This window comes from Chrysemys picta, chromosome 3 (assembly GCF_011386835.1).
Source record: "Chrysemys picta bellii isolate R12L10 chromosome 3, ASM1138683v2, whole genome shotgun sequence".
NCBI classification, from domain to species: domain Eukaryota; kingdom Metazoa; phylum Chordata; order Testudines; family Emydidae; genus Chrysemys; species Chrysemys picta.
The window spans coordinates 189,739,380-189,882,671 of NC_088793.1; the positions used below are offsets into that span (position 1 = coordinate 189,739,380).

Below are 143,292 nucleotides of genomic sequence, written 5' to 3' on the forward strand. Positions count from 1 at the left end.
CAGGGCGGTGCCCAGGGCATATGAAGGTGAGAGCTTGGAGGTGCTGTTCGACCCAGCCTGCTGAATCCAAGGGCCTATGAGGGTGATAGCTTGGAAGTGCTGCTTGACCCAGCCTACTGAGTTCAGGGACATATAAGGGGTCAGCTTGGGAGTGCTGATTAACCCGGTCCTCTCAGACATGCTCTGTTAGTGAGTGTGTGTGCGTGCTCATCTGATTCTGGGGCTGGAAGAATCCAACCCTAGGGAACCTAGGTCCTGCAGGATAGCTCCTTTGGGAGGGAACTTGCAGAAGGAAGAAGTAGAGCTCCGTATAAGAACAAGTGACACAAGCAGTACATTGATAGAATTACAGAAACCCCGCCCCCCAGAAGAGTAACCCGAATAAATAAGGGTACCCCAAAGTAACGGGCGAATCTGGTAACACTGTATACAATGTTCCCTTCCTATGAGCATTTTAAAATGTGAGGATGGGTTTTTTAGGAATTCAGTACCAAGCTAATGAAGACGATTGCTTCTCATTTTCAGTACCATTCCCTTTTCTTCCCACCCTGTTCTCTCTCCAATAAATATTATTACTTCTACTCTCAACACCTTCCCATCCTTTGAACTGAGCACCAGAAAAGCCCTAGTGGCCAGTTTAATGCCAGACTTTCCAAATGCTTTCGGCTGTCTACTGCATACATCTAGTACCCTAATCAGCATGGTATCTAAACTTTCCTCCAACTCCTGGTCTCAGCTCCCAACATAACTACTGGCTCCTAGTCCAAGGGTTAGATTAAGAACTGGTAGGTGGAAAAGGCATAGAACTATAGGGTTAGAAAGGACCACAAGAGTCATGTAGTCTAACCCGTTGCCAAGATGCAGGATTTGTTGTATCTAAACCATCCAAGACAGATGGCTCTCCAGCCTCTTTTTGAAAACCTTCAGTGAAGAAACTTCCACAACCTCCCCAAGGCTGTCTGTTCCATTGTTCTACTGTTCTTAGAGTTAGGAAGTTTTTCCTGAGATTTAATCTAAATCTGCTATGTTGTAGGTTGAACCCTTACTTCTTGTCCTCTGTAGCAAAAGAGAGCAAGTTTTCTTCATCTTTTTTGTGTAGCCTTTCACGTATCTGAAGACTACTATCATATCCCCCCTTAATCTCCTCTTTTCTAAGCTACACATACCTGTTCCTTCAGCCTTTGCTCATATGGCTGCATTCCATCCCTTTGATCATCTTTATTGCTTGCCTCTGGATCCTTTCCAGTTTCTCTATACATTGGTGAAATTGGACACAGTACTCCAGCTGAGGTCTAACCAGGGCCCAGTACTATCACTTCCTGTGATTTGCATGCTATGCCTCTGTTAATGCAACCTAAAATTGCATTTGCTTTTTTTTGCAACAGCATTGCATTGCTGACTCGTGTTGAGGTTGTGATCCACCACAACTCCCAGGTCCTTCTTAGCAGTGCTGCTGCCAAGCCAGTTTCCCCCATTCTGGATTTGTGCATTTGGTTTTTCTTCCCTAAGGGTAGCACCTTACATTTGTCTTTGTTGAATTTCATTTTGTCGTCTAGAGCCCAGTTCTCCAATGTATCAAGGTCCCTCTGAATTTTAGCTCTATCCTCCAAAGTATTGGCAACCCTCCCCCCTAGATTTGCGTCATCTGCAAACTTGATCAGTTTGCTCTTTAGTTCTACATCTAGGTCATTAATAAAGATGTTAAACAACAGTGGACCCACAACAGCTCCCTATGGACCCTCACTTGAGCCCTCTCTCCAATCTGACATCCTTCCATTAATAGTTATCATGATAGCAATACGGTGGATGGCTTCCAAGCAGCAGGGAGAGGGGACAGGGTGGAGCAAATCCTGCCCTGCCTACTCCAAGCAGCTGAAACCCTCCCTCATCCCTCATATAGTATCCCCTAACAGCCTCCTGAAAGTCTAGAAATGAAGTTCTCAGCAGTCATCCACCAGCTAGTTACCTCTTTCTCTGTGAAGAGTCTGTGTGTCTCCCTTTATATGGCTATTAAAGATATTAAGTTGCTAAAGAGAGTAATATAATCACAGAAAAAGATACAACAGTACAAACATAAAAGGGCAGGAGTGGAGTTTGCTGTCTAGTTATTACTGGAATCTTTATTTGTACTTAAAGCATTTTCAATAAAAATAAAAATTGTAGCAACTTTCAGTTCAGCAGTGAAGGGGATAATATGATTTTTTTTTTTACAGTTGATGATTGGATTTAGATCTCTCTAAGTAGTAAACACTGTTCAATTTAAATTAATTTAATGACCAATTTTCCTGATTTTGTGCAGAAAATTGAGGATAGGATGATAAAGAAACCTTAATTTTCAACTATGCCCAGCATTCAGCATAAAGACCTAGAAACAGATATAAAGGTGAGCTGAAAAATGTTAGTGTTGATGGAATCCCAAACAATAGATTACATTTTAAATACATTTATTTAATGTATGCTATGTCAGTGAAGTCATACCTTATTTACTAAGCCCAGGGTATTTGAATTGCAGTCCTTCAGTTCTCTCCTAAAACAGTGGTTGATGTCACTGAGAGCTCACTATCGTAGCATAGCATATCAGAACTAAAGCGACAAGAAACACTACCTTTAAAAAAAGAAACTAAAGTGAGTGGAAACAGGCAAGTGAGACAGGAGTTAACTGTCCATGGATTAAAAAACAAAACAAAAAACAAACAGTGATACAGGTTCTTACTGCTATAATATTTCTGCTGTTCCAGTCTTTTCATCAAAGTAGACATAGCTGGATAATGTTTTTGTGAAAACCGAGAGTCCATCACTGACAAAACAAACATTTCTGTGAGCAAAGCTAGATTTGAATCAGTCTCCAGCAGGGAAATGTCAGTATATTAACCCAACATACTTTTGATTCACCCAGTCCAGAAATCCACCATTTTAACAGACACAGTCCTAAGACTAGAGAAATATTTGTACTAATAGTTTCACAGGTTTTTTTTGGATGTTAGAAGAACTGAAAAGGATGATAAAGGTTGAGAAGCCCAAAATTAGATGCTTAAAATCTGCTTTCAAATTAACTCCTTAACATGTGGTTATATAGTTTGAATGACATTAAAAATAGCATTGTGAGGGTAAATCCCATTACCCAGAACAACCCCATTGCCTTCACTAGAGTTAGTACAGATTGGAAACTCATGAACAGTTGTGATGCATAAGAAATCTGAATGCAGCTCACTCTCCCAGAGCTATTTTGGCAAAGAGACATCAATCACTACAGTCAACAGATGTAACTCTGAACACAGGAACAGCAGTTGCTGAGTAAGAAAAAATGATTACTAACCTTTCATAACTGTTGTTCTTCAAGATGTGTTGCTCAGGTCCACTCCATGCTAGGTGTGTGTGCGCCGCATGCACCGTTGCCAGAGATTTCCCCCTCAATGGTATCCATAGAGCTGGCTCTAGCGCCCCCTGGAGTTGTGTGCATAAGCACAGGTATAAGGGCGCCACAGACCCACACCCTCTCAGTTCCTTTTTGCCGATACCTCCGTCAGAGGGGTAGGAGGGTAGGTCATGGGATAGACACGAACACCACATATCGAAGAACAACAGTTACAAAAGGTTAGTAACCATTTATTCTTCAAGTGCTTGCTCATGTCCATTCCATGTTAGGTGACTCACAAGCAGTACCCCTGGAGGTGGGCTCGAAGTTCCTGGATGTGCTGACTGCAACACTGCTCTCCCGAAACTGGCATTGTCACGGGCCTGTTGGGTGATGGCATAGCGGGATGCGAAGGTATGAACTGACAACCAGGTTGCAGCTCTGCAGATGTCCTGGATTGGTACCTGTGCGAGAAATACTTCTGACAAAGCATGGGCACTTGTGGAATGAGCGGTCACGATGGCTGGAGGCAGAACGTTCACCTGCTTGTAGCAAGCTCGGATACAGGTGGTTATCCAAGACAAAATTCTTTGGGTTGACGTGGGTAGCCCGCTCATCCTTTCTGCCATTGCTACAAAAAGAGTTGCATGGACTTGCGGAAGGGCTTAGTTCTCTCAATATAAAAGGCAAGGGCCTGCCTACTATCCAACATATGAAGCTGACATTCCTCAGAGGTCTTGTGAGGTTTTGGGAAGAAGACAGGTAGAAAAATGACCTGGTTGCTGTGGAATTGCGACACCATCTTTGGTAGGAAGGCCGGATGGGGGCACAGTTGGACCTTGTCCTTGAAAAACACTGTGTAGGGTGGTTCTGACATTAGGGATTTGATCTCAGAGACCCTGCTGTCCGAGGTGATTGCCACCAGAAGGACAACCTTCCAGGAAAGAAGCAGTAGGGACCAAGATGCTAATGGCTTGAAGAAGGATGCGTGAGCCTCAACAGGACCAGGTTTATGTTCCATGCGGGGCTTGGTTTGTGAACCTGAGAATAGAGTCTTTCCTTGAGAAATTGGACTGTCATCTCATGGGAGAAAACTGATCTGCAACTTACTGGAGGGTGAAAGGCTGATATGGGCACTAAATGAACTTTAACAGATGTGTGTGCCAGACCTTGCTGCTTTAAGTGGAGCAGACAGTCCAAGATAGACTGAAGAGAAGATCGAGATGGAGAGAGACCCCAGTCAGAGGCCCAACAAGTGAAACATTTCCACTTGGCCAAGTAGGCAGCCCTGGTGGAAGGCTTTCTACTACCTAGCAAGACCTGTTCTGAGCATGCCTGTTCTTCAGGGTTCAGCCATGTGGCATCCATTCAGTCAGGTGCAGGATGGCGAGGTTCAGGTGAAGCAGCTGGTCATGGTCTTGAGAAATCAGGTCTGGGTGGAGTGGGAGCAAAAGTGGAGGTGCCACTGAGAGTTCCAGGAGTGTGCTGAACCAATGTTCGCATGGCTACGGTGGGACTATCAGAGTAACCCTCACCTTGTCCCACTTGATTTTTAGGAGGACCTTGTGAACCAAGGAGATCGGGGGAAAAGGCATAGAGGAGCTCGTCTGCCCATGACAGCAGGAAAGCTGTCCGAGAGAGAGCCTGGGCTATGTTTGCACAGTGAACAAAACTGGTGGCATTTCCTGTTCTGCTTGGTAGCGAACAGGTCCATCTGGGGAGACCCCTGCCTCTGGAAGACGGATCTGGTAAGCTCCAGGTGAAGGGACCTCTCAGGGTGAGAGAGAAAGATCTTCTGAGTTGATCTGGCAGCATATTACAGGCTCGCGGGAGATGTGTTGCCTCAAGGTGAATGGCGTGTTTCACGCAGAAGTCCCACAGCCAGAGGGCCTCCTGGCACAAGGCCGAAGATTGAGCCCCTCCCTGCTTGTTGATGTAAAACATGGATGTGGTGTTCTTTGTTAGGACATGCACCACTTTGCCTGAGATCTGGGGAAGGAACATTTGGCAAACTAAGTGCACTGCCCTGAGTTCTCTGACATTTATATCTAGGGAGAGTTCTTCTTTCTGAGATTGTTGAGGTGGGCTCCCCACTGTAGGTCTCACATGTCCGAGACTAAGGCTATTGATGGTTGATGGGAAACAAAAGGTACCACCCTCATTACCAATCCTGGGTCTTTCCATGAGCCCAGGGAAGTGAGGAGTAAAGGCGGGACCGTGCTTATTGAGTCTAAGTGGAGTCTGCTCATGGAGTAGACTGATGCCAGCAACATCTGGAAAGGCCTGAGGCGCAGCCTTGCATACTGTACCACTTGAATATATGCTGCCATGTGTCCCAATAGTTTGAGGCAGATCTGAGCAGTCGTTACTGGGTGGACCGTGATCTCAGATATCAGATCCGGCAGGAATGCTCTGGCTTGGGTCAAGTCAAGCACTGCCCCGATTAACTCTATTCTCTGAGCTGGGACCAGAGTTGACTTTCTCTCATTTATCAGCAGACCCAGCACCTGGAAAGTGGCCTGGATTGTACTGATGCTGTGCCGTACATGAGCCTGCGACCGACCTTTGGTCAGCCAGTCATCGAGGTATGGGTAGACTTGCATGCCTTGGCGCCTGAGGAAGGCTGCTACTACCATCATACACTTTGTGAAGACCCCTATGGCTGCTGATAGGTGGAAGGGGAGAGTAGTTAATTGGCAGTGGCATTGACCCACTACAAATCTGAGGAATCTCCTGTGACCATGGAAGATAAAGATGTGGAAATAAGCATCCTTTAAGTTGAAGGCGGTGTACCAGTTTTCTGGATCCAGGGAGGGAAATGATGGAGGCCAAGAGACAATGCAAATATCTCAGTTTCTTCAGATATCTGTTGAGGCGATGCAGGTCCAAGATCCAGAATGGGCCATAGGCCCCCTTTTGCATTAGGAAATACCTGGAGTAAAACCCCTTCCTTCTTGTCTCAGGGAACTTCCTCTTCGGCCCCCACATTTCGGAGGGATTGCACCTTCTGGGCAATGAGTTGCGCATGAGACAGGTCCCTGAAGATGGACTGGGGTGGAGGGTGGGACAGTGATGGATGAAAATTGAAGGGTGTAACCGGACTGCTACTGTACTCAAGACCCAATGGTCCGACGTTATATATGACCACGCTGGGCCAAAAACAAAGGAGGGAGCGGATCTGGATTGGAGACTGGTGTAAAGCCGTCGGGTGCACCTTCAAAAGGCCTGCTTGGCTCCACCGGAGTATCTGTGAGAGCCCGATTGGGAGGCTTAGGTGGAAGGGCGGGGTTGGCATCGTTTGTAACCCTTCCCATTTCTTTTGTAGGGCTCCTGCCTGGAAGGCTGCTGGGGCCTAAAGCGCTTCCTGGAAGCTAGTGACGTGTAAAGGAAGGAAAGGCAGCCCTAGAGTGCTTGAGGCCATGAAGTTTCAAGTCAGTCTGCTCTGAAAACAGTGAGGAGCCTTCAAAAGGGGAGGTCCTGGATGGACTGCTGAACTTTGTGACATAGGCTGGAGCCATGAACAACACCTCATGGTGATTGCAGATGCCATAGTCCTGGCCGCCGAGTCGGCCACATCCAGAGCTGCCTGGAAGGAGGTTCTGGCCACACTCTTGCCCTCCTCCAGGATGGCCATGAACTTCTGCCTCAACTCCCGTGGGAGGAAGTCCTTAAATTTGGACAATGAGTCCCATAGATTAAAATTGTACCTCCCCAGCAAAGCCTGCTGGTTGGAGATACGTAACTGGAGGTTGCCTGTCGAATAAATCTTTCATCCAAAAAGGTCTAGTCTCTTAGCGTCTTTATTCTCGGGGGTAGCACTTGACTGCCCCTGTCTGTCCCGTTCATTTGTGCCGAAACTTCCAAGGACCCTAGGGGTGGGCAAATAAAAGGTATTTGAACCCACTTGCCAGTACTCAGTATTTCTTCTTTGCCCTCTTTGAGGTGGGGGGCAGAGAAGGAGGAGTCTGCCACAGCATTTTGATGGGTCCCATCACTGCTTTGTTGATGAGCAAGGCCACTCTGGAGGAAGAAACTGCAGCCAGAATATTGATCCGGTTGTATGCTGACTCCTTAAACTCCTCAACCTCCAGATCCAGCTTTGCGGCAACTCTTTTCAGGAGGTCCTGGTGGGCCCTGAAATTGTCTTGAGGGCGCAGGCTACTAGGTCCTGCAACCGCCTCATCTGGATAGATGAGGAGGAGGCAGCTTACCCTGGAGGAGGGGCTCCCGCCTCTTCCTCTGTTTCCACCACATCCATTGGGGCCACCTTCTGGACATCGGCAGCGGGGTCAGTACCAGAGTCAGGGTCTGGTGCTGAGCGAGAAGGGCCGGTAGCCTGACTTTCTAAAGCCACTGAGTATGAGTGGTGGGAAGGTGGGCCAGTACCAGGGGAAACTCCCAAGGGTTCCAGTACAGCCATTGCATCGATATCAAAGTCCGGTGGAGTGTAGGTTTTGGGTGGACAGAAAGATTCCTCTTCGGACTGTGAAGAGGAGTAGTATCCACTTCTGTCTCCAGGCGGTGTCAGGCATCCGGGGACTGGCGGCAAATTGACGATCACTAGGTCAGGATCATGGAAGGCTTGTCCCTAGAAGGTGCCTAGGTGGCCGGTGCCAGGAAGGAGTTCGACGCTCCTTCCGCTCTCCTGTCTTTTGCCGTCTTGGTTGACCGGGGTCCTTGCAGAGTTGGCAGGACCAGAGGAGACAGCTTGTCCTTTGCTGCTTGGAAAGCCTCCAGGGTTGAAGGAACCAGAAAACGTCTGGTCCTGCGGCTGGCTGCAGGAGTTGGTGGTGGATCCCGAACTGGACTAGGCACTCTAGGCGGAGTCGGTGGTGCCATCACTGGCTTGGGGGAGGACAAGTGGCCCAACACGGCATATACCAGCACATATGCGCGTGACTTCAGGGGGCGTTAGAGATGGACCAACGGATACTACTGAGGGAAAAAATCTCCAGCACCAGTGCCCATGGCATGCGCACATCTAGCATGGAATGGAAGCACTGGAAGAAAGTGCCATTTTACAGTCACTTTCTGAGTAGCATCACGTAAAAATCCATCAGCATTCCATACTAAGTATACAGCAACACAAAAATCCCAGCTCATGATGTGCAAACAACTCTGCATTAACAGTGCATCAGCAACACCTACCTTCACTACTGCCTCCAATATTAGCAAAGAAAGGACTAAAGCTGAAAAATCTTGTTCTGATCGTGGAAGGATGAACAAATTAATTTAAAAACCCAAACAAATCAGTTTCTTAAGTTTCTAGTGTAACATTTCTCAGACTAATTAGAGATTTTAAACTGTCTGACTTCATTGTCAGATATTAACATATGCTTATTTTATATTACTACATTTACACATATACACTTCACCAAAGGAATATTTTATTTAAAAAAAATCGAAGTTCATCAAATATTAAAGTTAACTTTTCAAAATTTAACACATTTGTGCTAAAATTTCACAGTTGTTAGAAACATGACAATTACATATACTTTATCTGAATTCAAATTTTAGTGAAAGTCTTCTGATGCAGATCTAACCAAAGAAGAAATAATCTAACAGTATTACAAAACTTGTTAGAAAAAAGGAAAATAAAACCCTAATACTTGATTACAAAAGCATCTGAAACCACTTTTAATTCAGTATTCAGACAAAAATGCAACTTACTAATATTTGCCGGTTACCCAAGAGGTTTTGGGTGTATGTGCTGTGTGTAGATATTTTGCATCATCCTTTATTTAGCTTGCAAACTATTATTTGAAGCTCTTCAGCAGCTGTTTATTAGTATGCAGATATATTTCTCTTTTCTGTCCCTACGTTGGCAATGACTGAGAACAGTAGGAAGGCCAGGCACAGAATAGGAGAGGGAACCAGAAGGTGCTCTCCATATGAAGCATTCATGTCTTCATTTGGGTTCTTATTTCAGGAATAGCCTAAGAGGAAAGCTGATGGGCTGAGTAGCAAATACAAGGAGAAAGACTACTTAAGTTTACTAAACCCCTTTTCTTCTACTCACTCAAAAAAAAAAATTAAATACAGCTGCAAGTGTTGTATTTTTCACACATGTAATAATTTCTTGATTTACAGTATCTGTTTAACTATCTCAATAAAGAAACTAACGAACATTAGTTTTAATCTGCATTATTACATTACAATGAATTATTTCACATGATCTTGGAATGGTTCTTAAAGGAGATTAAAGATATCATACAGAGAACACAATTTTGGAGCTTTGATTAGACATTTGTTCTAATACATAATCCACAGTATAACAAAAATACAAATACTGCTTCTGAAGTTCATGGTTCAAATTCGTTCCTTCTCCCTTCTTTTAGCAATACGAAGTCCTATAGAAGTTTAATGAGGGGCTCCATATGTGTTTACTGTATATGAGTCATGGTTTTGTTATCCTGTTCAGCGTCCCAAGAGCCCTAGTATGTGTCGTGCTATTAATAAATTATATTAAAAGGAGCATTCATTAAGCAGTTGAAAGGACAGTCCAGCTGCATAGTAAGTTGGCATTTTGGTGTCCCTGGCTACCACTCGGCCAATGATGGCCAGAGGATTTACACAAAAACCTCCCATCATCATCCTTAATGAGAGTTACACCCAAATGTCCACTGCCATAATGGGAAAATATATTCAGGGCTGGTTAAAACTGAGCAGATCCTAGAAGTGCTGAAATAAGAGGTAATGTTGCTCTAAGATCTTTGCTTATGGAGTAACGCCATTGTTTCTCCTTCGTGATGACTGCTTCCCACCCTATTTTGTCAGCATGAAGGCAAAGAGCTGGAAATGTAAAAGCCTAAGTATTAGCCAACAGGAATGGAAGGAGTGAGTTTTAAACTGTGGTTAGTATTTCTGAACACAGAAATGCGCTCATGCAATGAAAGAATACAGCATACATTGACAAGTGCAACTGCTAATGGAAATGAGTAATGATAATTTTTTCTTACTGGAAAAAAAGCAAATTCAGCATTTGAAGTTATATTATGCTAGTAAATGGAAATTCACACAAGACCTACATGTATGCAGTTCAAAATGTCCATAGCACCAAGAGTCAGTTTTTTCTTTAGCATATACCCATTGCCAGCAATGAAATGTGTGTTGAGCTCCAACGCAATAAGAGAAGTAAGTCTGTCTTCCTTCCTTTCAGTTAGCTTCAGTTAGGTTTTTCTTCTAAACCATCTTCATACTTATCATCCTCACATTCCACAACATCATCATGATCACTGAGAGCTTGCCTTCTCCTCTTCCTCCTCCTCACAGGATTGGTCAGACTGTGAGCTTGCCTTCTCCTCTTCCTTCTCACAGGATTGGTCAGACTGTGAGCTTGCCTTCTCCTCTTCCTCCTCCTCCTCACAGGATTGGTCAGACTGTGAGCTTGCCTTCTCCTCTTCCGCCTCCCCACAAGATTGGTCAGAGTGAGGATTTGCCTTCTGCTCATCACAGGATTCTCCTTCTTGAACTTTATCTTCATTAAGACTAAAAAAATGAAGATTTGCATTTATTGATCGGGGGAGGGGTTTAAAAAATCGGTTTTAAAGGAATAAAACTCAAGTACTCTGGCCCAAATCCTGCCAATAAGAGTCAATCTCTCCGGGTTGGGGGGGAGGGGGTTATTTGCTATGGGTAGAGCCCCCTGTTTTTCACAAATGCAAGACAACATGGAATAGAAACAAACTCACTCTGCAGCAGCAGCTCCTGTCCCATGAGGTTGAGCCCAGCTGCCTGCTCTGGAAGTTGCAACCTGGTACACGGGGTTGCAGCACCACTCACACAAATTTGGGCTGGCCACGCCTCCTGACAAAGAGGCAGCCAGGCCAAACCTGAGCAGCGCTGCGACCTTGTGCACCAGGTCGCAATGCCCGGAGGGGGAGCTGGGCCCAGCTTCCCAGGACAGGAGCGGCCACTGTAGGGTGGGCTCACATTCTTCAGACCCCTTCCTAGAGGCGGAACCCAACCCCCCCAGGATTTCCACCCCTTCCCTCCCTGTCCCCCTGATGTGGATAAAAAGAAAACATTAAACTCTTGAAAACTAAAACAAAAAATTATAAAATATAAGAATTTCAAGGGTTTTAACAATGGGGAAGAAGGCCTCATCTCTCTACACTGCAGAGCAGCTGCAGTAGCCTCCCCATGCTGCCTGTGTCCCCATCCTGCAGGAAGCAACAGTCTCTGGATCTCAGTAGTGGCAATGTAGGACACATTATAGACCTGGCCACCCTGCACAGCCCCCCAAATCCCAGCAACAGCTATGCAGAGTTGGCAAATATATTTTATCCAAGCATTTAATGAACATTTGAAAAGTTAACACTTTTAAAATATTTATTTTTATAAACAACACCCCAACAACATTCTATTAAAAAAAAATATATATCTCCCTAGCAACCTGCCAGAATTTCTGGCAAAGGTTCAGAAATAAAACTTAAACGGGGAGAAAGAGCAATGTATTTTTTTTAAATGTGCATTAAGTTATATACCCCGTGTTAAAATATTTAAGAGGATATTGTATTACAAATTTACTGTGTGAGCATATCATTTTCATTGTCTTTTGTGAATTAAACTTTTTATAGAAACACTGACACTGTTAAAATGAAAACTACACCTCTACCCCGATATAACACTATCCTTGGGAGCCAAAAAATCTTACCGCGTTATAGGTGAAACCGTGTTATATCGAACTTGCTTTGATCCGCCGGAGTGCGCCCCTTCCCTCCCCACCCCCGGAGCACTGCTTTACCGCGTTATATTCAAATTCGTGTTATATCGGGGTAGAGGTGTATATGCAGCCAAATAGTTACCTCCAAAATACAAATAATTTTGTCTTCTAAAACTAAAACAAAACTTGCCATCACTAGGTGTGTAACCACCACAACAAACTACTGGTAACTATTACCTTTCTCTGTCTTCAGTGCAGCTTCCAAAGCCATTGGCATTAGGCTGGTCCAGCAATTTAGCAGTTTGACTTTTTTTTGAAAGGAAGTCCTCACAAATCCCCAGTTCTCTCAGTATATCAGAGTAATGCTTTTCTGCTGCTATTCTGGCATTTTTCTATATAAAAAAAAATTACAGCATTCTAAAAATTAATGTATTATTAAGGGCCAGATTCCAATACCCTAAATTAGGTTGCATAGTACCTTATGCCAGTTGCTCTCAACCTTTCCAGATTGCTGTACCGCTTTCAGGAGTCTGATTTGTCTTGTGTACCCCAAGTTTCACCTCACTTAAAACTATACTTAGGAACTACTTGCTTTCAAAATCAGACATAAAAATACAAGTGTCACAGTACACTATTACTGAAATATTGTTTACTTTCTCATTTTTACCATATAATTATAAAATAAATTAATTTGAATATAAATATTGTACTTACATTTCAGTGTATGGTAAGTATATAGAGCAGTATAAACAAGTCATTGTCTGTACGAAATTTTAGTTTGTACTGACTTTGCTAGTGCTTTTTATGTAGCCTGTTGTAAAAGTAGGCAAATATCTAGATGATGTGATGTACCCCCTTATGCCTGAGCCCCTGGAAGACCTCTGAGTACCCCAGTGGTACGCATACCCCTGGTTCAGAACACTGCCCTGCACCATCCTAATCCCCTCAAATTCAGAGTGATAGTCAGTATGAATATGAAATGGCAGAATTTCTTTTAGAGCACTATTGAAAAGTTCACAGACCTGCGATCCTGCAAGTAAAGACTGTGTAAGAGGGCTTTGCCCAAGGGAAGGGCACAGAGGTTGGGTGGGATAGAGTCTTCCCTTCCAAACCCACATGCATAGATAGCCCAAGGCAATGGCCCAGACAGGCCTGATTGAAAGATATCACCTGCTGCTCTCTCTGTGGGTTTGTGACCCTGTTGAACTGTGCTGTGCATGGACCCACACCCTCAACATGCCCACATACATCTTTCTTCTGTGTTATAACACAGCATATATATAAAAAACCATATTCCATAGCTGTGAGGAGCCTCTGCTGCCTAACTCTCTTTTGAGTTTTTCATGCCATCAGAAATGGGGCAGAGATGTAAGATTTGCTCCTTAGTGTCAAGAATACACAGAGAATGTTCTGTAATGTACTGTCGGGTTATGGGGTAACATTACAAACAGGATTAAATTATCAAGCACCATTATATTCCGAACTCCTTGTTTGGCAGTATTACTCATACACTCCACAAAGGGCAGAGCAACACCACTAGCCAATGACAATTCCATTTGGGACAACAGAGGCTTGAGTGCGGTACATATTAAGTAAGTCAAATCCTCGTGCCATTTAGGCTGGACCATAATCTATTAGGATTGATTTGATTTGTATGGTGAGATAGCAGTGAGGAAAATATGCTTTAGATCATACAAGCGGAAAAACCCCGCTCACTCATTGCTTCTTCAGGCCTCCAGAGATTATTTTAAGTCACAATCGATCATTTAATTTCTGCATATTTGTATTTCTAGTTTTAATAGTAGTAGTTTCCCTTCAAACAAATCTTATGAAACATCCAATCAGTACTGCTGGCTAGCTCTTACTGTGATGCCTCCAGCATAATACACTTCTCTGTTCTAATGACGGTCAGGTCTGTTTCATAAGTTGTTCATGGCAAGGGAAAGCTACTAAGCAGTAAATAGACCTCATTTAGACCTGAATTAGTTCTGGGACAGGACCCTTAATCAACCACCCCCTTAATCAACTTAGAGATAAAGTTGTTCATGTGCATTTCCTATAAATGTGATCATTAAAAATCCAGGAAGTCAGTTAAGCCCAGATACACCTCCACATTAACCTCAACTTACATGCCTCACAATGCATCACAATGTTCAAAGACACACAAAGAGCCTTCACTCCACAGACATGCACCTCTCAACTCCAGTCCATGGGTAAACACTTTTTCCTTTTAAATAAAGTGTTGTTAGTGAGACATCTTCCCAAGACACAAACCCTTAAAGGCAAGGAAATGCCAATTTACAAGATACCTCTTAACTGTGACCTAATGGCCATACAGCCCATTTTCATTGACAGTGACAAACTCTGCATTGCCACAGAGAACATCCTTCTGCCTCTAAGATATGGAAATCACTATACACATCACATTAATAATGCAAAACTTTAGTTACAACCTCAGTCACATTACCAAATATTCAGCATTCACATTCATGTGCAGGTTAAGTGCAAAGCATGTTATGTGTTTGTGGGAAAAATAATGAAGTCATAATTACAGTTTAATTACACAGTATCCCTTCTTCACCTCACACACAAGCCAAAATGGAGGGGAAAAAATGTATATTTGGAAGATGGCCCACGCCTCTCTAAGCAGGCAGCAATGAGTGCTGGGCGCAATGCATGGTAATATAATTTTATTTTCATGGGGACAGATACCAGGCAGAGTTTTATAGTCAGAGGGGAACTGACATGCCTGCCTACAAAAGTTTTCAGACATCCTCTAAAAAATATTCAGCACTGACACTGGCATTGACTTAGGCAATATTCGGAGATGAGTTTAATTAAGGAATGAGAGCAAGGTAGGAAGACAACCTGAGTGGCTCTTTCCAAAAGCAATGGCCTCTGGTTTACTCTTTCTTCCATTTCTTCCCGCTCCTGCAGATACTCTTGCATTCTTTGCTTCTCATGTTTCCTATTATAAATATAGCATGACACAGAAATTAAATGGATTGTCTTTAGTTATTATTTATAGAAGTGGTAGCAGAAAGGCCAGGCTATGCTACAAGATGCAACTTCCTAGAGTAGCTGCAAATTACTTTGCTTGTGACAGACAGAACATCGTGCTGTTGTTTTTAAAGTCAAAATTTATGTATTTTACATTGGTTATGCGCCAGGTTAATTGCCTCAAGTTCTTTTACCAGAGCAACCATGTACCTTTGACAGTGGGAAAACTAAAGAACACTTAATGTTTTTTGATGTAATCAATTTGGAAAAACAGGTAGATGTCCTTATAAATGAGTTTAAAAGCATAAGTTCAGGCTCTAACTTGTGCGCCCTTTATACATTTTAGGATTTTCAATCTATATTGAACTTCCTTTAATTGCTGCATTCTCATTTTGATAGCAATCCCATATAATTGTTTTTCTAAGAAAAGTTAAGAGATGGAGGCTTTTGGAAGAGCTGGGGAAGTTAGAATATACCACGGAAGATTGGTACTTTAAGGAGTGTTAATATCTCTTGCCAGATGTTTCAACTAATGAGAGTCCCACATCTTTCTTCTTTGTTTTGGTCTTAACGTTTTAATTTATCTTTCAAAAACAGAAAAAGTCCAGGTGCCTTCCATTTTTAGTTGCAGAGCAGACATCTTTCCCATGTCATTTTTAAAGCATCCTGCATATCTACAGAACTGTATAAACAACCACCTGTTAACGCTGCTATCATCTCCTCCATGTAATAGTAATAATAATAAATAATAATAATAATAATAACTTAGCATAGATGACTAAAGATGTGCAACAATCTCAAAATACACTGCAAATATTAATGAATATTCATTCATTCACCCTGCAAGAAAAAACTGTTCACCATTTTACAGAAGGGGAAACCAAAACCTAGAATTAAAAGTCACACGCCCAAGGTCACGCAGCAGCTTTGGACTAGAATCCACCTCTGCTGAGTCCCAGTCCTATCCTCTAACCACTAAGTTATAGCACCTTTCATAAGGACCCTCTCCCCCAGCAGTACTCTGATTCACAATCCATTAGAAAAAGGTCTCTGGCCTTGTTGCTGCCCATTCTCCTCTGCCTGCTCTACAAAGAAACACAACTGCTGCCTCCCCCATGCCTGCTTCCTGCGTCCCATGCGCCTCCCGTTAAGCTATGGAGACACATACCAGAGTCATGTAATACATCTGCCCCACTTCCTGCTCTCATTAGATTTGACTCCCAAATCAGAGTAAAAAAGATATTTGCTCAGCAATCAGGAAGCAGAAGACACCTAATATAAAAACATAAATATGAAGTTAAATTTTAAAAAAGAAAGAGAAAACGTGGTTGTCTTTTTCCTTGGCAATTTGAAAGTTGTAAGAGTGGAGTTAAAGCTGGAACTGTACTAGCTACACGTTAATTTAACAGTGTTTATTTAGGGTTACCATATGTCCGGTTTTTCCCGGACATGTCCGGCTTTTTGGTAATCAAACCCCCGTCCGGGGGGAATTGCCAAAAAGCCGAACATGTCTGGGAAAATACCGGCCAGGCACTTCCCCTCCCGGGCTCCAGCTGCTCTGCTCCTCCCCTGACTCTTCGGCTCTGTTTAAGAGCCGAGCTGCCCGAGCGCTCCGGCTTCGGGCAGCGCCCATGCCTCCGGATCCTGAGCCGCCGGCCGGGCACTTCCCCTCCCGGGCTCCGGGGGCGCAGGATCCAGAGGCATGGGGACTGCCCGAAGCCGGAGCGCTCGGGCAGCTCGGCTCTTAAACAGAGCCGAAGAGTCAGGGGAGGAGCACAGCAGCCGGAGCCCGGGAGGGGAAGTGCCCGGCCGGGAGCACAGGGTCCGGAGGCATGGGGGCTGCCCGAAGCCCGAGCGCTACCGGCTTCACGGTTTGCCGGGCAGCCTCCAGACCCTGCGCCCCCGGCTGGGCGCTTCCCCTCCCGGGCTCCAGCTGCGCTGGGGAAGCGCCGGCCAGGGGCGCAGGATCTGGAGGCTGCCCGGCAAACCGTTAAGCCGGTAGCGCTCGGGCAGCCCTTTTTGCGTGGCTGGGAGGGAGGAGGGGGAGTTAGGGCGGGGACTTTGGGGAAGGGGCGGAGTTGGGGCGGGGAAGGGGGTGGGAAAGGGGCGGGGCCAGGGCCCGTGGAGTGTCCTCTTTTTTTATTTTTTAAATATGGTAACCCTAGTTTATTAGTGAGAACTCCTATTTCCCTCTTCAGATTATATGCAGGTTTAAAAACAAGCCTGCCTTGTTATTTGTGGTATAATTTAAAGAACAGCATATAAACCTGAATTCATCAAAATGGACACCAGTTCTCAATTCCCGATTGATCAAAATATTGTATTTGTTCATGCCCTTTTCTATCTAGAATTTTTGACAATGTCTAATTTATGACATACATGAATAGTTACATTAACATGGTTTATACTGTTACTGGATTGTATGTTAAACATACAACTTGCATCTAGAGGTTCAGGATTTGGGGGATATAGCAGAATACCTGATAATTTTTAATTTGGATTTAGACATCCGAGCTAGGCTCTGATGTGGATCATTGGCCTCAGCCCGGGTTGTTATAAGTTTTTGCAGTTTTTTCACTCTTTGTTTCTGCTTTGCTCTGATCCTTTTTTGCTCTTCTTCCAGCTTTCTCTTTTCCTCAAGTGATTTCCTGAGTGGAAAAATAAACTAAGACTGAATTAATTTTAATCTAGAGAGAACATAAGGAAGGCTCTGTGAAAGGCAGTTCAACAGAGAAGAGGAAGGAGGAAACAAGGGTGGGACAAGACAATGGAATATTTATGTTTCATTTGAGAAGTGGGGGCTTCAGGTATATATTGGGAACCAATAGGCTGTTATAGTCCTTTTCCTCAAATGTCTGTATGGGAAAAGAAAGTGTATTACAGCAGCTAGAAAACATCATCAAAAGATGAAAATAACCACTAGCAGTAATGAAAAAAACATGGAATTAAATATTTGTTGGCATAAACTAACAGTCTATGTTCTCAAGGATTTATAAATTAACTTGTACTGTATGTAACATACTACTGGACTATTTACCTTATAGCTTGTATTCGTCTTTTGGTAGACTCTGTGATTCTTGGAGATTCAGATTGCTCACGTCCCAAGGGAGATGAACTTGCACTTGAACACCTCATTCGAGGTTTGCATCTTGGAGAGGCGTATGGCCAGCGTGTTTCTTTTAATGTTTCTTCATCTGCTTGAATGTCCTGCAGAATCTTCCCTTTGTTGGATGGGATACGTGGAGTACGAAGATTGAAGGGTTCACAAACTGTGATGTGTTTCACATGTTTCTGTTTCAGGAGCCTATTCTGGAATTTTTGGTGCAGTGTTTCAAAGTCTGGAACCCTAGATTTGATCCTTGGTTTATGCTCCAGTTCTTCTTTCTGTTGATTGCACTTTTGTTTCCTCTGTTTATTGATAGTTCTACTAGCCAGTCTGCTGTTGGGAAGAGAAGAATTACGTAGCAACTCTTCAGCTCTCATTTGGATCCTAATTTCTCTATAGAGCTCTTCTTCTTTTAACTTATCATTAATGGCTGGACTGTAAACAGATTTAGGGACAGGTTTTGCTTGGAATAATTTTGTTTTCTTTTCAGGCAATGAAAGGTCTTTTAATTGCATTTTCCTAATTTCTTTCCTTTGCTCCTCCCTCCTGATAAACTGAAATGGTCTCTGAGAGGCCAAAAGAATATCTTTGCTTCTCTCTTTCACAAACTTCCTGCGTTCTTCATTTCTTTCCATGATTTCATGATAGAGCGGAAGGAAGACGGAAGCAGGCACAGGATTGGCTCTGAATTTCTTTTGACACTCTGCTTCTTCCTCTAGTTGTTTCTTCAATAAATTATTTTCCAATTCTATCTGTGACTTTGATTTGACATTCTGTTGTTTTTTCTTAGCTTCTCGAATAGTCATCTGGAAAGGCTTAGGCACAGTGACCTTTGGTGACCACTCTTGCTGCTTCTTCCCCATCATTTTGAATGTTGGTGAATTTGGTAAGCTACGTTTAGTGTGATAGACATAGTCGTCCACAGAAAACCCATCCCACATCTTTTCGATCTGCTCCTTAGCAAATGTCAGTGACCCAGTTTCACTACCATTTTCTTCTTCCAACTCTAATTCTGCATCAGACCCATCAGATAAACTTGAATAGGACAGATTATTTAAGTCAGGCTCAGAAAAAGATTTATGCAAATTCAGAGGCCGAAATGAGCTCTTATCCCATATTGATCTAAAAAAGGAAAAAAGTAGTTTTGGGTGTAACAGGTTTAATCTTGAGACAAAAGCCAACAATAAATCATTCCACTCTTTTTCCCCCATCTGTAAATTACAAGGCACTTTACCAAAGACGGTAAGCAGCATTACTCCACTTTTTTGCAAGAGTGTAGAGGCTGGGCAGCATGGGATGGGCAGAAACTCATATTTACTATGTGTGTGTACAGCACCTAGCACAACAGGGCCCTGACCTAGTTGAGGCATTAAGACACTACCACAATAAGTGTTTAAAAAAAAGAACTCTGTTTTAAGAACAACAATAATAACCAGATGCATCATCTCTGGCTGGGGCTGGTAGTTCAAATACAGTAAAAGCTTTGTTATCTGGCATGTTGGGAGAATGGGGGGGTCCCGGTAAGTCAAAAATTCTTATTAACTAAGAGGGAGGGAGTTTGGGTGTAGGAGGGGGCTCAGGGCTGGGGGTTGGGGCACAGGAGGGGGTGCAGGCTCTGGGAGGGAGTTTGGGTGTGGGAGGAAACTCGGGGCAGAGGGTTGGGGTGCTGGATGTGGACAGCGCTCACCTCGGACAGCTCCCCACAAGCGGTAACGTCCCTGCTACTCCTAGGCGGAGGTGTGGCTAGGCGGCTCTGTGTGCTGCCTTCACCTGCAGGCACCATCCCCCGCAGCTCCATTGGCCACGGTTCCCAGCCAATGGGAGCTGCGGAGCCAGCGCTCGGGGCGAGGGCAGCACATGGAGCCCCCGTGGCCCTTCCTCCACCTAGGAGCAGCAGGAACATGTCGCCGCTTCCGGGGAGCCATGGAGAGATGTTGTAAATAGCACTGTTAATAGCAAAGAGCCTTACTGTAAAACGGAGGGCCCCAAACTGTGGGGCACGGCCCCCTAAAGGAGCAGGGGGGAGTGTTCAGGGGGCCTGGTAGGCCTGGGCCAGCCCCCATGGAGTGCAGGGAATGAGCGCCACCCAGCCCCGCCAGCAACTCTGCTCCAGGCCCATCCCCAGCCACGGCCTCGGCTCCCGTCCCCACGCCTGGCCCCGTCCCCAGCCTCAGCACAGCTCCGCACCTGGCTGTGGGCCCAGCAGCTGACTCCCACTGCAGCCCAGCTGTGGCTCTGTTTCCAGACCCGGCTGCAGGTCGACCCCCCAGCCCTGGCCCCCTTACCCCTGTCCATGACCCTTCCCATCCCTGCCCCAGGAGTCACGGCCCTGCTCCCAACCAGAGGGGGCGGAGGGTGAGGGGGCGGGGTGGCTGAACAGGGGTTAGGAAGGTTGCTACCCTGAAAAGTTTGGGTACTACTGCTGTAAAAACAAACAAGTCCTCCATCCAGAGTCTGCATGTGGTTTAAATATTCAAAATTAATATAACATATGGCTGTGCTTGCAAATAGAGAAGGGATATCACTTGAAAGGCAAGAATAATATTTGATAGGATTTGGTTCTTGTTTCCTAAGAGACAGAATTGGAGGAGAAACATGATGGCTAGGCAGAGGAATGGGAGTCAGTATTCACTGTGTGCCCTTGGACAAGTCACTTTAACCTCAGTTCCTCATCTATAGAACAGGGATAATGTCTACCCCGCCAAAGGAAGTTGTGAGGCTTACTTAATACTTGCAAAGTGTTTTAAGATCTTTGGATGAATGATGATCTGCCATTCTTACTGTGTGGCCTTGAGGGAGTCACTTATACCTTGATTTTCAGATGTAAATTCAATGGAAGCTAAGGGTATTCAGCACCTTTGAAAAATAGGTCATTAGATTTTCTGTGCCTCAGAATCCACATGTGGAATGAGCATAGTAATACTTCCCTGCTTCAGAAGAGTGCAGTGTTCATTAATATTTTCAACATGCTTTGAGATCATCTGCGTGTGCATCTCAGTTCATCAGATCCCTGCCATTACAGGGACCATGGGCATTGGTGCACCTTGGTCCCTCCTGTTCTTTGCCTGTGGCTCACAATACTTTAATCTCCTGAGGATTGTAATACTTTGGTCTAATTCTGGTTGTTGCTCATAGTGTGAAGGTGTCTGGGTGGTATTAGTGGCCTGGCATATACAGGAGATCAGACTAAATGAGCTGGTAGTCCCTTCTGGCCATGAACTCTATGCTCAGATTAAAAGCAATACAGAAGTGGAGATAATTATTAAACTTACCTATAACACAAACTGGGAGCAGCATCCTTATTGTCCAGGGGCTGTACTCCTTTCAAATGCAGCTTATTCTGATACATGTTTTCCAGTTTTGCCATTGTCTCCAGGTAGGCATTCTTCAGCTCTTCCAGCTTCAAGTAATATTCCTGATTTGAGTGGCACATTTTGGGAAAGTCTATCCAGTCCTCACAGTCCCCACTTAGAGTGGGGCTTTGCTGTCTCTCAGTATTACAGTCCAAGTCAAAATCATCCTAAAAAATAAGGAATTGAATTATTTTCCTTCTAACCATAAGAAAAAAGTTAGTGACCAGCAAGCAGTTTGCTTAGATAACAGGTGCTGCACTACTCAACAGACATACATTCCTTCCCCCAAAGTGAGGAAGAGCTTCAAACTTTTGTGCCTAAATAGACTCTTATCACTACATTTCCAGAATCATATGCTGAGCGCTGTGAAGTGTTGTCCCGAGCCAGTTATGCACAGTCAGTAGCTTTTGTATAGCTTCCTCATCTTTCCTCCCCCTTGAAAATATTTTGAACCCTAATCTATAGCACATTTTATTAAAACAAGATGTTACACAGTTAAATCTTGTCTGCACTAGCCAAGGAAACAATTCTGGCTCTTTTCTAGTCAGAAAAACTCATTGACCATAGTTCTGAGATAAAGATGCCAACACCATTTCTCTAGCTAGCATAGACAGGGGCTGTGTGTTTCAGACAGAGATGGGCAAAAGCAGGCCTAACATAAAATGAAGAAGGCTGGAAGAACTGTAGTCACCATTAAAGTCTTTACAGTTGCTGTTGGCAGATAGTACTGAAAATACTGTATTAATATTAGCGAACTATTAAGTGGCATTGATCAGGGAAAAGATAAAAATGTAAATGTTTTGATGCCACTCACCATATGGCATCGGTGCTGTAATAGTCTACTTGCAGAATAATAAAGTATACTTTACAGGGCAAATTCCAGACCCAGTGAAGTCAACAGCAATCAGACTCTGAATGTATATATTTCAGAAAAGTCAAAATTACACTTACCGGTAATTTTTTCATGGAATCATAGAATCATAGAATATTAGGGTTGGAAGGGACCTCAGAAGGTCATCTAGTCCAACCCCCTGCTCAAAGCAGGACCAATCTCTAACTAAATCATCCTAGCCAGGGCTTTGTCAAGCCTGACCTTAAAAACCTCTAAGGAAGGAGATTCCACCACCTCCCTAGGTAACCCATTCCAGTGCTTCACCAACCTCCTAGTGAAAAAGTTTTTCCTAATATCCAACCTGAACCTCCCCCAAGGCAACTTGAGACCATTACTCCTTGTTCTGTCATCTGGTACCACTGAGAACAGTTTAGATCCATCCTCTTTGGAACCCTCTTTCAGGTAGTTGAAAGCAGCTATCAAATCCCCCCTCATTCTTCTCTTCTGCAGAATAAATAATCCCAGTTCCCTCAGCCTATTCACCTGTATAAACACAATAGGTTTTTGTTTGTTTGTTTTGTTTTAAACAAGAATTCCTCTGGTATAAAAATAAATGCAAAAAGACTAACCAATGCATGAGGAGCCTTACTTTCTATTACCACAAGCATTTTGAAAATAAGTAGCCATCTGACACAAAAAGGGTTAAATCCCCATTTTAACAATATATTATGGAGATCAAATTTTGGAATGGTGGGGCCTACACTAGACTATCCGTTTACATGTTCTTTTACCAACAACCACTTAGGTCCAGATAATCACATTATTCATAACACTTTTAAGGTTGCAGGAAGTTGGAGAAAGATGTACAGTAAAAACAAGTTAGTGTATATATTTTAAAAATGTTTCCTGCAATTATTTTCAATGATCCATTTTAAAGTTACATTTGTTTCTTCATCTATGAAATGGGGATCACATTTACTCTGCTTTGTAAAGCACTTTAGAGTTCTATCCACAAGTCCTAAGTTTGGGTGGGGTTTTTTTGTTTGTTTGTTTTTTTGGTTTTTATAGAATCTTAAATTCTAACTGAAAATTCTTGTTTGACTATATTTTTAGTTAAGTTTTCATCCCAACATCCTATTTCAAGTTTCATACAGTACAGACGACTTGACACAGACTAAATTATACAATCACAAGGAAGTGAAGCTGCAAGGTGTCCAGATAGAGATTGCCCATGAAAGACCAAGCATAAATACTGCTTAATATTCTACTACTTGCTGGTATCTTTGTTTCTTTTGACCTTGTGTATACAAACAATGGTGATCTCAGCTTTGGATCCGTGGAAAAATACTAAATTATTTTCCACTGAGTTGCACATCAACTCCTAAATCCTCTCTTCAGACACTTCTATGTAAAAAAAAAAAATCTCATTAAGAGATTTGTGTGGGCACAAGTGATGCAGTACTGCCATCTGGCAACTGTTATTCTAAATTAGGAGATACCACATTGTGTGCTTACTACGCTGTCAATAACAGATTTTTAGAAACACTTGCTTCAAAGTCTGTATTTATTGTAAATATAAAGGACAAGTTAATCAGCCACTATGGCAATGCACACAACTTGGCTATTAAAATTAACTCTACATGAACCTATCCTTTTGCAAGGGAACTCTGGATGATTTTTGGCATTTGGCTTGCCTGATTTTAATCAGTGATGAATGAACCATTGTACAATGTTGCTGCCTCAACAGAGCATCCTTTGGAGCTTCGGGTACAAGGCTGCCACTTGATGGGCCTACCACTGAGGTGGTTTGTTTGTCCAAGACAGCTGGGCACAGTAGACAAGGTTTGCTAAGCTGCCTGCTATGGAAACAGCTGAGGCATTTGGGGGGAAGGGAGGGGCTGTGAGTGGCACAGAATGTTTGTCCAAGGTTCCCTGCTGAACTACGTCTTTTTATTTTTTTATTTACACTTCATTTCTCCCCTCTCCACAGTTCACATGATTGCCTTTTTTTGTGATTCAGTGAATGTGTGCTGTTAGGGAGAGTCACAGGAACAATACACTGCTCGACCAGAAGAGTGAGCTATAAGGATTTCTTAAGAAGAAACAGCCAAATGCAAATTGTAAGAGTTCATAATCTGCATCAATACAAAAAAGGACAAACATTTGAATTAACAGAGAAATCGCTATCAGCCTGGAAACAGCTTAGCTGTGCTTTCTTAATGCCTGCCATGAATCAACAACAATTTGTCCTACTTCCTAGCAACTTGTCCTAGAAATCTCTGTCCGAATTCCCTGTTTCTGACCACTCCAATACCACACATTCAGATACTTCCTTGTTTTATCTTTCATGCTTTCTCTGATCTTCAGGAAACTTGTCTGACTTCGCTGTTACTCTTGGCCCTCTCTTTTCTTCTTCCTCCACACTCCCTGCAGCTTCGTCATCTCCTTTACTCTTGATTCCTTTGATCTTCTTTCACCATCCTGTTCATCTCTCTCATTCTCAAACTTGGCTGTCTACCTGCATTTACTATTTCTGCACTTGCTCCTGTAATGCCTATGCCACTGGGAAAAAAATCTGAGGAGTTGGACTACACCAGCATCCTCCACTAAGTCGATTCTCTTCCTTCTTTCTAAAGCTTCTCTCCTCCTCCAGGGTCAACTCTTGTCAATTCCTTTCCATCTTCGGTCCTTGAATTTATTTCCCATTTTCCCTCCTCTTCTGCATTCTTCTCTACTAGAAACTTGCATTCTTCCTCTTTTAATCTATCCAGAGCATTTCAGCTGAAGTCACTCAGTTCATCAGTCACAGAAGCATGGAAATGGAAGGGACCTCAAGAGGCCATCTACTCCAGTCCCCTGCACTGAGGCAGGACCAAGTCAACCTAGACCATCCCTCACAAGAGTTTGTCCAACCTGTTCTTAAAAACCTCCAATGACAAGGGCTCTACAACCTCCCGTGGAGCATATTCCAGTGCCTAACTATCCTTGTAGTTAGAAACTTTTTCTTAATATCTAACCTAAATCTCTCTTGCTGCAATTAAGCCCTTTAATTCTTGTCCCACTTACAGCAGACATGGAAAACAATTGAGCACAGTCCTCTTTATAACAGCCATTAACATATCTGAAGATTTATCAAGTCCCCCCTAGGTCTTCTTGCCTGGTGGTTTTTAATCTTTCCTCACAGGTCAGGTTTTCTAAATATTTTATCATTTTTGTGGCTCTCCCCTAGACTCGATCCAATTTAGCCACATCTTTCCTAAGGGTGGCACCCAGAACGACACAGTACTCCAGATGAGGCCTCACCAGTACTAAGTAGAGCAGGACAATGATCTCCTATTCTCCGGGGTCTTACATATGACATTCCTGTTAATACACCCCAGAATTATAGTAGCCTTCTTCGCAACTGCATCACATTGTTGACTCATATTCAATTTGTGATCCACTGTAACCCCAGATCCTTTTCAGCACTACTACTGCCTAGCCAGTTACTCCCCATTATGTATTTGTGCATTTGATTTTTCCTTCCTAAGTGTAGTACTTTGCACTTGTCTTCATTGAACTTTATGATGTTGCTTTCACACCAAGTCTCTAATTATCAATTGAATTGAATTCTAATCCTGTCCTCCAAAGTGCTTGCAAGCCCTCCCAGTTTGGTGTCATTCTCAGATTTCATAAACATACTCTCCATTCCATTATGCAAGTCATTAATGAAAACATTCAACAATATGTGACACAGGACAGACCCCTAGAGGTTCGCTCCCAGTTTGAGAGTGAACCACTGATAACTACTCTTTGAGTATGGTCTTTCAACCAGTTATACACTCACCCTTATAGTAATTTAATCATATTTCCCTAATCTGCCTATAAGAATATCATGTTGGACAGTACAAAAAGCCTTACTAAAATCAAGATATATCACATCTACAGCTTCCCCCCTTCCAGTAACCCTGTCAAAGGAAAAAATTAGGTTGGTTTGGCATGATTTGCTTGACAAATCCATGTTTATCCATGCTATTATTTATTACCCCATTATCCTCTACATGCTTACAAATTGATGTTTAATAATTTGTTCCAGTATCTTTCCAGATATCAAAGTTAGGCTGACTGGTCTATAATTCCTCTTTGTTTCCCTTTTTAAAGATATGGGATATGTGCCCTTCAGTCATCTGGGACTCACCAGTCCTCCATGATTTCTCAAAGATAATCATTAATGTTTTTGAGTCTGCTTCAGCTAGTTCCTTAAGCACCCTATGATGAATTTCATCAGGCCCTGCTGACTTGAATACATTTAACTTATCTAAATATTCTTTAACCTGTTCTTTCCCTATTTTTGCTTGTATTCCTTTCCCCTTGTTAATATTAATAAATTGTGTTATATATCTGGTTCATTAAGCTTTTTAGGGAAGACTGAAGCAAAATAGTCATTAAACATCTCAGCCTGCTTGATATAATCCATTACTAGCTCTCCCCCCCCCATAGCAAACCTACATTTTTCATTGTCTTTCTCTTGCTCCTAATGTATTTATAGAACCTCTTTTATGTCAATTGCTAGGTGTACCTCATTTTGTGCCTATGCCTTTCTGATTTTGTGCCTACTTGTTCGTACTATTCTTTTGTACTCATCCTTAGTAATTTGTCTCCATTTTTGTAGGATTCCTTTTTACTCCATGTCCTTGAACCCCTTCCATTAGTGTCTAGTGTGTTAGTGCATCACATTCAAGGTCTTTGTTCTGACGCTCATGATGCTACATAATCTTACCCTCATCTACTCCTATTTCTACCTCTCAATATGCTAAACTCCACATCTCCTCTTGCTTTAAAGCTTTCCCTCCATTCTTGCCTTCATACCTTTCAACATCCTTTCCCTAAACTTGGAACCATATCCCACTTCCTACCCATCTTTAAAACCCATTTCTTACAGGAGGAATCCTTCCTTTCTTCTTCTCATCAATAATCTCCTTATCATTTCTTACAGTTCTCATAGCATTTTGTTTTAAAAAAGTAGATTGGGAACATAGCTGTTATTATATAGAAGAAATTACTTCTCATACCAGATAGAAAAATACATTAAAACTAAGAGACAAAACTTACATTACTTTTGTTTTTAAAACCTCACTTGAATACAGCATTAAAAATACACCATTAATCCAAAGCTAATCTTCAGAAGATCATCTTGCCCTACTTAAAATATATATCCTTTCCCCTCCGGTGTTTTGTTGCTTAGTATTATTACAGTTGCCATAAGAGAATGTTAAAGCAACGTATTGGGGGTCAAGTGATCAGACTGGCAGTGGTCTTAGGGAACTTTCACCTTCCTCTGCAGCGTGGAAGTTTCCTGCCAAGATCATGTGTACAGCTCTCAATGAATTTCCAGCCATTCCAGGGGCTTCAGTGTACCTTGGTTCCTCCTATTCTCTGCCTCGTCTGAAAGCTGAACTACCTTAGCCTAATTTTGGTTGTTGGGTTTAGCATGCAGGGTGGCATTGGTGGCCTGTGATACACTGGTGGTCAGAACAGATGATCTGGTGACCCTTTCTGGCTTTAAATTATATGACAAAGAGCAGCCATCTCTACACTAAACTCTGGTCTTCCTAGCAGGTCTGTAGCCTCCACTGGAGTTGATGGAACATCATAAAGCACAGCATCAGAGCCATGAGTACCTGCTAGGTCTGAATGCCAGCACTTCCACGTTTTCTAATGCATCGCCTCCCTTACACAACAGATACGGGAAGATACAGGAAGTGTTAGTCGTGGCCAGATGTTCACAGACAGGCTATGCAGCTTTGCACCCCTAGGTTAGCTGCTGAGCTCCAGTGATATGCTCGGTGCTGTACAGAACTCATCCTACAGCGGGCCTCTGCCCTGGCGCGCTTCGCCCAGGGGCGCAGTAACTCGGGGCCCTTGTCATGCGAGAGCCCCCAACGGCCAGGAGCCCGCCAGCCCTCAGCTCAGGCAGGAGGGGGGAGGCTCCCCACACAAGGGAGAGGCGAGCCCCACCCTAGGGACCAGCGGGAGGCGAGACAGCCAGTCCCGGTCAGCGCTGCCGAGCCGGCCCCCGGGCGGAGAGGGGCCCCGCAGTACCTGCTGCTCCGCGGCGGCCGGCGGGCGCCTCTCCCGCTCGTACAGAGCCAGCGGCGCCCTGGTGCGCGGGTTCACGGGTGTCCTGAGGCAGGAGGTGGTGAGGAGCGCAGCTCGGTGCGCCGCGTCCATGGTCCCCGGGCAGGGGCAGGCTCGGCCGCCGCCGCCTCCTTCCCCCAGCGCCGAGTTTAGTTACCAGCTACACCGGTTACCGGGGACGCTACGGCGCCGCCATTGGGACAAACCTGCCCGTGTCGGAGTCCTAAACTGCAACTCCTCCCCCTCCACAGAACTCACCCGGGGCACGACGGGAAGCCCCCTCTCCGAGCAGGGGGAGGGGGGAGCCCCGGAGACTCCTGTCCTGCCCAGATGTTGCCAGCGGTGGCTGTCAAGTCCTGTCCCCTCTGAGAGCTGAGCATGCCTAGTAACCGCTGTTCCCAGGAAGGCTGTCTGCAGCCTCGGGAATGCCCAGGTGGTCTCCCATCCAAGTACTAGCATTCAGTGCAGTAGGGCTCCCGGAGATTCTGCTGAATCTGCATAGGTCATGCAGGCTGCAAACGCATCAGGCAGAGTGCATCTGGCCCATGGGCCACATGTTTGTCTTAGAGGCCTAGTAGTACCTACTTGTGGCAGCTTTCAAACCTTTCACTCTAAGGTCTAAGGAGCACATCTTTCGCCTTAGAACCCAATTCCAAAGCTCAGATGTGTCTACATGTAATATTTTTGGAACCATAGATAACTGACCATTAAATAAAAGGAGTGATGTCACCTGTTACAGTCAAAATAACCATCCTAAGGAAATATTAGTCAGGTGACTCACATGTTATTTAAAGTTGTACAAGGCCATGCAGAAATAAAGTGAATGGAAAAGCCCTGCATTGTACAGGTTCTGATTCTCACAAGGTGGGGATGATTGAAGGGTCCCAGTGAGGCTATAGAAGGTTGTGCAAAATAAATAAAGCGCACAAAAATAGTACATTTTAAATTATTTTAACTCTTACATAAGAATGGCCATACTGGGTGAGACCAATGGTTCATCTAGCCCGGTATCCTGTCTTCTGACAGTGGCCACTGCCAGAGGCTTTGAAGGGAATGAACAGAACAGGGCAGTCATCAAATGATCCATCCTGTCGCCCAGTCCCAGCACCTGGCAGTCAGAGGCTCAGGATTACCCAGAGCATGGCATTGCATTTCTGACCATCTTGTCTAATAGCCATTGATGGACCTGTCCTCCATGAACGTACCTAATTCTTGTTTTGAATCCAGTTAGTTTTGGCCTTTTAAAAAACTTACTCCAAACGAGCCCCGGAATAGTATGGCCTTTCAAGGTTACCAGTGTTGTAAACCTGCAAAACACATCCAGTGCTTTAGTGCTAACTGGTGGAGGATATAAGGATGTACAGCAGGCTGTTGATGCCTCTGCTAAGAAAATTATTAAATATAGACCTGCATGTAGCTGGATTTACCTTATAAAAAGTGTACAAGGCTCCTTTTGAAATTTGTATCGATCCAATGAAGTGGAAGTATGCATGCACAGAGATTGTAACAAAATTGTACTGGAGCACTAGATATCTTGAATGTAATTATTAAGGACCAAGGCAAAGGCACTGCTGAGCCTTAAAGGATGGCAGGGTGGTGCAGTCCCCACTCCAGATGCTTGTAATGTGATTGACAGCACTGGCACAATCAAGTCTGATCAGTTGGGGAATGGGCACAGAGAAGGTGCTACCGTCTCCATTCCCACAGCTCCCTTGGTTAGAGAGCTAGCAAGAAAGTCTATTTCTGGCATCCTGCTGGCAGCTTTCATTTAATGTGAACATGGGAATGTCACTCCAGAGGAAGAGCTTGGCCCTACCCAACTGGGGAGTTAATTGGCCAAAGGCCACCCCAGTAGCTCTTAAAGCTTCTTTGTGCTATATTGGCTACTATAACCATATTTGAAGAAGGGGAAATTTGTTTTAATGCACATCCATAATAGCAACAGGGCAGGAATATGCTGTGGAAGGTTCTAGTTGCACCTTTACCAGCCCCTAATTGCTGAGTTGGAATACCTCATTCTATTCTAAAAGTAGCAGCCGCTGGAGCAGTGATATTGTGAAGATTTTTTTAAAGTAAACTTTTTATACTCAATGCATGCAAGGATTTCAATTCAGCTCTGGAGGTAGAAGTGGTATACTAAAACTCCCTGCTCCTTTAAGGCCCTAGTGAACACTCACAAGGAAAAAACCTAATTAAGAACACCCTAAAAAGAACAATAGTGAATGGATTTGAATGTTGTTTAAAACTAATTGTTGGAAACACATACTCCTAGGGGAATTCTGCACCACTGCACAATGCAGAATTTGGGCTGCAGAGCTTCTGGCCGCCACTAGGGACTGCTAGACTCTGCAGAGCAGAGCTCACATTGAGCAGAGTGCCCAGCATGGCAGTAATTGAGGCTGCAAGCTCTGGCTACCAGACTTGATCCTCATTCTCCCGGAAACAGGAAAGGGAGCAGGAGACACCTCTGGCAAAGGGGGAGGAAGGGCAGGGCCGCACCGCACCACACCACGTCCCCCGCGTGGGACAATAAAGAAGCTGGCAGGGGGTAGGGGAGGGGTAAGTAAAGGCTCTGAGGAGTTGGGGGTGTCTGGACTCACCACACAGCTGGGGTCTAGGGGTGCAGGTGTCTGGACTCTTGGGGGGAAGGGGGCTGCATGGGGTCCCAACTGGAACTGGATTGTCATAGGGGTTTCTTTAACTCTACTCCTAGGGGAATCTTTTTTCTTGTGGTGTGTATTGTTGACAGGTATTTTGAAATAAATTATCAAAATAATTGAAACTGGAGTGATTATATTTTGACAAATTAAATATGCAGAATTTTAAAATAGTGTGCACAGAATATTTAATTTTTTGGCACAGAATTCCCCCAGGAGTAAACACCACTAGCAGTACATGAAACATTTTAGTCCATTTTTAATTAGCTACAAGAGGACACTCTCCAAGATGGTCATGCTTTTAATATCCTCCACAGCTAGGACCAGAGCTGTCCCTAGGGGGGTGCAGAGCCTGGAACACAGGTGCTGAGTTTCTAATCTGCCAGGGGGTGTTCCACCCCCCACTCCACCCCTTCCCCACAAGGCCCCACCCCTCCCCCCAGCATGCTCTCCCCTCCACCCCAGCACCTCCAGCTGCCACAAAATATCCAATCCACAGCAGACAGGAAGCACTGAGAGGGATAGAAAGACCAGTTGAATGATTACTGAGGACTAAAATCCAGCTACATTATTGTTTTCTTAGAAGAGATTGTACACCAGTTAATACACTGCTGCTATTCCACAGGAGTCAGAAACATCTTCCTATATCATGCTGCACTATGATAATGTGAGTAATAGTCCATTTGTGTAACTAATTACTACCCCCGTCATTTAATAACTATCAAATATGGAAGCTGGCTTATTGATTTACATTATTTGCTGAATGGGGATATCAGAAACCAAGTTGATGCTTGGTATATTTACCAACTGTTGAGCACCTACATCAAAAAAAAGGTGTTTAATATTAAGAAGTCTAAGATTGAACAAAGTCCTGTATAGTCAGTATGGGACTGGTTTTGGCAGCATATTTCCATAAGGTCAAAACATGAAAAATTAGACAGAAAATATCTAAATTGGTATTTACAAGATTAGATCAGCTTTTCAATCCTGTGTTAGGCTGTGTTTGGCAGGTTTATTACCAAGCTACCATGGCAACTAATGCCCAGACACTAGAATGTGGCCCTGAAACTTATTGTTAAAGAATCTCAACTAGTAAATATTTTCATATGCAGTTAATGAAGGAAATTTTAGCAATTAAAAGCCAGAAGACATTGTCCCAGGTAGCTGAACTACAATGAAGTTTATTGAAGGGCTGTGGACTGAGAGGAAATACACTTGGATATAGGCATTAATGGATGAAGAGACATTTGCAGAAAGAAATGTACATTTGAAATTATAGGGCACAGTACAATCCTATACTTGACATACACCCTAGTGGCTGTAGCAACTGCCTGGGTAAGAGAGGATGGAGGTTAGTCGGGCTTTTTGGATAGGAAATATTACTCTATTTTGGACAACTTTTGGAGAAAACAGATCTGAGGTAGTGCAGTTACTGCTAAGATTCCATAGTAAGAATTATTTCAAACTAGATATTACAGAAGCTAACAACTTGCACTGAACATTTCTTACTTATCAAAACAGGATTAGTGTGAATTAATGTGCATGATTAATACAGAGCAAAAGTGGTAAAATTTTAATTTATTTTAGTACTACTCTGGTGAGAGTTTTTAATGCAAAGTTTCAGTTATAGAATACTGCACTTCCATTTAAAAACAAAGTTTGCCTCTTGAAACCAGAGATTTTATTAAATTAAATTGATAAAAGTACATAAACTTAAGTGGGTTTTAGCAGAAATCGTGACATAGGGATTCTGTGAAGAAACCATACTCCAAACTATGCCGTGGTTCTCTCGCCGGTACTGCCATTTCCTTTAGTCACCTTATCGAGTGTTCACCTGCAAAGATAAGTTAACATGATCAGGCATGTGGATGGGAAACAATTATCAACATCCCTCACTTTAAAGATACCACTCCATATATAATCCTTTTGTATTCTGTACTTTAAGCTGGCTGCTGTAATTACCAATACTTGGTTTTGGTTACTGTTTTCCCACAAGGATTGTTTCATTTTTCATAGTTTCAGTTATCAGAAGACTGCTGAATTACATGTAAATGGCATATAACTCCTAGGAATATAAGGGTATGAAATACAATAATGGTAAAATATTTACTTTAAATATAAATCCTTAACGTAAGGGATATATCTTATTCGCAGCACTGTAATATAACATTAAACAGAACATGAAAGTAATAATCAAAAATATTACTTACCACATCATCAATCTTAAGAATACTGCGGACAGTTTCTGTAGCTAGTGTCAGAGCACTGAGAGACACCAACAAAGGCTGAACCACCAACTCCTCCAGGATATTGGAAATTCCACCCTACAGAACCAGAATTGTATCCTCAGTTTGTATAAAGCAGATGTCACAAATCTGATTTAAACATACTTGTAAATTATCCCCAGTAGCCCCCCTGCCTACCACAGTTTAAAGAAAAAAATACTTTATTAGCAGATGGCCATATACAGTTCATTAGAACCCATTCAGTCCCCAGCAGGAATGCTGTGGTATAAAATTTATGTCGCAATACTCAGGAAATCCACTCAACACCAGATACTTGTGAAGCTATGCCCACCCAATGCATTGTTTCCAATGCCCAGGCAAGAAGCTAGACACTCCAAGCTACTAAGGAAGCAAAGGGGAGGGTGTCAAAAAATAGGCCAGCTCACAGCAGCGGACTGAGCAGATATTTTCCCTGGTGGCTACATCCTGTGCTCATGCATCTACAAATGTTTATTTTTTTTTTTTTTAAAGTGATACCTCTAGTTCTTATGGCTTAAAAACAAAAAACACCCCGAACTACTGAAAGTAGCATTGCACTGGATGTCATGGCAGACTCTGGAACTCATATTACACACACACACTTCTGAGGGCACCTGAGACTTTTAGCAGACAAATGCATTACTAACTAGCAAAGATGTCTGGAAAATACGATTTCTAACCCATGGAAAATTGATGTTTTTTGGAACAAAATATTGTCCCATTTAGGACAAAAAGTAAAAACCTTGAAATTTCTCATGGGACAGAAATTCTAAAAAATTCCATTTCAGGAGAACACAGAAGAGAGGCATCCAGGCTGCAGGGGAGGTGGAGAGCTGGGTTGCTTTGCCTCCCTGCAGATCCCAGGCAGCCTACTTAGAAGTCATTATTTCAATTTTCCCAACAAAACTGAAAAATTTAATTTTTGCAAAAAGGGCATTTACCATCAAAAAACATTTCTGAAAAGACTTCTAACCACTTTGTGACAGTGTACCCCATAAGGCTTTATGGGGTGTGTGTGTGTGCTTATAAATGTATGTATGACATAACTGGAATATGTTTTGTGCTGCCTGTGCCATGTAACACATCTCCGTAAAGGTTAGGATGAGTAGATACTGTAGACCATATTTGTACATATATTTCATTTTCTACTTGAGGTTAAGAATATGGGCTGTATACTTGCTTGGTTTTTAAGCTTTGTGAGGCATTTGGTCAGCTTCTTTAGGAAGGAATTCGCAAGGTTAAGTACCTGATCAGGAAACACTTGGGGAACAATGCATCTTGGAATGCTCCAATCCACATAAAAAGTCTTCCTGGAGACATACAAGATACCATGTGGACAATGGCTTTGGCCTGTAAAGACTGAGTCATGCAGGGACATGTGACTTGCCCAGGTGACTCCAGAACTCCATCTTGGAGCTGGACTTTGCATAGGAGTAAGGGGGGGTAGGTGTCTCTACCCACAAGAGAAAGTCTACTTAAACCCGTGGGAGACCCCTCCATTTTGTCTTCAGCTGGCTAAGGAAGGAGCCTCTCCACCCCCCAAGGATACTTGAAGGAAACTGGAACAAAGAACAGTAACTACAGGGGGTGTGAGTGATTGCTGGACCCAGGCTAAAAGATTAGCCTGTAAAAGGGAGCATTCTGGAACAGGTGAGGAACTTATCTGTATTTAGTTTGATTAGACATAGATTTGCGCATTTTATTTTATTTTATTTTGCTTGGTGACTTACTCTGTTCTGTCTGTTACTACTTGGAACCACTTAAATCCTACTTTCTCTATTTAATAAAATCACTGTTTATTCATTCATTCAGAGTATGTATTAATACCTGGGGGAGCAAACAACTGTGCATCTCTCTCTATCAGTGTTATAGAGGGCGAACAATTTATGAGTTTGCCCTGCATAAGCTTTATGCAGGGTAAAACGGATTTATTTGGGTTTAGACCCCATTGGGAGCTGGGCATCTGAGTGCTAAAGACGAGCACACTTTTGTGAGCTGTTTTCAGGTAAACTTGCAGCTTTGGGACAAGTGATTCAGACCCTGGGTCTCTGTTGGAGCAGACGGGAGTGTCTGGCTCAGCAAGACAGGGTGCTGGAGTCCTGAGCTGGCAGGGAAAACAGGAATAAAAGTAGTTTTGGTACATTAGGTGGCAGCTGCCAAGAGGGTTTCTGTGATCCAACCCATCACACAGTTCTTCTAATTAATCAATTTTTAAAAGCACTGGTTATTTGGCGTCTCAGACCATGAAAAGGCTCAATTGTTATGTTGCAATGATATGGGAGGTTGACGGAGGACAGTTTTGGGCTACAACTTGGGCAACCTTTATCTGTCTTTATTCTCAAGTATTTTTCCTCAAAAAGAACTGAACATTTTAATTTACCATCACAGATGTATAATCCTTTTGTATATTACCTTTCTGATATTAATGCCTGCTGTTTTCTCTCCTTGTGCATGTCTGTTTCTCAGCTCTGTTACAGTAGAAATAGGGTTAAGGCCTGCATTTTCAGCCAGTGTAGATGGGATGACTTCCATTGCATCTCCATATGCACGGACACAGTATGAGTCCATACCACTCAAAGTGCGAGCATACTCATTCAAGCGCAGTGCTAATTCGATCTCTGGTGCTCCACCTCCCGCAATTAGAGCTCTGGGAAAAAAAAAAGTAAAATTAGATTAAAAAAATACAACACTTTGACAAATGTTTAAGTGGTTACAGTTTACTGTATTATTGGTATATGAAGCCACTACATAATAGAAAGCATTACCTTTTTTTAACTAAACAACGTATGACACACAGAGCATCATGAATTGAACGCTCAGCTTCTTCCATCACTAGTTTGTTGGATCCACGTACCACAATTGTAACAGTTTTTCCAGGGCTTGCACAGCCTGTAATCTAGAACATAAAAACATAGTTGGACCAAAAAAAAAAAAAAAAAAAAAACCACTTAAGGAAACTTAAAATCTGGGACATTACCCACTAGCAGGGAATGAACGTTATACTGGATTAAGGCCCGAGACTTGACATATTCAATTACCTAACAGAGATTGAGCTCTGGTAAACCACACTAAGTTTTCAAAGTCAATACTATCAAGTAAGCCTACTTGGCCAGGGACTGTCTTTTTGTTTTGCATTTGCGCAGCGTCTAGCACAATGAGGGGTCCATGACTAGGGGTCCTCTGTGCTACAGTAATACAAATGATAATAGAAGCAAATACTGTTGCATACTACAGAAAAATCTAAAAGTTACAGCTCTCATTCATTTCTAGAACAGGCAAGTTTTGAGGTACCACCCCTTAAAATTATATTACTATCTTATAATCAGCAAGGAAAGATGTTTATTTCTGTTCCTTACCTTTATTAGCTTCCCAGAACCATTTAGGTTGACCTCCTCTGCCAATTCAGCAGATCCCAACGTATCAGCAATAAATTGATCAATGTGAGCAACTGGCTTGGTTCCAATTGTCTACAGGAACAAGTTAAACCACAAATTAAACAGGCAAAACATACAGTTTAGTGTACTTTTCTATACATTATAGTTGGTTCATAACTGCTTTAATATAGATGCCCTACTCTCCTCTCCCCACCCACCCCCAGAGCCTCACCATTTGCTAATTTTCTTGGAGATAAAATGGAATGAGAGTATAGTTAAGTCTTTTGGAGATATTTATCCTGTTTATTCATAGGTTTTGTGAACACTTCCCCCCTCCCCCCAACACACACACACGGAGAGAGGGGAAGAGGATGGGGGGAGGGGGAGGGGAGGGGAAGTGTTCACAAAGTCCACTCCAATAAAACAAGGTGTTATGGTCCATTTAAGTTATATAGTAGTGACAGGGTATAGATATCCTTCAGCACAGCTATTTAAACAAAACACTTCCTTACCTTACATATAAATTCAATGTCTTCTCTTTCAATATCTTTAATCACCATGATCTTCATTTTGTTCAAGAAATGTAGCGCTAGATCACTAAGAGCATCCCTAAAATCAAAGACAGTTCAAAAAGTGAATGCACAACACTATAAAACCAATATTGCTAGCATATGATTATTAGTTATAATTAGGATTTGTGTCATAGTAATAAAAATCCTCTGAAGAATTTCAGTATTGGCTTATAAAAAACGACATAAAAATTGTGAAGTGGGAGATATGTTAATTGTTCAGAGAGTGTGTGACAGAACTTGCATGCTCACTGAAAGTACAGGGACTTCGGAAGCAACCAGTTTTTGAAATTTCCCTTTGATGTTAGTGTTACAATTCAGCTTCAGCTTATGAAGAGTACTGATGCTTTACTCTAATCTAATAAAAAGAACAGGAGTACTTGTGGCACCTTAGAGACTAACAAATTTATTAGAGCATAAGCTTTCGTGGACTACAGGCCACTTGATATGCATCCGAAGAAGCGGGCTGTAATCCACGAAAGCTTATGCTCTAATAAATTTGTTAGTCTCTAAGGTGCCACAAGTACTCCTGTTCTTTTTGCGGATACAGACTAACACGGCTGCTATTTCTGAAATCTAATCTAATAGTTACTTAGTAATCAGAAATGTTATTTTTTCAGGCAGTTAGCATACCGTAGAATGGACTTCTGAATGAGCAGCACATTGCATCCAGCCTTTTTAATTTGTTTAACTAAGTTTAGAATGTAGGCTCTCTCTTCACGCAATACTCTGTCCATTTGAGCATAGTCAGAAACAACGATCTGGTTGTCCATCTATTAAAAGAGAAAAATATTTAATGTCTTCAAAAATTACTGAATTTAAGCTCAAATTTAAGTACATTTCTTGTTGTTCATGCTGTTTCTATAATTCAGTGCAGTTGTGATATAAGGCAAACAAGACTGAATACACCATTGCATCTACACTCATTTTAATGTTTCAATACAAGGACTTGTGGTTTTAAGTTACAACCTTTTACTACTACATGATAAGTTTAAAACTAATGGGGTTCTGATATAATTTGTGGAACAGGAAAGTTATGTATGACCGATAACAGACTTAGGCTTGGTCTACACTAGAGTTAAGTTGACATAAGGCAGTTTACATTGACGTAATTATGTCAGTGTCTACACTAGAATGCTGCTTCCGCCGAAGTAAATGGCCTGCTAACTGACATCATAACTCCACCTCCACAAGAGACATAGCACTTATGTTCCTGTAGTTAAGGTGACGCAACTTACTTGGGCTGTTGGCTGTCATTCTTGTCAGTTTCACGGCTGCTGAGCTCACACGAAACTGACAAGAATGTTAATTTCACTGCTGGCAGGCTCAATGCTAGGCTAAGCTGGCCCGGGTGCCAGGCTCACAGCTGGAGCCCCCACACTGGGGTAACAGCCTGAGCTGTGAGCCCAGTGCGGGGCTGAGCCCTGACCTGCTGCTCTGAGCCAGACAGTGCCATGAAACTGATGCCAGGTTCACAGCTCAGACTGTCATCCCGCCGGTAGGTGGGAGGCTCCTGCTGTGAGCCCCACACGGCTATCAGTGCCCCACTTCAGTCAGTGCAAGTGCTCCTGATGAGGATGCGCATCACCAGCAGAAAGAGGGTAGCGTGGACACCAAAAGCCGACTGAATTACTGCGATGGCTTCTGCAGTGATGACAAGCCCTTAAGGAGTATTTTTTTTCCCTTCGTTATCTGAATTACATGTAAATCCCCATGCACAAAGATGATATTAAATCCAGCAGGATCAGGCTAACTCACATCAGTCTTTGGAGCAGACAAGCAAAACTGAATGAGACCAATCTTGGCTTTTTCCACTCTAGTTACACCAGTATTCGCCAGCTTCTGAGTGAGGACTAGTCCTTCAACCAGTTCACAATCATCAATTGTTCCACTGGAAACAAGAGTAGTAAAACATGAAATTAATGTTTTAGGGAAGCAATTTTTAAAAGTTGGACAAGTTACTTTAATTAACAGAATTGCTAGATATGGATTGCTACTTACCCAAGCTTTTTAACAATTTTAATGTCTCTCAGATCTACACCGCTAGCTGTAGTTGGATCAATCACCTTCATCACTGCATCCACACTCATTGGAGAAAGGAGACTAGAGTACTGAGATACAACCTAAAGGGATTTAATTAAGATAAATAAACTTAGTATGAGGAAGAACACTTACAAAATTTTACTCAACTTTGAAAAATAATGCAATTTAGTGGCATAATCAAAATTAAGATAATACCAATTTCAAAATGACACTAGCAAGGCATTCATAATCTCATTGCTTTTCTTTTGTGTTTATAACCCTATACAGTTTGAAAATGAAATCTGATTTCTTCATTTTTTTCCCTTCCAATAAGTAATTTATTACTGTAGTATTACTCGTACATGCTGGGTTACCAACAGAAGGTAGGACAATTGCTTCTGTGGTAAAAACTATGCTCAGGCCTAGCACAGTGGTTCTCAATTGGGGGGTAGACACATCAAACTTTATAGAGGGTACAGCAAGCCTTCCCACTTACTCATGGGGTCGCAACTCCACTTGAATTTGGCTTGTCCACCCCCCCATCATGGTGGGGGTGGCCGGACCAAATTTGAGTGAGTGGTATTGCGACCTGGCATACAGACAGAACATTGAAGGGAACCTCAGAGCTCTGCCCCACATTTTTCTGTTGGAGGAAGACCCCCTCCTTGTCTTCAGTCATCCCGAGGAGATGCCTTTAAAATGAATTCCCCAATGCACAGTGACTTGTAGAGAAAAGAAAGTACAGCCTGGGTCTGTATTATTCTTTTTTGCATAGACTCTACAGGACCCATTGGGGAAGTGACCCATGTATACATCTCCTCTGCTGCCCAATGTGGACCCTCCCAAACCCCTTCCCCCTGTATAGATTCTGGTGTCAGAAAGCTCTCTGCACGGTCCCAGGAAGGAGACGGATTGTGCCACAAAGGCAACCAACATCACTTCCACAATAGAATGGTGAGATCTGTGCACGCAGGCCCCTCCTCTGTGCTGATCACAGGATGTTGTGACCTCTGGCTCTCCCCTCCCCCATTAAAAAAGCAAGTAAGAAAACATTTAACTTGACATAAAAGAACGGCCTGGATTTTGCAAACGGGGTCAGAGAGCAGGTATGGTAGGTAAAGCTTGTAATCAACTGCAATATTATTCAGATATGGAGGAAACATTTTTAAAGTAAACTTTTGATTCAAAAGTGTAATAGAACTACATGAAAATTGTGTCTTCATAGTCTTTGCATTTAAAGGCATAGTAAACTTGAAATCTCATCTTTTTAGGGAATAGAAATAAGCTGCTTTTGGGAGCTTTCCCTGACAATTTGGGGAGTCAGGCGCTTAAAATGACTGTTTAAAAAAAGTTTCTCCCCACTGCAGTGTGAAAAACCCACACGAACAGAGGAAATAGTGTAATGGACTACACACAAGATGACATTAAATGCCCAAAGTAAGCCAGCTGAAAGAGAGGACAATTTTTTTCACTCTTCTTTCAGTTTTAGTAATCTTAGGTGTTATCTAAATATTTTTAGGTTGCAAGTTAATGTGAATCATAGAATATCAGGGTTGGAAGGGACCTCAGGAGGTCATCTGGTCCAACCCCCTGCTCAAAGCAGGACCAATTCCCAACTAAATCATCCCAGCCAGGGCTTTGTCAAGCCTGACCTTAAAAACCTCTAAGGAAGGAGATTCCACCACCTCCCTAGGTAACCCATTCCAGTGCTTCACCACCCTCGTAGTGAAAAAGGTTTTCCTAATATCCAACCTAAACCTCCCCCACTGCAACTTGAGACTTTGTTCTGTCAGCATCAATCAATTGCAGCATCATGAAAAGTCAGCATGCTCTAGACGACCAGGAACAGTTACTGAAATTATCTATTGTCCCAACTAAACTGGTACATATGAAACAATAATATAAACCACACCAAAAAAGTCAGTACAAAGAAAACAGTCTAGTTAAAAGAAGATCTGAATTCAGCTAATAAATGGATGAATTACTGGATTTAAAAGATCAGTATTTATTGTTTGTATTATGGTAGCACCTAGAGAATTCATTTTGCTAAACACTATAGAAATATAGAACAAAGGGACAAATGACATACAAAGAGTGGGAAAATGTGTAAAACAATACCCATGAACACACACAGTTAATTTACGTAGAATAACCCCCCATCCACCCCCACTAACTGAATAATTACTACCTTTGAATTCAGTGAAGTAGTTGCACTATTTAGCAAGGTTTCTCTGTCGCTTAGTTCAACTGGCTGTCCCATGTCGGTCAAGACTTCAGTACTCTTATCCAAAGCTTTCTGGAATGACTCCGAAATGATGGTGGGATGAATTCCTATTAGAAGTTTAAATTCAAGTTTTCAGACTAATTGTTCACTTAACTTTACCATTTGATTTTCTTAAAATTTTAGAAGCTGGTTCATTCCACTTACAATCTCATCCCAGCTTCATCTTTTGCCAGAAACTGGGAATGAGCGACAAGGGATGGATCACTTGATGATTACCTGTTCTGTTCATTCCCTCTGGGGCACCTGGCACTGACCACTGTCGGAAGATAGGATACTGGGCTAGATGGACCTTTGGTCTGACCCAGTAGGGCCATTCTTATGTTCGTACAATACCCTTTGATTTTTGGACGGATAGTGATAAATTATCTAAAGCTAACATTTAAACATTAAAATTATCTAAAGCTAACATTGAATAATGAAAGTGAACTAGTCTCAGTTTTACTTATTAATTCTCATTATCTCGCTGAAGTGTTTGAAGCCCAAATACTTACATCCCACAAAACTGTATTCATCAGCTTTAAGAGTGTCATGAAAACAAATATATTCACATTATGTTTGTAAAATCTTTACGAACAAAACTGGGTTCAGACCTAAGTAACCTTAACAGTTGTTCTTTATGGTGCCCCATCACCCCCAAAGGGGTTTTCCAAACGACTTTAGGATGCACCCAATATCCCTTTGCCTTGTCACAAGGAGCTGCTTTGGCTGCCAATACCAGCTGCACATCCCCTACTTCTGATCTTGGTGTTACACACACGCTTTCTGTAAACCATACTTCTTGCTTCTATAGCAACAGACGGGCTACAGACAGTATTGCTGGCTAGCACCAGCAGCGGGAGAAGGTTTAGAGAGAATGGGCAGCTGGCAGCAGCAAAGGGGGAAGAAAAGAGAGCAGAGCCTTTGGGAGGTGGGACAAGAAATGAGGCAGGATGAACAAAAATGAGAATGGAAAAATAGGAAGAAAAGAAGGGGAAAAAAAAGAAGAGGACAGAAACTGGCAAGATAAGGCAATAACTGCAGGGGATGGTGTAAGGGTATACTGGTAATAAGGGGGAGTGGGTGGGTGTAAGACAAGGTTGGAAATCGCTGCTATAATTGCCCACTAACATGCAAACTCAATATTACCGAGCTTGAAACAGATTTTGATTGGGATCCTTTTTACTGTTCTATTGTAATTTCTCCCCATTTTCAAAGGTTTCAAGGTGATAACTATCTGGGTATTGCACACAAATTTATGTCAAAATTTTACAAAGAGAGATATTCAAGTATTACCTAGAGATACTACATTAATAAGGACCATTCTAGGCTAGGTTATATTTAATAGATTTATACACAGAGTCACGTACTTTGGTAATTTGATCTATTCAGACATTTATATGGCCTTCCCATCAACACAGTATGCCTGTGCTTCATAGTCACTAGCAAATTTACCACTGAGGTAAGGAAGTACCAACATTCCCCAGTTTATACATATGAAACTGGGGCACAAAAAGATTCAAGTGACTTGCCCATGGTCACACAAAGTCATGGCAAAAACTGGGAATTGAACCCAGATCTCTCAAATCCCAGTCCAATGTTTTAACTACATCCTTCCTCTCAGACGGTAATGCAGTTCGCTTCAGGTCTGACAGTTAGTTCTGCCTTAATATAGGCGACTACTTATAAGTATCCCCCTTTGATAATTCCAATGTGCTTATTTAATAAAGTGACTTGCCTTGCAGACCATTCCACTGTTCAGCACCAGTATAAGTGGACTACTTCTCATGTGCCTACTATACTTTTATGATGGTAGGGTTAAGAGCTGACAGGGCTCTCCTGCCCTGTGAATTGACCAGCATGAGCACTGTTGTGGCAGAGAGGCACTGCATGACTGCCTTGTTTACAGAGGGAGAGATCAATCCCTACTTGAGGCAAGCTTTTTTCGATTTAAGTTTTTTTTGTTTGAAAAGCAAGCCTTTAAAAAAAAAAAATAGGGAAATTTAAAATAAAAACAATCCATTGAAGCAAGGAATATAAACTGTTCTGTTCAGCCCCTACTGGCTTCTTCACACAGCATCTGGTTGCTGCTGGCATGCTGTTAGCCTCACTGATTAACAGTTCTGCTGTACCAGTGCTCATAAGAATGTATACTGCTTTACACATTCCAAGCCTTTTACAAACATCAATCCTCTCAATAGTCCTGTGAAATAAATATCCCTATTTTACAAAAAATAAAGACCAGGTGATCTGCTCAAAGCCCATCAAGAGTTCCTAGCTCCAAATTGTGGGTTAATTTCTTCATACCACACTATTTCACCCATTACGAACTATTATCTATACAAAATTTCATAACGTATCTCAGCATTTCAATAGCTATACTTGATCCATAATACTGGAAGCAGATTCAGTCTCAAAAACATGAAGCTAAATGATTTGAGATTGCCACCAGAAATAAGACATTAACAAGTACAGAAATAAAGTTCTTTTGAGTTAGTGGTAAAACACTGATTTGAAAAGTAAGAAGTTATACAATTAATGGACTTTCATTAACCAAAAACCAATCTTATTAAAATTCAGTTATATATAATTAACTCTTCCAGGCATCTTCCCTTTTCCCTTTTTATTAAAGCCAACCAGTAAAACGTACCTTTCTGAAGAAGTCTGGAACAGGCATCCAAGAGAGCACCAGCAATGACAACGACAGATGTGGTGCCATCACCAGCCTCAATATCTTGTGCCTTGGACAGCTCTACCAACTAAATGAAGACAGTTTGAGAACTTGTGACATGATTTATTGGAACCAGTTAATTACGTACCAGTGGTGCATAAAAGTAAGAAGGAAAAATATTTAATATTCCAGTGGGGATTGCTTAGAGTGGTTTTACTTATTAACTTTAAATATACAGATCGGTTCTCCTTAATTGTGTGTGTGTGTGTGTGTGTGTGTGTACACACACACACACACACACACACACATTTTCCCATGATTATAAAAGGTACAAATACATATTTTATCCCACTTATGTTCTGTATTGCTTATACACAGGTATAAAGTGTCCTGTGAGGTCCATACAGCGGGAAATTCCTTGCTTCTTGACTGACCAGCAACATTGCTCATTTATACAGGCAATGTTACCAATATCTCCTTGTCCTAAGATATAACTTTAACCCATGACATTATGACAGGGATTAGAGTAAAGATGCCCAGTTTACTGTCACTTAATCAGAATCTAAGAATCCTCCCATAAACCTCTGTTGTGCAGAGTACATAAAGCTTAATTATTGCATTACACCCAAATCATCATTTGAAGTTTGGATTTTTAGGCTGTCCCCACCCCCAAAATCCATGTAAAGAGCATCAAGGCCCGAACTTCAGTGCATTGCAGACTTGCTGTGCTGCAACACCAGTGTTCTTTAGTGCCCTGCAGCTTTCTAGAACCACATTTATCCTCTCCTCAGCTCCATGAACACCCTGAATTAATCTGATACCTCCTTAGATTTTTCTGCCAACCAGGTTGGGATATACTGGTTTACAGGCTGAAATTAAAAGTTATTTACCATTTTGGCTGCAGGATGTAGAACCTGCATTTGTTTCAGAATAGTTGCACCGTCATTTGTAATTGTCACATCTCCTTTACCATCTTGAATCTGAAAAAAAACCCACAACAGACTTATAACTAAGGCTGAGTTTGTCAAGGAGGTTACGGATTCCATGACTTCTGCAGTGGCCGGTGCGCCTGGACAGGGAACTCCCTGAGCAGCTCGGGCAGCCCCTGGGCCAGTTGCACCAGCCGCTGCTAGGGCAGTATCAGCCACCCTGCCCCATCCCCCAGCAGAAGCAGGAGTTTGGGAGGGGTCAGGGGGGTGGGGCATGTGACAGGGCGAGGCGGGCTCTGGGCAATGCTTACCTAGGGGGGCTCCCCAGAAGCTGTGACATTCCCCTCCCTCAGCCCCTTGGCGGAAGCGTTGCCACAGGGCCGGCTCCAGGCACCAGCGCAGCGAACAGATGCTTGGGGCGGCCAATGGGAACGGGCGGCACGTCCAGCTCTTCGGCGGTGGGTCCCTCACTCCCTCTTGGAGGAAAGAACCTGCTGCCGAATTACCGCCGAAGAATGAAGCGGTGGTGGTAGAGCTGCCGCCGATTGCAGGTTTTGTTTTTTTTTGCTGCTTGGGGCGGCAAAAACGCTGGAGACGGCCCTGCATGGCCAGACAGCTCTGAGCACTGCTGCCGCCGCCCCTACTGGCCGCAGTTCCCAGCCAATGGGAGCTGCAGAGCCGTTGCTTGGGGCAGAGGCAGCGTGCAGAGCTGCCTAGTCACGCCTCCACCTAGGAGCTGAGCTAAGCGGATGTTACCGCTTCTGGGGAGGCATGGAGCCGGGTAGGGAGCTTGCCCCAGCCCCCCAAGATTTAGTCAGGGGTATATAGTAGAAATCATGGATGGGTCACAGGCCGTGAATTTTTGTTTACTGCCTGTGACCTGTTCATGACTTTTACTAAAAATACCCATGACTAAAACGTAGCCTTACTTATGACCTTAGATGCAGAAGACATTTTTTAACATTAAGATCCATAAAATATTTGATGTTTCCTTTAAACCAAAGGATTTCTTACTTCTATTAAAGTTTCAATGTATTGCCTTTTTCAACAACAATCATCAATACATAGTCATGTAACTAGAAGTTATCTTGATGATTAGCAAATACAAAAAACCAAAATGAAACTATTCTTGTAAAAAAACTTTGAAATTTGCTAAAGTATTTATAATTGGTTTTAAAAATAATTAGACACTTGTCTCAAAGCTTACCATTTTATCCATTCCTTTTGGTCCAAGGCTTGTTCTAATAGCATCAGCAACCGCTGAAGAGGGAGTGAAAATGAGATGCTTTTATGCAATAGTCACTGACATTCAGCTTTAAATTAAAACTGGTAAATGCTAAGGAAATTTCAAAAACTATAACAGTCTGAACATAATCAGTTCTTCTGTCCAGAAAAGGACAAACTCCTCTGACAAACTCTCACATGGAGCCATTTAGTTCCACTTTATTAAAAGTCTTACTGGTTTATTAAAAGTCTGAAAAACTTACTCATATAGCATAAATACACTTAGGAAAAAATAAAGTGTATGGCATTCATGGTTGATTCTAACACCTGGGCCTTGTCTACACTACCAAGTTTTGTCATCAAAAGCTGCCTTTTGCCTATAAAACAGGGGTGTACACACTACAAAGCTATTTTGGCGGCAAAACTCTGCTTCTTGCCGACAAATTAAAGCCACCTCAACGAGAAGCATAAAGCTTTTTGCCGCAAAATTAAAGCGACAAAGCATTAGTGTAGACACTGCTGTTTGTTTTCAGAGTAGCAGCCGTGTTAGTCATGCATCCGAAGAAGTGAGGTTTTAACTCACGAAAGCTTATGCCCAAATAAATCTGTTAGTCTTTAAGGTGCCACCAGACTCCTTGTTGTTTTTGAGCCGTGTTAGTCTGTATCCGCAAAAAGAACAGGAGTACTTGTGGCACCTTAGAGACTAACAAATTTATTAGAGCATAAGCTTTCGTGGACTACAGCCCACTTCTTCGGATGCATATAGAATGCTGTTTGTTTTGTCCACATAACTGGCTTCTGCCAGTATCCCACAATGCCTGCCCTGACCGCTCTGCTCACTGTTTTGATCTTTGCTGCCCTGCAGGCATGCACTCCTCCCCTTTCAAAGCTCTGGGAAGTATCTGACAGCTGAGCATGCTGCTGCATTTGGGGAACAAAGAGCAAACCATTAGCATGGAATGCTCCTGTTCTGCCCTGCACTAGGAACACAGGGTAGGCAGACTGCTGCTGCAGGGAGCAAGAGGGGCGATGGGGGGGGAGATGGGGCAGACTGCTGTGCTGCTTTGACATTCCTCAGCAGGGAGAGCTCACAGAGCTGCTCCTAGCAGCTGAGGAGGCTGTGGAAGAGCTCAGAGGGAATCAGAACCATAGGCGGGCAGAAGGAGCTGCCTCGGACAGCTGTGCAGAGCAGAGGTGGGGCTGATGTGGGGGGGTCCCCGTCCCCCAGGATAGGTCGGCCAGCCTGCTGTCTCCCCTGCCCCAGACACACAGCTCTCCTTCTCCCTACACACTTCCATTGAAAAAGCAGCTGACAATCCACTAGGACGCCCCTGGAACCATGGGACTGAGAAACAGGGATCATGTGAAGCTGTGACCTGCCCCAAGAGGCATTGCAAATCCTTCCCAAAGCACCCTGCGGCCAGTTGCACAGTGGGATAGCTACCACAGTGCACTGCTCTCTGTGTCGATGCCACAGCTGTTAGTATGACGCTCTGCCGACACAAGCAGCTAGTGTGGACATGCCACAGTGCTTTTAATTAAAGCGCTTTAATTAAAGTGGCATAACTTTTGCTGTCAGAACTTTGTAGCCTAGACCAGACTCTGGGACTTAATAAACACAATCAACAGCTGATGATTTGAATGAAGTATTTTAAAATCCAATGGGGGTACTAATGACATTACATGCCACACTTAAAAACGCTGAATGGTTTCACTGGTCTGATAGTGGGTTACGATGCCTTTTCTCCAGGTATTTTGACCAGGGCTTGTATCAATTGCCACCTACAGGCTCCCCCCCACCCGATCAGCTTCTGGTCCTGGCACCATAACAGTTACATTTAAATAAAACACCACCGCACTAGCAGAAAAAAAAGGAACAAGTATAGCGGGGTAGGGAGAAGACTCTTCCCAGCAGAAACGGCCCATGCGGTGTTCCCTAAAGGGAAGAACTGGCTCAGCGGCTGTGCCTGAAGCGCTCAGGCCCACATGAACAGGAAAACCGCACACAATGATAGAGCAAAACTGAACTGCGTTCAAACGCCTGGGAGCGCTGAGCCCGCCTGACAGCGGCGGCCCCGACTGCCCAAAACCCGCTCGCCCTGAGGGCGCCGGGCCCCGCCAGCGGGGGAGGGGCAGGGTCCGTGTGATGGAGCCCCCGCCCCCGCCCAGGGGGCTGAGGGGGATCAGCGACTTTAGGAAGAAGCTGCCGCGTCCTCCTATTCCCCGCACAGAGGCAGGAGGACAAGGACAGCGAGCGAGTCGCTCCCCAGAGACCCTCCCCGCCACGCCGTGAGCGGGGGGAGATTTCCTCAGCCCCCTTCCTTCGCCTCGCCAGCCCAGCCCCCTCCCTTCCCCCGCAGGCCGAGCCGCTCCCTCCCCAGCTCCGGTACTGCCTCCCCCGGCCCAGGCCGCTCTTCCCCTACCCCAGCCCCGCTGCAGCCTCCCCGGGCGGGCCGCACCTTTGCCTGCGGAGATGTTGCTGAAGCGGATCTGCGCGGGCTTGTCCCGGTCCTGATAGGCGCTTCTTTTGCGGCCCCCGTTGCCGCCCGTGAAAGCTCTGGACCCCGCGTTCTCCGGCATGGCGACTCCTCCGCGCCCCGCTGCTTCTAAGCTCCGGATGGAGACGGATCGGCCTGGCCCACCCGCACTAACGATCCCCGCCGCGAAGCTTCCAGAACGCGCCGCCTCAGCCTCCCCGCACTTCAGGGCCGACAAGAGAAAGGGGGGAGGGGCCGGGCTGGAGCGGCGCGTGACGTCATTGGGGACCGCCTCTCCCGCGCGCGCTTGTCGGCCGGGGCCGAAGGCAATGTCTGCGCGAGGTGATGGGTGGGGCTGGCGCAGCCATCTTGCGAGGCGGGGTTTTCGCTGCTAGCAACGGAAACTCCAAGTCCGCTACGTTACAGCGAGCACAGTCAGCCGGCTGCCGGCCCCGCCCTCACAAGGAGCGGCTCGTGCGGAGTGGGCGGGGCTGGAGGGGGATCTCTCAGGAGCGGCCCGAGAGTGGTCCGTGCGGAGCGGGCGGTCTAGGGGCGGGGCGGACCGGTCCGTTCCGAGGCTATCCCGGGGGGCGGGTCATGGACCCACGGGCACGGGGCAGCGCCTCTCCCCGAAGCTGCAGCTTGGGGTCCTCCTGCCCTCTCGGGTCGCCGAGCGGAGTGCTGCTCTCGCACTTGCCGTTGCAATGCGGAGCCCGCACCCTTCCCTGGCTGTGGCAGCCTCGCTCGGGCCGCAGAACCGGCGCTGCTTGCTGGCGGTGACCGTTAGTACTGGCGGGAACAAAGACCCGCTGCAGACCCCTGCCTCGAGGAGGTTACAGTCTTAGGCCCCAGTTCTGCACACACTCAACCACCGCAGTAAGTTTTCCCAACCCCCCACTGAATTCCCATACGCAATAGGTGGAGTGCAGCAAGTGAGATTTATTTTTGTAGCACATCTACAGCCAAGACTGTGCATCGCGGGTTCCCAGACTCTGGGCACCCTAGATGCCCTGTCTAAAATATACATGTAAGTAAAAATGTACCCTCAATTATCCACAGAGCACAATATCTCACTATATGCTGGGGATTATAACCAATCCACCAGCCAGGAAAGGTGGGATCCCCTTCCATACAACAACACAGCTCCACTCAGGACTTCCATTAACGAAGATGCAAAGCAACCCATAACAGTATCACCATCCCCTGGAGGCATCATCTCTCTCCCCAGCTGATGCTTCCCTCACAACCAGCTCCTGGTCCCTGCAGATATCTCTCAGGTTTTTCCATCTAACAAGTGCTGAAAGCCAAGTCCTTTCCTGATCCTGGGGCTTTCTTGTCTGTTGCCATGAAGCCATATGTGCAATTTGCGGTAGGGCACATGACTAGGAACAGGCATGTGACCTAAAACTAAATACCTGAATTTTAAATGACCAAAGGGGGATAATAGACACACTGGGCCTATTTGAAACTCCATAAAGCTGTGGAGCAAGGACTAAACATGTCCAGTTTTTTAACCTTTTCTCATAGGTCAGGTTTTCTAAACCTTTTATCATTTTTGTTGCTCTCCTTTGGACTCTCCAATTTATCCACATCTGTCCTACAGTGTGGCACACAGAATCAGACATAGTACTGTAGCTGGGGCTGCCCTAGTGCCAATAGAGCAGGACATGTCCTACATTCAACACTCCTCCTAAAATACCTCGGGAGTGATATCAGCCCTTTTCACAGCAGCACCACGTGGCAGGCTGGCTCCTGTTCACCCTAGCCTGGTGCAGCAGCGCTATCCCAACCTGTTCTTCCACACCTGGCAGCTGTGCATGTCTAAATCGGCTTCTCTAGGGAACTGACCCACCGACCTGCGTGACAGCCCTAGCAGCGAGGCTGTGCCCCGATGAGGTTGGAGGACAGGTGATGGGCGAAGCACAACAGGGTCTGGGCAGGCAGGGAGCAACACCACCCATAGGACCCACCCGGAGGCAGAGCCTGGGCCCGGCAGCAGCCCCCGCCCCTACTGGCCCTGACGGGGGTTGGAGTCTTGCTGCACCCAAGCCTTGACCGCGTGAGCCCCACTTGCTGTGCGGTGAGTGATCCCCACAGGCACGTGTGGAGACACAGGAACCGCCATTGCACTCAGGCCTCCTCTCCCGCCCCGCCCCTGTTAAGGCGCACACGTGCGCTAGGGGAGGAAGGAAGAGGGAGAAGAGCGCATCGATGATTGGGTGCGCGACATATCGATTGTGCATGAGCTCGACTCTTCTGCCTGATTACGTGAGGTCACGCGTCAGGGCGCGGAGTGCGGCGCTGGGAACGGTGGGAAGGCGCGCGGGCGGTGAGTGGAGCCGGGTGAGGGAAGGGTTAGTCCCCCGTCTGCGCCTCTCCTGGGAGATGCGGTGCGAGGGACCCGGTGCCTGTGTCCGGGGAGGCATCTGGGGCTCTTCCCTCTGGGGACAGGAGCGCTGAGCCTGCTTTGGCGGGCGGGCTCACCTAGCCGCGGTTGGGATTGGCCCAAAATAGCCACGAGCTGTGAATTCCCCAGAACCGGGTTTGGGGCAGCTGGGACGAGGGCGGCTGGGCGCGTGAGGGGGGCGGGCTGCACTTGGAGGGTCTGGCTGTGGTCGGTGTATGAGGGGGGCTGCGGTTGGAGGGGCTGGCTCTGTGGTGCAGTGGGGGGTATCGATGTTTATATACGAGGCGATAGGGACTATAAACACTTCAGAGCGTTATTGATTAAAAGGGCAGTGAAAGAGCTGTGTGGGGATGATCATGGTGCAACTCCTGCCCACACAGAGGTTGGTGCTTTCTCAGTGACTTGGGTCCCTATAGTAGGTTATATCTTTCTGTACCTTCAGAGGTGATGGACCTTTGTTAGTATATGAAAAGTGTATAGTTTTAAAACCTGTGTGATAGAAAGTGCTTCCTTTTCACTGTTGAGTGAGATAGTTCTGATCCTGTTTTATATAGCCTGATCCAGGCAACACTTGTTTGATGTAAACAAACAAAAACTCTATTATTATTATTATAAATTCATCTTCATAAATATAAGTATTTTTAACACATTGTGCTTGTTTCTGTTTTTTCTAGGCGGTTGTATAAGCAGGTTAGAAGATGGATATCAGACCAAACCATACCATTTACATCAATAATATAAATGACAACATTAAAAAAGACGGTATGAATAATTTAAAGTTAATATTTTTCATTAGTGTGTTGGGAAAACTATCTCAGTAAAAATATACTATTCTATCTTCTAGAAGTATAATCTAGACATAAAATGTCATTAGCAATCTTGTAACATCAGCATGTTTGTGCTATGTCTAGCCCAATGGAATCCCAATCTGTTTTGATCTCTAGGTACTACTGTAATACAAATAAATAATTACAACCAAAGCAGTCAGAAAAGATAAATTAAAATCTCTATGCTTAACTACTGCCAATGGGGAAGGAGTTAAAATTGGTATCTCCAGAACGAAGTGTAAGTCTTAATGCATATTTGGGTGGTTTTGTTTTGTTTTTTAAACTTTCTGGCTTTCTTTTGTTTATCATCTTAGGGTCCAATTCTACAGACCCTTTTGAATGTGAGTAATTTTAGTTGTGTGGGTAGTCCCACTGAATCTTACGTTTATCTTCAGATTGAGACTCATGGCTCCAGTCTTGCAAACCCATACTTACATGAATAGACCTTCATAATACAAGTGATTCTACTGACTTTATTGATACTGCAGTACTTATGAGTAGTGGGTTATCTGATCAGCCTCTGGTGGTGTTCTGGATGTGGTTTTCCAAAAGTAGTGGTAATTCTTTTTTCATATGCACACTCCCTTCTGGGATGTAAACAATGTGGAATTATTGTGTAACTAAACCCAGTGAAATAACAGTGGTAATTGGATACCACCTGGGTTTCTATTTAATGGAACCTGGCAGCCAGGTGATGTGTTTTGGGTTCCTCCATATGGAGATGTGTATTGGTATAAAAATGTAAATGAAACTAAAAGTATATTTTAGAATTGATAGCAACCAGTGTAACTAGTTACCAGTATACATTCAAATTTAGTACTGCTGTAAAGTGGTGCTCTAAATGTCTGCGAAAATTGAGTCCCAAAGTTTGCCCCACAGTAATGCGAGGATCAGAGAGTGGATTTAAAAAAAAACCCCTCAAACAAACATAGTGCACTATATAGTAAGGTACATTGTTTCCAAGTTTCCATGATTCTTAAATCTCCCAATGGGATATTGAACATCGTCAGGAAAGCCAAGTAGGAAAAACTAGAGAAACAGGACAGTGGGGACACACAATGTGCTGCCAAAAACCAGTTAGAGAAACAATCCTTAATATCGAGTAAAGGGTAAAAGTGGTCTGGTCAAGCATGCATGATCAGCAGAGATCTTAGAAATCTGCTTGCCACTGAAAACCGCGTAATTTGTGTTTTTACAGAGAATTTTTAGTTTTTACATTTTGTAAAAAAAAAAAAAAAAAAAAAAAAAAAAAAAAACATACTCAGTGGAATTCTGATTATTGGATCTTGCCCCAGTACCAATTCTATCGGACAATAGGTAGGGCTTTGGCTGTCAGCCCCGGGCAGCGGGGCTCTGGCTGTCAGCTTAAAAATTGAAAATATATCAATAAAACATTGTGTTCAACTGATACCTATATATATTGTGGCTAGGAAAACTAAAGTTCAGTGTTTCATTTTATCTATGCAAAAACACAGATTACTTTTTTTTTTTTTTTTAATTGGAGAACTTTTTTTAATCACTGGAAAACTAGGATCCCTGGTCACCAGTGTGTGAGAAGTGGTAATTAACTAATTAGAAAAGAGAAATAACATGAAAATAGCAAGGATGGCAAAAGTTATTCCAGTTTACACATGCATATTGTATGAGTTGCATAAGATATGTGATAGTCATCACACTTTATGATGATTGGAAGAGAACTAATGAATATGTAATTTGGATATGTATAATATGATGTAGATTGTAAGCGATAGAGCTTCATAGGAGAAATCCATTGTGATTGCCTGTGCCCCAGAAGGAAACTGGCCATTTCATTTTTCTGTATGCGTCTGTTTTTTCTTTAATAGTAATTGTAATCAAAAGCCATACTTTAGGTTCAAGTAAAGGTTTGAATTAATAAACCTGAGTGTCTCAGACCTGAGCATGTAGCATTCTCGCGCAAGAAATACCCGGGTTGTGAGGCACCTAACCATTACCTGCCCTTAGTGTGAAGCAGTCTTGTTTGGGCTTGCTGTGGCTCAGCTCCCTGAAACCATCTGCCTCTGGCAGCACAATCAGTAACTTCTAGGGCCTCCGCCAACCCCCGTGCCCGCCGTGAAGGCCTTGCTCTCTCTGTATGTGTAGCTATAGGCACACACCAACTCCCAAGTCCTTGGAGTGTTCCCTGCAGTGTCTAGCCCGGGGCAGTCAATAGATGGACTGTGGGCCAAATCCAGACCACCAGATGCCTTTGAACGGACTCAAAAATTCTGGAGTCTGGACTTGACTATATCTTGACCAAGAAATTTGGACCTTGACAAAAAACAGACTACCCCGGTCTAGCCTCTTATCCATTGAACACTCATAAAATGACCAGGCCTGCTATTCCCCAGGGAACAGTACATCCCAGCTTGTAAAATTCAACAGAAAACCATCACTTTGCTTAACACCACAGACCTTAGATCAGTGGTTCTCAAACTTTTTTGCACTGGTGACCCCTTTCACACAGCAAGCCTCTGAGTGCGACCCCCCCTCATAAATTTAAAACACTTTAAAAAAAATATTTAACACTATTATAAATGCTGGAGAGACATAGCAGGGTTTGTGGGGGGGGGGGGGGGGGGTGGAGGCTGATAGCTCGCAAACCCCCACGTCATAACCCCCAGTTTGAGAACCCCTGCCTTAGATATACTTCTAGTGAAAAAAAAAGAATGTGTATTATCAAAGAACAAATTTGAGTAATAGTAAGAATATTGGAAACAAATGGTTACTTATAAAACAAAATCATGACATGCTTTCTAGAGACTAATTTAACAAGTTACACTCGTATCTAAAGAAGCTGATCTCACGCAGGATTCACTCCAGCATTTTTAGCCAACTCTACTTGAGACCCCTTTTTCATAGAGCAAGAGTGCTGTTCTTTTTCTTTCTCAATGAAGGATGCATAGGCATCTTTTCTGCCCCAAAATATAATAAAGCAAACACCTTTGACGTGTTCCTCCAGATAAGGTTCTGTGCCCCTACTGTGTTTCTCTTCCTTTTGGTTTTCTGAAATTCTTTCTTGCAATCCTTCATTTGTATTCAGTGATGATGTAGCTGTGTCGGTCCCTGGATATATTAGAGAGACAAAGAGAGTGAGTAATATGTTTTATTGGAGCTGTTGCTGAGAGAGACAAGCTTTCAAGCCCTGCCAGAGCTCTTGTACATTTTCCAGACCTGAACTAAGGCCAGGTCCTTACTACAGACCTATCTTGGTATAACTATGTTGCTCAAGGGTGTGAAAAATCAAGAGCGTCTCTCATTGAGATGGATTAACTATGCTGACGGGAGAAGCTATTACGTCAGTGTAGCTGAATCTTCACTAAAGCTCTGTAGCACGGTACATGAAGACAAGCCCTCAGAGTGGCACAGCTAAATACACTAAACCATCTGTTCCACCTTGTAAACAGTTAACATATATCAAGAGACTGTTCAACGTGAAGTAACTCTTTAGCACCTCTCCAATCATAGGGGGAAAAGGAAGAGAAGGGGAGGTAGTAGGGGAGGAGTTAATGGATTATAGATTGTTGGAATAAGCCATAAATCCAGTGTCTCTATTCAGTCCATGATTTTTAGTGTCTAGCAAAGTTGTGAATTTGTCAGGCTTGTCTTTTGAAAGTGTGCAAGTTTCTTTTGAGGATAAGGTCGGAGTTTTCACAAAGGGTTCACCCACAGGTGACATGGTGTTTGTCTTTTATCATTTTCCTGTGTGAGTTCATTCAAGAGCCTAGCGATTGTCTAGCTTCACCCATATAGTCACTACTGAGGCAATTAGTGCACCGGAGAAGGTACACCACATGTTGTGATAGGTACATGTAGGACGTATGGATCTTGAAAGGTGTGTAGTGGAGGGTGTTGATCACTCTAGCAGTGGAGGTACATCTGAAGGTTTTGCATCTGTTGCTCTGACAGGGTCTGGTACTGCTTTGAGTTGGTGTGTCCTTGTTTGTGGGGAGCTTGTTTCTGATGATAAGCTTGAAGAGGAGGGTTCAGGAAAGTTTTTTCAGGATGTGGTTCCCATAAAGTATGGGTTGTAGTTGTTTGATACCCTGTATGTGTTCAAGAGTGAGGTGGTAGGTGGCAAGTAGGGGTGTACAGTCAGAGGGGTTTTATTTCTGTATTGAAGCAGATTCTCTTGGGGTGTTTGGGTTGTCTATTATATAATGCTATCTGCTTCTCTGGTGGAGCATCCTTGTTTGGTGAAGGCAGTTCTGAGAGTGTTCAGATGTATGTCCTGGACTTTTCTTGGAGCATATTCTGTGGTATCTGAGTGCCTGGCTGTAGGTAACAGATTTTTTTGGTGTATTTGGGGTGGAGAGACACACACACTCTCCCTCCGCCCTCCCCCTCCCCCCTTACACGGTATCTATATTTTCACAATGATATCGATGACCAGCATGACGCTGGCTTTCATTTGAGACCCCACGTGATATTCTTAAGTGAATCAGAATATACATACCAGAATCAGGAGATTCTTGTAATCCTTTGTACCTCCTTGCCAGTTGACATTGAGGTTCTTGGGTTACCTTGCAGTATTATACAATGCACGTTACATGATGGTGTGTCTGAATGTTCCAGTGGGCAAATTAAGCATAGCTTTCATTTATAGCACACACTATATTCCCAATAAACCAGAAGGTTGGCATTGTGGAAGATACTTGGTTATAGTCTTTGAAGGGTAAAACTGCAAATTGCATTTAGAATACAGCTTTTATACCTACATCTTTCCATTACCATAGTGTACAGGAGAGCATTCCTTTTAAAGGGAGACTTTCATGACGTAACTTTAAGAGAATCTTCACATAAAAAGCAATTTATATGGCCATATGTATCTGATTTCTTGGTTTTTGCTTACAGATATTGTCTCTAAGAGTATGTTTTCTCCCAGCTTCTCTTGCATGACTTGTTATGGTCCCTAAAGTAATATGATTCACGTCAGATAATTTTTGTTTACCTTAGTTGAAAAGAAAAACATAAAAGAATCATGATGAACTGATATTGTCAGACTTCAGCAATGACAAAACAACATACTTCAGTTGCTGAAGTTTCAAGTATCGGGGGTAGCCATGTTAGTCTGTATCCACAAAAAACAACAAGAAATCTGGTGGCACCTTAAAGACTAAGGGCAGGTCTACACTAACCCCCCAATTCAAACTAAGGTACGCCACTTCAGCTATGTGAATAACGTAGCTGAAGTTCGAAGTACCTTAGTTCGAACTTACCTCGGTTCACTCGCGGCAGGCAGGCTCCCCCGTCGACTTCACGTACTCCTCTCGCTGAGCTGGAGTACCGGAGTCGAAGGCGAGCACTTCCGGGTTCGACTTATCTCCTCCAGACAAGACGTGATAAGTCGAACCCAGAAGTTCGATTTGCTTGCCGCCGAACTACCGGGTAAGTGTAGACCTACCCTAACAGAGTTATTTGGGCATAAGCTTTTGTGGGTAAAAAAACCCTCACTTCTTCAGATGCATGGAGTGAAAGTACTGAAGTATGTATCTTAAATACAAGAACAGTGAGGCAATAGAATAAGTGTTCAGTGCAGGGGGATGAACATAGGTTAACTGGATATGTTTAAGGCCAGACTTTGCACCTACTTTTAAGACTGTCTTAAGATAATGAAAATGACTGTCATAATTCAGTGGGATGGGCTGATGATCCAGAAAGCCTATTCCAATTCATATTTAATTCTTGAAAGAACTGGTTAAGCAAGACAGACATGGAAAAAATCTCTTAATGCTATCACCTGCCTGATTTTAATTAATAATATGCTTGAATCAATAATAATAATAATAAAAAAACCCCACATCACTTATTACCCTAATACGAGTGTTATGGCTTTGGTTTATAGCTTTGGCTCTGACGTTATATGAGTAAAGTAGAATAGCATGTTATATGTATTTTTCAGAGTTGTAACTTCATGTTATTTGAGGATAGGATAACTTTTATAAAAGCACAGTGACATATCCAACCTATATGCAGTAATGGCTTTTCTATGCTCTCAACAGAACTGAAGAGATCGTTGTATGCGCTGTTCTCACAGTTTGGTCATGTAGTAGACATTGTGGCTTTAAAGACGATGAAAATGAGAGGACAGGCCTTTGTCATATTTAAAGAACTTGGATCATCCACCAATGCTTTGAGACAGTTACAAGGTTTTCCATTTTACGGCAAACCAATGGTAAGTCTTTTTAAGTCTTTTTTTTTTTTTTTTTTAATGGCACTAGGACAGTACAGTATTTTGCAACTGGGAATCAGATTTTTGTATTTTTTCTATCTAGAGTGTGTCTGCTATTTATTTTTCATTCATGTTATGTTTTTCTCTGTGTGAACATATCTATTCATGCATGTTTGAGGGGCAATGTGCTTAGCTTTCAGATAAGACTGCTTTACTCCAACATCATATTACTTTACATTTTTTAAATTAGAAGTCTAAATTTTGTATGTTTTCTAAATGAAGGCTTTCAATAATTTTTTCTGTGGCGGAGTAAAATTGTATGGCATTTGTGACAGACCCAGACCAGTGGGGTACAGGTGTCTGGTAGAGGGCAAATATACTGGTCACTGGATGAGTAGTTTTCTGTTCTCTGAGTGACCAGAGCAGGGGCTGCACTAGAGTAATCAGGAACCTGCTAGAACCTGTTAAGGCAGGCAGGCTAATTAGGACACCTGAAGCCAATTAAGAAGCTTCTAGAATCAATTAAGGCAGGCTAATCAGGGCACTTGGGTTTTAAAAAGGAGCTCACACCAGTTTGTGGTGCGAGTGTGAGGAGCTGGGAGCAAGAGGCGCAAGGAGCTGAGTGAGAGGGTGTGTTGCTGGAGGACTGAGGAGCACAAGCGTTATCAGACACCAGGAGGAAGGTCCTGTGGTGAGAATAAGGAAGGTGTTTTGAGGAGGCCATGGGGAAGTAGCCCAGGGAGTTGTAGCTGTCATACAGCTATTACAGGAGGCACTATAGACAGCTGCAGTCCACAGGGTCCTGGGCTGGAACCCGGAGTAGAGGGCGGGCCCGGGTTCCCCCCCAAACCTCCCAATTGACCTGGACTGTGGGCCCTTCCAAAGGGGAAGGTCTCTGGGCTGTTCCCCAACCCACATGGTGAATCTCTGAGGTAAGAAAATCCACCAATAAGCGCAGGACCCACCAAGATAGAGGAGGAACTTTGTCACACATTTAAATGCCTCCAGTTTGCCTTTTGTTTTTTGTCTTGTATAAGTCAAGTTTGTGTAGTGATGCCATAACATTTGGCTGCATTCACTTATGTTGAAGTTAAGCATTCTTAATTGTTCAATGTTATGTCATAATATTTCTACTTCATAATAAATATTGCTAATACTGAAAATGTTACGCTCTTCAGGATTACAAAATAAAGTTCAGAAGAATTTGTATAAGATGATAATGCTGGATACAAGTATTTGCACATTGTATAACTATGCATATGAGTAGTCCTTCAGTGGTTTTGTGTGTGAGAGAGTGCTTTTTTTCCTGTGTTGGTGAGCCTAGAAATCTTGATTTGCATGTGTCTTCCACCTATTTTTTGTAGTGTGGAGGAACACACAAACAAGGAAACTCTCTGTACAGAGAAATTTTTAATATAGTACACATAAACAGTTGTCTTTGCTGTGTGTGGAACACTTTGCAGTAGCTTGTCACTCTGTCTGCATCCACCTTCTCCATATGGGGGAGAGAACCAGTAGAATTCATCTGTGCATGGTGTGGGAATAGCCAGATATTTATGAAATTTTATAGTCTAGCAGAAAAACAGATGCTTAGACACCTGTGGTACATCTCTGAATTCTCCAAACTAAAAAGATAAAAGATCTAGAAGAGATACTTTATCCATCCTGTTCAGCTGAACACTTCAAAAATTCATGTGTTGAGAAATGCTTCAATGCTGATGATGGGTTCTGCTCAATAACTATCCAAAGCCCTGTGGACCAATGCATGTTCATTTTCATCATCTGAGTCAGATGCCAGCAGAAGGTTGATTTTCTTTTTCTTTTTTGGTGGTTCAGATGCGGGGAGGGATAGCTCAGTGGTTTGAGCATTGGTCTGCTAAACCCAGGGTTGTGAGTTCAATCCTTGAGGGGGCCACTTAGGGATCTGGGGCAAAATCAGTACTTGGTCCTGCCAGTGAAGGCAGGAGGCTGGACTCGATGACCTTTCAAGGTCCCTTCCAGTTCTAGGAGATAGGATATCTCCATTAATTTCTTCATCAGAGTGTTGGTCTTTTAAGACTTTGGAACGTATTTTCCTCACCTCATCCCTCTCAGATTTTGGAAGGCACTTCAGATTCTTAAACCTTGTGTTGAATGCTCTTGCTATCTTTAGAAATCTCCTATTGGTTTTTTCTCTCACTGCAGATTTGACAAAACACAAAGTGTTCTTAAATCGAACAGCTTATGCTGGGTCGTCCTCTGAGACCACCCATAACATGAAATATATGGCAGAATGTGGGTAAATCCATGGAGCGGGAGACATACAATTATTCCCCATGGAGTTCTGTCACAAATGTAATTAACACTTTATGTTTAAGGCGTGTCATCAGCATGGAAGCATGTCCTGTGGAATGGTGGTCGAAGCATGAAGGGGCATACGGATGTTGAGCATATTTGGCATGTAAATACCTTGCAACTCTGGCTACAACAGTGTAGTGTGAATGCCTGTACTCACTTTCAGATGACATTGTAAATGAGAATTGGGCAGCATTATCTCCTGTAAATGTAAGCAAACTTGTTTGTCTAGCGATTGGCTGAACGAGAAGTAGGACTGAGTGGACTTGTAGGTGCTAAAGTTTTACACAGTTTTGTTTTTGAGTGTAGTTGTTTTATAAAAAAAAAAAAAAAAAACCCAATTCTACATATGAAAGAGCAACTTACAAAATAGAGATTGCACTCCAGTACTTGTATGAGGTATTTTTCAATTTTCTTTCTTTTATCTTTCTTGCTGTGAAAGTATTTGTAATAAAAAATAATATAAAGTGAGCACTGTACACTTTGTATTCTGTGTTGTAATTGAAATAAATATTTGAAAATGTAGAAAAACATCCAAAAATATTTATAATAAATGTAAATTGGTATTCGATTATTGTTTAACAGTGCGATTAAAACTGTAATCATGACTAATTTTTTTTAATCTAATTAATTTGTTTTGTATTACTCTCTTGAGTTAACTGTCCTCTTCTTATTTACAATGTCACCAGAAAGTGAGAACAGGCATTTGCATGTACTTTCGTAGCCGGCATTGCAAGGTATTTACGTGCCAGATATGCTAAACATTTGTATGCTCCTTCATGCTTTGGCCATCATTCCAGAGGACATGCTTCCATGCTGATGACACGCATTAAAAATAATGTGTTAATTAAATTTTGACTGAACTCCTTGGGGAGAATTATGTCCCCTGCTCTGTTTTACCTGCATTTTGCCATCTATTTCGTGTTATAGCAGTCTCAGATGATGACCCAGCATGTGTTGTTCATTTTAAGAACACTTGCACTGCAGATTTCACAAAATGCAAAGAAGATACCAGTGTGAGATTTCTAAAGATAGCTATAGCAGTCTACCCAGGTTTAAGAATCTGAAGTGCCTTCCAGAATCTGAGAGGGACAAGGTGTGGCGCATGCTTTCAGAAGTTTTAAAAGAGCAACACTCGGATGCGGAAACTACAGAACCTGAACCACCAAAAAGAAAAATCAACCTTCTGCTGGTGGTATCTGACTGAGATAATGAAAATGAACATGCATCGGTCCGCACTGCTTTTGATTGTTATCAAGCAGAACCCATCATCAGCATGGATGCATGTCCCCAGAAATGGTGGTTGAAGCATGAAGGGACATATGAATCTTTAGCGCATTTGGCATGTAAATAGCTTGTGGCGCTGGCTACAACAGTGCCATGAGAATGCATATTCTCGCTTTCAGGTGACATTGTAAACCAGAAGCGGGCAGCATTATCTCCTGTAAATGTAAACAAACTTGTTCAGCCAATCGCTCAGACAAACAAGAAGTAGGGCTGGGTGGACTTGTAGGCTCTGAAGTTTTACATTTTAAGTGGAGTTATGTAACACAAAAATTCTACATTTGTAAGTTGCACTCTTATGACAAAGATTGCACTACAGTACTTGTATGAGGTGAATTGAAAAATGCTTATTTCTTTTGTTTATCATTTTTACATTGCAAATATTTGTAATAAAAAATAATATACGCTTTGATTTAAATTAGAACACAGAATACAATATATATGAAAAGGTAGAAAAAATAAAACATCCAAAATATTTAATACATTTCAATTGGTATTCTATTGTTTAACAGTGCAATTAAAACTGCGATTAATCGCAATTAATTTTTTTGAGTTAATCGTGTGAGTTAACAGTGCTTAATTGACAGCCCCAGTATTTTTTATAATTACTTTTCCAAGTACTTGCTTTAATTGCCATAGGGATGTTCAGTAATTGGGAATGGGATGGGAACTGGTCTACATAACTTCCTCTCTTCTATGCAGTCATCACATGAACCATCTCTCTACTAAAATGCTATTGACGTCCCCTTTCTTTTGCACCTTTTCAATGTCTTGCATCCTTAGTGGTGGTTTTGCCTTCCTTTTACTGTCTCCACTGCTAGTTTCCTGCCTCAAGTGTTTCCTCTCCTTTATTACTGGCAGTAAAGAAAGTTATGTCATAGTGACCATCTCCTTCCAGTTGCTCTAATCCAGTGGTTCTCAGCCTGCAGCCTAGCCAGCATACAGCTGCGGCCCCTGTGACATCCTCAGGGCCATATGGGTAGTATTGGATGTGGCCCACAATGGTAAATAGGTTGAGAATTTCCATTGCTGTAATCCATGCCTGGGGATATGAATTTGAACTGATTGCAGCATAGTAGCTTTCATATAAAAGAGAATTGTCCTATATTTCACACTATTCCTGTATTTCATTCTTATTCTTTTTTGTTCTCTTAAAAGTTCCGCTGTGACTAGTTTATAAACCTTCTTGGATACTTTAAGTGTTTGTTTAAAAACATGTCATTTAACCATCCTCCATCAACCTCTTCTATCTTTTGCATGTTTTAAACAAAAGTCGCTTTTGTAGTGAGTGCTCAGAATTAATTGGTGAATTCAGCATATTCTGTGGGTAGTTTCTATTACAGTTTTTAATGTAAGAAATTCTTGCAGGAATTCCAGTGTTCGGCTAGATATTTGGGGTCTTAATGAGGCTAGTGCAAGCTATTCAACGTAATGAACTATAAAATGTTCTGTTTTCTTGTTTAAACAGCGCATTCAGTATGCAAAAACAGATTCTGATGTGATTTCCAAAATGCGTGGTACATTTGCGGATAAGGAAAAGAGGAAAGAAAAGAAAAAGGCTAAATCTCTGGAGCAGTCAGCTAATGCAGCAAATAAAAAGCTTGGTCAGGTAAGTGGACTGTGTAAACCAGGGGTCAGCAACCTTTCAGAAGTGCTGTGCCGAGTCTTCATTTATTCACTCTCATTTAAGGTTTCGTGTGCCGGTAATACATTTTAATGTTTTTAGAAGGTCTCTTTCTATGAGTCTATAATATATAACTAAACTATTGTTGTATGTAAAGTAAATAAGGTTTTTAAAATGTTTAAGAATATTCATTTAAAATTAAATTAAAATGCAGAGCCCCCCGGACCGGTGGCCGGGACCCAGGCAGTGTGAGTGCCACTGAAAATCAGCTCGCGTGCCGCCTTCGGCACGCATGCCATAGGTTGCCTACCCCTGGTGTAAACCAAAACAAGATTCCTGACTTCTAGAACAAGTTTGAAGGGTTTTTTCTGCATGGAACAAACTCCTTTAATGGGATATTTACCTATAGTTTTAACAAGGAGGATTGTATTTTGGGGGAATGTACGTAAGATACTAATGTGCTTCCTGTAAACTGCGCCAAATTTGTTTCAATGTAAAAGTTTAATGGACTCATATTAATCATTAGACAAAGTTGCAAGGAATCTTGAGTGCAAAGGCCCCCAAACTGTTAAGAATCCAGTTCAATTTAGTTTACTAAAATGACAAACTTTTGGAATCTGTTCATTTTGCCTATCCACGTAGTGGATGAAGTCTTAATTTGTCACTGTCTGTTGTTCTTTCTTCAGCAAAGAATATTAGCTGTTACTGTGTTTTTTGTGTTTTTTTTTCCACCCTAACACAATGTTGAGGTATTCAAACTGTGAAAACTTTCAATGAACTTCCCTTTTTGGAAAGTATCAACGTCCTCTGTTTTGGTGAATATCCATTGGTTGTTCACTATAAATCCCAGAGAGAATCTTAAATTGCAAATATTTTTGTAAAAATATTAAAACTAGAAAACTGATCAGTTTAAAAGTGAAACAATTTAAGGGTAACCATTCATAACTTTTTTTTTTTTTGAGCAGCCTAGACCTTTTATGCCAATGCAAATTCTAGAGTGTCCTTTCTAATGCAACAGTTCTTTGAGTGCTTGCTCATGTCCATTCCATGTTAAGTGTGTGTGGTTGCTGCAGATTTTCCCCTTGATGGTATCCATCCGGCCAGCTCTAGTGCCATCTGATGCCGCGCATTCATGAGTCAGTATAAGGGGCCTAGCAGGCCCCGCACCCTCTCAGTTCCTTTTTACCATCCATGACGGTCGCTTGAACATCTCCTCTTGCCTCGGCAAAGAGTTCATCTAGTGGCGCTGTTATACCCTCCTTTCTTTGCAAGTTTAGTTACCTTCAATTTATTTCGTTTAGTAATAGTGTATAAAGTTAGGTCCCATAGCTGTTTACAGGGGCATCCTCTTCCCCTGCGACCGGGCATGCCCCTGTCTCTGGGCTTTAAACCCTATGCCTCCTGTGGCAAGCACATGCCGGTGACTGACCTGCACTCCAGATGTCTGAAGTGTCTGTGAGAGGCTCATGTGCGAGGAGCATTGCCATGTCTGCTGCCAGTTCAAGCCTTGTTCAAAAAGGGACACGGAGGCCAGACTAAGGTCCACTGATGGAAGTCACACTTAGGGGTAGGAGTCGAGCCAGTTGGACTTGGCACCGAGTACCTCGGCATCGGTGCGGAATGCTCTTCCGACTGCCTGTTTCTCGGCACCATTTCCCTTCACTGGTGTCGAGGAAGAAGTACAAGAAACAGTAGTCCGAGAGGGGATGCTCCTTGGAGCTGAGGAGGGACAAAAGTGGAGTGCAATCTACATCAGGCTACTCCTCTGTCCCTGCTCTGCAAGTGGCACCATCAACTCCGCCCTGCTCGCAGGTTCCGTTGAGTCTGATGCAGGGCCATCCACCAACACCGGGGGGGGGGGAAGTGGACATTGTGGCACCAGCAGGACTGTGGTGCTGTCCACCCCAGAGGTCTTTCCAGCGGCTAGGGACCTGATGACTCCCATGGCACCACCAATCCCAGCGGGGCAAGTTCCGACACCGGTGAGATCATCTTGCAGAAAGGAGCCTGTTTCCCTAGGCCCCTGCCTGGCAGCAGGTCCTCTGGTACTGACCCAGAGGGAAACTGCTGTTTGTTGGTGAAGACTTCCCCTCTCTGGCACTGATCCCTGAACCAGCGGCGCTGGCTGGAGGAAGCAAGGGGTACTCCCACCCCATGGTCTCCCCAACCTGACTTATCGTCAGAGTCATGCACCCAACCAAGGAACCATTACCAGTATTTGACCTACATCCTGTTGGATCTCAGTGCGCATGCCCCCTATAGCTGCCTGGCTCAGAGGTCAGTAGTGTATGCGGGTCCAGTAGAATCCATGGGCTTCCCCCAGATACTGGGACCACCTTTCAGCTGTTTGTACTCGGTGGCGTCTGAGAGAAGGGCCCCTTCTCTGTACACTCTGGTACCAAGCCCAATACCGATGCTCAGGACTTAGACCTGCATGAGTGGTTAGTGCAGAAGAAGAGGAAGGCCAAAGGAATCAAAGAAGCTGGACCCATTTGGTAGAAAGATTTATTCTGCTGGTGAATTACTGCTTCACATCTCCAATCAGCAGGCCTTGCTTGGCTGGTATGACTATAACATCTGGGATTGCAAGTCAGAATTCAAGGAGTTGCTGCCCCAAGAGTCCAGGTAAGAGTTCCCCACCCTGGTGGAGGAAGGGAAGACTATAGCCAAGGCCTCTCTCCAGGCTGCCCTAGATGCAACTGATATGGCGGCCAAAACAATGGCATCAGTGGTGGTCATGAGAAGATGCTCTTGGCTCCGATCTTTGGGGCTGCCACCGGAGGTTCAGCAGTCCATTCAGGACCTTCTATTTGAGGGAACTTCCCTCTTCTCCGAACAGATGCAAACCTCCATGGCCTGAAAGATTCCAGGGCTACCCTCAGATTCCTGAGCCTCTAATCCCCACACCTTCAGTGAAGCATTTCAGACCTCAGCCACTGGTCTGCTTCTTGGCTCTGCTGCCTCACCAAGACCCGTTTAAGAAAAACAGCAGGGCTTCTAAGTGTAGGCAAGCGCTCCCCTTTCACCTCGGCTTCATTGCACAGATATCTTCTGCTTGGGGCTTCATACTTTTGAAGGGGTGCCCAAGTGCATTATATCAGTTTCCATACCAGATCCTGTTCTCTCTTTTCTCCCCCCCCCCCCTTTGTTTTCAGACCGACTCTCCTATTTCAGTCCAGCATGGTCCCTCATCTTGGACTGTTTGGTGCTGAGTAGGATGGAGGAAATTTTATCTCACACACACCGCCCCCCTATACCCATCAATCTTCAGGGACACTTCTCACGAGCAACTTCTAGTCCAGGAGGTGCAAGCCCTCCTGTGGGAAGCGGCTGTAGAGGAGGTGCCTCAGAACTTGAGGGAAAGGATTTTACTCCTGCTGTTTCCTAATCCCAAAGGTGGTCTTCGATCCATCCTAGACCTGCGTTGCCTCAATAGTTATCTCAAGTAGCTGAGATTCCACATGGTTTCCCTGACCTCCTTTATCTCTCTTCCCCCCTCCCTCCCCCGGACAGATCCAGGGGACTGGTACACTGCCCTCAATTTGAAAAACATTTATTTCTACATCTTCATTTTCCAGGGCCACAGAAGGTTCCTCAGATTCATTGTAAACCAGACCCACTACCAATTCACTGGCCTTTCCTTTGGCCTGTTGGCAGTCCCTTGGGTTTTCAGAAAAAAGTCTACCCTTGCCTCAACGACTGGTTGGTCCAAGGCCCAGATGAAAGCCAGCATCAATTTGGTCCAACCTATCTTCGGAGTCCTGGGCCTATTGATAAATGAGCAAAAGTAAACTAGTCATCCCCATCCAGAGGATAGAGTTTGTCGGTGCAGTGCTCGATTCTGCCTAGGCCAGAGTCTTCCTCCCAGAGGTTAGCTTCTAGACAATGTTGGCTCTGATATCAAAGGTCAAGGCCAACCCTGTGATGACAGCCCATTTTTGCCTCAAACTTTTAGGTCACATGCCACATGCATTTATGTGGTACAACATGGAAGACTTTGCATCAGACCCCTTCAGGTTTGGCTGGCCTCAGTGTACTTGCCTGGACTCAGTGCTTACCGTTCCTGCCCCAGTCCTTGCCTCTCTCGACTGGTGGAGGGATCCCCGATCAGGGGGTGTGGGTGTTCCCTTTGTCGCTCCCCAAACAGCAGTATCCCTAATTTTGGACATATCCAGTCTAGGTTGGGGGCTTACCTCAAGCACCTTAGGGCCTGTGGTCCCAGGAGGAGCTCTCCTTGCATATAAACGTCAGAGCTCAGAGCGGCCCGCCTAGTGTGCCAGGTGTTCTTACCCCAGAATGCAGGCAGAGTTATGAGTGCTCATGGACAACATGGCAGCCACGTTTTACATCAACAGAGAGGAGTGCATTGCGCCACCCTGTCAAGAGGCCATTCGTCTGTGGGACTTCTGCGTGAAACACTCCATCCACCTTGAAGCTTCCTACCTTCCGGGAGCCTGGAACACTCTGAGAGATCATCTCAGCAGGTCTTTCTTCTCTCACCATGAGTGGTCTCTTCACCCTGGTGTAACCAGATCCATCTTCCAGCTGGGGTGTTTCCTCATGTAGACCTGTTCACAACCAAGCAGAACAGGAAATGTCAGCAGTTTTGCTCTCTGCATGGTCATAACCCAGGTGCTCTCTCAGATGCCTTCCTACTCCTGTAGACAAAGCTTCTGTTCTACGCGTTTCCCCCCCTCATTCCTCTGGTACACAAGGTCCTTCTGAAAGTCAAGCGAGATAAAGCAAGGGTTATTCTTATTAGCCCCTGCATGGCCGCACCAACGCTGGTTCGTTCGGCACCCTACTGGATCTGTAAGTAGCAACCCTATTGTTGCTTCTGCCCCTCTCAGACCTGATCTTGCAAGATCATGGCTGTTGGCTCCACCTGAACCTCAAGGCCCTCCACCTGACTGCAGGGATGATCCATGGTTGAATCCAGCAGTGATGGCCTGTTCAGAACAAGTCCACCAGGTCTTGCTAGATAGTAGGAAACCATCTACTACAGTGACTCCACTAGCCAAGTGGAATTGTTTCTCGGTGTTGTCTTCCCAATGAGGCCTCTCACCAACTCAGTCACTCCTCCCATCAGTACTAGAATACCTGCTTTATCTGAAATAGGGCCTAGCTATTTCATCGGTCAAGGCGCATCTAGTAGCAATCTCAGCCTTCCATCCTCTCATGGACGGTAGGTTGGTCTTCTCACATGAGATGTCCATTCACATATTCAAGGGATTAGGGAGACTTTACCCTCAAATTCGTGAACCTATCCCACCCTAAAGCTGGTCCTGTCAAGACTCCTGGGCCTGCCCTTTGAACCGCTGGCATCATGCCCTCTCATCTCTCCTGGAAGGTCACCTTCCTGGTAGCAGTTACTCGGCCAGGAGGATCTCAGAAATCAGGACCCTTTTGTCAGAACCCCTATATATGGTGTTCCTTAAGGACAAGGTTCAACTGTGCCCCCACCCAGCGTTCCTCCCAAAGGTGGTCTCGCAGTTTTATAGTAACCAGGCTATTTTCCTGCCTGTTTTCTTCCCAAAACTGCACAAGAATATGGAGGAGTGGTGTCTCCTGGCCTTTTAAATTGAGAGATGCACCGTAGCCTTCTACAGTGAGAGAACCAAACTGTTCCATAAATCTATGCAGCTCTTGTTGGCAGTAGCAGACAGGATGAAAGGCCTAATGGTTTCGGTCCACACAGTTTTTCATACTGGATCCCTTCCTGCATTCATATGTGCTATGAGCAGGCAGGTGTCCTACCTCCTGCCATCTTGACAACCCATTCATGAGAGCTCAGGCTTCATGAGTGGTGTTTCTGGCTCAGATCCCAATCCAAGACATTTGCAGAGCAGAGACCTGGTCATCGGTACATACTTTCTCCTCCTTCCAACTACACCATCACCCAGCAGGCTAGGGCTGATGCCAAGTTTGGTAGAGCAGTGTTGCAATCTGCATGTCCATGAACTCCAAGCCCACCTCTGCAGGTAACGCTTGGGAGTCACCTAATGGGGAATGGAAATGAGCAAACACCCCAGGGGGAGGAGTGGGGTGAAATTACTAACCTTTCTGTAACTGTTTTCTCTGAGATATGTTGCTCATGTCCATTCCATGATCCACCCTTTTGCCTCTCTGTCGGAGTTAGCTAGTAAGAAGGAACTGAGAAGGTGCAGGACAAGTAGGACCCCTCATACCAGTGCATAGTCAGATCAACAATGTAACAATCAAAATTCTTTATCTTCTGATATAGAAAACAAATAAGAAATTTCTCCCCAACTACCCCAAAATTGGGTCCAACTCCAATTACATAAATATGTTTAGATGATCATGATGGTCCCTTCTGGGCTTATAAACTCAGACTTTAAGCAGTAGTAGTACTAGCAGTACCCAAAACATAGTCTGCGGACTTCTAGTGATCCCCAGACCACTTGCTAATGGTCTGTGGAGAAGTGGTTGGTCACATGGGGCCGCTTGTCTTACTTTGCAGCTGAGAGAAACAGAAGATATGAGGGAAGACAAAATGAACAAAAGTAGGAAGTGTGATTAACTTTTTTCAGAGATTACTTGCTGATCTTTAACGTTAAGTAAAAATACACAAATACTTTCACAATATTACTCTGCAGTGTGTAATAATTGCTGTAGTTGCACCTAAGCATTATGCAATAACAAATGGGAGGGGAGCTGGTCCACGCAATCGCAGATGGGAATGGAGTTGGCCCATAAGACAATATCTCCATTAAGAGGTGGTCTGCACTGGAGAAGTTTACTAATGCCTGTATAATGGAAAACACCAAAATTAAGAATAAACAGTAAATTCTGTAGATAAGAGTTTTGGTAGGTGTTGTAGAGCTTTTGTTGCCTTAACTTTGCCACCATTTTGAAATCATTTAAAGAACTCAAATATTGATTTTGAATTTGTGCTGGAGGAGTTTATGGATTTATCTGTACCTCAGTCAGAAAGCATGTAGTGCTATCTTCAACAGAGCCATGTTTAGAAACACTGGAAAAAATACTTTTTCCCTGTCTGTGGAATCCACCTTTTCAGGAGGCAGATGGAATACAATAGTTTGCCATATCTACCGATTCACCTTTAGAATCTATTCCGACCTAATGGCTGTGTCTTCTCCAGCAGTCTGGTGGGGGTTTAAAACCCAGTGGCTTCATGTTTCCCACCAGCAACTATTCTGCAAACTATAAACCGTCCATGGACCACAGTTTAGGAAACAGTGACTTAAGATTGAAAGGTTGGTTAGGATTAAGATGCTCTCTCAGGCTCCTTGAAAACTAAATGGATATATGCTTTCAAATTGAAAATTATAGAAAACTTTTCATTGCTGATTTTTGGTAAAATCATGTTTTTCTAACACTGTTTAATCTCCCAGGGAACAACACAGAATTCTTTGAATGTCCAAGGGACTTCGTCACAGAATCAACAGGTAATTCTTATTAGTTTATTTATTCCTGCCATTACTTTCTCTGTTTTGAGAATTAGCAGGAAGAGAGAGCACTAACCAAACATCATTTAATATTTGTGTTATACAATAGAACTCCAGTATTTAAAAAAGCGCATTTGACTAGTTTAGAATTGTTTTAAATTGGACTTTGGTGGGGAATTTCTGCAGTACATAGAATGAGTTCTTTGTACATGCTCTGAATTTTGTGTTACACACACACCCCACCCACCCACCCACCCTTAACTGGCATGTATGGAGAGACAGCTGCTATTACAAACTTCAGGCCTGATCTTTATTTTTTTCCCCAGTTCCTTTATTTCACAATTCCAGTGGGATAAAGGGGGAAGAAACAGTCTCTGGAGAATACCCCCAGTATATGGGATTTTATTGGATGCTATAGAACTGTCCGAACACCTATATGTTGTCCTCTGAATAGTCCCTTAATGTAGAGGGTGTATTGGAGAATAGAGGCGGTGTGGCCAGAGCACCTCCAGATGACCTCAGGCAGCTGTATGTGTTTGAGCTGCCTCAAGGCTGCTCTCACATAGATTGGGAGTTGAGTAGGCCCCTTAACATGGCCAAGAATTCAAAGAGGCCAAAAATTGCGGAAAGCTATTTTTGTGCGCTCGCGCTCTCTCTCTCTCTCTCTCTCTCTCTCTTCCCTTCCCCCCCCTCCCAGTTCTTGTGCCAATTGCAAGGATCGAGAATTGGACCCAGTGTCTTTGTTGGAATTGTTGTCCCCTCTCTGCAATTGAGGAATTTAATATATATCTTCATAAGAAGCATGGCCAGAAAAGTGTAACTGACAATGCTGAATGTTCAGGTCTCTGTACAGCCTTCTCCCTTCAAAGTTGCTGACTTTGTAACTAGTTGTAACACCTGGCTTATTCTTCTCAGCTGAAGGGAATTACCTAATTATACTAAAGCCAAATAAAGTAGATACTTTGCTGATCCCTGCCATTGAGATATCTCCCTGTTCACTTGAGAAGGTACTGAACTGCTATATGCAAAGTATCAGCAAATCTGTCTATAGCAGTGAATATTCAGTGGGCCACTGAAGCAACATTAGGAAGTATACATATCTTCAAATAGAATGGTTACTCCCTCGACTTTACTACAGCACGCTGTTCAAAGCTGGTAATTCTATGGAAGTGACAACTGACATGGTCAACTATCTTTTTAGATATTTATGCCTTTTTAAAATTAGCAGTTCTACATGCTTACGGTGAATGAATTTGAAATACCTCTGTCCCCCAACTTACTGCATCTCTTGATATTATACTATTAACCTACTAACACTGATAGCAGAGAAAATGGACCAATTTAAAAATGTACTAAAGGGATTGTGAAAGATACAGTTTAGCCAATAAGTGACTGAAGTCTAAACCAGTCTTATGAGGAACATTAACAGTATGTTAGTTTCTTTCCAGTAGTTTTAGTGGAAGTATACAGAAAGTAGATGAGTGCTATTTCTATTTTGCATGACTTATTGAATTATGTTCTTCTGTTATTGTAGGTGCCTGATAATCCACCAAACTATATACTCTTCCTTAATAACTTGCCAGAAGAGACAAATGAGATGATGCTGTCTATGCTATTTAATCAGTAAGTTGTGTATATAAAAATTTTTTCTCCTTTCATTCTCCATTATATGCACACACACGTTTTCCTCAGCCCTGACCTGTAGGGGATACTTAACAATATGAGAGTTCAGTCTTGGGTCCAGTTAATCCTTGGCCTTACTGCTGAAAATACAGCCATGTAAATTGTGGTGGCTCTTTAATATGGACACCTGCCTATTAGGAACTAGAGAGACAAGGTGGGTGAGGTAATACCTTTTATTGGACCAGCTTCTCTTGGTGAGAGGGACAAGTTTCAGGTCAGACCTGAAGAAGAGCTCTGTGTAAGCTCGAAAGCTTGTGTCTCTCACCAGTAGCAGTTGGTCCAATAAAAGATATTACCTCACGTACCTTGTCTCTCTAATATCCTGTGACCCACACAGCTACAACAGCACTGCATACAACATTAGGATCTAGCTCAATTCATGTAGACCACCTATACCCATCAGATGGTTATGACTCGCAACCAATCTGGGTTAGAGTTCAAGCTAGTGACTTTGAGGTGAAAGACTCCACAATCACAGAAATGAGTATAGACGTTATATGATTTAAGTCAATCGCAAAGTTTTGGAAGCTCAGCTCCACCTTTGGGAAGATAAACCCACTTTCCTCCTCCTTGCAACCATCATTTGGTTTTTAAGGTCAACTTATCTTACCAAATACATCTTTCTCATCCTGGCTAGTCTTTCATGTGGCCTCAGGAATATACAACCCACTGTCTTGGGCATGTTATAGAGCTTCATAATATGATCCTCCTCCGTTCTTATACAATAAATATTAACATTTTTAAACTGTCATTGGTATTTGAGTTAGCATTCAGTGAAATTAATGGGGAATTTCACATCTTGGTCCTCTTATTTCAGGCTCTCTGCAAACGCAGGCAGATGTCGCTGCATCATTTTAATTTGCTTCTTGTTTTGAAGGCTTTCTTTGCAACCATAACAGCTAAACACTTCATTTTTAAACAAATGAAAGCTGAGACTGAATTGAAAGTATTGTACATGCTTTCTGAGACTTGGGGTGTGCTCCGAACTTTGTTTTGCTCATGAATAATTTGTCTGTTTTCCATTCTCATTTGTCTTACAGTGACACTGTTTGTTTCTTCCTCCCCTCCATTTCCTCACTTTCTAAATAACTTAAATGGCTACATGAATTTACTCCATCTGCTCAGAAAATTCACTACTGGGTTGAGATTGACTTTGGAAAGTTTCAGCAATTAAGGAACAATTTACAGTTATAAGCACTTGCACATGGGGTTATAATCTATATGAAATTGTAATGATAGTCTTTGCTGTACTGTGGTCCAGGAATAGGAAATGTTACTTAAATAACTTTAAAGTATTAATCTACTATAGCAATGATACTCCACATATGCTGCTTTGGGTCTGGATATGTAGTTCTTGGGGAATCTTTGAATTTCAGTGGAGCCATTCTTGGTATCATCCAATGCAGCATAGGGATTGAAGAGAATGGAAGTACCACGTTCCCTCAGGGGAAGCAGGAAGGTGTGGAGAGTGGGGAGGAGATGGAAAACATCCTTCCTAGGATCCCTGTGTCATGGGAAGAAAGCTCCATATGATGGTCTATCAGAATAGTATGACATCCTGACTTTGCTTGCTTGATGTTTTTGCCCTAATGCCTCACACATAATGGACCAATGACCATGTAACCTCATGCTGCTGCAGATATGACAACTGCAGTGTAGAGAATGCCTTGCTGTGATTGAGTTTCTCTGCCACTTCATTCACTAGTCAAGTAGCTTCTCATTTCCTTACAAATGAGAACTACTGCGCTACTTTTAAATGTGTTACTAGTAGTGACTGAATGTTATAGTATTGGGTGCTTATGATAAGGCTTAACAGTTGCTTGAGAGATTTACCATCCAATATAAATCAATGTAATTTTATCTGACTGACTTCTCCTTTGTTTTAAAGGTTCCCTGGATTCAAAGAAGTACGTTTAGTGCCTGGGAGACATGACATTGCTTTTGTGGAGTTTGAAAATGAGGGACAGGCGGGAGCTGCTCGTGATGCTCTTCAAGGGTTCAAGATTACTCCATCCCATGCAATGAAAATCACTTATGCTAAGAAATAACCATGGATGTTATCTTAAAAGAACTGTTTTGTATAATATGATACAATTTTAGTTGGCCAGAAAGGTGGTATCTTCTTTTGAAGAAGAGTAAGGAGACATTTGTGTAAAACTGTAAGGGTTACTCAAGTAGGACAACTGTAGACTTCCACATCTGGTGGATAGTAACTTGCTGTGCTGAAATCCTAACTTCGTAAAAATAAATGCTATTTTTATTTTGTTGAAGCTATGATCTTGCATCATCTGTTTTATTGGCTAACGATTTTCCTACTGATGTTTCACTGTCTCAGAAGAGACTGGTTTAAAAAAAAAAAAGCGTAACTTTGGAACAAGAATGATGGAAACAGGAATACCAATATATTTGGATTAAATACAGTATCCTATTTACACTGTTTTCAGTTTGATTGAAAAACAAAGCTGTTTCTTTGATAAGGAGTTCAGGCTCTTGTAGCCAAAGGAACCAAGAGGGGAGTGGTGATTCTCCAGTCCCTGATAGCAGGTGGAGAGTAGGGAGCAAAGCATGTCACTGGTGGCTTCATCCCCTGAAACTGTGATACGTGTAGAAAAGGAATTTGTGGGCTGGGTGGGGCAGGGGAAGGTGTGCAGGTGATAGTTTAGGTCTTTTGCTTACTTTCCTATTCTTGTCTGTCTGATCCTTATCTTGTTTCTAATGATCCTGGAGTCTGTAATGGCAAGGTGGTTTAGGGGACCTTTCTGGTACTCTATAAAGCTGCTGCAGGATAGCCTGATGGTGCATGCAGCCTCGTCTCTTGTTAGGTAGGATTTCCTGAATCCCATTTTATTTCAAACCATTGTGACTAAAATAGGAACTTGGATTCAGTTTTTTTTAATACATGACATTAAGGGCTTGTCTTCACTACCAGGGTAAACTGACCTACCGGTAAGTTATGCTACTCCAGCTATGTAAATAATGTAGCTGGAGTCGATGTAGCTTAGGTCGACTTACCAGGGTGTCTTCACTGCACTGCGTCAACAAGAGACACTCTCTGGTTGACTAACCTTACTCTTCTCGGGGAGCTGGAGTACCAGAGTTGACCAGAGAGCACTCTGCCATCGATTTAGTGGGTCTTTAGTAGACCCGCTAAATCGACACCCACTGCATCGATAGCAGCAGTGTGACTACAAGCCTCTATACACCATCACTGTAAGGTCCTAAATGAACTGCGTGTTAAAGTGCCAGCCTGGGACTTGTGAGACCCAGGTTCAATAAGTTGATTTGTCACAGACTTTGTGACTCTTGGGCAAGTCACTTAGCCTCTTTATGCCTCAGTTCCCCATCTGTAAATTGGGGATAATAGCACTTCTGTATCTCATGGGAATGTTGTGAGGGTAAATACATTAAAGACTGTGAAAAGAAGAACAGGAGTACTTGTGGCACTTTAGAGACTAACAAATTTATTAGAGCATAAGCTTTCGTGGACTACAGCCCACTTCTATGCTCTAATAAATTTGTTAGTCTCTAAGGTGCCACAAGTACTCCTGTTCTTCTTTTTGCGGATACAGACTAACACGGCTGCTACTCTGAAACCTGTCATTAAAGACTGTGAGGTGTTTAGATAGCATGAATGGGGATCATACAGGGGTACAGCATTTATTGTACAAGAAAAGCTAAAGCACTTTTCTAGACCAAGTGAATAAAAAAACCTAATTAAAATACACATTTATATTCTGGATGAAACCTGCACTGGAACTGTTGGGAATTTGTACTGTAGACTTTCCTGGACATTCAGACCCTAGTCAATGTAGATCTGGACAAACAGATGTCAGACTTGCCTTCAGCTCTCCCCACACCTTTAACTTCTGGACCTATTAGACCACTAAAATACTTTGGATAAGGGTGAATGAGTCGGGCGTAGGTTTTTGGTAGGATTTTTTTGTGGGGAGGAAGGGGCAGCCCAGGTCTGTGCTATTGTTTCTGATCCAGGCACCAGCTACTCTGAGGACTACGCCCTTAACAACCAAAATTAACGTGGTACCTTTAGTGAATAGACTGAACCTACCTGCTCCCAAACCAAATCTGCACCATAATTGCTATTTTGACCAAAACTTAGCATCTTCAGGAGAGCATGAAGCCACTTTAGAACAAGACACATTCACTCTTTGTATGCTTCTTGATTTGATATTGGTATATAAAAAATGCTGTGGAATAGGAGACTGTGCTATATTTCAGTAGGACCTATAGTGATCTGTATATAAAATCTCATTTTGTTAAAGGAGACTCCAATGGGAGGATTTTTCACTTTCCACCCCAAAGTAAATTGCAAAATTCCTCTTTTAATAGTATATTCCTACTTCCCATATCTTTTGCAGTAATTTTACTTGAGCATACACGATTGAAAGTTCCACTTAGCAATTACTGACCTAAGACAACTGGTAGGCTGCATATTTGCCATGAATGTCTGAGTAACTTTTTTTTCTGGTGTAGTTTTTTTCAAAAGGGCAGGAGGACATTTTTGTAGGTGCCCTAATTCTGAACTAGGGATTCTGCCACCTTTTTGATGTGCATGTAATGGAGTCTCCCATATGGTCTAGCATTTAGACCAATCCATGGTACATAATTTGGGAAGGAGTGTGCTGAGGTACAACAAAGAGCAGCTAGATGTCAACTTCATGTTGAGATGGAGAGCAAGGCAACAGCCGGAAGATCTGGGAGAATGTAATTAACATAATCAGAATATTACAAGGTCATAATGTTAGAGACAAGGTGGGTGAGGTTATATTGTTTATTGGATCAACCTCTATTGGTGTGAGAGAAAAGCTTTTGTGTGTGGCTCGAAAGCTTGGCTCATCAACAGAAGCTGATCCAATAAAAGATATTAACTCACCCACCTTGTCTCTCTAATACTGACACAGCTACAATCACACTGCAAGGAGACAGTATTAACATTCCTACTTTATGAAGAATCCCATAGGATTTGTAATAACTAGCTGACAGTCACTGCTGTTTTGTTCCTTACCTGAAAAACGGCACGTTTATCAGCATGGGGGGGGGCCACCTGAGGCATTGATTCAGTACTGACTCTCCCAACAGTGCCACATAATCACTTGCCAAACTATCCGGTGTACCTAGGTCAGTGATCTCCCCTGCAAGTACTGAGCTGGCTTAGTCTTCCATTACTTGTGAGAACGGTGGGGATCATAGAAGTAGGTGGTATGACTGAAGGCCACTGTTCTCTTTATCATCACCTTTTTCTTCCTATGTATCATACTGAATTTTAAACGTGCTGACCTTTAAAATGCTGTCTTCAAGGAGTAGAGATCAATCTGTTACAACATACGCAGGTCAGTGCCTCAAGTGCACAACTTCTCCAGTGTGAGTCCAGTTATGCAACAGCGTGCTGAGAGATTTTCAGGGAGGAATGTGATTCTACGCTCGCATGCAAGACGTGACCTCACACATACGGTGGGTGCAAGGTCATGCTGTGGTGAGGATACTGCAGTTATGTAAATTAGGATGGAAAAAGGTTGTTCTGGCATAAGCTGTTAAATAGGTTTGCTTTTTAACCCAATGAAATTAAAGCTTTGTCCACGCTATGAATATGCAGGGCCTAAATTTCAAATGTAATTTGCTGATGCACAGAGCCTTTCACTGAGATTCAACTATCTGTGCCACTGACTAGGTTTACTTATATTTTCAGTAGTGCCTAAATGTTATACCAATAGAATAAAATCCAGCAGGATCTTATTAAGAGGGGATAAGGCAAAGATGCACATTTATTGTAAATATACTGATAAAGCAAAAGATAAAAGTAAACAATGTTGTTTGACTACTTATTTCTTATACATACACATACATATATAGAGAGAGGTTCATTCACACAATCATTTATTCAAGTTCTGTATAGGTGTTATAGTTACCAGCCTAGAAGTTGCTCATGCCAAGTTACTGGCCAGATATCTTGGTCATGAGGATGGAGCCGAGTCTGTGTCAGGTGCACCTGATGCTCCTGGAGGCTGGCAGCAGAACCAGAGACTCAAAGTCATCAGTCTTTAGAGTCCATTCTTATAGGAATTAATTCCTATGTTAGTCTATGGGAGCTGTTTCATCCTGCTGTTGCTGACTCAATCAGCAGATGGCACATTCCTGTCCAAAGTGGCACATTCCTGGTGGCTCCACACTGTCCAAAGTTTGTTGTTTCTCATCCTTCCAGGTGATGGGGTGGATCCCAGTTTACCCTCCGGGGGTTGTTTGGTGGTCCTACTTGACACATTATTCGGCCGATGGAGACTCCCTTTCTAGGCTGGCACCTCCCTAACCATTCATGTACATCAAGCATTCATTAACATACATTTCATATCTTAACCATATTTTAATTTACTGTCTCCACCACTTTCGGGATGTGTGCTAATTCATTTGAGACTCCCGGCCCTTTAATCACAGAGGGTGGGGGTCTGTCCTAGGAGCCCTTGAATGAAGTGAAAATCACTTAACAGCTTATAGTGTTTGTTTACTTTGTATCAATTACTTCAAGAACAAAGTTAATTAACTTGTTTGTAAGTTTTACATAGTAATAAAGTATCTTTCACAGGATAGATATAATCAATGGTTTCTACAGACAGTTTACAAGTTTTAACACAAGACCCAAGAGATTTTTGTACTTGGTGAAACTGTTGGATTTTAAAGTGTGGGGGACAAATTATGAGGGGGTCACTGTCACTTGGGGGAATCACTGTAAGTACCTTCTTTAATATCCCTACATAAGGGCCCTGTAGAAACAAGACCTGGAGACAGTCTGCCCCAGAAAGCTCCGTCTTTGTCTTTGTACATTTCATGAGAATCAAGGATTTATGGACTTTAAGGGATGTTATTTCATTTGCTGCTTAACGAGGACTGATTTATTTTTTTCATCTTCAGACAAATTTTGCCTGAGGTGGTGGTGGTAAGAATATTACACTCAATGAAGGCCTACAGGAAAGTATAGAATGTCTCTGTAATACAGCAGTTTATTGAAGCAATGGTACAAAAAGGCTTTGGAAAGGGATTGTATTTGGTAAATAAAACCTGAGGGTCCCCTGGGGCCCTATGGTTCCTCTTAAAGTAGTGGAATGTTAACCTAATCTCTTCCCATTGGCCAGGGATGTTTGTCCAGATGTCTAGCTTTTCCATAAAAGATAAGTATTACCAGACTTGACATGCATTTGAGAGAGAAGTGCTAGCAAAGAACATTGATAGAAAAATGACACTAACTATTGATTTGGTTATACTATTTTTATGCCTTGGAGTTGTATATCCTGGCGTGACTGGAATTTTTATGGACAAACTTGCCAGCAAAAAGCTCTGTGCTGATGAGGAGTGTGTTTGTAAGTATTTTTGTTTAAACTTTAGTAAAGCATATGATCAAAATGAAATGTGTTTTTTATACAAAGCAGTGTCTGGTTTTGAAATGTAAGAACGAGCTGCTTGTTAGCTTTGCTATATTAAATCGGTGTCTTTGTACCTTTAAAAACATGTTTAATGTGGCAAAACCACATGTGAAATTAATTTATATTCCACATGCTACTTTTTCGAGGATTTTGTTTCAAAATCCATTATAATCAAAGGTAGGTGTAGTTAAAAACATTTTTCTGAGAACACCGTTGTAATGTTGTGATAAAGTGAGTATCTCTGGCTTTACTTTACTTTGCTTAGTACAGACTGAAAATTGTGTAAGATGAAATCTGGCAGCCTTTTCTCTGATTACTTGCTTCAGAGAGAGTCTAATATATATGCTTTATCCACCTCCTTTTTTTCCTTTGCAGACACCATTTCCCTTGCCAGAGCAGAAGATGATTACAATGCACCAGACTGCAGGTTCATTAATATTAAAAAAGGGCAGTTGATTTATGTTTATTCAAAACTAGTGAAAGAGAGAGAAGCTGGAGAGTTCTGGGCTGGAAGTGTAAGATGAAATTCTTCTTTATACAAGCATTAATCTACCTCTAGTTGGCTAGTAATGTTTCTTTGTCAACATCCACTTTTTAAAAAGCAGATTTTAGCAGCGAAAATAAATCCTTTGGCTTTTTTAAAGACTGCATCTGAGATTTTAAAAAAGTGAATATACAAAACTTTCCAATCCAAACTTCACAAGCATTGATAAGAATCTCTCTCATATTGAGAGACCATATAACCTATTAAAATATAGATAATAGTATAATGGAAATAAATGCACTGAAGCAATCAAAATAAAATCCAATGCTCTTCTGCTGCTGCCATTTATTCAAAGAATCAGGTGCAAACATTTTACAGCAACCTAAATTTGACAATGGATCATTAAATCTTAACTCCACCCTTTCATTTAAAGGAAAATAAAACTGCCACTCCACTTTTATCTGGAAAATCTTACAAATAATGTATCCTAAATACAACTTATTTGGAGTCCTGTGTGTCCATGTTCTGGCTTATATTCATGCCTCCTTTTGAAAAAAATCTTGTCCTAGTTAATCAAGTAGCATGAAAACCAAAAGACCACAAGACAAGAGGGAGAGAGTATGATTGCTGCTTTTGACAAAACCTTGAACTAGTTTAATTTGGATGTGGGCTGCTTTATTGTGTCTAATTATAGCTTTTCTTGCTCTAAGGTGTATGGTGAGCAGTATGAAGACCAGATGGGAACAGTTGGCTACTTCCCTAGCAGTTTAGTCTCTGAGCAGTATGTTTATCAAGAAGCTAATAAGACAATCCCTACAACGGTAAGGAATATGCAAAAGGCCAGGGGGTTACATAGATATATTCAACTGTGTAATGCTAATTTGCTATAAAAACAAATCATCGCTATGCACTACACCATCCCACTGTTGACTGTAATAGTGCTCAGCCACACACAATGCCTGGGGCCTGATCCTGTTTCCAATACTTTGTTGAGGGGCACCACTGAACTCATAATTTAGGGTTTGATCCTGCTCCCATTTGAGTCAATTGAAAAACTCTCTTATTGACTTGAATGGTGTAGATTTAAGCCCATTATGCATTGGGCACAAGATTCCATTTGCAGTATATAGCAAGTTTTATTGGTCCTACAGAGCCGGAGAATCATGCTGCATATTCGTGAGCACCCTATACTGTCGCAGTCTCCGTTAATTATTTACACAAATAGAGATCTGTCTCTTTTATAGAGAATTCTTGTAATGAGCACATGCTTCACTTTCCTTATGTGATAGGAGCCTGACTGAGTTCTGCTATCTACTCCTATGGGAACGGGAAGAGGCTTCAACTACATGTGAAAATTCACTCATTCTCAATTCAGTTCAATATTAGACGAAGCATTCCTGGCTATTTTTTAACACCAAAAGGGCTTTTTTCTAAAACCACCCAGTATTTTTTTGTTTTAAAATATAAGTGCTTCTCAATTTACTAAACCAAAACAATGAAAAGGAAAGTTTTAGCAAATTTTAAAGGCACTTTGTATAATCTATGGGCTGTATAAGTAGGGGCATTGCCAGCAGATCGAGGAGCGTGATCGTTCCCCTTTATTCGACGTTGGTGAGGCCTCATCTGGAGTACTGTCCAGTTTTGGGCCCCACACTACAAGAAGGATGTGGAAAAATTGGAAAGAGTCCCGCGGAGGGCAACAAAAATGATTAGGGGTCTGGAGCACATGACTTATGAGGAGAGGCTGAGGGAACTGGGATTGTTTAGTCTGCAGAAGAGAAGAATGAGGGGGGATTTGATAGCTGCTTTCAACTATCTGAAGGGGGGTTCTAAAGAGGATGGAGCTCTGCTGTTCTCAGTGGTGGCAGATGACAGAACAAGGAGCAATGGTCTCAAATTGCAGTGGGGGAGGTCTAGGTTGGATATTAGGAAACACTATTTCACTAGGAGGGTGGTGAAGCACTGGAATGCGTTACCTAGGGAGGTGGTGGAATCTCCTTCCTTGGAGGTTTTTAAGGCCCGGCTTGACAAAGCCCTGGCTGGGATGATTTAGTTGGGAATTGGTCCTGCTTTGAGCAGATGATTGGACTAGATGACCTCCTGAGGTCCCTTCCAACCCTAATATTCTATGATTCTATGTGCCCTCCACCCCATGTGTGTGAAAAGCTTGCTTACTCATATAAGGCGTTAATACACAAAATTAAAATGATTGGAAACATTCAAATGTTTATTTTGAAACAACCAGGCTGCTTTATTTTAAAACACATCCTTCTGTTGCACTGCATCAGACTTCTGTAGTTTCTCAAGCTTTTCACTGCCCCATGGAATTTTTAACTTTACTGAAGACTTGTAAAATATTCACATAAAAAACACCTCAATTACACTGTGAAGCAGATGTTTGGTTTCTCAGAAGCTAGTGTGTTGGCACAGAGACTCAGATTGCTTGGTAGCTTGTCTCTTTAAAACCACTTTCATGAAAACCTTAAAACATTTTTAATTGAACAGGTTTCTGGTAATTACCTTCATTAATATTGAATAGTAAGCTATGTTCTGTTCAAATGTATGACTCCATTCAAACAGGAAAGTATTTGAAAAATCCTCTTCAAGCTATATATGTGTTTCATCATTGTTTTTATGTTCAAAAGTATTTTATTAGCAGGTGTGGTCCAGGGGAAATTCACAGAACATATTTCTATGGATAAATTAACTGAACAGTTACTTGGTAGGACTTGTACTTTATCAAGCAAGTTTTATTTACAGGAATTTAAAGGGTCAGATTTAGTCAGAGCTGCCCAGAGGATTCAGGGGGCCTGAGGCAAAGCAATTTTGGGGGCCCCTTCCATTAAAAAAATGTTGCAATACTATATTCTCGTGGGGGCCCCTGCGGGGCCTGGGGCAAATTGCCCCACTTGCGCCTCCCGTCCCCCGGGCAGCCCTAGATTTAGTTCTACTATAAAGTGGCCACATCTCCTCTGAAGTCCATGGCAGGCCACTATATTACACCAGGACTGAATGTGGCTCAGTGTGTAGCAACCATTGATTAGCCATAATAAATGAAAGAACAAAAGAGAAACAAAACCAGAAAGGCTTAGTAAAAAGCATTATCCAGTCAATATGGAACTCTTCTCTAGTATTCTGAGACAAGTTCCATGATTTATACAAAAGAATTTTAAGGTGGTAATTATTTAACATTTGCTTCTCGCTTACCTTTTCAAAATGTATTTTGTACTATGATTCAGTTTGTACCCAGTTCTTATTTGGTATAACAATGCCTAAGAGCCTCTGCTCATTTTTCTAATGACTGTGTCTTTCAGGCCATTGACTTCTTCTGTGAATAGTACCGGTATGTGGCTGGGTCATCACCAGGCAGATACCAAGAGACTCTGATGGATATAAACCTGAAAACCCATGGCTGACTACTCCGAATTCTTTCTTTCTTTCTTTCTTTCTTGTTTGTAAAATAATATGTTTATTTCTAAATAAGAATTTGTTGAAAGGGAGTGATTGCTGGGGAAAAAAGTTTAAAACCTTAGATATAAACCACATGGCATATGCTTCGAAAGTCTTTCTACCTGAAATTACTTTGTTATATTCATTGGTAAGTTAGCACGCTTTAAACTACTGCATTGTCATATTCAAAGTTATCTAATATTTGAGGTAAGACTTTAAATATCTTATGTTGCATTTATTTTCTCACTATACAAGCACATTTTATGTTATTGAATAAAATTACATTACAAGTACACAAAGCTGTGTGTGAGACACAAACAAAAGTAAGGAAATTTACAGTGTATGGGGAAAATCATGTCTATGTCAATACTAAGTATTAAAAAAGAGCATCACCTTAACTGCTTGCTGAGGGCTGCTAGTGTGTCTAGCTTTACGCAATGGGTAAAGAGAAGGGTACATGGACCCTTACACACATTTCTAAACAAGGGCTCCCTGAATTTCTGTGCTTGTGCTCCTGGGGCCTGATTCAGCACTGCACAACCTGAGTTTTCTGATGGTGTAAACTGAGATTAACTTTAGCATTTATATTCCCAAACTTCAGGGATGAAGGCAGTACCCGTCTGTACCCTATTCCAGTCCCTATTCACCACTCTGCCTGTGCATGGGGCTATAGAGGAACAACAACCATCTGGGGGAGAATTCCTGCTGTGCAGCTGCTGGATGGGGCCAGTGGATATGGCCCTACATTGTCCCTCTTTGCAGCTTCTACTGGGGGCAGGACAGGGAGTGTTCATACAGCGGTGAGCGGCAAAGTCGCCCACCAAAAATGTAGGGAATCTAGAGGAATCTGGGCAACCTGGTTCCCCCATCCCAGAGTTATGCTATCAGTGGTGTGCCTTTCAGCACAAAATCTAGCCAGGGGCCTCAAAGACTGACTCTGATACTAGAAAATCTAATTCTGAAGAAAAATCAAGTTGGGATTTCACCCTGTAGTTAAGTTTGGCATTTGCATAGAACATCTGGTTGCGTGGAACAATGACTACATCAGGCAGTGGAGAAGCAGTATTTGTCTGCTGGAGCTGAATTCAGTGTCTGTTCACCAGCTGTGCCATTTGTTGAATGGCTCTCACCCAACCCATCTTTAGAAACGTCACCAAAAAATTCCAGATGTCTATTTTACTTGCTGGCACTGCAAGCACTCCTGATCTCATGATCACTAGTGAACTACGCAGGATCTGAATTAAGGTGAGACGGGCTGGGTGCATTTATAGCTGCTTCCCTTTTCTAATCTAGATGAGCCACTTTTAAGTTGTCCATAGGGGAACTGTAACAACGTTCAGCTGAAAATATAGTAGGTAATGCAAACTAAGAGAGAAAGCAAGCAGAGGCACAGGCTGCAATTGATGCAGTGATTCTTGATCTTGATGGCCAGGCTTTCTAGAAAGCCGGCCTCTACTGCTCAAATACAGTGCTGTAAAAACTTAATGGGGCAGATCAACTTTGCCTTGGATAGGAAGGGACAGGTCCTGCATCAGTGAGGACCTGGGTGCTGAAGTGGGGGTTCACACCAGAGGAAATGCATCGCTTCTCGGCTCTCTGAGCCGTGGCGCAAACCTAGTTTCTATCACCATCATGGTGGGGCAGGTGGTTAACTGAATCAGTTGAGCACTGAGCCCTAATTCACTGTTGCCAACTCTCATAATTGTATCATGAATCTTGTAATAATTGGACTTTTTCTTAATGTTCCAGCTGCTGGAATCAGATTAGTCCTAGAGAATCTCATCTTTCATTATAAAAGAGAGTTTCTAGCCCTCCTGGTTGCAGAGAAAAGCTTGAAAACATGAATCCTAAATGTGCCAGCACTAAAGACAAACAAAAAGAACCTAGTTTTTAAATCTCATGATATTCTGGGGCCTGATTCATGGTTCTTGAATACTTGAGGCTGGCAGTACTGCTAATTTAATAGTCAGTTGAAAATATATCAGTAGTTTTGACATTAAATATAGCCCAACCAAATGTGTAGAAACTGTCTCCTTCATGTCCTTGGGTGCAACTTATTTCATAACCACACAGCCTGGCATTCAGACTCCTGAGCCTGTAGGGCAACACCTAGAGAACTGGTTGAATAAAACAAGAAAGGACCCACACCACAGAGAGAGAAGAATTGACAACATCCCAGTGGTAGACTATATCCCCTCCACACATTCCTCACAGACAGTCTACAGCCCGACTGGTGGAAAAGCGGTGTGCAAATCCAGGTCTCCTACTGTACACAGACATTTTCAGTCACCCTGCTTATGTCGATGCAGCCGTTGATACTGAATTAAATCCATCAGTGCCTTACTATAATATACAGTCAGTACATTTGCATGTATGGCATTATGGACAGGCAGTATATGCCTGTTTAATTCACGGGGTATATCTGCAGCTGGGAGGTGTAATTTCTAGCATGCTAAAATAGCAGCGTTGCTGTGGCAGCTTGGGCTAGCCGCCTGAGTATGTAACTAAGATCTCAAACAGGGTTGTACTCAGATGGCGAGTCCAAGCTGTGGTCCTTGCTACCCCAGCCATGCAGCTATTTTTAGCACTCTAGCTTGTGCAGAGCTACCACCTGTATGTTTACCTGAGCTGGTTTCAGAACTAAGAATCTAGTTGGAAGGCATAGCCAGAATCCCAGGCAGAACAATTTGCATTTAAGCTTTGTTATTAAAAAAAAGCTGCTGCTAATGTCTCTGTCCACCAAGACCATATGGCTCTGTCTACTATGTCCTCCAACTAGATTCTGATTTTGAAACCATGGCACCTATTGGAACTAACTGAGCACTCTTCATTACCTTTTTCCGTGTCCCCAAAAACTTGTGATGAAGGGAAGCCTTCATTACTTCCTACTTGGTGTTTGTCTTTGCTGACCATACACCGGTGTGCAGTGGGGTTGTGGTGCCCTCCAGTGGTTGTTTCATGCTCCAGGTTTGGAATGAAATGATTAATTACACAGAAGTATTCCAGTTCCTGAGCATAGTTGTTAACACTATGGATGATTGGTTTTATAAAAGCTTTACAAATGCTTACCTAATTTTACCCCGTACTCCCAAGCCAATACTTTATGAAAGAAGCATTTCTAATTAGCAGTGCATGACGCTGTATATGGTTTATTATTCTATGTGAGCTAAACAATATGTGTTAAGGATTACTAAAGATGGCTTGGACTTCAGTGTTAGGGCATGTCTACTCTTACCTCCAGAGTGATCGATCCAGCAGGGGTTGATTTATTGCATCTAGTGAAGACACGATAAATCGACGGCCGAGCGCTCTCCCGTCGACTCCGGTACTGCACCGGAGAGAGAGGCGCAGGCGGAGTCGATGGGGGAGTGTCAGCAGTCAACTTACCGCAGTGAAGACACTGTACTAAGTAGATCTAAGTACGTCGACTTCAGCTACATTATTCATGTAGCTGAAATTGTGTAACTTCGATTGATCTCCCTCAGTGTAGACTAGGCCTTAGGCTTCTGCTTAATGTTTTTACAAATGCAGTCTTGTCTAGTTTGTAAATTGCTTGCCTTAGTTTCTCCAAAGGATTAAGACCATATATCTGCTGTAGTGAGGGGGCGTGACCTCCCTTAAAGATTGATGGGGAGGAACCCCCGCCCATCCCCTGGTGGGTGGAACCAGGACACCCGTGCCCACCCCGCCAGAAGCAGGGAGGTGGGACAGACAGGGCCGGTGCAAGGAAGCTTCGCGCCCTGGGTGAAACTTGCGCCACCCCCCCCACCCAGCTAACCATGCCCACCCGCCCCTCCCACCAGAGGAGCCCACCCTGCGGCAGCTAACCCAGTCCGCCACCTGGGGAGCCCACCGCCCCCCCTGCCCAGGGAGCCCCCCTCTCAGCAGCTCCCCCCCCCCCCGCAGCTAACCCCGCCCGGGGAGATCCCCCTTGCGGAAGCTAACCCCGTCCCCTCCGTGGCAGCTGAAACCGCCCCCCCCCCGCCCAGGGAGCCCACTCTGCGGCAGCTAACCCCTCCCGGGAAGCCCGCCCCAGCTCACCTCCACTCCGCCTCCTCCGCTGAGCATGCCGGCACCGCTCTAATTCTCCTCCCCTCCCAGGCTTGTGGCGCCGATTGGAGGAGAATTAGAGCGGGGGCTGTGTGCTCAGTGGAGGAGGCGGAGTGGAGGTGATCTGGGGCGGGGAGCGGTTCCCCTGTGCGCCCCCCCCCCCCGTTACTGCGGGCGGCCCTCCCCGCCCCAGCTCACCTCCATTCCACTCCTCACCTGAGCGGGCTTTTAGGCGCCCTCAACCACTAGGCGGCCGCCTAGTTCGCCTAGTGATTGCACCGGCCCTGGGGACAGAAAGTATAAAAGGGGGGCCCTGCAGCTCAATTGGACTGGATCTGCCAGAGGGGTCAGGTGCTTAGATTAAAAACGCTGAGTGCTGCAGGCAAAGGGTGTTGGCAGTTCAATATGTGAACTTTTGATGCAGAATCAAGTTCTTAACCATTTGTGGTCATTAATGATCCCATGATGCTTCTAATCAGTCTGGATGGTGGTACCAAGTGTGGTAACCCTATTAATATAGTAAATCTGCCTACTGAATTGCATCCAGTTCTGTTCTCCTTTCCTTCCTGTCCTAAACACCTGTGCAGTGTTACTGTGCTCTGTTAGCTAGCACTATGATAGGGTGTTTGTGCCCCTTCCCAGGCAGAATGGAGGAAGCTGACTTTTATAAGCCGCTTGAGTTGTCAGCTGTGGCTTGTGTGGTTGCTGTGGGAGGAATTGGCAGCTGAGCCATATGAGTGGAGGAGCTAACAGAAGAATGATGATTTGCTTTCTTCTAGTCTCTTCCTAGCCTAGGGAGCTCCTGGTATAGAGTCAGGCTAGGAAAAGAGTAACGGGGGGTAGTTTACTGCCTGCACTAAGGGGGATTATGCTTCTTCCAGAGATGGCACTCACAGTTAGACTTTTGGCTGTTTTTGTTGACTAGGCTACAAGAATCTGTCTGCCTTTGTTTTATTTCCTTGCGACCTGTGGCCAAGCAGAGTTGTGTTGCCTTCCAGTGGCTGAAATTGAAATGTTCAGGGGGCTTTAAGGGGTCTCCCCCTTTTGTTTCTGCTGTGACCCCCAAATCCCAGGGCTGACTGGTGGTCTGGTTTGAAAACTGCTTCAGAAATGGCTGCATTTCAGTGGTGGGTGAAAGGACTTCTCGAAGTGCTTTGGGATGAGCAGCGCTCTGTAAATGCAGATTATTGTGAGCTAATGTGATGCTTGTTGCTCCTCTGCTCAGATGGAAGTCAGGTCACTATTCCATTACAATGGGGGAACTAAAACGTATGGCATTGAGTAGCATTACATGGACCTCTCTTTAAAAGAGGTACCAAATCCAAGTAATACAGAAATCCACACTACAGCTATAACAAGTGTGTTATTTGTTCCACCCCTGCCTCTGGGAATCCCCAATTTGTCATAACTCTGGAACTGGAAAAATGTAGCTCCGATCCTCCAGGCTGCCTGAGCAGTGATCTCCGCAAGAGCGGGGCAAACTAAACGGACGCAGTAGGATTTTGTCCAGTTCCCAGCTCTCTCTCAGTAAGTCTGTGGGGATGTTTTCACTGTAGAGTTAATTCAGGCTCTTACTTGGATGTTATCCTCTTACCCTTCCTCCCACACAACCCTCCCTTCAGAATTTAATCCTTCAAATCCTGGGGGCATGGGTTAGAGCCTGATTCTGCTTTCAGTGACTCAGGCTGGTAACCCACCCATTTTGCAGTGAGGACACAGGCTTAAACTACTCAAGGGCTGACAGTCCACCGGTACCTTCCCACAATTCCCCCTGTGTGCCCGGAACAGACAGGTTCTCCCACCGGGAAGGAATCATAGAGAAACTCAACATGCTGTAGCCCAAAGTACCATGGGATGTGCACCCAGCCGTTTTAGGCTACGTCTATGCTACAAACCAGTATGGGTGGCATGAAGCGTACATGTAGCATACCTCCTTTTCACTGCGGGCTGCGTCCACACTGCAGTGTGTAGCTACACGTGTCCGTGAAAGGCTCTGGCAGTGGGGAAAGGCTCTGGCTCAGCCTTACCCTGCTGTTGGTGTCTGTCATCGTGGCAAGGAGGTGCTCCAGCAATGGGGACCTGGAAGAGCCTTTTCTCACTGCTCCTCCTGCCTGCCAGGGCCTTTCCCTGCAGTGGGGAAAGGGTCCACAGGGGGAAGCTGCCCAAAGCGTTTCCTGCTGCCTCCCCACTGCCAGAACCTGTCTATGCTGGGGGTGTCTTTTCCTGTGGTGGGGGAAGGCTCCAGCAGCAGGGAGGCAGCGTGACACTAACTGCTAAAAATAGCAGTGTAGACAGGGAGGCAAGGCCTGGGCATGCATAGAAGATGTAGTGTACTAGCAAACACAACCACACCCGGCAGGCCTGTCTTTACTCTACTTGCCTAAGCTATGTTGCACCAGTTACACTGCTATTTATACCAGTGCTGGGAGGGGGCTATGTGGGTGTGTACTCTGCACACCACTGAAAGAAGCAGGCCGTGTAGACACATCCTTAGAGAGACACATGGGTAAGTGTAGCACCAGTGAGGCACAGTAACTTAGGTATGGCTTTGTAGTGTGACTGCTCATATAGGTATCACCCACGAGGGTGTCAATCACCTGAGTTAGCACCAGCATAGCTGGTGGGACTGGAGGGAACTGTCTGTCTGTCAGGTCTCCCTTTTCCATGGTAGTGATATACAGCCTTCTCTGTGTGTAAAGTTATGCCTGTCTAATGAAAGTGACAAGGTGGGTGAGGTAATATCTTTTATTGGTCTAACTTCTGTTGGTGGAAGAGACAAAATTTTGAGCTCCACAGAGGAGTTCTTCTGGAAAAACTTGTGACTTTTTAAATTGATTAAATTGGTGCAATTCTGTCTGTGTAAGCCTGTAAATTTCCAGAGGTTAGCTAAACCAATATAGATTACATGTGCTTAGATTAAATGTGTCCAAACTTTGGTGCAGTCAAATTGGTGCAAGTTCTTTTACTCTCTGTCTGCAGGTAGGGACTGAGTTAAAAGGGGATAATACCAGCCTAGGGCAGGGAGGGTGGAGAAGATACATTTTATATTTGTGAGGTGCTCAGATTCTATTATGATAATTAATATCTTATTGAATCCCTGCTAAATTCTCCAAATCTGCACTGAGCATGCTGCACTCCAGGTCTGCAGCTGAACCACTTTTGCTGAAACATTCAATTTAGGGCAGACACCCAGTATGACTGAATGGTTAATGTTTGGCAAAGCTTGTAAGCAATTGAAAACAGTGTCTTGTAATGGGATGACAATGGCAATACAATGTGCTGTATAGCATCTTGACAAATATTGGGCAGTAGAGTTGCTTGGAAGCTATTGAATTTTCAAAACTTTGATGTATAACTTTCACAAAAAACATGAAGTGTTTTTTTGGGGAGGAATATTGTCACCATTTTTGACCCACTCCGGTAAGCAGCATTTTCATAGATCAATGATCTGAGGTAGCAGCAGGGGTGGCTCTAGGCACCAGCAAAGCAAGCACGTGCTTGGGGCAGCCCATTGGCAGGGATCCAGCATGGGAGCTGAGAACCAACAGGGGCCCCTGGGAGCTGTAGTTTGTTGGTTAGCTCCCTGCCTATAGAGCCAGCCCTGGAGCAGGGAAAGAACTACATTTCCCAGCATTCCCTTGGCCACTACCAACAGGAAAGGGGGGGAGGGAGTGAGGAAGCTGAGACCTCATGCTGTAGCCTGCTGTGAATGGAGAGCTGCGCTGTGAGTAGGGATTCCATATTTTAACATTCAAAAAATAGGACACTCCTCGGGGAGGGAGGGTAGCCCCACCCTGTCCCCATCCACTCCCTCCGACTGCCCCCCACAGAAACCCCAACCCATCCAACCCCCCTGTCCCCTGATCACCCCCTCCCGGGACCCCTGCCCCAACTGCCCACCAGGACCCCACCCCCTATCTAAGCCCCACTGGTCCTTGTACCCAACTTTCCCCTTCCTGAGACCCCGCCACAAACTTCCCCTCTAGGACCCCACCCCCTACCTGTCCCCTGACAACCCCCTGGGACTCCCATGATTATCCAACTGCTGCCTGTCCCCTAACTGCCCCCCAAACCCCTGACCCATCTAACCCCCCCTTCTCCCTGCCCCTGACTGCCCCCTCGAACCTCCGCCCCATCCAACCCCCCCTGCTCCCTGTCCCTTTACTGCCCCCCCCCGGAACCCCCTACCCCTTCTCCAACCCCCCAACCCCCTTACTGTGCCACTCGGACCAGCGTGTCTGGCTTCGTGCAGCGCCAGACACGCTGCTGCATACATGCTGCCGTGCTCCCCTGCGGAGCCACAGGCTCCCCTCCCTCCCCCAGCACCTGCCTTCCAGATTTGAACACCTCAAAATTCAGGAGTGCTCAAGCTCAGTTTGGGCAGCTGTTACTTCATTTCTCCCAAATCAAATATACTGATCCACTGTAACTTGCTGTAGAAAAAGTAGGATAAAATTGAGCAAGAAATGCTTCTCAGTGGTTATAAGGACTGGAATTGCTATTTTCAACAGCCATTGCCTTTTGTTTGTTTGTTTGTTTAAAAGGAAGACAGTAATATTGCACTGGCAAATTCCCCAAAGAAAGAAAGAGTGGAACAAAAGAATAATAAAGGCACCTCAACTTTCCCTCATTTATGTAGGACAGTGTTATAATATGCATCCAGATATCCTCCAATCACACAAGCTGAAAATTGATCCACTTTACTGCAGTTCTGTAACCATGTGGGAATCAATCCTGTCTGTGTTCTGTGCACAGCTAAAATTCCTGCTGAATGACCTGCCGTGGGAACGAGTTACCAGTGACTCAGGTCTGCAGCGGAAGGAGGGTGCAGGTGGGGTGGGTGATCCCAGGGCTGGGGCAGCAGGAGGTGTGTGTGTGTGGGGGAGGGGCAATGGTGGGGGGGGTAGGGGGAACCCAGAGCTGGGGCAGCAGGGTGTGTGTGGGAGAGCCGAGGGCTGGGGCGGCAGGGGGGTGTGGGTCAGGGGGGTGAGAGCCCAGGGCTGGGGCGGCAGGGGGGTGTGGCGAGGAGCCCAGGGCTGGGACGGGGGGCAGCCAAAATTTTTTTTGCTTGCGGCGGCAAAAAACCTAGAGCCAGCCCTGACTGGAAATACGCCCCATGAAATATGTTAAGGGGTCAGACTTGATAAACCAGTTTGGCTTAGAGATAGAGAAGAAGTTCCTGTTTGATTCATGTTCATAGAGCCATAGCCTAATAGCCAAGGCAGGAGGGGAGAAGAAAGTGTACCAGGGCAAGTGCAGGGGTTGGATCTGGTCAAGTGCCCAGCTCTCTCCCAGGTTTGTGGGTGAGAGCTAGGACAGGTCTCTGTTGGATAAAGGACAACGCCCTGCTCCTTACAATCCTCTGTGTCCATGGGAGAGAAGGGATGAATCCCTCCTTGAGAAGCTCAGCAGCTTCCTAGGAAGGACCCGGTGCTCTTCTCAGAGGGCCTTCTACTGGACCTCACAGGGGTCTGATGCTCTCACTCCACAAGCCTGCCTGGGGCCTTGGAGTTAGTGCTCAACAGAACCAGGAAGAGCCCTGTTGTCGAGCACCAGCACCTTCCCTCTATCCCTGAAGGTGGAAGGGCCCCAACGCTGCCCTGCACTCACTGCTCTGACCACGGATGGCTCTCAGGTAGCAGGACACAATGGAAATGTGGATCATCCAGTCTCTCATTTCCAGGCCTCCCCAGGGCTAAGGTAAAATTCCTGCTCCCCCTGACCATTATGCTCACCTCCAAGATATGCTGGAGATTGTCTGTGCTGGGGGTTGCTGTCAGCAAGCTCTTCAGCATGGCATCCATGTCTCTGGGCAGGCCTTCTTCAGAGCCTGCCAGCGGAGGGAGACCATGGGTCAGAGTTATGGAACCTGGGGCTACACCTGCCAGGATGACAGCTGGCTCTGCAGTCCTTGCCCAGAGCAGCTCTGCAGAGGGCCTGGTGCACAGCAGGTAGGGAACAGCCAAGCTGCTAGGGATGGGACCTGGGCTTCCTGGCAGAGAGTCCAGCATCTGCAAGGAAGGGATTCCTTACAGAGGGGCAACATAATCTCCCGCAGAGGGGGAGTCTGCCCCTGACACTTGATTAAATCCTATGGCCTGCTCCCACCTCTGCCCACCCCACCCCAAATCAGAGCAGCTCCAGCTATCAAAGAGAGCAAAAACCAGAGGCCTTCCTGGCCCTTGGGACAGAGGAGTAGGTTGATGATCTACCTGGATGTGAATTTTGGTCTTCTCCATGCCTATGCTCTATACTCCCTTCAGGACAGTGCACAGGAACTGCTCCACCCTTGTGTTTGTCCCTACTTCAGTCTGCTTCATCTCTGTGCCAACCGTTTCTTCCTTCACCTCCGTGCAGCACCCGACAGGGTGTGTTTGTGGAGGGTCAGCATGGTCCCCTTAAAAGCCCATTCACCACTTAACCAGGACAAGAAGAACTTGACTCCAGCCAAGCTCATTCTCTGCTCTGCCTCCCCAAGAGGAACACTCCTAACCCACAGCCCTGCAGCAGCAGATCCTACAGCCAGTTGGAGCCAGCCCGCCTCACCCCTCCTGGTGGTGGGAGGGGAATAGGAGAAAGGACCAAAGAAGGAAGAGATGAAGAGAAAGGAAGGAAGGATGGAGGAAAAGGTAAAACGTAAAGGACAAACCTGAATGTCCCCAGTGATTGTATGGGACAAAATCCCAGGTGGGGAATAAAATTCTGCCACCTTAAGCTAGTGCTTTCCATGCCTAGAATTCAGCTGGCACCAGATGGATCAGACTGAACAGGTTCCAAACCTCTCAGAGGCTCTTACCTTGTAAACAGGGATGTCTGTTTTCTAGTAAAATCAGTAAAAGGAAAGGAGAAAACTCAAAAGAGGCTCCTCCTCGCACGCACGTACGTGAACCCTAATACTCTCCCAGTCCTCAAAGAGAGACCTCGAGAAGGAAACTTGCTGAAGCAAAGCCACAGGGGTCTCTGAGGTTTCCCTGGCCCTGCGCCCCTATCCTGCCTGGCTGATGTCAGCATCTCTCTGTGAGGTCACCACCTCCCCACCACCTTTGACCAATAGGCTGAGGTCCTGCAAAAGGCCTTTGTGATGTCACTGCCACACACACTCCTCCCCTGAAGTGCTAATGTCCTGCTGCTGGCCAGACACTTTGAAGGTTTGAGCTTGTCATAACTATAGAGGGAAGGGTAACAGCCCTCCTGTGTACAGTACTATAAAATCCCTCCTGGCCAGAGACTCCAAAATCCTTTTACTTGTAAAGGGTTAAGAAGTTCAGGTAACCTGGCTGACACCTGACCCAAAGGACCAATAAGGGGACAAGATACTTTCAAATCTTGGTGGGGGGAAGGCTTTTGTTTGTGCTCTTTGTTTTTGGGGGTTGTTCGCTCTTGGGACTGAGAGGGACCAGACATCAATCCAGGTTCTCCAAATCTTTCTGAACAAGTCTCTCATATTTCAAACTTGTAAGTAAACAGCCAGGCAAGGCGTGTTAGTTTTTATCTTTGTTTTCTCAACTTGTAAATGTACCTTTTTCCTAGAGTGTTTATCTCTGTTTGCTGTAACTTTGAACCTAAGGCTAGAGGGGATTCCTCTGGACTCTTTACATTTGATTACCCTGTAAAGTTATTTTCCATCCTGATTTTACAGAGATGATTTTTACCTATTTCTTTAATTAAAAGCCTTCTTTTTAAGAACCTGATTGATTTGTCCTTGTTTTTAGATCCAAGGGGGTTGGATCTTGATCCACCAGGAGTTGGTGGGAGAAAGGAGGGGGATGGTTAATTTCTCCTTGTTTTAAGATCCAACGGGTTTGGATCTGTAATCACCAGGGTATTGGTGAAGAGTCTCTCAAGGCTACCCAGGGAAGGGAATTAGCATCTTGGGAGTGGTGGCAGCGGACCAGAGCTAAGCTGGTAGTTAGGCTTAGAAGTTTTCATGCAGGCCCCCACATTTGTATCCTAAAGTTCAGAGTGGGGAAGCAGCCTTGACAGAGCTACTCTCTGTGGATCACCCCACTCAATGCGCGTTCATTCTAGGAAGCAAGCCGGCTAGACAGTAAAACATAAGAGGCTGCTCCCAATGCTACACTCAGTTTTTCCAAAACTAGTAGACTTGAGGGCCAGAAGAGACCTTTAGAGCATCTAATCTAACCCCCTGCATGATCATGGGCTTCCTGTATAGTACAATAGTTACTTTTTGGGAACACACATTCCAGAAAGGCATCTAGTTTTCATTCAATGACATCAAGAGATGGAGAATCCACCACTTTCCCTTTTAGTGAGTGCCAGGGGGCTCCATTTCCCCTTCCAGTAGCTCCCCATTTACAGTGAGCCGGAGCAGGAGTAGCTGATGGCCTCAGAGGCACAGCCCCTGCAGTGCCTCAGGCATTTGGGGCAAGTGCCGGATGATGCGGAGCTGGTGCATCACTTTGGGCGTGACGTCCTCCTGCTGCATGGGAACGAGAACCTGTCAGAGACTCAAACGCCCCGAGGAATCAGGGGGAATTAAGAGCACCTGGAACCAGCAGCATTTCCACGCAGCACCTGCCCACCACTGAGGGATGGATTCACCTCCTGACCCCCAGAATGGAGTCTTGTTGTCCTTTCTAGTAACCTCCAGTGCAAATCCCCTCCTTGAAGGGTGAGTTCCTGCCACCTCCCCCTCAGTGCCCTTGACAGCTGATCCACCTCCAAACCACAGCTCAAGTTCTCAGAACCCTCTCCTCCCACCCCGACCCAGGTTGGGCAGGGAGGGGCCTCTAGCAGGGGTGGGCAGGAGGGATTCTGGCAGCAGTCAAGTGGGTTGCGGGGAGGTTGAGATCTTTCCCCAAGTCATCCCAGACACTAATGCTGAAGCCACAGGATGGCAGCCCTGGTGAATGGGGCAGATCAGCAGCCCCTGCTGACTGAATCCTCCCATTCTCTCTAGGTGGTGGCTCGGGTGACACAGACACTAGGCCACTGGCAACTGGGTGAGGCCCTCTGGGACAGGAGAGGCTCGCAGAGGGCACTTAGGGGACTCCTCTGCTCTTCCCAAGAGCAAAAGCACCGTACCCTGAGAACATAAGTCCGTGATGAGGTAACGCTTGTCATTAATTAGCCTTGCTAAAGAGCCGTGTTGGAGCTGCTCCGGGGACAAGCTGGTTCCCTCCTGCTCATGGAGATGAATTAATCTCCCTTCACAGTAGCACCTGCTCTCGCTCTCATTCCCCACCAGGCTCCTTGCTGCCAGGCCAGCGAATGGTGATAGGATGGGAATGAGGCCTGGGCCCTGCCGCAATCTCCTGAGTCTAATGCAGCTTCCTAGCTTGTCCCCCATCAGCTCTTGGGCTTCCCCCAGGAGGGAGTAGGCCAGGACAAGACCAGCCTGGCTGACACGCACAGGGCCAGCTCCAGAGTATTTGCCGCCCCAAGCAGCAAAAAAAAAAAAAAAAAAAGCTACGATCCCGATCGCGATCTGCGGTCAGGGCCGGCTCTAGGTTTTTTGCTGCCCCAGGTAAAAAAATGTTTGGCTGCCCCCGGTCCCAGCCCTGGGCTCCTCGCTGCACCCCCCTGCAGCCCCATCCCTGGGCTGTCACCCATTAACCCACACCCCCCTGCCTCCCGAACCCTGGGCTGTCACCTCCCCCACCCGCATCCCCCTGCCGCCCCAGCCCTGGGCTCTCCCACACACACCCCCTGCTGCCTCAGCTCTGGGTTCCCTCTACCCCCCCACCATTGCCCCACCCACACACACACAACCTGCCACCCCAGCCCTGGGCTCACCCCCCCCACCTGCACCATCCTTCCGCCGCAGCCCTGGGTCACTGGTAACTCCCTCCCACGGCAGGTCATTCAGCAGGAATTTTAGATGTGCACAGAACACAGACAGGATTAGTTCCCCTATGGTTACAGAACTGCAATAAAGTGGAACAATTTTCAGCTTGTGTGATTGGAGGATATCTGGATGCATATTATAAGACTGTCCTACATATATGAGGAAAAGTTGAGGTGCCTTTATTATTCTTTTGTTCCACTCTTTCTTTCTATGGGGAATTTGCCAGTGCAATATCACTGTCTTCCTTTTAAACAAACAAACAAACAAACAAAAGGCAATGGCTGTTGAAAATAGCAATTCCAGTCCTAATAACCACTGAGAAGCATTTCTAGCTCAATTTCATCCTACTTTTTCTACAGCAAGTTACAGCAGATCAGTATATTTGATTTGGGAGAAATGAAGTAACCGCTGCCCAAACGGAGCTTGAGCACTCCTGAATTTTGAGGTGTTCAAATCTGAAAGGCAGGTGCTGGGCGGGAGGGGGAGCCTGTGGCTCCGCAGGGGAGCACGGCAGCATGTATGCAGCAGCGTGTCTGGCGCTGCACGAAGCCAGACACGCTGGTCCGAGTGGCACGGTAAGGGGCTTGGGGGGTTGGAGAAGGGGTAGGGGGTTCCCTAGTGGGGGCAGTAAAGGGACAGGGAGCAGGGGGGGTTGGATGGGTCAGGGGGTTGGGGGGGCAGTTAGGGGACAGGCAGCAGTTGGATAGGCATGGGAGTCCCAGGGGTTTGTCAGGGGACAGGTAGGGGGTGGGGTCCTAGAGGGGAAGTTGGAGGGGGGGTCTCAGGAAGGGGGAAGTTGGGTACAAGGACCAGTGGAGCTTATATAGGGGGTGGAGTTCTGCGGGGCAGTTGGGGCAGGGATCCCGGGTGGGGGTGATCAGGGGACAGGGAGCAGGGGGGTTGGATGGGTTGGGGTTTCTGTGGGGGGCAGTCGGATGGGGGCAGGGTGGGGCTACCCTCCCTCCCCGTGGAGTGTCCTATTTTTTGAATGTTAAAATATAGAATCCCTACTCACAGCGCAGCTCTCCATTCACAGCAGGCTACAGCATGAGGTCTCAGCTTCCTCACTCCCTCATCCTCTTTCCTGTTGGTAGTGGTCAAGGGAATGCTGGGAAATGTAGTTCTTTCCCTGCTCCAGGGCTGGCTCTATAGGCAGGGAGCTAACCAACGAACTACAGCTCCCAGGGGCCTCTGTTGGTTCTCAGCTGCCATGCTGGATCCCTGCCGCCCCTGCAAATGGGCTGCCCCAAGCACGTGCTTGCTTTGCTGGTGCCTAGAGCCGCCCCTGCCACCACCCCACCCATCTGGCTGACAGCATCTATGGCCTTGGGACCCAGCAAGGGGGCTAGATACTGGGGCTTTTCCGCAGGGTCCCCCTGGTTCAAATCGCCAGCCTGCTCGAAGGCCGTGTGGTGGGCATCCACATCCCCCCACTCCTTAACCAGGGGCAGCAATTTAGTGTCGAGGCTCCCTGCGGAACTGACAGCCCGGGGACTATCCCCACTCACCCCTGGGGAGCCCCCTATGCCTCTCCGCTCCACCATCGCCAGTCCTTGCTGCTGTTGCTTTTCCTGCAGCTTTTCCTCGGGGTCTTGCTCGCTCTCACGGTCCTCTCGCTCTCTCAGACTCAGCTCCAGTCCCATCCGTCTCCGATCCCCTGATGGGGAACCCGATCATGAAGACCCCCATCTGGTTGGGGAGCAGACTCTTGGGGATGCCTGGCTACTGCTCCACCTGCTCCCAAATCCTCTTGTAGCCCCGTCTGGGTCAGGAATCTGCTCCTTAGAGCGCTCCTCGTCCTCCAGCTGCACGATTAACTGGGCCTTGGTGAACTTCCCAATGCGTAACCCTCTCTTTTTGCACAGGATTACAATGTCCTTCTTAAGGAGATGGTGATAGGCTATCCCTCCGCTGTTCCCAAGTTGCTTTGGACTCACAGGCCCATGTGCTCTCAGCTCCCCCATGGTTTCCAGGAAGAACCCCTAGTGTGCCAGGCCTTCTCGTGGTCACCACCTCTTTGCCAGTGTCGAGCTGCAGACTCCTCCGCCCCTGGGACCGCTCGCTGCAATCCCCAGGGGAAACCTGTTACAGCAAACGTCCTTCTCTCTTCCAGGGTCGAGCGGCAAGCTCCTCCGCCCCTGAGACTGCTCGCTGCAGTCCTCAGGGGGACCCCGTTACTCCAACAGTCCTTCTCGCTGGTCACTCTCTCCTAGGGGTTAATCGCCCCCTGAAACCGTCCCCCCTCCGTTTTACTGCTCCCCAGTCACTTACTATAAGAAACGCCATTCACGGGGTGCCGTACATCCCACCGCTGCCACCAGTTGTCACGGAGTCCCAGGATGATGCTCTGGAACTGCTCCCCACAAAGCCAGTCAGGACTTTGGGGAGCCTCCTCTCCCTTGCAGCAGACGGTCTTCAGGACAAGAAGCTCACACGGCTTCACCTCCTGGGTCTCTCCTGGGAGCATTCAGCATATGCCCCTCCGTGCGCTTCCCACAGCGAGTCCGCCCAGGCGGGGTCCTGGGGAAGCCAAAGGGTTCTGCACCCACCACTTCGCAGTCAGACGTGACTCTCAGCCAGCCAGTAAAACAGAGATTTATTAGATGACAGGAACACGGTCTAAAACAGAGCTTGTAGGTACAGCGGCGAACGGAACCCCTCGGCCGGGTCCGTTATGGGGTTCAGAGATCCAGATACCCACGTCTGCCCTCACTCCTAGTCCCCAGGTAGCTCCAACTCTGAACCCCCTCTAGCCCCTCCTTCTCTTGGCTTTGTCTCTTTCCTGGGCCAGGAGGTCACCTGATCTTTTTGTTCACCTTTAGCTATTTCCTTGCAGGGCGGGAAGGGACCTGGCCATTTGTTGCCAGGGAGAAAGAGTGTCAGTGATTTATGCACACTGGCCTTTCCCCACCACCTAGAGACTTAAGAAATGCATAGGGGAAACTGAGGCACCCACACAGTATTCAGAGGAAACATGAAGAACAGTCCCACTTCGTCACAGGCCCAGGCCTCATTCCCATCCTATCGCCATTCGCTGGCCTGGCGCAAGGAGCCTGGTGGGGAATGAGAGCGAGAGCAGGTGCTACTGTGAAGGGAGATGAATTCACCTCCATGAGCAGGAGGGAACCAGCTTGTCCCCGGAGCAGCTCCAATACAGCTCTTTAGCAAGGCTAATTAATGACAAGCGTTACCTCATCATGGACTTATGTTCTCAGGGCACGGTGCTTTTGCTCTTGGGAAGAGCAGAGGAATCCCCTAAGTTCCCTCTGCGAGCCTCTCCTTTCCCAGAGGGCCTCACCCAGTTCCCAATGGCCTAGTGTCTGTGTCACCCGAGCCACCACCTAGAGAGAATGGGAGGATTCAGTCAGCAGGGGCTGCTGATTTGCCCCATTCACCAGGGCTGCCATCCTGTGGCTTCAGCATTAGCGTCTGCGATGACTTGAGGCAAGATCTTGACCTCCCCGCAACCTACTTCACTGCTGCCAGAGTCCCTCCTGCCCGCACCTGCTAGAGCCCCTCCCTGCCCAACCTGGGTCGGGGTGGGAGGAGAGGGTTCTGAGAACTTGAGCTGTGGTTTGGAGGTGGATCAGATGTCAAGGGCGCTGAGGGGGAGGTGGCAGGAGCTCACCCTTCAAGGAGGGGATTTGCACTGGAGGTTACTAGAAAGGACAACAAGACTCCATTCTGGGGGTCAGGAGGTGAATCCATCCCTCAGTGGTGGGCAGGTGCTGTGTGGAAATGCTGCTGGTTCCAGGTGCTCTTAATTCCCCCTGATTCCTCGGGGCGTTTGAGTCTCTGACAGGTTCTCGTTCCCTTGCAGCAGGAGGGCGTCACAGCCAAAGTGATGCACCAGCTCCACATCATCCGGCACTTGCGCCAGGTGCCTGAGGCACTGCGGGGGCTGTGCCTCTGAGGCCATCAGCAACTCCCGCTCCCTGCTGCAGATACTGCTCTGGCTCACTGTAAATGGGGAGCTAGTGGAAGAGGAAATGGAGCCCCCTGGCACTCACTAAAAGGGAAAGTGGTGGATTCTCCATCTCTTGATGTCATTGAATGAAGACTAGATGCCTTTCTGGAATGTGTGTGCCCAAAAAGTAACTATTGTACTATACAGGAAGCCCGTAATCATGCAGGGGGTTAGATTAGATGCTCTAAAGGTCTCTTCTGGCCATCAAGTCTACTAGTTTTGGAAAAACTGAGTGTAGCATTGGGAGCAGCCTCTGATGTTATACTGTCTAGCCGGCTTGCTTCCTAGAATGAACGCGCATTGAGTGGGGTGATCCACAGAGAGTAGCTCAAACCTTCAAAGTGTCTGGCCAGTAGCAGGACATTAGCACTTCAGGGGAGGGGTGTGTGTGGCAGTGACATCACAAAGGCCTTTTGCAGGACCTCAGCCTATCGGTCTAAGGTGGTGGGGAGGTGGTGACCTCACAGAGAGATATTACATCAGCCAGGCAGGATAGGTGCGCAGGGCCGGGGAAACCTCAGAGACCCCTGTGGCTTTGCTTCAGCAAGTTTCCTTCTCGAGGTCTCTCTTTGAGGACTGGGAGAGTATTAGGGTTCACGTATGTGAGTGCGAGGAGGAGCCTCTTTCGAGTTTTCTCCTTTCCTTTTACTGATTTTACTAGAAAACAGATGTCCCTGTTTACAAGGTAAGAGCCTCTGAGAGGTTTGGAACCTGTTCAGTCTGATCCACCTGGTGCCAGCTGAATTCTAGGCATGGAAAACACTAGTTTAAGGTGGCAGAATTTTATTCCCGACCTGGGATTTTGTCCCATACAATCACTGGGGACATTAGGGTTTGTCCTTTTCGTTTTACCTTTTCCTCCATCCCTCCTTCCTTTCTCTTCATCTCTTCCTTCTTTTGTCCTTTCTCCTATTCCCCTCCCACCACCAGGAGGGGTGAGGCGGGCTGGCTCCAACTGGCTGTAGGATCTGCTGCTTCAGGGGCTGTGGGTTTGGAGTGTTCCTCTTGGGGAGGCAGAGGCAGAGCAGAGAATGAGCTTGGCTGGAGTCAAGTTCTTCTTGTCCTGGTTAAGTGGTGACTGGGCTTTTAAGCGGACCATGCTCCAGGTTCATGCCTTCCTGTCATCCTGGAGCAGCTGGGGAAGCAAGTCCTCATGGAAGGTCCTGCCCATATCCCTGTTCTGCAGGCTCCCTTGGGGGCAGAGGAAATTAAGGGTCTAGCTCTAGCTTCTATCCTGTAGTATCTCCTGCAGAGGGGCTGAGAGGAAAAAGAGAGTCCTGGCCCACGGGGCACTGGGAGCTGGCAGGAAAATGCTGATGGAGTCCCCTCTCCCTCTCCCTTCCATTAGAACTCAGCAGAATTCCCCAGGATGGGTCACCACGTGGCACTGCTGGCTCTGTTGATCAGTGACCCAGCCAAGGACGTCAGCTGGCAGGCCAGGGAGGGGGTTTACCAGCTCTACCAGCTGCTGTTGCACCAGAGGGAACCCAGCTGGGAAATGGCACCCGATAGAAGAGTGAGACTGGGACCCGAGCCAATTTCTCTCAGACTGACCCTGGCTGGAGGATGAGTCTCTGTCTGTCTCTTTCTCTGTTCTGCACCCCTCCCCTGAAATTCTGTTGGGCCAGGCACGCAGCAAGGACTCTGCCCACTGTGCAGCCACCAATGGGATTGGAAGGACACAAGCACTGCAACCACAATGACAAATGTGTGTGTGTCTCTCTTTCCCCGGGCTGAGCATCCATAAGGCCGAAGACCTGTGGTGCTGGGACTGGCACCAGGACCGCAGGCTCCTGGGCTACAGGAACACAGCCAGGGTGGGAGAGGTAAGGACACTCTGCCAGGGCATGAGACAGCTCAGGGAGTGGGGGTGGCTGGGTCCCCTGCAGTGGCTGCCTCCAGGGGCCACTAGATGGAGATGCCGTTCTAGCCCCAAGAGTTGGAGCCTGGCTCTGGGCAATCTGCCATGCCTCACATCCTGTTGGTTTTAGGTCTTGGAAAGTTCTTCTCGGAAGGGCAGAGAAGACTCTTCCTCTGGACGGCAGTGCTGGCCATCCACAACCCCCTGCTGCGTGTCCAGGGGCGAATCTAGGCACCAGCAGAGGAAGCACGTACTTGAGGCAGCCCATTTGCAGGGGCGGCAGGGATCCAGCATGGGAGCTGAGAACCAACAGTTGCCCCTGGGAGCTGTAGTTCGTTAGTTAGCTCCCTGCCTATAGAGCCAGCCCTGGAGCAGGGAAAGAACCACATTTCCCAGCATTCCCTTGGCCACTACCAACAGGAAAGAGGATGAGGGAGTGAGGAAGCTGAGACCTCATGCTGTAGCCTGCTGTGAATGGAGAGCTGCGCTGTGAGTAGGGATTCCATATTTTAACATTCAAAAAATAGGACGCTCCATGGGGAGGGAGGGTAGCCACACCCTGCCCCCATCCACTCCCTCCTACTGCCCCCCACAGAAACCCCAACCCATCCAACCCCGCGCTCCCTGTCCCCTGATCACCCCCTCCCGGGATCACTGCCCCAACTGCCCCGCAGGACTCCACCCCCTATCTAAGCCCCACTGGTCCTTGTACCCAACTTCCCCCTTCCTGAGAGCACCCCCCCCTAATTTCCCCTCTAGGACCCCACCCCCTACCTGTCCCCTGACAACTCCCTGGGACTCCCATGACTATCCAACTGCTGCCTGTCCCCTAACTGCCCCCACAAACCCCTGACCCATCTAACCCCCCCCTTCTCCCTGCCCCTGACTGCTCCCTCGAACCTCCGCCCCATCCAACCCCCTCTGCTCCCTGTCCCTTTACTGCCCCCCCCGGAACTCCCTACCCCTTCTCCAACCCCCCAAGCCCCTTACCGTGCCATTCAGACCAGCGTGTCTGGCTTCGTGCAGCGCCAGACACGCTGCTGCATACATGCTGCCGTGCTCCCCTGCAGAGCCACAGGCTCCCCCTCCCACCCAGCACCTGCCTTTCAGATTTGAACACCTCAAAATTCAGGAGTGCACAAGCTCAGTTTGGGCAGCTGTTACTTCATTTCTCCCAAATCAAATATACTGATCCACTGTGACTTGCTGTAGAAAAAGTAGGATAAAATTGAGCAAGAAATGCTTCTCAGTGGTTATAAGGACTGGAATTGCTATTTTCAACAGCCATTGCCTTTTGTTTGTTTGTTTGTTTAAAAGGAAGACAGTGATATTGCACTGGCAAATTCCCCATAGAAAGAAAGAGTGGAACAAAAGAATAATAAAGGCACCTCAACTTTTCCTCATTTATGTAGGACAGTCTTATAATATGCATCCAGATATCCTCCAATCACACAAGCTGAAAATTGATCCACTTTACTGCAGTTCTGTAACCATGTGGGAACCAATCCTGTCTGTGTTCTGTGCACATCTAAAATTCCTGCTGAATGACCTGCCGTGGGAACGAGTTACCAGTGACCCAGGTCTGCGGCGGAAGGAGGGTGTAGGTGGAGTGGGTGATCCCAGGGCTGGGGCAGCAGGAGGTGTGTGTGGGTGAGTGGGGCAATGGTGGGGGGGTAGGGGGAACCCAGAGTTGGGGCAGCAGGGTGTGTGTGGGGGAGAGCCGAGGGCTGGGGCAGCAAGGGGGTGCAGGTGGGGGAGGTGAGAGCCCAGGGCTGGGGCAGGAGGGGGGTGTGGGTCAGGGGGGTGAGAGCTCAGGGCTGGAGGCACGGGGGTGCGGGTGGTGGGGGAGAGCCCAGGGCTGGGGTGGGAGGGGGTGCGGCGAGGAGCCCAGGGCTGGGACAGGGGGCAGCCAAAATTTTTTTTGCTTGGGGCGGCAAAAAACTTAGAGCCGGCCCTGGGCAGCAGAAACACAGAGCGGAAAACACAGGTTCCCCAAGGATGACAGAATGGCAAATAGGTTTTTTTTAGGGGGGAGTCTGCCATTAGAACTTTTAAAAGGGAAAAATTCTGTTTTTTTGGATTGGATTGGCTCAGCCAGCACAGTTGAGTGGGAACAGGTGAGAAGTAAGCAGTATAAGGAAAAGGCCTAGTATAGTTTATTTTCCTCTTTGAGCTAAGGGCTACTCATGGTCCCATACTCGGGCAGGATTCCAAGGTGGGATTGGACCTCAGAGTGCTAGTCTAATGAGCGATAGGGAGGTTCTCCCACTCATCCCTACATGTGGGAAAGGGAGAAGAGTATAAACTTGTTTACTGCTTTAGGTCTAACAGATGACGGTTACATAAAGCCATTACAGATGAAAGGTGTCTCAAAATAACAGCTCTTCATGTTCAGATAGTGCTTTTTATGGATTTGGATCTCTCCATCACCAGCAATGAAAATTATTACAAGGCACGTTTCTCCTCCAGTTACTTTAAAACATTTTTACTCTCCAGATGCTAAATATTTCTCCCTAAAAATGTAAACATTTGTTGGAAGAGTGTGCAGGTTGACCAAGAAAGGCAGACTTATTTTTTCAGTTCCAGCAATAACTTGTGGATAAAACACAGTAAGTTCAACATTTTCAAATATTTGTGCCTAATTATTGCACACCGAAATAATTGGCCTAATTTTCAGAGCTTAGCACCGACAACACCCATTTTTTCCAAAAATTGGCATAAAACTTGAAACTGTTTCCATGTGTTCCTTCTTTCAGTTAATCTCTTTTCAACTTTCTTGCTTGAGATGTGGGCAAAAGGAATCTCCCTTTAAGAATATATTGTGGAATTAGCTTTAAACAGTCATTTAACAACCTCTAAGTTGCACAAGCACATCAGGTGTCTGTGCACAGAAGGCCTGATTTTTCCCATGCTGGAGTGACAAGATTATTATCAATAAAACAAGAAAATGAGCACACTGGGGCAGGAGGCACTTTTAAGACAAATATATATTTTCCTAAATTTTTTTGTCCTAATTCCAAATGTTTTTACTGTGCCAGTCTATGGATTTCAGCCTCAAGTTGCTGCTGTGGCAGATGGCTGCGAACTCTGCTCCAGTTTAAAAAAAAATCTCTTGTTTTTATGTTTATATGGGAGTCAATTGTTTAAGCAGCAAGGATGACAAATTTGGGACTCTTGCCAGCCTTTGCTGAACAGTAAAAATGAGAGAGAAACATGGGAATGTCCTGCGATTTTCAGTGACTTATTTAATGCGTCTTGTGACTACAATTACAGTGATAACAGCACGTTCTAGGGAGAGGCCCATGGCAAACTGCCTGCAAGTTACTCTCTGCAATGTGCAGTTACATAGAAAGATGGTATCCATTTTGGATATGAAAACTCTCACTAGGATCAGATTTATGTAGTACTTTCGTACACCTCTAGATGTCGTCCTTGTTTAAGCTAGGAGGCTACCCAAATAAACACTGCAGTTCTCCTTGCTACTAGAGAGGGATGAACCTCAGAGGGTTCCTGGGTCTGTTTGGATAAAAACTCAGTAATTTGGTTGTGTTGGGAATCTTCTAACATTTTCCAATCTTAATTTGGTAGATCCAAGAGGAGGCTTTTGGTGCTCTCCTATTTTGAAATGGGTTGGAAATAGCATGAGATCAGGCTCTCTTACCAGCATCCGGCTTTTTTAGGGTATTGCTTGTAACTGCCTCTTTGGTCACAAGCTTACAGCAGTGTTGCAAAATATACAGTCTGGGCAGGATAAGCCAGACCCTTATTAGACAGAAGGAACAAGGAGAGGGACAGGAAAGAGACGAAAGGTGGGGAAGAGAAAGGACACACGAGATCAGGGGACAATAGTATCCCATCCCAAGTGGTAGCTGGGATTTAGCCAGCACCAGAGGAAGTGATGATGCCATCTGGTCCCTCCCTTGCCTGCCCTGGTCAGGACATATCTCAGGAGTACAATGAAATAGGTGCAATGTTCTTATGCTGGACCCTAGGGTCAAAGGAGACGGTTGGGGGTGGCAGCTATGATGGTGAAACTTGTTCCTTCCTGTTTTTCTGTCTTTCAGTCAGCCAGTGTCCACTAACTTCCCCCCAAAAGTCTCTCTTTGAGGACCCCAAAAGGGAGTGATGGGTGGAATAGCCCATTTCCTCGTTGTTTTGTTCAACAATTAGACTTTCTTGCACACCAAATTTTGTCCATTGATTTCCAGCCCCACAAATCTTTTATTTCCCAGGAATGATCTTGTGATGCTCTCCAGGGTTAGAAGGCACCTCACCACCAGCTGTCCTTACAATGAGGCAATCTTGTTTGTACCAGCTGTGGATCAGCTCCCTGAAACCACCAGCCCCTGGCAGCACAACCCACTACCTTTCAGGACTTCACAGGCCTTGCTCTCTCTGTACAGGTAGCAATAGACACACACCAAAATTTGAATACACAAAGCATTCCTTGCAGAGTACAGCCCCTTATCCACTGAACGGAATTACCAGGTCTGCTATTCCCAAAGGAACAGTGCACATCAGCTACTCAGACCCATCACTTTGATTAACACCACATCACTTAAATATATTTATAGTGAAAACAAGAATAAGTTTATTATCAAAGAACAGAGATTTAGGTGATAGTGAGTAAGAATATTGGCAGGAGTTTGGACAGAGGCACTAGCTTTGTGGCAAGAGATAAGAAGAGAGAAAAGTTGGCTGGGCCTGATACCCAGTTCTTTGTTAAGTTCCCCATGGCTGGAAACAAACGCTTACATATAAAACTAAATCGTAACTTGTTTTATGGAGACTAAACGTAACTAACTGGTTAACCCGCTGTCTAAAGAAGCTTAGCTCACCCAAAGTTCTCTCCAGCTTTTTCAACCAAGCCTGGTTGAGACCCCGTTTTCATAAAGCAAAAGCACTGTCTGTTTACTTCAGAAGTGAGGGGTGCCGAGGGGTTTTCTCTGCCTCCCAAATATATTCAAGCCAACCTTTGAAGTGCACCTCAAGATAAGGTTCTCTTCCCCTGCTGTTTTTCTCATCTTGTTAGTTTCTATCTGAAGTTTTTACAAGCTGCCTTTTGGAGTTAGTTCAGACTGGTGGTAAGGAGGCCTATTGTGGGTGAGACAATACTCAATTTACAAAAACAACTAAATGGATAAATCTCTCTTGTCTGATAGAAAACCTGTTTTTCACCTTTGCTGGTGACCACCTCCTGACACAACCCTTAGGAACATATTTTCAGTATATACATACATACTCCTTATACGAGTTATGTACATGCATTTCAAAATCATATTGATGACCAGTGTGACACCAAGTTTTATTTGAGACCACACATGACATTTTTTGGTGAACTAGAATGTACACACCAGACTCAGTAGATTTCTGTAAGCTAGCTGCACCCCCCTTGCCATTAAGAGGTTCTTGGGTCACAGATCTTAACAGGGTCCTTGAATTGTGTTGGTAGGCCTTTTGGTTGGATTAATTCAGTCTGTGTCCCTTTTGTACACTTTCCTACTAATATTTGTTAGTTTATTGTAACATTTTATGAACTCTCACCTTCCAGTTGTGCTTCCAATTATGGTAAATTTGTAGGCTCAATTATTTCAACAGGTCATCCAATGCATTCATCTGCCTGTGCAGGGTTGTCTCCTACAGTATATTTCCCCAATGTTCTGTTGTGCAGTTTTAGATTCCTTGGCAATGGGACATCCCTCACTTCCCCTGAGAGTCTATTCCACAATCTGATAGTCCTTATGTTTCTTTATATTTAGCCCCCATTGTCATCTCATTCATCCTAACTGCAGCCCAAGGATACCTTGAAGGGGATTAATTAAATAGGGTTGTTAAGAAACTGTTTCATCTATAAGAAGCTTATCCGTTCATAATGCTACAGAGACCTATCAAATATTTGATAAAGAGGAAAAAAAATCTCCTAAAGAGCATGATAAGGATAAATTTGGGCAAACCTGCCTGTATCAGGATGAGCTGAACCTTTAAAATAGATTACAGGCCCAGTATAGCCCTGTTTCTGGTTCAGCTCTGAAGAAGGGAAACTTGTGAATTGTAGTTCCCAGCCAATTGAAGTTATGCTGGGAAGGAACAGCAGAGCAGATAAACCACCCTTTCCCTCAGAGCGAAGAGAGCGGGGAAAGAGTAAGAGTTATGGGCTAGTCTGATAAGTACCCTGGAAGGAGCCTGGATTTTGGTGGAACAAATGAAGCAGCTTTGTGTCAAGAGACAAGGAGAGGGGAGAGAGTTGGTTGGACCTGACAGCAAGTTCTTTGTTCACTTCCCCATGGCTGGAATGCATGGAGGAGGGAGAGCGGGAGCTCCCCATTGATGATTAGGAGATGTTGCTATTGTATCCTGGAAAGAGAGAAGATTGCCAGACCCTTGAAGGAAAGCAGTGACCCAGGGAAAGGCACTGGGTGAAGGTTTGAACTTTTGATTTTGGGAGGATTTTTGTTACCCTGGCAGGTGTGGAATTTTGCACTTCTCTCTCACTACTAAAATTGGCTGAAAAATGCAAAACTAACACCACAAAACTATGCAGCTGTTTTTGTTTATGATAAAAGTGATCCTGTTTTTAAAAAAAGTATTGCAAATTTTTTTAAATAAAAAAATGATCTATGGCCGTTGACATGAAAAGGCAAAAAGAAAAGGAACAGGGCACTCTGCAAAATATATTCAATGCCTGTATGCAAATGCAAGGAGTATGTGGAAGAAGCAAGATGAACTGGAAGTCATGGCATAAGAAGAAAATTATGAATTAATTGGCATCACAGAGACTTGATGGGACAACTCCCATGATTGGAGTACCAGCACGGAGGGATATAGCTTGTTCCAAAAGGATAGCTATGAGAAAAAAAGAGGGGATGTTGTGCTGTATGTCAAGAATGTATCCACTTGCTCTGAGGTCCAAGAGGACATGAGCAACAGACATACTGAGAGTCTTGAGTGAGGATAACAAGGGAAAAGAACAACAGCGATATTATAGTGGGGGTCTGTTATGGATCACCAAATCAGGACAAGGAAGTGAAAGAGTCATTCTATAAGCAGGTAACAAGATTACCTAATACACACAAGCTAGTATTAATGGGGGATTTTAACTTCCCTGATATCTGTAGGACGTATTATGTTTTGCTGCAACAGTCTTCCAACAAATTCTTAGCATGTGTAGGAGACAACTTTCTCATTCAGAAATTTGAGGAAACAGCTAGGGGTTGTCCATTTTGGATCTGTTTTTTACCAACAGATATTAATTAGTTGCAAATGCGGGGGTGGTCGGGAACTTTGTGAGGAAGTGATCATGGTCTAAGAATTCAAGATCCTATGGAAAGGAGGACATGAAAACAGCAAAACAAGGACACTGGACTTCAGAACCATGGATTTCAACCGATTCAGAGAAATAGTAGGCAAGGTCCCATGGAAAGACCAATTAGGAAGAAAAGGAATCAAAAGTGGCTGGTAGTTCTTAAAAGATATAATACTAGAGGCTCAACCTCAAGCTATTCTGATGCAGAGGAAAGACAAGAGCCACAGAAAGCCAGTGTGGCTACACAAAGAGCTTTTTAGCTATCTAAAAACCAAATGGATATATACAGGAAATGGAACGAGGGGCACGTCACCAAGGAAGTATTCCTGGGAATAGCATGAGAGTGTAGGGACAGAAATCAGGAAAGCCAAGGCAAAGAATGAGTTACAGCTGGCAAGAAATGTTAGAGAGAACAAGAAGGGGTTCTTCAAATATGTCAGACACAAAAAAGATCAAGGGCGGTATGGGTCCTCTGCTCAATAGAAAAGGTGAGCTGGTAATGGAAGATGATAGGAAGGCAGAGCTGCCCAATGCCTACTTTGTTTCAGTCTTCTCAGAAAAAAATATGTGACTAGCAAAGTTACCATAGACAATAAAGGGGAAAGGATGAAGGTTGGGATAAGTAAAGAATGTCAGAGATCCTCTGACCAATTTGAATGCATTCAAATCAGTGGGGCCCAATTTTATTTACCTGGGGGTACTAGATGAATTAGCTGAATAAATCTCAGAGCCACTGGCAATAATATTTACAAACTCATGGATGACAGGAGTGGTCCCGGAAGATTGGCGAAGGGCTAACGTAGTGCCCAACTTTAAAAAAGAGGAGACAGGGAACTATAGACCAGTCAGCCCGCCTTCAATACATGGAAAGGTACTAGAGCAAGGTATAAAACATTCAATTTGCGAACACCTGGAGGATGAAGGGGTAATCACAAGCAGCTAGCATGGATTTACCGAGAACAAATCATGCCAAACCAGCTTGATTTCCTTCCTTGATAGGGTAACTGATGTGTTGGATAGGGGAATGCGGTGGAGATAATATACCTGGATTTCAGCAAGGCTTTTGACACAGTCCCACATGACATTCTGATAAGTAAGCTGGAGAAATGCAGGCTCTACAGAACTACCATTAAGTGGATACATACTTGGTTAAACAACCGCAAACAAAGAATAACTATTAATGGAACAATGTCAGATTGGAGGGAGGTCTCGAGTGGGGTTCCACAGGGATCTGTACTGGGTCTGGTGTTGTTTAACAGCTTTATTAATGACTGGATGTAGGAATAGAGAGAATACTGATGAAATCTGCAGATGACACAAAGCTGGGGGTGGGGTGGGGGTGGAGGGTTGCCAATACTTTGGGGGATAGAGCTAAAATTCAGAGGGATCTTGATAAACTGGAGAACTGGGCTATAACCAACAAAATGAAATTCAACAAAGACAAATGTAAGGTGCTACACTTAGGGAAGGAAACCCAAATGCACAAATACAGAATGGGGAGTAATTGGCTTGGCAGCAGCATGGCTGAGAAGGATCTGGGAGTTGTGGTGAATCACAGCCTCAACATGAGTCAGCAATGGGATGTTGTTGCAAAAAAAGCAAATGCCATTTTCGGTTGCATTAACAGAGGCATAGCAGGCAAGTCCTGGGAGGCGATAGTGCTGCTCTACTCAACATTGGTTAGGCCTCAGGTGAAGCACTGTGTCCAATTTTGGTCACCAATTTATAGAAAGGATGTAGAGCAACTGGAAAGGATCCAGAGCTGAGCAACAAAGATGATCAAACGATGGAATGGAAGCCATGTATGCAAAGGCTGAAGGCACTGGGTATGTTTAGTGTTAGAGGGCTTTCCCTTCACCCTCCCACTTCCCTGGTTCTAGTCACGCAGACAGCAAGCAGCAAAACACCAGTAGTCCGAAGTGCAGACAATGCAATGTTTATTGGGGTTAGTTTCCAAGCAAGCATATTCCAAAGCCCTTCACACCAGTCGGGCTTATCTCTATACGCGGATAGAATCTGTTCTCCAGTGTTCCGTTCCCAGCTCTGATGCCGCAGAATGTTTACCCCGTGTCCCACTTCCCAGCTCTGACACCACAGAGCCTTGCCTGTGTCCCTGTTCCTGGTCCCTATTCCCTGTTCCTGTTCTCTCCCCACTTAGCAAGCATGATTCCAATTTCCCTCCCTCCCCACTTTCTATTTGACCCCAGTTTATATAGTAATATTCTCAGCTATACCTTAACCAATCATTTTACTGAAATTTAATTAACCAATCCTAACATTTTGTAACATAATTCTCTAACCAATTATATCCCACTACCCTAATTAACTTACACCTAGCAAAATTATTTATACAGCAGAGAGAAACAATTAGAGAGCCAGAGAGATTACCAATAGAAAAGTGGGGGCCATAAAGATAAAACAATACAGAAATGAAGGTTTCACAACCACTGATAAGTGATTTCTTGCCAGACAGAATGCTATCAAACTAAGTTTTCTTTAACCAGCTTACGATCTGTTTTTTTATCTGGTGGCGATGGGCACTATCAGGACAGGATCGTCTTCCTAACAACCCAACAGCACCTTATTTCAATGTGACTACTTTGGAATGTGAGGATGTGACCATTCGCCTCCCGGCTCATAGCTGCCCCTGCTGCTTAGCCAAAGGCCTTAGCCTAAGAGCAAGGCCTCAGACTGTCCTAGTGAGAGACGGCCCATACACAGGCGGACTGTGATTTTGATTCTTTGTTTTGTACCTCTATAACTAGCTAAGTGATAAAAATACATTTAAGTTCTTAAAGTATACGCCTTTATAGGCAGGCCTGAATATCTCTATTCTAACATTTAGTTTGGAAAAGAGGAGATTAAAGGAGGACATGATAGCGATCTTCAGATACTTGAAGGGCTGCCACAAAAAAGATGGAGAAAAGCTGTTTTCTCTTGCCACAGAGGGCAGGACAAGAGGCAATGGGTTCAAACTACAGCACAGCAGTTTTAGATTAAATCTCAGGAAAAACTTGCTCACTGTAAGAACAGTAGGACAAACCAAATGCCTCAGGCAGTTGTGGAAGAATCTTCACTGGAGGTTTACAAAAGAAGGCTGAATAGCCATCTGTCTTGGATGGTTAAGATACAACAAATCCTGCATCTTGTCAGGGGGTTAGACTAGTTGACCCTTGCAGTCCCTTGTAACTCTATGATTCTATGGTTTTTTGTTTACCAAAATCCCAGGTTTTGGTAATGGAAAAACTCAATACCCATTTTGCGAATTTTTTAAAAATAGAACGTAGAAACACTTTTAAAGGGCACAATTTTTGAAACAGACCATTTAAAAAAAAATTAAAACGTGCTTAATTTTTTTTGGCCAGCTCTACACTCAATTAGGTTGATGTAAACTGAGGCAGCAGCAGCAGCTGCCTGGTAGAAACAAAGGACATTGCTCTGTTCATACTCACCCCCTTTGATCATTCTCATCTGACTGATCACAATTTGCAGTTATATGAAATAGAAGCGTTTGGGGAGGTTTCTGTGCTCCACATGCATAGAAGCCAAATCACCATCTTGTAAGAGCAGCTTGAATTCTAATAGGCAAATTAAGGCCAAAGCAGGTCAATCATATTAAACTGGCACTGTTTAACACTCCCATGAGCTGTACCAATCTCTATCTGCTACTCAGTGGCATTCAAAAACATTAGATGCGTTCATCATCTTGTCTTGTAGTCATTTCCAATTTGATCGGTATGATGAGTGAGCGACAAAGACATCACCAGCAATGGAAGTGTGGGCCAGATTCATCCCTAGTGTAACACCAAATGAAGTCACAGGAGCTACATCAGGGATAAATCCGCTCCCAGCTTTTGGAAAGGAAGTATTGAACAATATAGCTGAATGACCCCTACAAAGAGCCATCAGTAAGACTGAAACCACTATATCTTGTTTTGCGCAGCTCAATGCTTTATCTTTGAACAGATTTCTATTGGACATTGTTAATCAGATTCCATGATCCTCTTATTTTCCATTCTCCATTTGCTGTAGATATTAGTATTCTGCAAACATACGCAACTTGATTTTTTTTATGTAACATGAAGATGAAAATTACTTTTCCAAATGGATTGATTGTGGATTCTCACAGAGACAAAGTGGATGAGAAAAAATTGCTGAAGTCGTATGTTACAAATTGCTAACTTCCTGTTTATAGAAGCCTCTAATTTAAAGCTCAGCAAAGAAGAATTATTTATATTTACACATGATCGTATATACTCAATCCTAGATGTGTATTCTCTACTTGGAGAGAAAATTAAAATTTAATGCAATATCACTTACCAACTACAGTGATTGAGTGGAGTTTTTTTAGTTACTAGTCTTCCTGCTCAAATATACTGGAGTAATAATGGATAAAATGCATTTGCTGTCATAGTATCTTCAGTGAATACTCAGTTGGATAATGCTGGCAAGAAGGAAATAAAGGAGGAAAAGTGTGATGCTGAGGTGGTGGTGGTGGGGGAAGAGGAGATGGAGCGAATAAATTCCCAGTGCCAGAGACATGAGAGGAAAAAAAGCCCAGAAAATAATGTCAGGAAGGGAAGAGAGCTACAGAAAGCATATTTTGAAAAGAGGGCATGATGTTGGGGTCAGTAAAATTTATCTTTTATTCATTAAAGGTTGTTTGTTTTTTTAAAGGGTGAAGCTGTGAACATTTTGTTCAAGATCTTCTGGTGATCATCAGAGAGTCTTACAAGTTCTGTTTATGAAAATGTGTAGGCAGTTAGATCTTGGAGAAACAATACGTTCTTGATCTCATGCAGCAAGTCTCTTTGGAAGCTGTTGCACACACCAGTTAAGTTTATTCTCTGACTATTGTAGAAATAATTCTGAGGCACAGAGCTTATAGTTATTGCCACCAACTAAGTCATTACCTTTTCTTTGGACTCTGGGTGGGAGGCTGCTGACAGCTTTCTCTGCTCTCTTTGAATAATGTATTGGTTTGGTGGTGTTTTTTTCCCCTCAGAATGAGGCTGTCCCTGTCCAAAATAGTGTCTTGTAAAAGCCTTCTGTCTAAATACAGGAAGTACATGGGAGGAGGGGAATGCAAATTACCCGCTTTTGGATCCATCCGTCTGGAGCTGTGCCTTGAGGAGAAACCAATTGTCTGGCTGATTACCTATTCAAGGTCTCTTCAAAGACCCAAACTGAATAAAGGGGGTGACTCAGATTCATGAGGGTGCTTGTTCTGAACTAACTGCAGTTATGGACTTGTGGCCACAGAAAATCCCCTTGGTGGGGTTTGAAGGACTGTTCACTGGCCATAGCCCTTGTTGGAATCAGAGAGTGATCTCTGTAAGCTTATTAGCATATGTGTAGTTTCTTTTATTTTTTTAAATATGTAAATGCTCTGTAATGCTTTTATCCTAAGAATAAATGTGCTTGCTTAGGAAGAGCTGTGCAGTAAATGGTAGGTGCTGGGTTTTTTAAAGTTTGAAGGGCTAGGGTTCTACTTCCAGCTCTCCTCCCCCTCCCCATGTTGTGATTCATACTGTGTTTGTGTCTGTTATCGTCAGCTCGGATCCATTACAACAACTTCTGTCCTGTGGTTTTTTATACAGGCAAAAAACTTGCAATTTGTAGTAGCATGTTAGTGAGACTTTTTTTTCTTTGCTTAATACACCAGCTTATATTGTTCTTGTGAAATGGTGACAAATCCGAGAAAGTTTTGGAGTTATTTTTGCTTAGAAGGGATTGATACATTATAATGAGCTGGTTAGTATGTTGTATTTGAAGGAATTGGAACTGCTTAGCTGGGTATCATAAGCCCTCTAGTGCTGTGGACTATTAGTGGATCTTCTTTGGCTCAAGTGGCAAGTTCCTGTGCTCTTTGAGTAGGAGTATATGAGTTCTATCCCAGGTGCTGCTGTGAAGTTCTAAATGACCATATTGTGTAGTGTAGCTCAAAACATGAAGTCCTGTCTAGGATTTTATGCTGCACCTGTCACCTTAGCACAGTGGTGGGCAACCTGCGGCTCGTCAGGGTAATCTGCGGGTGGGGTGCGAGACAGATTGTTTACATTGACTGTCCGCAGGCACGCCCGCCCGCAGCTCCCAGTGGCCACGGTTCGCCGTTCCTGGCAACTGGGGCCTGTGGACGGTCAATGTAAACAATCTGTCTCGTGGCCCCCCTCCCAGCGGATTACCCTGATGGGCCATGTGCGGGCCGCAGGTTGCCCACCACTGCCTTAGCAGCTGAGTGCAGATAGCCTAAGTTAGGAACCTACACAGAGCCCTTGCTTCCCACAGCTTTGTTACAATTCTTTAAGTTCTGCAGACTAATTATACACAACAACACATTTATCTAGTAGTGTGATTTTCTATATGATCAGTGACTTGTTTCCAAACAGAAGGTAAAACGTATAGGTTATTTTGAAACATTTAAAATAAAAATAGCAAATGTTCATCCATGTGAAGAACTGGAGACTCTAACTGGAGCTAGAGCGCTTGAAATATTTAGTCCCAGTCCTAGTAATATGCAGCATGTGAAGTCTAAGGAACATCCTTCTTTGGGTGTGGATGTGGATGGAAGTTAAGACTACATGAAGAAATTAGACACTTCAGCAGGATAGAAAGGAAGTTCCAGGCTTCACTTTGTTTTTTTATGGGATTGGCAGTTGTGTTCGGCAAGAGATACTGACTGGACATGGTTGCTAATGTCTATGTTATTGCATTTCCCAGGTTTTTCTTTGGTCCTTGTCAATACGCTCTCACCTATCATTGTAGCTGTCAAGACAAAGTTGGGTTTTATGACAGACCAATTAATCTGATCTATTATTGCCACTTTGTGTTTATTTGCTACCTTGCAGCTTTATGAAAAATACAGAAAGGTCACCTCATCCTCTGTGGCCCAACCTCCTGCCTGATACTGTTCTCCTTGCAAAAACTGTTTTTCCTTATTTTGGTTTGCACTTACCACTAAGCTAACTAGTTGCTGGTGTTGGGTAAACTATGACAGAGCCTATGCAGAGTGCACAGACCCAGTAAATCTAAAAGACTGAATTTGGATCTGATGTAAGCAGGTTCAACTTCATTGACTTAAATGAAATTGCACCTATTTACACCAATCTGAACGTGACCCCATGAATTCATATGCTTCCGGAGGTCAGAATTTAATGTTAGGTAAGAGGCAAAAATGAAATAAATTATCAGAAGTCCTATATATTGATGGATATAGAATAAACACAAAATGGAAGTAGACAATATTTAGTTCTGTTTTCAAATAATAAATAGGGAATATGAAGTGGGATACACACTTTCCACATAACTGGCCAAATTCATCCCTGCATAACTCCATCGAAGACATCTGTTAGACCAGAGATTAATGTGTTCAATTTAATTTTGTACCTCCTTTCCCATGAGCTTGCCAATACCTAGGGTTACATTTTTGGTGGCTATGGAGGGTTTAATATTGTTTTGGCACAGCTTTCTTATAACGTGCTCCCTGCAGTGTTGTTTGTTTTTTGTTTTAAATAAGTATTGCACTTTGATCTCTTTTGACTCAACTTTAAAAGTTGATGGCTGCTTTAAGAACTTAACGGGATGGTCTAAGAACTCTGTTTGCTGAACTGGTTCAAAACACATTAGTGTTCCTGGAAGCTTATTTCAAAGGGGGAAAAGATTTTGGTTGTAATTCTTGGGCAGAATCTCGCTGTTTGGTTGAATTTAATCCCTACTGACTCTACCCCCACTCCACTGCGTGACCTGCCTCAGTCAAAAATTCAAGGCCCACATCTGCAGCTGGTATAAACAGGCACAGCTCTGTTGAAGTCACTGGAGCTATACTGATTACATCAGCTGCATATCTGGCCCTTGCAGACAAACAGGTGAAACTGGGATACCAAGAGTTGAAGCTTGCTGTTTCCAGAAATTGGTTTGCTAATTCCTAGTTCAGAGCTGTGTGCTTGAGCTGCATCTTGCCTCTGGGGGAAAAGTAAAGGGCTTCTACCGCCAGCGCTGTCAAGATTTGTTGGAGGAGCTAATGCCAGATATACCAGCAATGAAAATGTGAGTGGGTGGCTAGATGCTTTCTATCCAGCATTGATGGGCTATGACAGCTTGTGCAGTCTTATGTAAACAGACCTGACAATTAAAATGTGCTTATTTGATATAGTCAGAGGAGATGTGCTGCACTGCACTGGCTTTCTGAAATCTGAAAATAACTATTTCTCTCAGCAAGTATTTTCTCAGAGATGGATCTTTTAAAATTTGTGAGGATTAAATAGTAATTATAGGGCAGGGAATTTTTCTCCTGTTTGTCTGAATTTTATTACAGTGGAGAGTTCACCTGGTTTTTGTTTTTACACTTCAGAATTGATTTTTCTCACCTGTGTTTCTCCTCTCATTTTTCCGAAACAGATGGGATAACAAGTTCTGACCGAGCAATTCTGAAAACCTGCCTTGTTTGTTTGCTCAGAGACCAACAACACTCAGTCTTGCAAAGGAGATTAGTTGGGCTCAATTTTGGGCAAAAAGTGGTGAGTAAAACTCTCAGGTGGCAATGAATGGATGCTATTGTATTTCAGTAGTGCCTAGAGATTCCTATTCAGATTGTACATTAAGGTCCCCTTGTTGTAGGCAAACATACAGAGATACAGCTCCTGCCCCTAACAGTTTACAATCTTAGACAAGACGAAGGGCAGGAAGGGAATCCGGGACTCAGCAAGGTGAAGTGGCTTGTCCCAGGTCAATTAGTAGTTTAGGGACAGAGCTGGGAATAGTCCCCGGCCCACCCAATCCAGTGCCTTATCCACTGGCTTCCTGACTGAATGAGCTAGGTGTGGTTATGGACTGGGATATAGGTGGTCTGACCTAGCAATCAGGGCAGGAGTCATGTCTAGTGGAAAGAGAAGAACAGGAGGACTTGTGGCACCTTAGAGACTAACAAATTTATTAGAGCATAAGCTTTCGTGGACTATAGCCCACTTCTTCGGATGCATATAGCATGTCTAGTGGGTGCAGCAGGCATCCAGGGTGGGGAGCAAAGGCAGAGCCAGGAGTGGAGCCAGAGTCAGAACCAGGATTCAAAGCTAAGGATCAGAGCCGAGGTCAGGTACCAAATACCAGAGTCAAGTGTCAAGCTGGAGTCAAGGTCAGAAGTCAGAGGCTGGGGACGGAGCCAGGACTGGTCACTGAGGATTAGAGGCAAGTTGCAAGTGCAAGAGGAAAGACAAGGATCAAGCATGGAGCGGGAGCATGGTGGGAAGAGGAGCGAAGGCAGGGGTGAGGTAGGAGCCAAGAGTGGATCAGGACTCAGGAACAAGGTTGGGTGCAGGAGGCAGGCATAAGCAAGGTCCAATGCAGCCACAAAAAGGAAATCACCTTGTGCTCAAACTTCCTGTTCCTCTTCCTGGCTTAAAGGGCATAGTTGAACCTATCAGTGGAGCCAGGCAATCCTCCAATCAGAGCTCCGGTGGGTGGCGTCTTGGTGGGGGGTATAGCCCTACCAGATTCCCAATCCACCTATTTTCAGTAGGTCTTGGGTGGAGCCCAGGGTGTGGTGGCTGTCTGGGGACTCCCAGGCCTAGGTTTAAGACCTAGTACATCACAGGTGCATAGAAAGCAATAAATAGAGGTTAAGGGAACATGCTATGACCATAAAAGATTTAAACTTTCTATCAGTGCTGTAAACCTAACCCCTTGCTGGCTTTTTGTGGCAACAGGAACAAGGCAGAAGGGGACAGGAAACTAATGAAAGGACTGGACTCTATTAGAAGCAAGTGATGTCAGTGACTCTTGCACCACTATTCTGGACAAGATAAAGAGGTGAGAGGAGGAAGCTGTAGTAGCTGAGATGAGAAATAATTGGGGCCTGGATGAGGGCTTTGACAGTGGGGTTAGAAGGGACTGGGCAGATTCTGGAAGTCATGTGTAGGAAAAAACAGCAGGTTTTGGTGACCATCTTGATGTGACAGGAGAGTTGAAAATTAAACCAGGCTGTGAGTCAAGGAGAATGGTGACATTCTCAGCAGTGACGGAGAGGAGGAAAGGAGCTTTTGGAAGCAAGGTGAAAAATTCAGTTTTCAGTGTCGAGGTAGAGGTGGTGGCAGGGAGTCCAGGAAGAAAAGCTGAAGAGGTAGTCGGGATGGCAGGGAATGGGAGGGCTGGTGAGAGAGATTTGGGTCCTCAGTCTAGAGTTGGTCTACTACAGTGGTGGGCAACCTGCGTCCCATCAGGGCACGCCACTGGCAGGCCGCCAGACCATTTGTTTACATTTGCACGGCCGCCCGCAGCTCCCAGTGGCTGTGGTTCACCATTCCCGGCCAATGGGAGCTGCGGGAAGCAGTGCAAACCTGGCCGCCGCTTCCTGCAGCTCCCATTGGCCGGAAACGGCGAACTCTGGCCACTGGGAGGTGCGGGTGGCCATGCAAATGTAAACAAACTGTCTGGTGGCCCACCAGTGGATTACCCTGATACCCACCACTGATCTACTATATAGTTTCATTAGGAAGAACACATAACTCATTGTCCAGGATAAAGAAATATGAAATTTAATAGACTAAGCTTAAATAAACTTAAACAGCCTAAACTAACGTTTCAGTTCAACATCCGATTTTCTTCTTGAAATGTTGGGCCAGACCATGGTCCCTGCAGTAGTCCCTTAGTGCAGTGGTTCTCAACCAGGGGTATGCAAATATTTTCCAGGGCGTACATCAGCTCATCTAGATTAGGTCAGTAAATTAATCACAGTTAACTTGTGTGATTAACTCAAAAAAATTAATCACAATTAAAAAAATTAATTGCCATTAATTGCCGTCTTAATCACACTGTTAAACAATAGAATACCAATTGAAATTTATTAAATATTTTGGATGTTTTTCTACATTTTCATATATAATGTATTCTGTGTTGTAATTGAAATCAAAAGTGTATATTATTTTTTGATTACAAATATTATTATTTTTTGATTACAAAAGAAATAGTATTTTTCAATTCACCTCATACAAGTACCATAGTGCAATCTTTGGCATGAAAGTGCAACTTACAAATGTAGATTTTTTTTGGTTACATAACTGCACTCAAAAACGAAGTAAAACTTCAGAGTCTACAAGTCCACTCAGTCCTACTTCTTGTTCAGGAGATAATGCTGCCCGCTTCTTATTTACAATGTCACCAGAAAATGAGAACTGATGTTTGCATGACTTTTGTAGCCGGCATTGCAAGGCATTTACGTGCCAGATATGCTAAACATTCGTATTTCCCTTCATGCTTCGGCCACCATTCCAGAGGACATGTTTCCATGCTGATGATGCTTGTTAAAAAAATAATGCATTAATTACATTTTTGACTGAACTCCTTGGGGAGAATTATATGTCTCCTGCTCTGTTTTACCCGCTTTCTGCCATATATTTAATGTTATAGCAGTCTAGGATGATGACCCATCACGTTGTTCATTTTAAGAACACTTTCACTGCAGATTTCACAAAACGCAAAGAAGGTACCAATATGTAGAAAACACCCAAAATATTTAAATAAATGGTATTCTATTATTCTTTAACAGTGCGATTAATTGCAATTTAAGTTTTTAATCGCTTGATAGCCCCATTCTAGATATTTGCCTAGTTTTACAACAGGCTATGTATGTAAAAGCACTAGTGAAGTCAGTACAAACCAGGGCTTTGGAGCGGAGCCTGGAGCTGGAGCGCGGAGCAGCTCCGGAGCAGTGGAGCTGCAGGTTTTTGCCTGGAGCTGGAGCGGAGCTGGAGCACAGCTCCAAAGCCCTGGTACAAACAAAATTTCATACAGAATGACTTGTTTATTCTGACCTATATACTATACACTGAAATGCATGTACAATATTTATATTCTAATTGATTTATTTTATAATTATATGGTAAAAATGAGAAAGCAAGCAATTTTTCCGTAATAGTGTGCTGTGACACTGTTGTATTTTGATGTCTGATTGCGTAAGCAAGTAGCTTAAGTGAGGTAAAACTTGGGGTACACAAGACAAATCAGACTCCTGAAAGGTGTACAGTAGTCTGGAAAGATTGAGATCCACTGCCTTTGTGCTCTGGCAGCATAAATGTGCACAAAGCTGCCATCACTAGCCAATTGAATTTCCATGGCATATTAGGGGTATGACCAGGGAAACGTAGGCATGACCAGTGTTGCTGCTCTCTGGTGTTCCCTGAGAAATATTTCCAGCTCAGTTCAGTGAACATAAAAAACTTCAGTTAGACAATACCAGTCACACATACTTTGTAGGTTTAAATCCACTTGAATGAACATCTAAGTTTGATTCTTCACTGCCTAACCCTCTTATGTAGCTATTTACTTCTGTGCAAATGCCACCTTGGTGTAGGTGGGTAGAGAATTCTGATTTAGTCATCACTGTGTTACACCAACTTTGCAGAATGGAGAGCTCTGAAGCTTGATCCAAATGATTTGAAGTACCTTTTCCTAGAAAACTCACAAAAACAGGCTGTCTTATAAGGTTGTTAATACTTCCTGGTTCTGTTTGGGTCCAAAATACTTTCTTGTGACTTGTCATTGCTTTGGTGAGAAGTGATAACATTTATTTGTAGCCAATTATGTTAGGCCTGGTCTACACTATGAGTTTAATTCAAATTTAGCAGCGTTAAATCAAATTAACCCTGCACCCGTACACACAACGAAGCCATTTATTTCGAAATAAAGGGCTTTTAAAATCGATTTCTGTACTCCTCCCCGACGAGCGGCATAGCGCCAAAATCGATATTGTCATTTCGAATTAGGGTTAGTGTGGCTGCAATTCGATGGTATTGGCCTCCGGGAGCTATCCCACAGTGCACCATTGTGGCCGCTCTGGACAGCAATCTGAACTCGGATGCACTGGCCAGGTAGACAAGAAAAGCCCCGCGAACATTTGAATTTCATTTCCTGTTTGCCCAGCACAGGAGAGCATAGGTGACCACAGAGAGCTCATCAGCACAGATAACCATGCAGGCCGATAATTGAAAAAGAGCACCAGCATGGACCGTACGGGAGGTACTGGATCTGATCGCTATATGGGGAGAGGATTCATTGCTAGCAGAACTTTGTTCGAAAAGACGAAATGCCAAAACTTTTGAAAAAATCTCCAAGGGCATGATGGAGAGAGGCTACAATAGGGACTCAGAGCAGTGCCGCGTAAAAGTCAAGGAGCTCAGACAAGCCTATCAGAAAACAAAGGAGGCAAACAGTCACTCCGGGTCAGAGCCGCAGACATGCCGCTTCTACGCTGAGCTGCATGCAATTCTAGGGGGGGCCTCCACCACTACCCCACCTCTGACCGTGGATTCCGAGGCGGGGATAATCTCATCAGCCACACCTGAGGATTCTGCGGACGGGGTAGAGGAGGAGGAGGACGAGCTTGCGGAGAGCGCACAGCACTCCGTTCTCCCCAACAGCCAGGATCTTTTTCTCAGCCTGACTGAAGTACCCTCCCAAGCCTCCCAAGCCAGTACCCAAGACCATGACCCCATGGAAGGGACCTCAGGTGAGTTTACCTTTTAAAATATAAAACATGGTTTAAAAGCAAGCATTTTTTTATGATTAATTTGCCCTGAGGACTTGGGATGCATTCGCGGCCAGTACAGCTACTGGAAAAGTCTGTTAACGTGTCTGGGGATGGAGCGGAAATCCTCCAGAGACATCTCCATGAAGCTCTCCTGGAGGTACTCCAAAAGCCTTTGCAGAAGGTTTCTGGGCAGTGCAGCCTTATTCTGTCCTCCATGGTAGGATACTTGACCATGCCATGCTAGTACCAAGTAATCTGGTATCATTGCATGACAAAGCCTGGCAGCGTATGGTCCCGGTGTTTGCTGGCATTCAAGCAACATCCGTTCTTTATCTCGCTGTGTAATCCTCAGGAGAGTGATATCGCTCATGGTAACCTGGTTGAAATACGGGAATTTAATTAAGAGGACAGCTGTGGTCGTTCCTACTGGGCTGTTTGCCTGTGGCTGAAAAGAAATCCTTCCCTGCAGTTAGCCAAGCGTGCTGGGGGGAGGGAGGGGGGGATTGGCGCTGAGCTTTTCGCCTTTGGCTAGCAGGGCTCTTCCCTGATACCAACCACACGGTGGGGGGAGGGGTACAGCGATCATCCCAGATAATTCATGGCGGGTGGGGGGGGGGGTTAGTTTGGTTTCTGCAGGGATTTTCCCTGATACCAGCCACGCGGTGGGGGGAGGGATAAAGCAATCATCCCAGAGAATTGGATGCGGGGGGGGGTTAGTTTGTTTTCTGCTGCTGAAGGTTAACAGGAAAACCGAAGCAGTCAACGGGCTTTGCTTGGTATGTGGGAAAGGAGGGCGCAGAAGCCGAAAGACAATGGCTTACCATGGCCGCATGCAAACTGAATTCTGTTGCCCGGACCTGCGTCTGTGATCTCTAACACCAAAGCCACAGGCACTCAATATTAAGATGGAAAATGCGACCTTGTACAGAAATCACATGTGCTATGTAATGTGAATAGTGTTTTTCACCGTGAAAGAGTATAAGCATTGTTCTGTAAAATGTATCTTTTTAAAAACGTCTCTCCTTTTTTCCATCCCTCCATCAGCTGCAAATTTTTCAAGCCTCCCTCCTCCATCCCGAAGGCTATCTCAGATAAGGCAGCAGAGAAAGAGGACGCGAGACGAGATGTTCTTGGAAATAATGGAATGCATCCGCAATGAAAGAGCTCATTTGAATGAGTGGAAGGACACAGTATCTAAGTACAGGAAAGATGCCAGTGAAAGTGAGGTCATGAGGGAGTCTCGAGATGAGAGGTGGCAGGCTGCAACGCTGGGGCTGCTGCGTGATCAAATAGACATGCTCCGACATCTGGTGGAGCTTCAGGAACGGCAGCAGGATAACAGAGTGCCGCTGCAGCCGCTGTATAACCTCCCTCCCCCCTCACCATGTTCCATAGCCTCCTCACCCAGACGTGTAAGAACGCGGGGGGGGGGGGGGAAGGGGGGAGGCTCCGTGCACCGTCCCACTCCACCTCAGTGGACAGCCCAAGCAAAAGGCTGTCATTATATTGAATTTTTTCAGTGGCCTTTTACTTCCCTCCTATCCTCCTCCCAAACCTCATCCGGGTTACCTTGTCGGTTCTCTCCCTATGTTTATAATCAATTAATAAAGAATACATGATTTTTAAATGATAGTGACTTTATTTCCTTTAAAAGCAAGCTGTGATTTAAGGGGGGAGGGTGGTTTGCTTACAGGGAATGAGTCAATCAAGGGGGCGGGTTTTCAACAAACAGAACTTTCACACCGTAGCCTGGCCAGTCATGAAACTGGTTTTCAAAGCTTCTCTGGTGCGCAGCGCTTCCTGGTGTGCTCTTCTAATCGCCCTGGTGTCTGGCTGCGCGTAATCAGCGGCCAGGCGAGTTGCCTCAACCTCCCACCCTGCCATAAACATCTCTCCCTTACTCTCACAGAGACTGTGGAGCACACAGCAAGCAGCAATAACAATGGGGATATTGGTTTGGCTGAGGTCTGAGCGAGTCAGTAACGAGCGCCAGTGACCTTTTAAACGGCCAGATGCACATTCTACCACCATTCTGCACTTGCTCAGCCTGTAGTTGAACAGCTCCTGACTCCTGTCCAGGCTGTCTGTGTATGGCTTCATGAGCCATGGCATTAAGGGGTAGGCTGGGTCCCCAAGGATAACTATAGGCATTTCAACATCCCCAACGGTTATTTTCTGGTCTGGGAAGTAAGTCACTTGCTGCAGCTGTTTAAACAGAGTAGTGTTCCTGAAGACGCGAGCGTCATGAACCCTTCCCGGCCAGCCCACGTTGATGTTGGTGAAATGTCCCTTGTGATCCACAAGTGCTTGCAGCACCATTGAAAAGTACCCCTTGCGGTTTATGTACTGGGTACCCTGGTACTCCAGTGCCAAGATAGGGATATGGGTTCCATCTATCGCCCCACCACAGTTAGGGAATCCCATTGCAGCAAAGCCATCCACTATGACCTGCACATTTCCCAGAGTCACTACCTTTGGTAGCAGCATCTGCCAGTGGCAATCCCAGTAGCTCCTCAGCATCGGGCATGCCTGGCAATCCTGGTTCCTGGGAGGTGTCCTCAGGGCAGCAGAATAAGCCCCATGGACAACAGAGACTGTAGGAGTTCTCTCACCAACCTCCTTGCTGGCCTATGATGAAAAGGACTCAGTAGACTGTAACCCTGGCTCTAGAGAGAGAAGGGCTGTGTGGAGGGTCACAGTGAGCCACTGAGGCTAGCATAAACCGCCTAGAAGCGCAGGACCCACGGGGGCAAGGTCAGAGCTCTGCCACACTATGTACACTGAATTTACCCACTAAATACCTGATGTACATGAATACACGATCTGCATGTATATGCTTGTGATTAGCAATGATTCTAACTGGCTGTGTGTGTACACAAGTGCCTTAGTAATGGTCACAAATGGCTTATTTATACAATTAGGAGCATACAAACGAATACTTGTAAATTAAATATTGATCTTGAAAAATTGGACCTTAAAAATCTACTTTAAATATAATCAAGGAATACTTGGTATGGTTTTCTGTGGGCTGTCTGTAAACTGGAAATCCCAGTTACTAATTTAAAAGCAACTTTTATATATAGTTTTGTAATTCCCCAATATGAAATACACCCTTTTCCAACCTGGGAATTCATGCATATGTATTACTCTGTAGCAGATTAAGTGATCTGCTAGCTTTTCTTCTCTGCCTCATTATTTGCAAATTGCAGTAGATCTTGTCTGTTGTGATTCCAAGAGTCAGGATACCTTGTGCTCAAAAAAATGTCCAACACATTACTTAAAAAAAAAAAATCTTTGCCACTGATTATGTTTTAGGCAGATCATTTTCACCCACAAGCAATTTTCAGTGTTGCAATTTTTCTATTTTACTGGCAGCTTGCATCACATGAATTTAGAGAGAAACTCTTTTTTTGTGTGGGGGGGAGAGAATTAGGAAGTTCATAAGAGCAATGTCATGCCACGTGAGTGCAACTATTTCATTAACACAAGAAAAGTTTTAAAATATCTGAAAGGAAGAAAAATACACTGCACTCGTGGTGACTTTGATATTACCGAAGAATGGGTTTTATTGTAAAAGTGATACTTAAAATTGATTTAGGATTTTCAAGGGGATTATTTCAAAATTAGAAACTGAGATGGTTTTTTGGATGACAAATTATTGCATTTCATATATGTTCTTATGCCATGCTAATCACCATAGTATTTGAGCACCTTCTAATAGTGCATTAAGTGACATGACTAACATCTGTCACATTTGTTCTCTTTCTAGGGAAAGAAATGTATGCAGTAGAATGTCTTGTATTTGTAGGACATCTTTTCTTTTTTTTAAAATGTTGCTATGTATTTGTATTTGGCCTTGTACTTGAATGGAAGGTGGTGAGGTTTGTGATGGTCCTTAGTTTGTGGGGGAGTTCATTGAACAATCTTGGATTGGCTCCTGAGAAAGTTCTGCCTCCAGCACTGAAGAATACTGTGCAATGAGCCAGCAGACAGCCTAGCTAATATTTAAGCCCTCAAGAAGATATAAATGGGACATAAACCTTGTGCTGGTCCTCTGCATAGGGGTAAATTTCACTTATTGGCCTGATTCTTACTTCTAAAGAGCTCTTTGCCCACTCTGCCAGTGTAAAGAGGCTGTGATGGGGTGTCTGCCCCACACAGGGAAAAGCAGGTTTAGTGAGGTCAATTAACCTGATAGGCTGCACTTGGGGAAGAGCCAGGGTTTGAAAGGCTGATTGAAGATGGAGCCCAGCTGAGAAGGAATAGGTGGAGTTGGTATAAAGCCAGGAAGTTGGCAACAGAAAGGGGCTGCAAGGGAAGTAGACTGCAGTCACTCCAGGGGAGACGGGAAGTATGTTTGGGGCTACAGATTTAGGTAGTGTGCAGTCACTCCATGGGAGGACGGAGTTCGGGCTGATAACCCAGAGAAATGGGAGGCCAGAAGATAAGAACAGAGAAGTAGGAAGGAGTGCAGGGAAACAGAAACAGGGTCTGGGTGCAAGCAGACCATAGTTGCTGGACATAGGGTCCCTGGGCTGGAACCTGGAGTAGTGGTTGGGCTTGGGTCCCCCTACTGGCCACTGAGGAAGTGGGATAAACAGGGCGACGGAGCTGAAGACTGCTTGGGACAGTTGGGCAATAGGACTTTGATACCCTGAAATTAGAGGACTATAGTAACCAGGGTGGAGGGCTGAGTCATGAACAAGGAGTACCCCAAGTCCCAGAGATAGAGGAGCCATGGTGCAAGGAAAGGGTTGTTGGACATGGAAGGAGCTAATCCCCTATGCAGCCAGGAGGAGGTAACCTAGCAGTGAGTGAACCCCGTTACAGGAGCCTTAAAGGGTAATAAGTATAATTTACATCTACATAAAGACTTCTGTCTATTGCCAGAGTGGTGGGAAGGCGTCTTTGTGTATATTAGAATCAGGTGAATTGTAAATAGAAATAGGGTAGAAGTGAAATACAAGCTACTCACTGGTGATGCCATGTGTTCCTATACCCACTAAAGAAGCAAGTGATCACCCAATAATACAGGTTACCAGCTTCAGCACATACATACCAACTGCAGCCATTGGAAGAATATTCATTGACATCCTTCTATCACCTCCAACAGTCTCTTCTGATGTAAATGCACAAGGGGTTCCCACAAACATACTGCACAGTTTTACACATAGCATGACAGGAGGTACAGTACATGTCTTATCTTTTTACTATTAGAGCATGATATGACTCCCTACTCCAGGGTTAGGGTTCCTGTGGGTAGGGCTCCCCAACCTAGGGTTAGAGTTCCTATGGGTAGGGATTCGTGACCTAGGATAAGGGTTCCTATGGGTAGGGTACTAGGAGCTAGGGTTAGGGTTCCCATGGGTAGGTCTTCCTGCCTTAGGGTTAATGGTCTTGTGAGTAGTATACTTGGAGCTAGAATTAGGGTTCCTATACATTGGGTTTCTGATCCTAGGGATAGGGTTCCTATGTGTATGGCTCCCTGCCCTAGGGTTAGGGTGATACCAGAGAAACTCTCCAGCCTCCATTTTGTGTGCTAAATAAGCAGGAGTCATGCCACCCTAAGATGGAAACTGCAGATCCTGAGCATGCTCGGTGCAAAAGTAGGGGGAAAATCAGTTATGAAACAACATAAAATTGGCAAAAAGCCTAGGAGTACTAAGATGGCACTTTGGCAAAAAGCCAAGAGAGGTGAAAGGGTGTTGGCAAAAAGCCAGGTAGGGTAAGGTCAAATGAGGTAATCATAACTCTGAAGTAAAAACAGTGGCAGTGAGCACATGCAGAATATTGGCATACGTCCAGGAATGACAGCATAAAAGGCAGTATAAAAATCAGACACGAGTGAGACAGAAGAGCAAGAGAGTGAAAGCAGGAGCAGGAGAAGACAGAGAGAGAATGGAGGAGAAGAGTGAGGCAGAGCAAAGATTAAAATACAGACGAAGCGCAGCAGCGAGCAGCAGCGAAAACAGAGGGCACAGCTGAAGGCAACAGAACAGAGTAAGCCTGCCAATTACAATTACAATCAGTCTAGTACAGTGCAGGGTAGTATATAGTATTAGTTTGTGTGATAATAAAAATGATAAAATTCCGTTAAGTGCAATTGACCTATGTAAAATTTAGAGTATGTTTAAAAACTGCTGTCAGTGATCTATAGCAGACTGGCCATCTGTTATGGAGCGCAGCACTTAGAATCCTTTAAGTTGTTAGTGCGGTTTAAGTGCTCTCATAACTTGCAGTAAGAGATTTGTGTTCAAGATTTGTGTCTTATTTTGGATTTTAGATTATACTGTATTAGGGATTATTAGTTACATCAATAAAAAGATACGTTGTTCTGGAAAGAACATCGCCTATGTAAATCACTTTATCGGAGGATTTCATCCGTGTCCTACAAATGTTTCCTTGACTGCTCTGAAGAGCTATACTCCAGGAAGAGCAGATTAAGGGGGTGATAGGCAGGTTGTTCTAGGGGTGCCTCAAAGCCTAAATTTTGGGTAACAAGGGTTCCTATGGGTAGGTTACTTGGAGCTAGGGTTAGAGTTCCTATGAGTAGGGCTCACCCCCTCAGGTAAGTGTTGCTCTGGGAAGGACTCCCTGCCCTATGGTTAGGGTCCTATAGGTAGGGTACTTGGCACTAGAGTTAGAGTTCCTATGGGAAGGGTTTGCTGCCTTAGTGTTAGAGTTCCCAGGTGTAAGGTTCTTGGAGATAGGGCTAGGGCAGTGATTCTCAAACTTTTTTACTGGTGACCCCTTTCACATAGCAAGCCTCGGAGTGTGACCCCCCCCCCAATTAAAAATGCTTTTTTAAATATTTAACACCATTATAAATGCTGGAGGCAAAGCGGGATCTGGGGTGGAGGCTGACAGCTCATGACCTCCATGTAAGAACCTTGCAACCCCCTGAGGGGTCCCAACCCCCAGTTTGAGAACCCCTGGACTAGGGTTCCTATGGGTAAGGCAGTCATTCTTAATTAGGGGGAGGGATAGGTCAGTGGTTTGAGCATTGCTCTGCTAAACCTGGGGTTATGAGTTCAATCCTTGAGGGGGCCACTTAGGGATTTGGGGCAAAAATCAGTACTTGGTCCTGCTAATGAAGGCAGGGGGCTGGACTCAATGACCTTTCAAGGTCCTTTCCAGCTCTATGAGATAGGTATATCTCCATATATTTTATATTAATCTGTTTGCGATTAACAATCTTAGGGAGCTGATCCTCCCTAAATGGTGAGCAGTCACTCCTCTCTTGTTTCCGATCAACAGATTACACAAACAGGACAGCCCTGAAGGGAAAACAGTCAGTGCCATCTTATTTGCAATGAAGAAGCTCAGTGAACTGATGGGCCTGGAACGGTCAGTACTCACTCCTCACTTGTTTGCAAAGAAGAATCTCTGCGAACTGATCAGTCCTGAATGGTCAGCAGTAAATTCTAACTTTTTTGCAATCAACAGTCTCCAAGAACGGATCAGCACCGAATGGTCAGTAGTCTCTCCTATCTTATTTCCCTTCAACAATACCAACAAATTGATTAGCCTGGAGTGGCAAGCAGACACACCTGACTGTCTTATAATGAAGCAAGTCCATGAGTTGATTATCTGGAATGGTCAGGAGTAACTCAAAACTTGTGTGCAATCAGCTCCAACTGGTCTGTCTTGAATTACGAGAATTTACTTCTAATTTGTGTGTAATTAAGAATCAATGCGAGCTGCTCCGTCCTGAATGGTCAGCAGTGATTCCAAACTTTTTTCTAAGGAAGAAACTCCACTAATTCATTAGTTCTGTATGGTCAGAAGTCATGCCTAACTTTGCCATGAACAAACTGGCCAAACACATCATCCCTAAAAGATTATACTGCTCTACAGCCAAAATGCTTCTGAAATAAATGTAGTCAAACTTTACTAATTCTGGGTCATTGAGAATGAAAATGATACTTACAATTGTTGATTGGCTCTAGTTTTCAAGATATGCTATTGGGTCAGTATATACGACCCTTGACTTGGGAATGGCAGAGGATACGTGAGTTATAAAGGGAAGGGATCTCAATTTAAACCAGAAATGACTAAAATACATCTTTGACTGGATCTATGAATAAATCTATGACTGGGTTTGGACAGTACTTGCTTTTTAGGCAAAACAATGAATGATGCAATCTGAAGCTGGTAATGCGTCATACATGATATGAATTGCATCATGTTATTCCTAGAAGTCATGGATGATGCAATCATAACGAAGCTTACATCACTCTGCTGAACAAATTGCCCTATATCAGCTCTAGAAATCATACAGTGTCGTGCTCTCTTATTTATCAGTGTTTGATTTTGCAAAGGGACACATTTCTGTTTAGCCAAAGTGAGTAGAGATGCCTCGTACTTGTGTGAACAGTGCAGATAACTTCTGCTATGTTTGTGGTGAAGTGACTTTTGCATCACAAAAGCGCAGTATAACCACTATGGTTAAGAAAGCCTATCACCTTTATTTTGGCTGCAAAATTGGAGATCAGGACAAGAGGTGGGCCCCACACATATGCTGCAACACTTGTGCAACAAATCTTCACCAGTGGTTGAACAGGAAAAGGAAATCTATGCCTTTTGCAGTGCCAATGATTTGGAGAGAGCCAATAAATCATACCAGCAATTGTTACTTCTGCATGGTGCCTCCAGTTGGGAAAGGTGTGTCAAAGAAGAAAAAGTGGACTGTGCATTATCCAAACATTCCATCAGCTATAGGCCAGTACCCCACGGAGAAGGACTGCCAGTTCCTGATGCACCAGAATCATTCTCACTTGAGTCAGACGAGGAAGAGGATGAAACTTCTGGTCCTGAACCATCAATGTGACGGGACCCACATTTTCTCCCATCCTCCTCCTCTGAACCACACTTCATAACACAAGGTGAACTGAATGACCTTGTCAGGGATTTGGAACTACCCAAGAGTAAGGCAGTGCTGTTGGGCTCCAGACTACAGCAGTGGAATCTTCTGGCAGGTGATGTTAGGGTTTCCATGTTCCGTGACCGTCAAAAGGATCTTATCCCATTCTTCTTCATGGAAGGTTATCTTGTAGCCTGCAACAACATCGATGGTGTGATGGCAGCCCTCAACATCGTTCACGATCCAGATGAGTGGAGACTGTTCATTGATTCATCGAAGATGAGTCTTAAAGCTGTTTTACTGCATAATGGCAATGTTTTGCCATCAATTCCAGTTGGTCATGCAGTCCATATGAAGGAAACCTATGACAACATGAAACAACTTTTGAGGTGCATAAACTATGACCAACATCAGTGGCAGTTTTGTGGCGATTTGAAGGTTGTTGCTCTCTTGCTTGGTCTGCAGACTGGATACACAAAGTACTGCTGTTTTCTCTGCAAATGGGATAGTCGTGCAAGACATTCCCACTACACCAAGAAAGATTGGCCACTCTGACAGTCATTGGAGCCTGGGAGGAAAAGTGTTCAGCATCCACCACTTGTTGAATCAAGGAAGATTTTGTTACCACCCTTACACATCAAGCTGGGTCTGATGAAGAACTTTGTCAAGGCCATTGACAAAACACAAGCAGCTTTCAAGTACCTCCGTGGAAAATTTCCAAGGTTAAGTGAAGCTAAGATAAAGGAAGGTGTCTTTGTTGGTCCTCAGATTCGTGAACTTCTTCGAGATGATGCATTTGACCATGCACTGCGTGGCAAGGAAAAGACGGCATGGAAAGCCTTCCAGTTAGTGGCAATAAATTTTCTCGGAAACAACAAGGCAGACAACTACAGGTTGTTGGTGGAAAACCTCCTCAAGGCATACAAAAGCCTTGGTTGCAACATGTCACTGAAGATACATTTTTTGCACTCTCATCTGGATTTTTTTCCACCGAACTGCGGAGCAGTTAGCGACGAGCACGGCGAGCGATTTCACCAGGACATTGCAACAATGGAGAAATGCTATCAGGGCAAATGGAGCCCATCAATGCTTGCAGACTATTGCTGGACAGTGACAAGAGATGCTCCATTTTTAATGAATACAAGAGACAAGCCAAGAAGCGCCGAGTAGACACTGAATAGGACTAAACTATGTACATAATAGTTTTTTGCCTTTTGTTTCATAATACATTTTATTTATATAACCCTTTTGCTGATTTTTAAAGTGTTACATAAACAGGACAGGTGAAATATTATCATGTAAAGCAACCATAAACACATGAAAAGACCTAGGTTTACAATTTATGATTAAAACTTTACTATCTACACAATATACATAGACATAAAATGTAAAAACCTAAATATCTTAGAAACAGTAGCCATCAGTTGTTTTAATTGTCATATTTGAACTCAGCACATCAAAATACATAATAAATAGCACATTTTATCTCTGAAGCAGACGACTTCTCAAAAATTGTAGACCAGTGAAATTACCAGTCACTCTTAACTTGTTTGCAATTAAGAATCTCCATGAATTGATCAGTCCTGAATACTCTGCAGTCACAATTAACGTTTTTTGCAGGGAAGAATATCCCAAACTGATAGGCCCTGAATGCTCATCAGTGACTCGTAACTTGTTTTCAGTCAACAAACTTATCAGCTCTGAGGTAAGAAGTCATTTCTCTCTTGTTTGCACTGAAGAAGGTCTGTAGCCTGATGGGCCTGGAACAGTGAGCTATTCCTCCTCACTGGTTTGCAATTGCAAATCTCCCCAAAGTCATTAGTCCTGAATGGTCAGTTGTCATTCCTTACTTGTTTGCCATCAAGAATCACTGCAAACTAATAAGCCCTGAACTGTCTGCAGTTTTTCCAAACTTGAGTGCCATCAACAATGTCTGTGAACTGATCAGCCCTGAATGATCAGAAGTCATTCCTAACATCTCTGCAATCAACAAACTCGGTGAACTCCCCAGCCTGGCATGTAAGCTGACACTGCTAAATTATTTGCAATGAAGAATCTCCATGAAATGGAGACCTGAATGCTGACCTTTTACTCCTAAGTTATTTGCAATGAAGAAGCTCAGCAATATGATTAGCCCGGAATGGCCAACCGTTCCTCCTAACGGGTTTGCTAGGACAAATCTCCGAGAAGTGATCAGCCCTGAATGGCCAGCAGTAAATTCTAACTATTTTGCAATCCACAATCTCCAAGAACGGATCATCACCGAATGGTCAATAGTCTCTCCTATCTTGTTTCGCTTCCACAAATTCACTATCCTGGAGTAGCAAGCGGACACACGTGTTGTGTTTACAATGAAGCAAGTCAGGGAGTTGATTAGTCTGGAATGGTCAGCAATGTGCACTAACTAATCTGTCCTGAATTATCAGAATTTGCTTCTAACTTTTTTGCAGTTAAGAATTGGTGATCTCTCGCTCTCAGACTTTGACTATGCAGATGACATTGTTCTTCTAGTACAGAGCCCCGACAGGTTCGCAAGGCACTTCAGCAAATGGAAGAAGAGTTGGCTAAGGTTGGCCTCCACGTTTTGCAGTCAAAGCCAAAGCTTTAAAATCTAGGATCAGGTTCACTTGTGACCCAGTCTCTTTGAATAATGAAACTGTCAAAGCAGTTCCAGCTTTTGCTATTTGGGTTCTGTATTCACCAGTTCCTCCAGCTCTCACATGGAGGTTCTCTATCGGATTGGCATTGCAGCATCTGCCATTGGTTGTTTACAACAAATATGGAATCAACATACTTCGGCACAACAAACATGTTCATGATCTATATGAGCTGTATCCTCTCTGTACTGCTGTATGGTTGTGAAACATGGACACTATGCCACTCAGACTGGGCAAAGCTGGAGGCTTTCCACACAAAATGCCAATTTTGTATATTGGGCATATAGTGGAATGGCTTCATTTTGTAATGCAGATGTTTATGGTCACTCCAATCTACAGACTACTAGGGACATTGTCCGCAGATGGTGTCTTACGCTTTTCAGACATGTTGCGAGAAAGCCACAAGACTTTTCCGGTGAATGCCATCCAGGATAAAATTCCACCAACCAAGAGGTGGAGGCGGCCCAGAGCAGACCCCTTATTACATGGCTGCATCAAGTCTGTTCCGACATTGGACTCTTGACTCATTGAGCCCTTGCGGCTGCACAGGAATGGACCAAATGGTGAATGATTGCTGCGACCAACCATTTGGCTAAGTGTTGAAGAAGAATCTCTGTGAACTCCTCTACTCTGAATGGTCAAAAGCCACTCCTAACTTGTTTGCAATGAAGAATCACTTCAAACTGATCAGCAATGAATGGTCAACAATTACTACCAACTTGTTTGCAATGAGGAACATCTGTGAACTGATCAGCAACAAATGAAAAGAAGTGACTTCTAACTTGTTTTCCATCAACAATCTCCATGAACTCATCAGCTCTGAATGGTCAACTGTCATGACTAAGTTATTTGCAATCAATAATCTTTGCAAGCTGGCCATCCCTGGATGGTTTGTAGTTTCTTCTATCTAGTTTCCCTTCAACAAAATCCGTGCACTTATTCAGCCTTGAATACTCAGGGTCACTCCTTACCCGTTTCCAATTATCAAAGCCCATGATTCAATCAGTCCTGAATTGATCCCTCACCTAAGCTCCAAGTACCCTACTCATAGGATCCCAACTTTAGGGCATGGAGCTATATCCTTCAGAACCTGAACCCTATGGCAGTGATCCCTGCCCATTGGAACCCTAACCTAGCTCCAAGTACCCTACCAATAGAAATACTGACTCTATGGTGGGGAGCCCTGCCCATAGGAACATTAACCATAGGATGGGGAGCCCTTCCCATAGGAACCCAATCTCTAGCTTCAAGTACTGTAGGCATAGGAACTCTAACTCTAGGGTGGATAGCCCTAACCATAGGAACCCAACCCTAGCTCCATGTACTGTATGCATAGGACCTTAGAGCAGGGAGCCCTACCCATAGCAACTCTAACTTTAGGATGTGGAGCCCTACCTGTAGGAACCCTAACTGCAGCTTCAGGAACTCTGACAGGAATACTAATTGTAGGGAGGGGAGCCCTAGCCATAGGAACCCTAACCCTAGATCCAAGTACTCTACCCTCAGGAAACCTAACCCAGGGTTGGGGTTAACATGGGTAAGGCTTTCCATCCTTGGGATAGGGTTCCTATGCGTAGGGTACTTGGAGCTAGGATTATGGATTCTAGAGCTACCTGCCCTAGAGTTAGAGTTGCTAGGTGTAGAGTACTTGGAGATATTGCTAGAACTTTGATGGGAAAGGATCTCTGCCCTAGGGTTATCTTTTCTATTTGTAGGGCTCTCTGCCATAGGGTTAGGGTTCCTATGGATGGGCTCCCCACCCTAGGATTAATTTTCCTATGTGTAGGGTACTTGGAGCCAGGATTAGGGTTTCTATGGGTAGGATACTTCGAACTAGGGTTAGGGTTCCTATGGGTAGGGCCTCATGCCCTAGGATTATGTTACCTACGATAGGGTACTTGGAGTGAGGGTTAGGGTTCCCATTGGTAGGGGTCCCAACCCTATGGGTAGGGCTCCTCATCCTAGGGTAAATGTTCCTTTGGGTAGGGCTTCCTGTCCTGGGGTTTGGGGCCTATGGGTAGGGTACTCGAAGCTGTGGTTAGGGTTCCTATGGGTAGGTTAGTTCGAGATAGTTAGGGATACTATCGGTAGGCTCCCCCCAACGGTAATGGTTTCTATGGGTAGGGTACTTGAATGTAGGAGTGGGCTTCCTTTGGGTGGAGATCCCTGTCCTAGGGTTAGGATTCCTAGGGGTAGAGTCATAGGAGTTAGGGTTAGGGTTTCTGTGCATAGAACACTGTGGCCTAAGGTTAGGGATCCTATGGCTAGGAGACTCTGCCATAGGATTTGGGCTCCTATGGGTAGGGCTCCCCACCCTTTGGTTAGGTTTACAATGGGTAGGGTACTTGTAGCTAGGATTATGATTCCTATGTGTAGGTCACCCGATGCTAGGGTTATGGTTCATATGGGTAGGGCTCCCTATCCTACATTTAGGGTTTCTGTGGCTAGAGTACTTGGAGCTAGGGTTAGGGTTGCAATGGGTAGGTGTGACATTCCCCAGGGTACAAGTTGGACTGTTGAACAGTGGTGTCCCCAGAACGCTCTAGCCTGGAGTGCTTTTACACTGCTTTATTGCTGAAATAGCTACTTCTGGTCTGCTCATGCAGCCTTCAGTATGTCAATTCACTGCCAGCTAAATACGTGAATGCTCTCCCAGCCGCTCATGAACTACATACAGGGTATCGGAGGACTCTGAGTTAGGGTTCGGGTTTGAAAGGGTAGGACTTTCAGGACTAGGATTAGGGTTCCAAAGGATAGGGATCCCCAGGCTAGGGATCCATAGGACAACGCTCCTCAGGCTTGGGTTAGGAATCCATAGGGTCGGGCTCCTTGGGCTAGAATAAGGGTTCTATAGGTTAGGACTCCTCAATATAGGGTTAGTGTTTGAAAGGGGAGGCATCCCTGGGCAAGGGTTAAGGTTACAAAGAGGAGGGTTCTCCAGGCTATTTTGGGGATCTATAGTTTAGGGCTCCTTGAACTAAGGTTAGGGTTCAAAATGGTAGGGCCCCTAATCTAGGGCTAGGGTTCCAAAGGCTAGGACTCCCCAGGGGAAGGTTAAGGATCCCAACGGTAAGGCTTCCTGGGCTAGGGTTAGGGTTCTAAAGTAAGATGACCATATTTTATAAACCAAATCTGGGGACACACAGGGGTGGGAGCCCAGCGAAGTAGCCAAGACTGAAAATGTAAGTTTCAGGGCATAGTGAGACAATATTTTTTTAGCATCTTATATTTTAACATATACATATACACTACAAATACAAAACAAATGTGCATATAATCACCGCAGCTGTGACTTCACTATAAAGTGCATTCAGACACTGGTCTTCTTTGTAGAATCATAAAATCATAACGTTAGAAGGGACTGCAAGGGTCATCTAGTGACCCTCCCTGCCAAGATGCAGGATTTGTTGTGGCTAACCAATACAAGACAGATGGCTATCCAACCTCCTTTTGAAAACCTCCAGTGAAGGAGCTTCCACAACCTCTCAAGGCTGTCTGTTCCATTGTCCTACTCTTTTTAGTTAGGAAGCTTTTCCTGAGATTTAATCTAAATCTGCTATGCTGTAGTTTGAACCCATTGCCTCTTGTCCTGCCATCTGTGGCAAGAGAGAACAACTTTTCTCCATCTTTTTTTATGGCAGCAGCCATTCAAGTGTTTGAAGACCACTATCATGTCCCCTCTTAATCTCCTCTTTTCCAAACTAAGCATACCCAGTTCCTTCAGCGTTTGCTCATATGGCTTGCATTCCATCCCTCTGATTATCTTGGTTGCTTGCCTCTGGATCCTTTACAGTTTCTCTACATCCTTTCTATACATTGGTGACCAAAACTGAACACAGTACTCCTCTGAGGCCTAACCAGCGTGGAGTAGAGGGGTACTATCACCTCCCATGACTTGCATGCTATCCCTCTGTTAATGCAACCTAAAATTGCATTTGCTTTTTTGAAACTGCATCTCTTTGCTGACTCACGCTGATATTGTGATCCACCACAACTCACAGATCCTTTTAAGCAGTGCTGCTGCCAAGCCAGCTAACCCCCATTCTGTATGGCCTGGTCTACACTGGGGGCGGGGGGGAATCGATCTAAGATATGCAACTTAAGCTACGAGAATAGCGTAGCTGAAGTCGACATATCTTAGATCGATTTAGAATCACTTACTTCGTGTCCTCGCGGCACAGGCTCAATGGCCGCCACTCCCCCATTGACTCTGCTTCCGCCTCTCGCCGTGGTGGAGTTCCGGAGTCAACGGCAGAGTGATCAGGGATCAATTTATCGCGTCTACACTAGACACGATAAATCAATCCCCGATAGATCGATCACTACCCGCCGATCCGGGTACCTTATTTGTGCATTTGGGTTTTCTTCCTTAAGTGCGGCACCTTACATTTCTTTGTTGAATTTAATTTTGTTGTCTAGAGCCCAGTTCTCCAATGTATCAAGATCCCGCTGAATTTTAGCTCTATCTTCCAAAGTGTTGTCATCCCCCCAGCTTTGTGTCATCTGCAAATTTGATCAGAACGCTTGCTATTCCTACATCCAGGTCATTAATAAAGATGTTAACAACAGCAGACCAAGAACAGATCCCCGTGGAACCCCACTTGAAACCTCCCTCCAATCTGACATAATCCATTCATAGTTACTCTTTGTTTGTGGCTGTTTAATGGATTATGTAGCCATTTCTGCCAAGCCTGCATTTCTCCAGCTTACTTATCAGAGTGTCATGTGGGAACATGTCCAAAGCCTTGCTGAAGTCCAGGTATATTATTTTCACTGCATTCCCCCTATCCACAAAACCAATTACCCTGTCAAAGAAGGAATTCAAGCTGGTTTGGCATAATATGATCTGATGGTTCTAAACTGTTCAGGAAGGACAGGCAGGGCAGAAAAGGTGGGGGAGTTGGATTGTATGAAAGAGAGGAGTATGACTGCTCAGAGCTCCGGTATGAAACTGCAGAAAAACTTGAGTCTCTGCATTAAGTTTAGAAGTGTGAGCAACAAGGGTGATGTCATGGTGGGAGTCTGCTATAGACCACCAGACCAGGGGGATGAGGTGGACGAGGCTTTCTTCTGGCAACTAGCAGAAGTTACTAGATCACAGGCCCTGGTTCTCATGGGAGACTTTAATCACCCTGATATCTGCTGGGAGAGCAATACAGCAGTCCACAGACAATCCAGGAAGTTTTTGGAAAGTGTAGGGGACAATTTCCTGGTACAAGTGCTGGAGGAACCAACTAGGGGCAGAGCTCTTCTAGACCTGCTGCTCACAAACCGGGAAGAATTAGTAGGGGAAGCAAAAGTGGATGGGAACCTGGGAGGCAGTCACCATGAAATGGTCAAGTTCAGGATCCTGACACAAGGAAGAAAGGAGAGCAGCAGAATATGGACCCTGGACTTCAGAAAAGCAGACTTTGACTCCCTCAGGGAACTGATGGACAGGATCCCTTGGGAGAATAACATGAGGGGGAAAGGAGTTCAGGAGAGCTGGCTGTATTTTTAAAGAATCCTTATTGAGGTTGCAGGAACAAACCATCCCGCTGTGTAGAAAGAATAGCAAATATGGCAGGTGACCAGCTTGGCTTAACAGTGAAATCCTTGCTGATCTTAAACACAAAAAAGAAGCTTACTAGAAGTGGAAGATTGGACAAATGACCAGGGAGGAGTATAAAAATATTGCTCAGGCATGCAGGAGTGAAATCAGGAAGGCCAAATCACACTTGGAGTTGCAGCTAGCAAGGGATGTTAAGAGTAACAAGAAGGGTTTCTTCAGGTATGTTAGCAACAAGAAGAAAGTCAAGGAAAGTGTGGGCCCCTTACTGAATGAGGGAAGCAACTTAGTGACAGAGGATGTGGAAAAAGCTAATGTACTCAATGCTTTTTTTGCCTCTGTCTTCACAAACAAGGTCAGCTCCCAGACTGCTGCACTGGGCAGCACAGTATGGGGAGGAGGTGACCAGCCCTCTGTGGAGAAAGAAGTGGTTCAGGACTATTTAGAAAAACTGGACGAGCACAAGTCCATGGGCTGGATGCGCTGCATCGGAGGGTGCTAAAGAAGTTGAGAGATGTGATTGCAGAGCCATTGGCCATTATCTTTGAAAACTCATGGCGATCGGGGGAGGTCCTGGATGACTGAAAAAAGGCTAATGTAGTGCCCATCTTTAAAAAAAGGAAGAAGGAGGATCCGGGGAACTACAGGCCAGTCAGCCTCACCTCAGTCCCTGGAAAAATCATGGAGCAGGTCCTCAAGGAATCAGTTCTGAAGCACTTAGAGGAGAGGAAAGGGATCAGGAACAGTCAGCATGGATTCACCAAGGGCAAGTCATGCCTGACTAATCTAATTGCCTTCTATGAGGAGATAACTGGGTCTGTGGATGAGAGGAAAGCAGTGGATGTGTTATTCCTTGACTTCAGCAAAGCTTTTGATACGGTCTCCCACGGTATTCTTGCCAGCAAGTTAAAGAAGTATGGGCTGGATGAATGGACTATAAGGTGGATAGAAAGCTGGCTAGATTGTCGGGCTCAACGGGTAGTGATCAATGGCTCCATGTCTAGTTGGCAGCTGGTTTCAAATGGAGTGCCCCAAGGGTCAGTCCTGGGGTCGGTTTTGTTCAATATCTTCATTAATGATCTGGAGGACGGCGTGGACTGCACTCTCAGCAAGTTTGCAGATGACACTAAACTGGGAGGAGTGGTAGATACGCTGGAAGGTAGGGATAGGATACAGAGAGACCTAGACAAATTAGAGGATTGGGCCAAAAGAAATCTGATGAGGTTCAACAAGGACAAGTGCAGAGTCATGCACTTAGGACGGAAGAATCCCATTCACTGTTACAGACTAGGGACCGAATGGCTAGGAAGCAGTTCTGCAGAAAAGGACCTAGGGTTTACAGTGGATGAGAAGCTGGATATGAGTCAACAGTGTGCCCTTGTTGCCAAGAAGGCTAACGGAATTTTGGGCTGTATAAGTAGGGGCATTGCTAGCAGATCGAGGGACGTGATCATTCCCCTCTATTTGGCATTGGTGAGGCCTCATCTGGAGTACTGTGTCCAGTTTTGGGCCCCACAGTACAAGAAGGATGTGGAAAAATTGGAAAGAGTCCAGCGGAGGGCAACAAAAATGATTAGGGGGCTGGAGCACATGACTTATGAGGAGAGGCTGAGGGAACTGGGATTGTTTAGTCTGCAGAAGAGAAGAATGAGGGGGGATTTGATAGCTGCTTTCAACTACCTGAAAGGGGGTTCCAAA

General features: G+C 44.5%; 4 protein-coding genes across 16 annotated transcripts; 2 read left to right on the forward strand and 2 right to left on the reverse strand.

Moving 5' to 3' along the window:
- Window positions 1-8,722: 8,722 nt before the first annotated feature.
- On the reverse strand, window positions 8,723-28,940 carry FAM161A (FAM161 centrosomal protein A). 4 transcript variants are annotated; one of them, XM_065589660.1, is made up of 7 exons: window positions 28,687-28,940; window positions 21,399-21,646; window positions 18,058-19,248; window positions 17,501-17,668; window positions 14,889-14,988; window positions 12,258-12,412; window positions 8,723-10,843 (listed from the first exon to the last, which is right to left on the reverse strand). In XM_065589660.1, exons 1-7 carry the CDS (start codon window positions 28,885-28,887, stop codon window positions 10,588-10,590), a joined length of 2,319 nt encoding a protein of 772 aa, XP_065445732.1. In that variant the 5' UTR covers window positions 28,888-28,940; the 3' UTR covers window positions 8,723-10,587. The 4 variants fall into 4 exon arrangements, with proteins under 4 accessions (XP_065445732.1, XP_008177249.2, XP_065445733.1 ...); XM_008179027.4 differs by lacking the exon at window positions 28,687-28,940 and adding an exon at window positions 28,393-28,675; XM_065589661.1 differs by lacking the exon at window positions 17,501-17,668 and having other exon boundaries at window positions 28,687-28,935.
- Window positions 28,941-32,241: 3,301 nt separating this feature from the next.
- Window positions 32,242-49,496, reverse strand: CCT4 (chaperonin containing TCP1 subunit 4). The gene is made up of 14 exons (XM_005305637.5): window positions 48,858-49,496; window positions 46,382-46,434; window positions 45,136-45,225; window positions 44,225-44,333; window positions 41,503-41,645; window positions 39,294-39,415; window positions 39,051-39,183; window positions 37,926-38,065; window positions 37,236-37,332; window positions 36,706-36,816; window positions 36,115-36,245; window positions 35,762-35,996; window positions 33,296-33,409; window positions 32,242-32,919 (listed from the first exon to the last, which is right to left on the reverse strand). The coding sequence occupies exons 1-14, from the start codon at window positions 48,976-48,978 to the stop codon at window positions 32,905-32,907; spliced, it is 1,614 nt and encodes a 537-aa protein (XP_005305694.1). The 5' UTR covers window positions 48,979-49,496; the 3' UTR covers window positions 32,242-32,904.
- SNRPB2 (small nuclear ribonucleoprotein polypeptide B2) lies at window positions 49,483-74,928 on the forward strand. 10 transcript variants are annotated; one of them, XM_065589667.1, is made up of 7 exons: window positions 49,483-49,751; window positions 51,957-52,044; window positions 58,130-58,302; window positions 63,386-63,526; window positions 70,918-70,971; window positions 72,506-72,594; window positions 74,543-74,928. In XM_065589667.1, the coding sequence occupies exons 2-7, from the start codon at window positions 51,981-51,983 to the stop codon at window positions 74,700-74,702; spliced, it is 681 nt and encodes a 226-aa protein (XP_065445739.1). In that variant the 5' UTR covers window positions 49,483-49,751; window positions 51,957-51,980; the 3' UTR covers window positions 74,703-74,928. The 10 variants fall into 10 exon arrangements, with proteins under 10 accessions (XP_065445739.1, XP_023955606.1, XP_023955607.1 ...); XM_024099838.3 differs by lacking the exon at window positions 49,483-49,751 and adding an exon at window positions 50,613-51,204; XM_024099839.3 differs by lacking the exon at window positions 49,483-49,751 and adding an exon at window positions 50,613-50,955.
- Window positions 74,929-79,810: 4,882 nt separating this feature from the next.
- On the forward strand, window positions 79,811-84,309 carry OTOR (otoraplin). The gene is made up of 4 exons (XM_005305634.4): window positions 79,811-80,021; window positions 80,460-80,599; window positions 81,279-81,389; window positions 83,883-84,309. Exons 1-4 carry the CDS (start codon window positions 79,898-79,900, stop codon window positions 83,904-83,906), a joined length of 399 nt encoding a protein of 132 aa, XP_005305691.1. The 5' UTR covers window positions 79,811-79,897; the 3' UTR covers window positions 83,907-84,309.
- The last annotated feature ends 58,983 nt before the right edge of the window (window positions 84,310-143,292 follow it).

What these genes read in the sequence shown, in the direction of transcription:
- FAM161A (XM_065589660.1), bottom strand. Translation starts at nt 28,887, where the DNA reads ATGCTAGTACTTGGATGGGAGACCACCTGGGCATTCCCGAGGCTGCAG. An exon ending in GGCTTCCCGTCGTGCCCCGG is followed by an intron (nt 21,647 to 28,686) that starts GTGAGTTCTGTG and finishes CTTATTTTTTAG; the next exon opens with GATGATTTTGACTTGGACTG. An exon ending in GCTCCCAGTTTGTGTTATAG is followed by an intron (nt 19,249 to 21,398) that starts GTAAGTTTAATA and finishes TTCCTTTTTTAG; the next exon opens with ATCAATATGGGATAAGAGCT.
- CCT4 (XM_005305637.5), bottom strand. Translation starts at nt 48,978, where the DNA reads ATGCCGGAGAACGCGGGGTCCAGAGCTTTCACGGGCGGCAACGGGGGC. An exon ending in GTTCTGGGAAGCTAATAAAG is followed by an intron (nt 36,246 to 36,705) that starts GTAAGGAACAGA and finishes TTTATGTTCTAG; the next exon opens with ATTACAGGCTGTGCAAGCCC. An exon ending in CAGGCATTAATATCAGAAAG is followed by an intron (nt 33,410 to 35,761) that starts GTAATATACAAA and finishes CTGGTTCTGTAG; the next exon opens with GGTGGAATTTCCAATATCCT.
- OTOR (XM_005305634.4), top strand. Translation starts at nt 79,898, where the DNA reads ATGACACTAACTATTGATTTGGTTATACTATTTTTATGCCTTGGAGTT. An exon ending in TGCTGATGAGGAGTGTGTTT is followed by an intron (nt 80,022 to 80,459) that starts GTAAGTATTTTT and finishes TTTCCTTTGCAG; the next exon opens with ACACCATTTCCCTTGCCAGA. An exon ending in GAGAGTTCTGGGCTGGAAGT is followed by an intron (nt 80,600 to 81,278) that starts GTAAGATGAAAT and finishes TCTTGCTCTAAG; the next exon opens with GTGTATGGTGAGCAGTATGA.
- SNRPB2 (XM_065589667.1), top strand. Translation starts at nt 51,981, where the DNA reads ATGGATATCAGACCAAACCATACCATTTACATCAATAATATAAATGAC. An exon ending in TGACAACATTAAAAAAGACG is followed by an intron (nt 52,045 to 58,129) that starts GTATGAATAATT and finishes TGCTCTCAACAG; the next exon opens with AACTGAAGAGATCGTTGTAT. An exon ending in CAAATAAAAAGCTTGGTCAG is followed by an intron (nt 63,527 to 70,917) that starts GTAAGTGGACTG and finishes TTAATCTCCCAG; the next exon opens with GGAACAACACAGAATTCTTT.